This window comes from Clytia hemisphaerica, unplaced genomic scaffold (assembly GCF_902728285.1).
Source record: "Clytia hemisphaerica strain Z4C2 unplaced genomic scaffold, Clytia hemisphaerica genome assembly, whole genome shotgun sequence".
In the NCBI taxonomy this organism is placed as follows: Eukaryota; Metazoa; Cnidaria; class Hydrozoa; order Leptothecata; family Clytiidae; genus Clytia; species Clytia hemisphaerica.
The window spans coordinates 334,532-478,710 of NW_027103668.1; the positions used below are offsets into that span (position 1 = coordinate 334,532).

Below are 144,179 nucleotides of genomic sequence, written 5' to 3' on the forward strand. Positions count from 1 at the left end.
AATGAGAATTGCTCGATAGGAAGCTTTTGTGGAATTGATGTCAAATAAGATAGTCAATTGACTATGTCAAATAAGATATCCTGGTAAAAGAATGAGAGAATGCAGGAAGAATGACTAGCAAAGCAAAGATAGCGCACACTTAAAGTCAGTGGACTTCAGTATTCATGATATGCACCACTGCAATGTCTTCTAACATTACATCACGGACCCAACAGCTGATTGGTTGTAAGTGACGTAAAATCAGTCAATGCGTCACTTTGAACCAATCAGCTATTGGGTGGAATGGAAGACATTGCAATGGTGCATATCATGAATTGTATACCTTCATTATCATTTTCATTTTCCATGAGTGAATAGAGCAATGGAAGGGTAATACAAAGATACAAAGGATAGTGATATAAAGAGGAAAGAAAGTGTTATAAGAAGGCAGAAGCAAACCAGAAGACCTTTTAGGATTGGAATGAATAGGGTATGGAAAGGTATAACCTTACCTTCATCATCATTTTCATTGTCATAATCGAGAACGATGGGAGGGTTCATGGCAGCTTCGTTACGAAAAGAATTCATGTTCATTTCGAGTTCTTCATCATATTCATCATCATCATATTCTTCGTCAAGAAAACCACCTGTGTTCATAAAAAAAAGTAGAAGAGAGGTTGAGATATGTTGAGATGTATACTCTAATGCGAGCACTTCAGTAGACCTTTTGCTAATCAGGATGTAATGTTGAATAATAAAAAACTCCAGCATCAAAACAATGACACATTAATAGATAGTTACTTTAATGGGATAAACTTTCGCGAGGATTAAATTTCGCCGCTGGGCCTATCTACCTGTGTTCATAAAAAAAGTAGAAGAGAGGTTGAGATATATGTATACTCTAATGCGAGCACTTCAGTAGACCTTTTGCTAATCAGGATGTAATGTTGAATAACAAAAAACTCCAGCATCAAAACGATGACACATTAATAGATAGTTAATTTAATGGGATAAACTTTCGCGAGGATTAAATTTCACCGTTGGGCCTATCGGCCTATCTACGAAATTCATTTCGCGGGGACTTTCACAGGTGGCACTATTGGGTGTCAATATTTTCACCATTTTGTGACTTTCACTGTCGAATCATACATGTTGGTTGTTGAAACACACATTATTTGCGCCTCTTTGATGCAAGTAACCATTCAAAAAGTATTTATTTGACATATTTTGAGTTTTATTTAGAAATATTTCGCGGATGAGGCCCTTCCAAATTTCCATTGGGACTTAATTTCGCGGATTTTCGCGGATGACACCTGCGAAAGTTTATCCCATTAAAGTATTATAGGGTGCACTAATTTTTTTATCATTGTTTTGATGCTGGAGCTTTTAATTATTTAACATGACATCTTGATTAGCAAAAAGTCTATAAAATGCATCGGGTGGCTAAAGAAGACAATTACCAACCCTTACTTCCAAGGCTTAAGCGGGGGACTGTAAGGCCTGGTAAATATATTCGACTCTAGTAAACTTGAGACCGATCTTGTCAAGGAGGTTTGCTAAGAAATGCTGTTGTTATAAAACGACATTTAACTAGACATTTAACTTTATCCAATCATTTTGCCGCTTTTAAACGGAAGAATAAATGATGGATTATTTAATTTAAATGCACAAAGTAATTGTGGTGGTACTTGCACTTTGAAAGCTTGGCCAAACAAACCAAAATCCTTCCCCCTAAAAAGTTTAATACCATGTTTATAATTATGTTGACGTTACCTTTAGCTTTCTGAGGAGTTCTCAATAAGGCTACGGAGAGTTTCCCTTCGAATGCATCATGAAGAATGTTAATATATCCATTCACTTTCTCCATATCATCTGTTTGCCAATCATTCTTGTAACCAATGACAACGATGTTTGGACGTAATTTGCCGAGACCGGAACATTGCATAAGTGCTTGAGCACCAAGACGTAAAGAAGGAGCTTAAAACAAAAAAAATAATCAAGAAAATGCCAGAAATGGTAGATAATCGCGAGTGAAAAGTGCGGAATAAAATTATACTTGCGGTGGCAAACGAGAAGTAAATGTCTCGTCTGAGATAGGGCTTAACCAAAAGCGAAGGTGTCATGCTCTGGTGTTATTATTTTTTAAGAGGCATCAAACCCTTATAATTGAACCTAGCTCTAGAACTGCAAATTTAAGTCTAAATTTAAATCTAAGATTGAGTGATTGAAGAAGATGAAACTTATGTTTTACCTGCAGTTACACTGACAAAACCTTTCAGCTTTTTCTGACGGAGAAATTTTTCTTGATTAACGGTAGACGTGTCAGCAATCCCATCAGCTTTGACGATTACCTGACCACAGATCATCAGACCAACGTGACGCGTAAGATGAGAGACGAGTAGCGTCAGGTTAGGTCTGGATGACGGTGCACCCGTAAGAACGAGACATTGTGGACGGAAGTTTTTAACGTGCTCGTCTGTACGGTTTAGCGAGTGAGCCAGTTTCAAAGCTTTGATGTAGGTATGCGCTTGACCCGATGATCCCCAATTGATCTGGAAAATTGAGAGGAAAAAGATATTACCAAATACTATGATACCCTAAAATACCCTAAAGTATTTTTTAACTTGACGAAGATCAGTAAGGTTAATGGACAGCATAACAACGTATTACGTATGTTCTGCAATTTGCTTACGTAGACAAATCCCCTCATGACACAAGAGGACAAATTTCGAGAAATTTCTTTTGTTAATTCTATATCATTAAAAAAATATCTTTAAGGGTAGACTTTTTCATAAATTACGTCAACAGCAACGCTTACCTCGCTTTCAAACTACAACTATGGTAATTGATTGTTTACTTTATTCAAAAAGTGGAAAAACTTAAGGGTTTTAATCACCTTGGTAAAAACGAGTCAGTCATTGCACTCAAAATAATTTATGAATTAAAATAACTATTAAATGAAGAAAAATGTGCTTTGTCTTCACAATCTTATTCCTTTTATGTTTGGCATTATAATAAGTCAATAGAAATACCCAACTTAGATGCCTACTTTGGGAAAATTTCGCGTTTTCACTAAAATCTGAGGCGCTGCTCAATGGAGTTAAAGGTCATGGAATTACATAAGTGGTTGTTATGTAACTTATATTGAGTTTACATCATCACATAACGTAGTATGTACAAGTATGTTATGAAGACATAGTAACTATGGTATGTAGTAATAAGGGATTATAACTGGTAAGCGCATTATAATAGGGACCGCGAAAGACGGGGGTAAAATGGTTGGAATCGACCAAAATGTTGTTTTTAGATTTTAGACCACCTATAACCATGGGATAAGTTTTAGAAGCATTCTTATCATTAAATAAATGTCCTGTAAAAGTTTGGTGGCCATAACTTTATTTTTTATGAAAATATGAGCAATTTTGTAAAATTTTGAATGGCAGACGACCTACCAACAGAAAATTGGATTTAGACAGGTGAGCGCGTCCTCAAACCCCCATGATGTTATACATTTTTGGAACTGGAAGAGATCAGCGCTGTTTGTTTTTTTTGTCTCATTGACCCAATCAAATCCTACAAAAATTATTCAGTTTTTTCTGGGAAAAAGCCACTTTTGAGGGCTTTAGCTGTCCTCCCCGGCATTAAGACAAAGATAATATGAAATTTCAACCTTTTTTACATATTGTTTGTTAATAAAAATTAACATTTTCATCACGCCGCGCTCTGCTGTCTTTTTTGGCTCAAAGTTTATTGGTATTCGAGAAATTCTACAGAATTGTCGAGCGCGTGTTTGTTTACAATTCGAAAGTTCAAAGTCCACGGAGAGTGACAATCTGCCAACTCTCCGGCATACAGGATATTTTCGATTCATTCGTACGGCAAACGAAAAAATTGAAAAAAAAAATTGATAAAAAATTAAAACTTTGTCTTGAGAACCTTCGTGCCAAGTTTCAATGCTATAGCATTAATAGAAGTAAAGTTATTGCAAAAAATGTATTTTTTGACATAACCCCCGGATTTTCACTTTTAAACCTATTTAACCATGATTTTTACAAAAATCCTCGAAAATCGTTCCATAAAAAGGGTCATTTTCAGGAGATAGAAAATTTCATATCTCGAGAACGGCTTGGCCGATTTTGATGAATGACCCCTCATTTTTTTTCTTTTTTGATGCTCTTTCCAATGAGCATGGTTTCAATGCGCTAAAAACAATTTGAAAAAATCATTGCGGTCCCTAATTATAATGCGTGTAAAATGCACGTAAATATAGTGTAGTAATACGGAAAAGAATTTTCATGCGAAACAAAAATAGATGTGCGATTGGTATCTTCTAAATCTTGGCAACAAACGAAAGTAGATAAATTAATTATTCCAGAAATGTTTTGATCATCAGCTTGGCACTTTTTAAGTTCATCCCGAGGTTAATACTAAAATGTATTATTTCAATTTTTTTCTCTCCCCGATAAGTGAAATGCCTTTTTTGAGGCTAAAGTTACGCAGCGAATTGCGTAGCGTATAAGGAAGGAACTGCTATAAACGTGATGAAATTCAAGTTTCAGCCCTATGTAACGCTGGCTCTTATTGGCATTATTTGGTCTGTGGTGGATAAGGGGCCGGCGTAGTTTTAGGGCCGGCTCCGAAAAGACCGAAAAAGGAAGACGAAAAGATGGAGAATTAAAAGCGTACCTCGGGTTTCTTGTAGTCAACATATTTATAAAGCGTCATAATGATCACTATGGTAACCAAAGCAGCCCACCAGTTAATCAAGAACATTATCCCAATGCACAAAAAACACCCCAAGAGGGAGAGCCACATGTTATAATACTTGAATGACGGTCTCCATCCGGGGGATCTACCCAATGAAGCAGCAAAGACAGAATAATTGATCAATGCGTAAGACATCAAAAAGAAATTAGAGATGATTGGAGCGATGACATTTAGTTCACCAATCAGTATAAACCCAGTACTGATCAGAAAAGTGAGAACGTAAGCCCGACGTGGCTCGTCATTCGGTCCAGACCCTTTTCCGAAGAATCCGAGTCCTTTGAAAATGCCGTCACGGCATACAGCTTGGAACGTCTTTGGTGATCCAACCAAGCTGGCAAGAGCGGATGACAAGGTTGCAGCAAAGATACCAGCCAATACTAAATGTCCAACTAATGAAAATCTTTCCATCGCCTATAGAAAAAAATAAGACAAAGAAACTCTTCATTAATGGAAAAAAGAGCACACAATGTTTCCTTTGGGAATAGCATAGCCTGGGTCTTTCAAATTTCCTAAGAAATTGAAGATAGGTAAAATGCCAGTAGCAGGTAACAGAAAAATTGAAAAAAGAGGTAAAGAAACTTCCGTCTTCAATGTTTCAAACAACCGTATTTTGTAATGATTAAATGGGTGTAAAAAGCATAAGGTCAGGTAAACTGATGAGCCCTTTATTATTGGTCGAGATATTAATGGTGGAGTTAACGTTTTACCTGGACATCGTTCAAGAGGCCGTAATCACAATTCGGAACGCACCAATCAAGACCACGAGAATCAGTGGTATTACCCACTGCTGTGACCGTTTGGTTATTTGAATTTTGCGTTCCATTGGCAGCCGCTAAAACAGGGGCTAGTGCACCAGCGGCATCTTTCATTGTCGAAGCTCCAATCATCCAGGCTAACGCGATGTAAACAGCGGTTGTCAAGACGATAGCCGTAAAGGTTCCCTTAGGAATTGCATAACCCGGGTCCTTCAAATCTCCTGAGATATTGACCCCAGCTAAAATTCCTGTAGCAGCTGGGAAGAAAATTGAAAATGAGGCAAAGAAACTTCCGCCTTCAACTCCAGATCTAAACTCAGGGAATAGATTGTCTTTGAAAGTTTGAGTAGAGAACGATGTGAATCCTTGCAACTTCTGTTCATCCAGATCGGTGAGAACAGACCCACTAAAGCATCCAACAACGTAATTGATCATTGATAAAATTAAGATGAGAAGAAGACCAAGTTGTGTTTTGATGACCCAATCAAGGCCGATCAAAGTGACGCCCAATAATACACAAACCACAATCACACCTGCAAGAAGAAAAAGAGCTAGAAATCGTTTGTAGTGATTTTAGACAGTCTCCTTCAGAGGATTAACGTTGGCCTTACCTTTCCACTTTTTAGCAAAAGATATTAGAAAAAAAACATTTGAATCTTTTTGGGACTTTAGAATCTTTGAGTTAGCACTCAAAGAGCAATGGAGAAAAGCAGGAACCCTTTGCTATAGATATTCGATATTACAGAATGTTGTCCTATCAAAAATAAGACCTTAGTTTTTAATTTTGGATATCAAAACCCACAATCAACTGAATAATGAAAGATTGTAAAATAAACCCTTACCAATGATTCGGACGTCATTATATTTATCGACCATGGTCAAACCGTTATTCTGCATCAATTGTTGGACAGTCTCACCAAAACCAACCACGTATAAGGCCACACCTACTGCATTGGCCAGGGAAAAGATGATACCAATCGAACCACCGAATTCAGGGCCAAGCGCACGAGATATCAAATAATAAGCACCTCCTATGAAGCATAGAAAAAAGGTCGTGAGTTTATGAAAGAAGATAACGTTACAGTTGTGTGTAAATGAACGAGTTCACAACTTTTGGACTAAAATTTTTAGCTTTTTTCCAAAAGTTCTAAAAATGCGTTTGTCTTCATGACCAACGCAACACTTTTCCGGTGGTTATTTGTAAGACTTTTAAGTTTTAGTGGATACTTAATAATTTTTTGAACTTGGTACAAACCTCCTTTAACTTCACCATTGGTACAAATAGCTGACATCGATAGCGTAGTGATGGTAGTCACACAAGCAGATAGTAAAATGATTGCTGTGATCAATAAAATTCCTGATTGACCAGTCAACAGTGGCAAACGTAGATATAGGATGACACCCCAGATGTTGAGTAGACAGGGTACTAATACACCTTTGAACCATCCGAATTTCAAGGAACCACCTCTTGGGATGACTTTAGATCCTTCTTCAATCAACCGTTCTTTTTCTTTGGGTGGGCTACCGTCTTCTGCCTTGAAAAAAATATCAAAATCAACATAAAATTTGAAGTACCATTTAACAATATAATTCATACAGGGTTATACTTTTTTGAGAGTCAAATCGCATTTCTTATCGTATTTAGAGCAATAAATGAATTTCCCGACCCCTCAAAATAACGTCTTCCCTCCCCAAATGAATAACAATACAATCTCAAACTTATTTCAAAGCTACCATCCAGGCATGGCTATACCTTATCAGCCCTTTTTACGGCAGCCTTTATTGTTTTTTTCTTTCGCAAAAAGGGACGGTGTTAGGGGTCTGAATTAAATTAGGGCCGAGCCAAAAAATGGGACCGGCGCTAAATTAGGTATTAGGCGTAAAAAGGACCGAAAAGCCAAGGTATTTACTATATATATGCAAGGGATCAAAGTAGTTTTTAGACATGAATCGATTTAGTGTTTTAGTGTAGTGCCGTGCTTAAAAAAATGAAATACCTCAATTTCGTCCAGTTCATCAAAACCTTTATGAAGTTCTTCCAAAGTCGGTCGAGTTTTTGCATGTCCGGGTACCGAAGCTTCGTTCCGGTAGAACATAGTAAGCGGAACAGCCTCATGTGTGGCATATCCGATGGTATCCATATCATGGATTGTATTTTGATTATGTGCTGTATTTGCTTCTGTAGTGGTTGGAGAATCCACTTTCTCAATGTTGAATCGGGCGTGTTTGCCTGCCCCTGTAGTTTTCAACGGAGGCGGTGAATTGGCGGCTTTAGGGTGTAGTAGGTTTCCATTGGATGACGGCGATTGTGGTGAAGAGGGCGTCGAGCCGATAGTCTTGAGTTCCACCATGTCGGAATCGTTATTGGGAATATGATCGCCCATGATATAGGGTGGAGTGGAAGAAAGTCGGCCTTTCTTTCTTCTTTGTTATAATCTTTATTTGCTTTTTGATAATTTTTTTTCTGTTAAAAGTGAGTAGTGAGTTATTAAATGGCACTATGTAAAGTTGAAATAAAACTTTCCAAGATTTTTCTTCTCTGCATTCTAAGTTCAAGACACTCCTTCCTAGGATTTTCAATGAAATACTAGACCAAGGTCGCTTCTAAAGAGATGTTATATCCATAACTAATCATTCACCAAGAATAAACAACAAATCGCCTTCGGCACTACCTTTAACAAAAACTTACTACCTATCCGCACCTTACTCGAAAAGCACTGGGATATCCTAAACATCAACGAACGGTTTCAAAATACCTTCCAACAAACACCAGTCATTGCGTATAGACGCAACAAAAACTTGAAAGATCTACTTGGACAAACATCAATATCCAATAACAAAGTCTCAAGAAAACAACAAAAACGGAAAGGAAAGCTGCCAGCCTTGCTTAAGAAGGACAGGAAACCTTTGCTGTAAACAAATAATGTCAACCTCAACCTTCACCAGCCAACAAACCAAAAAGACATACCAGATCTTCCACAACGTCAACTGCAAAAGCACTCGTATCATCTACCTCCTGGAATGCAACAAATGTCACATCCAATATATTGGAAAAAGCGAGACCCAATTCAATCAAAGACTCAATAACCATAGAAGTAATGCATACAGACCACGACAAGAGACAATCCCAGCGTGTAAACATTTCCACCAAACCAACTACGATTTCAACAGAGACGCAAAGTGCACCATCATCGAACAGATCAACGAGACAGATATAGAAAAAATGAAAAGGATAATACTACAGAGAGAAAACTTCTGCATCAAAGAATTGAGAACCCTCACGCCTCATGGATTGAACCAAGAACTCAACCTTCTCCAACCATGGCTTGGCAGCAGGTTTTAGGTGCCCCCTAAGAATTCAGGTGACCCCTAAAATTTAGGTAACCCCTGGTTGCCAAATATTTTAGGTGACCCCTAAGCCAATGACACGTCAAATTTTTTCGAAAATCCTTTTCAAACAATCAAACAAATACAACAGTTAGTTTAGCTTATTGCTAATAGAATAAATGCCCTAAGAAATAAGAAATAAGCTAAGTACTGAAGGTTCATGCCAGATTATCAAGGTTTTGTAAGTCAGGGCGCAGATACCTTGCCAGACAGATTTTTTATCTAAGTAAATGCAACAGGATTAAAGAATTTTTACAGATCAGTGCCGTAGGAAGCATTTTCATATTAGGGGGGCTGAAGTTTAGTGACACCGCGAGGGCCAACCATGGTTTGGCCCGAGGGGGGGGGGGGATTTTGAAAATTTGAGCTCTAGATTGCTTGAAAATGCACTCAAAACATGCACTTATAAGACAATTATGACAAATCAAAAAAGAAAAACTTTGCATTTTGCAAAATAACCAATTTTGAAAAAATTATTGATGCCCCTCTTGCCCCCCAGTTGCTATTGCACTGCAGATAATATATTAGATACCAAATTGTCTGTTTTTGAGCATTGCTTAGATTAAAATATAAGATGAGAAAGTGCCAACCTATGGGTTGGTAGGCTGCTTACAATTCAATCACCAAACATAGAATCTAGCCCCCAGGTCCATCTTAAAAAATTTAGGTGACCCCTAACATGGTTAGTCCCCCCTAGCCACAGGCTGAAATCAGGTACCAATTGCTGCTCGACCTTTTAGCCCCCCCCCCCTCAGGCCAGGGCGGGGGTTCCAGCCATGCCAACCGTGCGCCTAAGTCTGTTTTACACGTTCATTTTAGACCAAATTCAACTTATCAGATGGCCCCATTTACACCAACCCATTTTCAAGCCGAAATCGCCTAAAATGACGTATTTGTCCAAATTGACGTCAAATAATTTTGTTTTTTCTATAGAAATATCATTCTCTTGAGAACGGACCGAGTCCGAAACATGTCGGGAAAAATCAAAATACAATAGCCGCTTTCTTTTTCACGGTTCAACACATAACTACAGTAATCATTTATTCATATTATTGGGAGTTTATCGTGGCTTGGATTACGAGATTTACGTTTCGCTACTACGTTTCGAGAGATTCTTCTCCCATCATCGGACAAGAGAAGAATCTCTCGAAATGTAGCCAAACGTAAATCCCATGATCCGAGCCACGATAAACTTCCATTAATGAATATGACTGGGTCGATCAACTCAAACTTGTTTAGATTAGTCATTCATTCTAAATAAGGCTTGGAGAAAAAAAATGAAATCTCCCACTAATTCCTCAATCAAGCAGCCTCTATGAGTTAAGTCAACAAAGATAAACCTAGTGATTTTGTCCGAAGGTTACTAATTCTAAAAGTAAACAAGTCGCGTAGCTTAGCGTTACAGCTGAGATTAAGAGTGCGTTAAGATAAGACGGACTCAAGATTTGATTGAGAGTAACTTTGATAATTTTTTCAACTCTTTACAAAACCGAAAGAAATTCCTTAGATATTTAAGCTACCAAAGAAGATTTAGATCAATTTTTTCAATCTTGAAAAACAGGTTTTTTGCAATCAAAACCCGTCAAAACTAAGCGATTTTAAAGTGCAATTTAACTTCATGCCTTTTCTGTTGTTCAAATTCTATCTATTTTCCCAGATCTTCCGCAAAACCATGCCCATTAAATCAGATCTGGAAACACTTACACAATAATTGTGTTGGGTCCCGTAGAATCAAAGCTAATAGGGGTGAAGGCTTACCATTTGATTAATATCTCAGCCGTGAGTAAGATTCGATACTAAATTCTACGTCAAGCATGCAAACTACACTGCCAACTCCAACGTAAAATTCATATAAGTTTGACATTTTATGGAGAAACATTTTACAAAAAGCGACAGAATCTTAACAAAAATAACACACAACTGAGTTTATTTGTAAAAAACATTAAAAACGCGCGCGCGTCTTTAGTTATAAAACAAAATTAAAATCATTCAAAACTTTAAAAATATAAACGATGAGCGATTTTACGGTCGGATTAAGGAGATAAGCCACGATAATGTTTTTATAAAGAAACTTTCAAACTTCAAAATAACTTGTACGTATAATTTCATGTCAAACTGGTTGTAATATCGGGCTTATAAGAGAGCTAAGAGTTTTAAAACATATGGAAAGACCCAGATATTAGATTCTCGTGAAAGGACTTATACTTTAAATGTTTTGTTTTTAAATAAGAGTGATACCGTTTGCTTACTCATCAATTTTGATTCACAAGCTCTTTCACATTGAATTGACACGGATGTGGAGCAAGATTGGTCGGAAAGAGGAAAAGAAAAACATTTTTTGCTTATATCAACATAATATAACAATAGGCAGACACTGTCCTGATATGAAATATTTGTCTGATATGAAACGGGCACACTTATGTAAAAATAAAACTTTTAAATGAAGGAAAAACTTTCAAAAGATTCTCTTAATTTCAACCTCGATATAAATCATAAATGAGATCCTAGTTCGCATCAAAAGATTCAACTGACAACTCCATGTTACTAAAACTTGGACTCTTGGACGAATTAAATATTCTGCAATATGCCTTTTCCCGAAAAAAGAGCGGCTTGAAATTTCATAAAATTTGCGATAGCTACCAAGCAGAAAAGTGAAACAATAACAGACAAATTCTAAACACTTGCAACACCGTGTTTTACTACAGGTAGCAACCTAAGTAGTCGGTATAACTGCTTATAAAACTTATCAAGAAGGACTTTCAGAGCAGGCAAGAAAGTCGTGCCACACGTCAAAAGGCCCATCACATTACTCCATATAAAATTTATCTAGAATGACCTTTTTCATTTTGCTGGTAGAGCAGCCAAAGTCGTGTCGCTTGTCGAAGATACAGACATCCGCCGTTGTTTGATTTAATTTCGCTAAAAAAACTTCCCTTTCTGGTCCAGGAAAGTACACATTTACAATGACCTTCAATCAGGTGACGCTTTCGCATTTTATTATATAGATTTCCAACCACCAAACAAACAAGGAACTTTCTTTGTCTCGTAATAAACAAAGGATAACGTTTCAAATTGTCGTTTGGCAATCGATAATCTTTGTGATTATCTCGAAAAACTGAAACTGGTTTCTCTTGTTACACTAAATCAAAACACGATCTGTGTGATAAGGAGTTGTTACGTAAGGTATCCAGGAAACAAATCATTACTTTTCAAGAATAAATAGTTGGAGGAATATCTCTTCACTAAAGCTTTGATAATATGAAACTTTGAAAGAACATCAAAACATACACTGAGAAGTCAATACGCACGAGGCCTTTTAACAAAAATTTAAACTTTTTTCATACAAAATTTCTAAGAAAAATAGGACTGGCCATTCAGGTAATACCCTATACCCAATCATCTACAACTCATCTGATAGTGATCCCATTAATTCATAAACTCGAGTACTCATTGAATCCTATTTGTAAGGCGAAATTTTCCGATTATGAATGGAAGTGTAGAAGATCGTAATTTGGTCGTTATAGAGTTGAGTCTAAATAAAAAACTTTGAAGAAACAGCAAAACATACACTGAGAAGTCAAAACATAACTTATCGAGGAGACCTTAGAAAAAATGCAAACTATTTTCATACAAAATCCAAAATCTAAAAACTTCTAAAGTCAGATCTTTGGCAAATGGGTCTTTCAAAAAATTTTGCGAAACATGAGCTGTATAAAACGAACACGTTGCATCAGAAATAAAAATTCCCTACTAAAAAAAAGCCAAACAAGAAATCTAAAAGGTCAGTCTGGTAATACCCAAACACCTATGTCAACTCTACTATCTCGATTATGTGTATATAGTAATTCCATTAATTCATAAACTCAAGTACTCATTGAATCCTATTTGTAAGGCAAAATTTCCCGATTATGAATGAAAGTATAGAAGAAAGCTTTTTAAGCAATGTCAACTCTATTGATATGTTAATATTGACTCGATTATTCATTTCCTGAATTGTCAAGCACTTTATCAACGTAAACCAGAAAATATTATTAATATTATGTAAAAAAGCCTAGGATTTGGAACCAAACGATCACCCCTTTGAAAACAGTCCAAATCACATATCACAACTCAAAAATCTTTCAAATTACGATCAAGTTTTCACCTCACATCACATCCCTCCCGTAAAAGACCACTGGGTCACACAACAACAGGAGGAAGGAACCAAAAAGAGCTAGAAGAACATTTCGAGTAAATTAATATCAAAATAATGGTCCCCGAAAACGCACTGAGTATCACTTATGTACTTTATCTTTATTTTGTCGTTTTAAGATTGAGTCGCCATAGAGAAGCATTCTGCACAATGTTTTAAGATTTAAATCATTAAATGGTAGCACGGTTATGTCAAGTTGATGAAGACTTAAAAAAAACATTGCAAGTCGGTCATTAGAGTAACCAGATCCTCAACCAGAGCAATGCACCAAGAAAAAAAGTGTTATATATGTTCTCTAATATATAATTAGTAAAAACGCCAACCCGGTCACAATCTCAAAGCTATGAAAACCAATATTTAAAGTACCACAAAAATGTTGATGTCACTTCAATTTGAAACTTTGTGGTTTTGGAAACAGTTAATGCCAGCTAAGGATGGCAACATTCCAAGATATTTTCCTTCAACCGGTTATTTTTGGTACAACAACTACTCTAACGTCATAGAAAAAGAATTCCAACCTTTTGACATCACTGGCAGAGAATTATGTAGTACACCCTTGGTAGTTGAGAACCCAGTTGGCACACAACGTTTTTTCAACGTTCTTCTAACGTTATATGGACGTTGTGAACGTTAAATAAACGTTGAAACAACGTTCCGTGCCAGCTGAGAAGCTAACGAAAGAGGTATCAAATTCATTGTGACTAACGCATCGACTTTAATATTGGCAACGAAGGACTCAATTTTTCAAGAATCCTTTCCGAAAAAAAAAATTGCTTTCACGAAAAGAGAAAAGTTTCGCGATTTTCGGCTTATTTTGCGAAGTGTCTTAGTAGCTAATTAGCGAATGATTTTATGCACGAAATTTTTTCCTTAAATTTGCGAAAACAAATGAAATGTCATAAATTTCGCCATTTCTAAAGGCTCATTTAAGTTTTTTCTCGTGAAATTTTGAACGTCTAAAGTAGAATACGGTGTTCATGATGAAATCAAAAAAGAAACTTTCTTATACAAAATCACGTACTCATAAATCATAAACTTTTTGTAGTGGACAAATCTAATTTGATTGATAGGATCTTTGTTTGGGCCTCGTAAAATGATCTACCAAAGAAGTTAAAATATCTGAATAAAAAACTTAAAAATGAGATCACCAATAGGCTCGAACTGTCGGTTTTTATACGGTCATTCATCTGCAAAAAAAACAAGTGTTCCCGTTGTCAGAATAATGACAATAAAGCACTACCGTGAAGTGGGTACTACAAAAGCGATCAAACTTGCATCAGTGGAGGCAAACTTGCATAGCCATCAAATGAAGGACCAAGCAGCAAGATTTCAAAACAAATCAACTACGCAGCTCCGCTCGCAGCTTTAGCTTTACTTTGCCATTTTTGTTTTGATTTAACTTTGTATTTTAAAGACCAGCCAGGTCATTCATTTGAGGGCTATGCATGTTAGCCTCCACTGATGCAAGTTACCCGATCTCACGGTACCAATTTCTAATCCAGACAAAATCAATAACTTGAATTTAGAGTAAGATTTGACGAGAAATTAATAGACTAATCAACCCTTAAAGAAAAGCTCGTTAAAAAGGAATGATCTAAAATGAATAATTTTTTTTTGCGCAGACTGTCTTAAAGAGAAACACAGTTGAAACAAAAAACGTGATGAAAATATTAACTTAAAAGATTAAAATTTTTATGATATAAATCACAACAAGCGAGTCTTATTACAAAGTCACAGCCACCTATTATCAGCTGTCGCGATTTGTAAACTCTGTTCACTGTTTCAAAATCCGATGTCCACTTTAAGAGTTACAGTAACTCAACAAAAAACTCGAAAATGTAGAATCTAAGTTACACATCAAATCTGTCTCGAAATGAAAGAGAAAACGGAGATCGTCGTGTTTTTTCAAAATTTTCCGCAATATTTTTCTCATCCAACAAAGTTTAAATATTCCAAGGAAAATATTTGCTGTTTGTAGGATTCGATATACAATCAAACATTTTCTGAATCACATGACATTTGCGTAAAATGAAAAGCGATCAAATTCTCATAAAAAATTTCAACGAAACTAAAATCAAACACTCAGTTACACAAATTCATTCGCATAAAACATTTTGTCTGTTTGCAGTACTCCTTATAAAAACCATAGTAACTTTTACTGATTTCAATTAACAACAAATCCACGACTAAATACTCATAATGGTAACCCAATCAACTGCAATACATTTTAAAATGAACTGTGAATTTCACAAGGCGAAACAGTGTTTATAATTAATTTCCTTGTATCCGACACAATTGGCGAATGGATGACATTCATAAATATAGTTAACGGGAAATAATTGAATGACCATTTAAAGCACACTGTAAAGAATTCATGGCATGATTACGTAATCCTTTGAGCTGGACAGATTTATCGGGTGACCCGATAAATAAATAAGAAATAGTATTTATCGTACATTATGGAAATCTTGCAACTTTCAAAGCAGTGAGCTTATATAAAAAAAGTCTACCAAAGAAATGGTTAACAACTAATTTGAGATTCTTGAAGCTAATGACTTTATGAAAAACGTCCAGCAAGACATTTTTGCTCGAGAAATACCTAAAACTCTATTACTCTTACAGCTACTCTTTGAAGGTTCAAGTTATGGAAACTCAACCCAACTTACGAAAGTGACTTAAAAAGTTACGGAAAATATTCTCAAGCACCAACCAACTTACGCGAATTCACATAAGTTTACGTAACGATGACGTAACTTCATGGATGTAAATAGCAGGGCTAATCCCTACAAATTTTACATGTTACAAATCGAGAAAAGAGTTATTAATCCATGCAGTAAGTCTTTTCTGTCATTGAAATACCAGTGACGTAAGAGCAAAAGTTCTTTCAAAACAACTTCATGCATGAAACTAGAAAAGTGCAATGTGTAAGGAATGCTAGGAATTGGAAGTGAGTATCTCAAACATCTTATCAATGACTCAGACTGGTCTCTTTATTAGATCAAATCTTCCCTAAAAGTACTTAACAGCCAGATTGACATTATGTTTTCCGAGGTATGAACCCGGGGGGGGGGGGTACTTAGGCAAATGAAGGGTACGGTATGTGCCGCCCTTAAAGTCCCGCTAAGGGTCGGAAAATCAGAAAATCAAATTTCAGTCCCACTAAGGATAGGAAAAATAGGAAAATTTCAACTTTTTACCCCCAAAAAGATCGAAATGTGGTCAAATTTGTCCCGGTATTTACAAAATTTTCCTTTGTTTTCTTCTTTTTAGTCCCGGTAAAGGTCCGAGGGTCGAAAGTCGGGCGGCACCCCCGTCAGCTCGCAACCCTAGTACCCCCGGGGGTCTGAAACGCTGAGCTTGCGTGAAGATTGCAGTTATTCAACCAATCATCAAAACAAAAGATAGCGCGTGACGTAACTTAATTGTTCGATTCAACACTGCAATGTCTTCGCTTTAATATAACATTTTGAGTTTACAATGTTTTGACTGCAAAGTGTCGAATAAGAATTGGAATGAATTGTCTGCGATTTTAATGGAGTTGTGGAATGTTTTTGCAGAAAAAGCAAACAGACTCATACTGGCTTTAACTCATTTAAAAGTACAGTACTTTTACTTTTTTACTTACTACAGTACATGAATTTGTAAAATCGCTCGACTTTTTTAGTTAAAGCACTTGTCATACATTTTTGCAAAGCTAAGGGGTAAGGGAATCAAAATAACATAGGTTCCAATTATTTTCGGACACTTTGGTGTGTTTTTCGGACAAATATGACGGTCTCAGGCAAAAATCATACGAGGGTCAAAATTTAATGAAAAGTTTAGCCTGAGAAAAGAGAGACATGTTGTACCAGCTCTCAAAAAATTAAGATTAGAGATATTTTGCGAGTATATACGACTTCTTGTTGAGTTGAACTCTCATTCATCAGAAGAGTGCTTGCCCAATCGGAATCGGAAGCATATAATATACTTGTCAAATGAAGTTAATGTGTTTTATTTCAATACTACTAATAGTTTCACGCCGTGGAGACGATTATCAGTTGAAAAAAAACTAAGAAAAACTAGAGTTTGTTTTAAATGTTTACGAAGAACAATATGATCTATTTTTGAGAGTTTTCCAAAAACATACAACAGGTCTCTCTTTTCTCAAGCTAAAATTTTCATTAAATTTTGACGCTATGATTTTTGTCTGAGACCGTCATATTTGTCCGAAAAAACACACCAAAGTGTCCGAAAAAAAATTGGAACCTATGTTATTTTAATTCCCCTACCCCTTAGTTTTCCAAAAGTGTATAACAAGTGCTTTGACTAAAAAAGTTGAGTGACCTCAAAAAATCGAACAAATTTCCCCCCTTTAAGACTTTCGAAATAAACAAGCTTCAATAAACCACTCACAATATAAATTCTTCTTCACTTTTGTAATCTAAAATATCCCAGTTTCTCTTAAACGGTCTTGACCTTGCAGCCATTATTAACCAGTTCTGCCAAGTGCTTTCGCACATACAAAGATAAACACGGTACAGAGGCTTCATAAAACTTGAACGCTAGAAGGAAAAACGAAACTTGAAATTTAGAGGTCCGACTTCTACGCCAATACTGTAAAGATCCATCCAAATCCAAAGCGAAGTTTTGCTGAGGTAAAAACAATTATTTTAACAAGAAAAATTCTCAAAATCACCCTTTTTCTTTGTATCGATACTTTAAAATTCCCAAAAAAACTCTCAACCAGCTCTACTGAGTGTGTTCAATATGTTACAGCTTGAAAAACATCACAACCTACATTTTGTTAAGACTTTGTCGCATCTCTAATATACAGAGAAAAAAGATCAACGTTCTAAAAGACTGTATGAAACAGAAAAACATTGCGCTACTCCTATGAAAAAAGAAGAGATATTTTGATGATTTTCAATAAACTTAGAAATAATATCACTGACTGAGAAAAAAATATATAAAATTTTGAAGAGCAAAAGAAGAATAGAGAAGAAGATAAAAAGAGAAAATGTATATGATGTAGAGAATTGATGATTAGTAGAGATCTGCTAGACAAAAAAATAGAGAAGATCCTCGAAATAGAAAAGACAAACAGACAGTTTGTTTCACCAATGTCCCTTTGAGAGATCAATAGTGATTTTAAACTTGATATTGCGCTCAAAGAAAAAAGGGGTTGGGTCGCCAGGCTAATCTATAAAAACAATATCAAACAACAACCAGTCTGCCAAATCATTTCTCATAACAATTATCCATTTTTTCTTCATTGAAGACGGCAAAAAAAGACAAATTGAGACAAAAATCCTAATCACAAAATATCATATCAGCTTCATCAAATAACTTTTTAATTTGCAACAAAATAGGGAAACAATTTAAAGGTCGTATTAAAAAATGTTTAACCAATAAACTCATTGATCTTACAGTTTCTGAGCTCTCGAAAAATTCCAAAGTAAAACTATGATTAACACGACTAAGAAAATAACATCCTCTCCTCTATTTTCTATATCCTTCTTGTGAACTTTTTTTCAATGAAATTTTATCATTTCCTGATTTTCCTTGAAAAAGGGGAGGTGGCTTTTTTCAGACCAACATATTTAGTCGGACAGAGGAGAGAAAAGTTCAATGAATTCTGCTTACAATACAGTTTTCGTAGTGAGTTTATATTTGACCTAGCCCTTCATAAAAGTCGCTTTATGTCAATAAACTTGACGAAACATAAACAGATCCATTAACAGACGTCACCCATTGAGTCATGTTCAGCATACTATTACAACAAACAGTTAAAACACTTCTTGTCGCCTCTTTGTAACAGTTTCGTAGGAATTTAGATATCAAAAAGGTACTGGGTGACTCAATTTGGAATAAGGTATTTTTTAAAAAGCATCTAGCACGAAAGGTTAGGATTGGTGAATCAGGTAGAAATAATGGGCGTTCGAATGCCTTATACCACCAATTGATTGAAAAAGTGAAATGAAAGACTGAAATTAACGAGAAAGATTGCTCCAAAAAAAGTCAATCAAAAATAGCCTTCAGTAAGGCCTAAAGTTTCTTTTCCCTATATGTGAAATTAAAAATACATAGGTAAATACAGTAAATGGATTTAGTCCAGCTTTGGCTCCCGAATTTCACCAAATATTACAATTAACTTTGCCTGAAAAAATGAGGAAAATGTTGACAGAAAGGCAAACCAGTATATCTGCACAAGGTTGTGGGTTCAACTCCCAGCCAGGACATACCTCAGAATGTTATCGGACTTCTTGAGTTACAATTGAAAATTCTTTTTCTGAGGTCAGTTGCCTGAACAGAAAGAAAGAAGATTTTTGCTTTCAGTATGCCTCATCTAAGGTGTATGCAAGAAAAAAATAAAAAAGGTTAGTCAAAGTGGAATAATTAGATTTTGAACCTTATTTATACACAGCCCTGTTAAAAGAACAACGCTGTGCCATCCCAATTCAAGACAGCCTTAAGTCCATTTACAGAAGCAGCCAACGAGCCCATTTCCCCGAAATATCTGTTTTCTTTTTCCAGGAGAGAGCTCTTTTTGAAAAATAGGGAAACAGATCCGATTTTCTAGGAAAGACTTTTTCCTTATAACTATGCGTTTCTCCGCTCCAGCTGACAACGTCATCACACAGGAAAAACTTTTTGATTCCCTAGGCTATGGAAATGCATATTTCCAGATCTGGAAATCTGGATTTTTCCCTAACCAACCCCTAGCTAGGGAAGATGCAACAGCTCCCTAGTTATGAAAATGAAATTTTCCGATCTTATGACTACCAGGGATGTTAAATTTCCCTATTATTGAAAAGTGCTTTTCTCGAGCGAACTCCAATAAAACCCCATAGGGTTACCCATATTCACGAATTAAATCCTGATTTATAGAAAGCTGGTAAAATAATTAAATGTATTCGATCATTCTGTGAGCATTGGTTCGATAGCTCTCATTCGTTCTGACATGTACTTGCGCTACTTTGAGAATCCCGGCACTTTTGTCACAACAGTGGAGCTGCACTAGAGAGCCAACTTAATGACCTCAAACCCGTCTCACCGATCCACTGAGCCCTTGCGACGCAAGTCCATTGCGAACGATTGAGGCCGCCCTGGCAGGACGCCTCACCTTTAGCGTTGTTACACACTGATCGAATACACCCTTATAATGGTTTTCTTTACATACGACTCGAACACTTTTGAGTGAAAAATCACTTGTGGTTTTTTCTCACGCATGCGTAATACAAGTTAGGGAAATCAATTTTCCCTAACCTGAAAATAATTTTCCCGAACTTAGGCTCTAATTTGTGACTTTTTAAAATTTTTGATTGAATTTTCTTATTTGAAGGTTTGAAAAATAAGTTCTGATTTAATTAATTGTTTAAAGGATACACTCAAATTAAAGAGTTCGGGAAATCGAATTTCCCAATCCGGAAAATTTTATTTCCCTAATTCGAGAAATCCCGATCCAGAGAAAGAATATAGAATAAAGCAAGCAAGGTCACAGTTTGTGATATTTCCTTTCCCTAGATTGTAGAAAGTAATCATTTTAAAAACCCGTGATCTCTCTTTTCCCGACTCATCCATAATCAGTTTAGAAAAACTTGGGATTTTTAATTTCCCGATGCAATTCTGAATGGGCAACTAGAAAGTTAGAAATATTATTTTTCCACATGTGAAAATCTGTTTTCACTAACACATTGGTAATACACTTCCAGCATGGGAAAATAGGTTTCCCTAGTTTCCTTACTTTCCCGAACTTAAAATTCTAGACTAATGTGATCGAATAAAAAACCACATCTGAAAATGAACAATCCCTAGGCTAGGGATTCATTAATTTTTTCCTGTGTCAGAGAGAAACAGATCAATATTTCAAGGAGATGACATAATAAATTGGGAAAAAGATGATATTGTATTGGAAAAAGATTGAACTTTCTGGGGAAAAACAGAAATCAATCGCAAAAACAAGGGAAACAGATATCCTATTCCTTATAGGCTTGGGAGAACAGATCAAAATTTTAAATCTGAAAATTGTGGAAACAGACCGAATTTTCTAGGGAAGATACTTTGAGATCAAAAATTTAGGTTTTGAGGAGAAACAGATCTTCATTATTCTAGGAATAAAATTTTTGAAACTTTTGGCCAACAGATCAAATTTTCCAGGAAGGCTATGCCTGGGAAACATTTATTGAGGACTTGTATTGACTGTATTGAATTGAACTGAAAATTTTGAAATATTTTTAAAGCAAGTCCCAAGCTAAGATCAAGATTGCCTTGCTTTACGTCAATCATTCAAATGTTTGACTTAGGGCTACACAATTCAGGTCAATGCTTCATGAAAAAATAAAATTTGGAAGGTTTCCCAAGACAATTTAATCAAAAATTTAGGACCTAAGGCTGTTTAAGGGTGATATTATGGAAAATTCTGAATACCTTATTTTTTTCGAATTGCAAAAAACACCACTTTCACATAGGAATTTTTTGAAAGCGTGAATACTGAAAAAGGGAGGGTATGGTTGAAAAAATAGACTTAAGTCTGTCTTGAATTGCCACGGCAAATTTTATAAGAATAGCAGAATGCATGTTGGCCAAAACCTAAGAACAAATTAAGAACAAATTACAAATATCTCAAAAATTACCAAGAAGAAAGTAAGTTTAACAGATGGCAGGCTAATTTTCAGTTTTTAAGTGAAGAAAGAGTCTTTTGTCTCATTCAAAAAATCAATAATAATGTATTTTTTTACAATCATAAGTATTTCATAGCTACAAAATCCACCAAAAAAAATTAGAAAATATTACAAAAGCTAAACATCAAACTCAAAGTATTGGGGTCAGACTGAGAGTGAGTTTCAATGCAATAGAAAAAAAAGTCACTCAATTTGATAATAAATTATTAAGCACCTTAGAAGTCTGTTTGTACACACTTTTTACATTAAGAATTCTAGAACATGAAAATGTTAATTATTTGGGTCATATTATAATTTTTGGCTGTTTATTGACTGCTATTGATTATTTTCTGCAGATGCAAAAAAATTTAGTTTTTAGAAAAACTAAACCCAAAGTGTGTCACTGAATCTTACGAGGTGAGAACTAACCCCCCCCATCAGAATAAGATATTTGTAAAAAATATATCAATAATAGCCAAAACCAAAACATGACAAAAATAGATCATTCTTTTTAAACCTTTTCAAGATTTTTAAGATTAGAGGGTTCATCTTTAAGGTTTTTAAGGCATCCACTTTAAGCTCCATTTTTATAAACAGTACATCTTTTGGACTTTTTATGTAAGTTTAGTCAAACTTTGAAAAATAATAGTACATCTAATATTAAATGTTTTATTTGACTGAAGGTATCAAAGAAAATTCCCAAGTTCTGTTAATATTTAAAAGATCAAAGTTATTTCATTATTTAAAATAGAATTGAATTAATCTTTTGGGTGAATTGCAGAAAAATAGTACAATGCCCCATCCGCATCAAGCACTTTTTGAGGACCCATAACTCAACTTTGGCAAATGCAATTTTGTAAGAACTTCACATTTTTGTGAACTCTACTAAATAGCCTTCCTTGGATTGTTATAGAATTTTTTTGTTACAGCCCCAATCTTGAGAAAAATGTTGCGGACAGGACAATTTGTTGCGGACAGGACAAAAAGTTTTTCACTCATTGCTAGTACATGTGAAGTCAAGAAAAATGATACTGCTGCAAAAAGCATGTGGTTCCCTGTATAGTTCATTGGCTTGATACAGTTAAACATTAAAGTTGTCTCAAAAAAAAGAGAAATTAAGACTTTTGTGCCGTTGCGGACGGGACAAATTTTTGCACCGTATTAGTTTTTACCAGTTAAAAATTTAAAAATAGATTATTCAAAGGCAATAAATGTCTTTAACGCAAGAAACCATTTAATATGTCACAACAAAACGAAAATGGGAGTCCTCTAGTTCCCAGATCTTGATTTGTAAGCATAAATGGAGCTTTTGTTGCGGATGGGACATTGTACTATTTTTCTGCAATTCACCCTTTTATGGGTCATTTATCAAATTCGATCCACTAGATCAAAAGTAATGCTGAAGAGATAAAAAATTACTGAAATTACTCAAAAAAATAAAAAAAAACATAATTAGCCACAACTATTTGGTTTTGTTTGAGTCTAAAACAAGGATTTGTGCATTGCAATGAAGAAAAGGTGTTAAACTTGAAAATTTACTTAAAGGTTTAATATCTGAAATAATCAGATGTTGTTTGAGAATAGTATATGATAGCTTGAGCAATTTATGAGGTTATTTTTTCTTTCTTATTTATACAAAAATGGAGACAGAGAGAGTATTGCCCCAGAAACATAAAAAGTCAAAAAAAATACTTTTAACTGACCCTAAGAAAATGGAAAAAAAGATTGAACCAGAGATCACAAAAATTCGAAAACTTTGAGTTTATTTCCAATATCCACTAATTTTGTCTTTGTTTTGATCAACACAGCCATTCTAAACACACTTTTTGGAGATTTTTAACTTGCTAACTTTTGCTGCCTTCTTAGGAGATTTTATAGGGTGAAATTCTACTTTTATTTTATTTTTTTGTCCAGCCAACCAACCGACCCTCTTTTTTGGTACCGTAAGTTGGTCTAATGTCAACATCCCTCTTCCAATTTTGACACCCTTCTTTGGAGATTGGAATAATAGGAAAGTCGGAATCGCTTACAGTATTGAAACAAATTGTCTTTGCTTAATGTTCAGAGAGGAAAAATCTTTCTTCTATCAGTGATTCCAACCTTTGTTTTATTCCTATTTCTAAAGAAGGATGTCAAAATTAGAAAACGGATGTCGACATTAGACCAACTTACAGTAGCTTGGCCCATAAAACAGTAAAACAAAGTATACAGGTTTGTACTTCCTGACTTGGAGTGTTCAAAAAATTTCTAAATACAAATATAGCCCATGTTGTGCACCCACCTGTTGGGCGGAAAGTTCAATATTATACCGTCAACTCTACAACTCCTCTAACTTGGGACAATTGGTGGAAACATGGGACTGGTTGATCAGTATAGACCTAACTCTTCACACAAAAATTACGGGAAACGCATGTTTGGACTTTGTACCCTATGCTGCACTCAAGCACTTAAGCCAAAGTCCCGCAAAGGCGGGACAAAAATCAGTTTTTTGAAGTTTGCAAAAAAACGCCACATAGAAGATCTTTCAAATTCAGTATGTGAATAGAGCAGTAAAAAATACAACTTTTCTATTTTTCCTTTTTTTTGCAAAAGTTCTAGGGATGAAAATAAAGGGATAATGATAATTGAATACTATCCATTGATGACCCGCGGCACTATCGTAAAGCTAGAATCGCTTTGCGTACTCTTCGCTTGAGAAAATGATTGACAGATTGAAGTTTTTCACCCGCGCAGGAGTTCGCGGAGCGTTCTCAGCTCAATCCTCGGCCCGCGCTAAAAATAGTAGACTGAGCTGTGATAGATCATTTCGATGGAAGTTGTTGGAATGTTTACAAGGCTCTTGACAGAAAATCGTTTGTTTTATTGTCAATGATGACAGTGCGGTTATTAATTTTGTTAGATCTAACAAATTGATGTTTGTAAGTGCACTTTATAGCTTTGATTCCCATTGAAGAATCATATTCTGGTTTTCATGTTATTAGATGCTGTTTTAGAGCTTTAGGTCTACACTGTTGATATCAATCTGGTCTGTATTTTCACTTACTCTTAAAGGGCCATTCCAGAAAATTTTTGCTGCCCCTCTCTGTCTTCAGACGGAAAAGTTGCATCACTGTATAGCTTGTACCTGCACAGACAGGGCAGCGGCCTAAAGCCAAATCAATTCAAATTAAACTGAAAACATTATTATTCAAAAACTTCAGAAATTGATGTGTTAGAAAAAGAAAAAAGTCTTAACATTGAAATAAAAATAAGCTGATACGTGGAAAAATAATCGTACCTTTCTTCTACTGAATCTTGAAGAACGTAGAAGTGAATGAAGAAGATTGAACGTGAGTGAATCTTGTGAATGAAATTGAAGATGAATGCTTCGCTTCGCTTTGATTTCATAAAAAAGTGCTACCATTTTGAAGCTCCCTCCACCGTTTTGCCTTATAACGGGGCATCTCGAAACTCCCAAACTTTTCTCCTGGAGAAGTCACAAGGATGGAGAGGCGGAAGTAAATACCAGGCGGCTTTGAAAAAGCGCGGGAAATATGTAACTTTTGGTTAAAAAAATTGCCGTGATTACCCTTTGTCTGTACCAGACCCAATTATGTGCAGCCTGTACCAAACTTTAATGTTTACTTTAGATGTACCCTTAGCCTTAGGACGACTAAGGAGACACTACTTACGTGTGAGCGGTAAGAATATTTTATAGATCGAACAACCTAACCAAATTTCTGAAAAAAATCAAGAAGATAGAACATCTCCCATCCTCTAAAAGGGTCATTATTTGCAGAAAATTTGGACCAAAAATTGAGTAAAAAATCTCTCTTTCATAAGACTAGGTCCCAAAAATATATTTTAAATCTTTCCTCAATTTCTTGATTCTCCATTTAAAATATCTCTAGCCATCATCTCCTAAACCTAGTACCCTTCCCCCCAGAAGAACGTCTGAATAAAATAGTCAAAAATGACAAGTTGAGCATGGCCTATGCCTGAAGAATCGGTTGAAAATCAACGAAACTTATAATTAAATAGAATGGAGTCGTTCATAATGCGTGTAGTACATTAGTATAGAAATTATATGATAATACAATTATTGTTACAAGATTCCAGGTTTATTTACAAACAAATTTCCTGAAATCAATCACAAGTATCGAGGCCTTTTATGTGGAATAAAATTTTAAACAATGACTTAAAGGAAACATGTACAATCTAGACATTGAAAAATATTATTAAAAGTTTAAATACTGTAAATAATTTTGTGTAAAATTCATTTCACCTTTATTTTTTTCCGTAAATTTAAATGTACATAAATAAACATCGCTGAAAAAGAGGATGGGTGAAAAGACGGTGATGTCTTCTTTTATCTCCTGCGAATGTTTTTAGCTCTTAGTCTTAGGACTTTTTTATTTTAAATCGCTATCATTAATATTTTCATCGTGTATACTTTTTAGGCAAAGTTATATATATATATAAAAAAAAAATTTAGTTTGTATAAGCGACTGTAAGAATCCAGTATTCCGGCCTTATAGAATTCCCGGCTAGCTACGCAGAAAGTTGCGTAGCGAGAAAACAAACGACTAAGATTTGTTCCCTCCATTACTTTTTGCTTTATATTTCTACTATGTCTGAATTAGTCGTCTAGCTTGCTAGACTAATAATTAAAACGTTAACTTTTTGTCTGTAAATTAAAATTTTCAGGTAATTATGATAGCATCTACACAAGCCCTTATTTTAATCCTGGTGATTTTATGTATATCCTCGAAAAGGATATTAAAACCAATCGTTTCAAAAACAGATATAGATGACACGTTTAGACCAAGTGGGTTACAAGGCGGGAAACACAAGAACTGTTCTATTCTGTTTTAGTTATTTTCAACAAGTCTCTTTTTTCAAGTCTCTCATATATATAAAATTTATACTACAGTTTATATTATATTATATAAAAATCGTATTTTTTTACATCTTATAATAAGAAAATATAAAGCAATTCCTTCACCCTTTCTCAATTTTATTGACAAAAAAATCATTTAAAATTTCAATTAATTTTCTCAGTCAAAAATTTCTTTTTCTTAATCAAAATGTTCCATTTTGCATTTTCCCAATTACCGGTATAAGCATTTGAGAACAGGCTATATTCAGTGGCGGCCTGGCAGGGGGTGCAGGGTGTGCAGTGCACCACCCAGAAAGACCTGAGAGGGGCGCCAAAAAAGCTTTTCAAGGGGGCGCCAAAAATTTTTTTGATGTTTGGTTGGGCGATTTTGCGCCCTTTGACACGTTTTTAGCGCCTTCTAATAAGTGCAATGTAAATTTTTTTTCGCCTGCGGCGCTTCGTTTTATTTTACGAATTTTTTCAAAACTACTATCAACATTGAGTTGCGAAAAGTCAAAGCAAGAGAAGTGTTGTGTATCCACCAGGGGTTAAAGAGGATGCTCACCACAAAAATGAGAGATTGATCGAAACTGCTCGCTGTGGTTTTTGTGGTCTTATGGTTATGCGGACTAACTTTCTCCTTTTTAGAATATCTTATAAGCTGTTTGACCTTTCTTACACCAAATTTTTTTGCCTGCGGCGCCAGAATTACAAAAAACCCTTATTCTTGTCAACTTTCGAATTTTTGGGGCCTCTTTCAGCCATTGATATTTAATGGAGAGTAAAGTAAGACCAGGAAACAACAAGGAAATAGATATCAAATTATCATTACCACTACCTTCGTATAAATAAAAGTTTGTTAACTCAGAGATTCCGGGCGTTACTTTCAACCAGTCGCTGCTCTTACAGTTTAATAGTTTCCCTTAATGGTATAGGGCGCAAATAAGGACAAAGATACCAGGGGCGCCAATTTCATAGTTTGCACCACCAAGAAAATTAAGCCAGGCCGCTACTGGCTATATTGGCTATACAGGCTAAATGTTTTAGAAATGTATTTCCATCAACATGCGACGGTCGTATTGGTAAACTTAGCTCCATTTAGTGTTCAAAGAATGAAAGAGTTTTCTGAACTTCTTCTACTTCCACAACGACCACATTGTCAACATCAACACTTGTCATTAATCATTAGATTATCAATTTCCTCATCTACACTTTTTTTTTGTATCATGCATGGTCGATAAGTTTCGGAAACTTGACGTAATAAATAGTATTAGCAGATGAAATAGCCACTGAACTTTTGTTCTGACACACTGGACACAATCAGTGATGATATGATTAAAAACCGTAATGCGAATTGAATTGTATGACTGTAGACCCCTAGACGACACATAAACATAAGCCATATGTAATTGACGGTGGCAAACTCTTATCATTGATTGAATCATTCCTGAAGAATCGCGAACAAATGGTCGTCGTTCATGATGATTCATTGAAGATTGTGATTATCGAAGAATAGGAAATTGTCAAGGACTTAGAAGTGATGATTTCAAAGACACAAACTACAAAGAACATATCAGTGGAATGATCAAAATAGCCATACAACTGGTGGGTTGGATCATGAAGAAGTTATGCTAGCATTGTGGAGATCAATTGTCATCCCACCTCGATCATTGCTCTCAACTATGGATTCCAATTGAAAACGGGATTACTTAACTCTAGTTTAGATGGCCCACTTTTTGCCCTGCCTATTCTGATTGTGAATTAAAGAGGGCATAAAGTGATGTCTAAAGTCTAAAGTGATACATAGCCCTCTTTTGACGTCAATGCAATGTCTTTTTTCAAACCTTTTCAAGCAAAGATTTTAACAACCAACTTTGTGCCCTCTTCCTGCCTACTCTAACAATTAGAAAGTCGGCCGTCTAAACTAGAGCTATTGACCAAATTTAAAGGTCTTAGACAAGCAAATTAATGGTCTAAAAATATTAGTCAGAAACACCTCTATAGATACACTTCCTATATAGATTATATAAGAAACTTTTTTCCCTAGTTAAAATATAGACTGCTGGGAAAGACTGAGGACCCTAAATATGTACTAGCTACAACAGTGCAGAGAAAAGCACATCATCAGCTATACATGGTGTATCCTAGAAGGAGTAACACTAAATAGTGGCGGAGTTAGAGGTGAGGACAGAGACATTTCGTGGTACATAAGTACTAGAACAGGGAAGAAGATGCAATATCCCATTGATTAAGCTACGCACCTCCCAAAGTCGAATATTATCAGTTACACGGTCTTCTCGATGTGGGATACGGGATATACAAGGTCAGTAAAAACCGTATTGGTGGCGAGGCTTGCCGAGATGTATAGATTCCTGTAATTGCCTTATTAAACCAATAAGGAATGACTAACTGTAATAAAAATGCCTTCAAACGTCAGTTTTATAAATTACTGGACACAGTCCCTGATGAACCTCTTGTTTCAGGTTACACTGGCCTGAGGGGAGCTGAATCCAATACAGTGGAAGTCATGGCGCCCTTACAACAACACTGGTGTCAACGAAATGGGTGGTCAATATTGAGAAAAATCAAATTCAAGTAACCTTCAAGTAAGTAAGTACAAGAATTATGAATGGAGTATGGAGTATGAAGTATGGTTCCCGGAATTCCCAAACAATCACTAAAATTACAAAAAGAATTAAACAATAAAAAAAAACACAAAGTTATGTAATTGAAAATAATAAACGAATCTAGGTTGCATAACTTAGGTAATAGATTTACATTACTCACGTTTTCGGTGAAAAAAATAAAAAATCACGCGACTTTAATTCAATCTATCGTTATGCTGCTTAGATTAGGAGAATCTCGATAATGTGAACACAAAGTTATGCAACATAGCGATGTAATCATACATAACCTTAGAATTCTGGATCACGAAAATCTCCTTTAATGACCATCCTTGTGATCGTCCCATGAACTTATCTGTCATTTAGATAAACGACGGCGAAGTTTCTAGAGATTTCACATAATTTTCATGAGTATTAATTTTTGGATAAATTTTACTAAAATTTATTATGTTTCTATTTGTATCGGTTTTTCTGTATCAGAAATTATTTCATTCGAATCCGAAAACATCAAGCAACCATGCTACAAAAATTAACAAAGAAAGTATAAAGATTAACACATCAGTATTACAGAAAATAGGTTCATCTTCATCAAATACAGATATCGTCATAGAAAGAAAAGGTTATCAAGACTTCGTTATATGTGGATTATTATATCGATCGAAGGTACCAGGTCTCGGTAATGCAGGTGATGACTGGTTACAAAATGAAATATATATATTTTTGAACCAGTTGGCTGATAATAAAAGACGAAAGTATGGTTGATGGATATACGGTGCAAAACAATGCTTTCAAAAGTTTCCGGTCGGATCCCAACCACTTTACCACCAGTTAGTTACCTTCCATATTTCGGACGATAAATTTAAAAATACTATTGGCAGACGGAATATGCACATTGAACTTTTGTTTTGAAATGCGACTGGCAATGAAATAATTGAACCGAATACATCGTTCTTGGCAGTATAAAATTGTAAAAGTACATTCTTCTAAAATTGCATTTATATTTATACATCTTTAGCAAATATGAACATAATAATATTATAACACAATAGCTAATGCTTTCGGCCTAGTTTTCTGATATCCCTAATTAGATCCCCTTTTAAGGGCCTCTTTCAGATCAGATATGTACCCCAAACAACAGGTAACCACGACAATTGCTAAATTTTAGCCCCAAACTAACGACTGGGCCTAGGGATATCTTGGCTGCTGAAATACTGTTGTCTGAGTTAAAACGGTGGTAACTTTTTCTACCGCTTCTGAGTATCGTGTAGATCCATAGATTGTGGTTAAGTCTATTTCGATTTTTAGTTCGAAATTTCAATCGAGAAGGATCTGCCTAAACGTTAAAATGATAGGATTAATTCTTCTCAGTCAGTCGGAACCACTACATAGAAATGGCAACTTTTGCCTTAACGGGAAATATATCCCGAACGGGAAGGTGAGAAACTTCCCGAAATGGATAGAGTTTCCGAATCAGGGAGTTGACCAGTATCCCGATCGGGAATGTGACCTCTGCGCACTCCGGAAATGGTCGTGGAAGGTAAATAACTGATGCCTATTGTAAAAGAGGGTAAATAAATACCTTTCACCGGGTAGTTAAGAAATCCACCGGGTAATCATTTCTTAATTCTACTTTCCCCATTCCTAATTAAAAACTTCCCGATTTGGAAACTTCTTCTCGATCGGGAAACAAAAATCTGCTTTATTTACAAAAATTCAACTTCCCGTTCGGGAACAATGAAAAGTTCTTGACCAAAACGGGAAACAGAAAAGTGATGAAATTTTCAATCTGGAAACAGTTTCCTTTTTGGGTTATTTTCACCTTCCCGTTCGGGATATATTTCCCGTTAAGGCAATAGTTGTCATTTCTATGTAGTGGTTCCGACTGGCAGTGCTTCATCAGGCAATACAGTTTGAAGCTTCAGTTTAATTGATACCAATGAGTCAATTTTCATAAAAAGTTCCAAAAGTGACATGATTTTAAATATTCACTTGGTCAAGGTTATTTTTTGCAGCTTCAGGATTAAAAATTTAAGTCTGCTCTACTTAGCTAGATTTATCCAGCTTACTTCAAAATCTCGTCTTCTAATTACCTTGCGATGTCAAACACTGTGCCACTACTATAATTCTCTTTAATGTCACCTATCATGGTCGATAAGTTTCGGAAACTTGACATGATAAATAGTATTAGCAGACGGAATGGCTACTGAACTTTTGTTTTGACACACAACCGGTGATGACATGATTAAACCGTAATTCGGTACGTCGTTATAACGGTAACATCCAACAACGGAACGAGTCACCAAACTCAACAGTATAACACTCTCCTGAATGAAAGAAAGAAGATGAAAATTGGAGAAAAACGGACATCTTTTTCTTTCATTTGAGGTGCGCTCTTAGCTGTGAATCACAATTTTCCGGGGGATAAACATGAGAAATTGGAACAGGGCAGCCGTTTATAAGGTGCAAGCAGAGAGTATTTAGAAGAATTCTAAGAAATAGCTATACACTTTTCCCGAATTGTTATTTAGGCTTTTTGACTTTTTTGTTTTAGTGTTTGGGTGTTTCTATTTAGTTTCATAAAATTGTATCTCGCAAAACTAAACAAATAAAAAAAGAATTGTGAAAAAAGCACTTCCGGTTCTTGAGTTATTTTTATTTGAAATTTCTTTATAAACAATAGAATTACATGGAAACGAGGCCGGGCTGTATGTTTTAATTTTTATAAGTGATTTCACCGTGAACAAAAACAGTCATAAAAATTGATAGAAAAAAGCTTTTGAGCTCAAATTTTCAGCATGCGCTTGTCTTTATAGGAGGAATACAAATATATAGTTTTCAATATGGTTTGATGACCTTCGAAAAATACCAAACAATTCGGGAAAGGTGTATTACACTGATTCGAATCGTAGACCCCTAGAAGTCACGGAAATATAAGAGGGATGGTCTAGTAAGCTACAACCTACTTCGCATGTCAATTTTAAACAAAAAGAATATAAAACCAGTAAACGTACCTTAGTAATGGCAGCAAGACAGTACCTTGATAAGGACAAAATCTCATGCACAGCTCCATACGTTAGCTGAATTAAAAAAATCAGGAGGAAAATAAAGACTAACTTGAATTCAAGACCAATTCTTAGAAGAAATAGTATTAAAGTAGACTTGACTATTGTGAAAGGTTTCATGTAAAATGGTCAAAAATATGGTGAAATTATTGAAGAAATCTTGGGAAAAAAGACTTTCAGGGTTTTTCTTTGAAAACTTTTCTGTAACAACCTTCGGTCTTTAATGGGATAAACTTTCGCGGGGATTAAATTTCATCCGCGAAAATCCGCGAAATTAAGTCCCAATGGAAATTTGAAAGGGCCTCATCCGCGAAATATTTCTAAACAAAACTCAAAATATGTCAAACAAATACCATTTGAATGTTTACTGGCATAAAAGAAGCGCCAAAAATGTGTATTTTAAGAACCAAAATGCATGATTTGACAGTAAAAGTCACAAAATCGTGAAAATATTGCCACCCAATAGTGCCACCCGCGAAATTAAGTCCCCGCGAAATTTTTGAATTTCGCGGATAGGCCCAACCGCGAAATTTAACCCCCGCGAAATTTAATCCCATTAAAGTATCATTCAGAGACACAGCAAATACAACTATCAACTCTTCTGTAAGTTGTGTAAGTGTTGACGTCAAATGAATGACTGAAGTTTTTGCAATCTCATAGACAAAGAATTTTGACGCCATTCAATCCTGGTAAACCCTGATAAACTAATCCAATCATCTCACGTTTTAAGGGTTAATAGGTCCGCAGCCTTTTTACTACTTTTTTGGAATCTACGTACAATTCTGCGTCGATTGGCATACATAGATATATAATTTGAAGGTATTTGAAGCAAAACTCAGGAAGGAAGGTCAAACTTTCGATGAAATTGTGTAAGGTTCAATTTTCGATTTCTGAAAAAGGCTTGGAAGTAAACATGTTAATAGGTGTATTGCGAGCAAAAGACAAAGGATTATACCATATTAATGTTCCACCATTTGATGTAGCCTTCTTTCAACCATACGGTAGTACAACCATCATAACAATGCACTGCAATATAATCATCATCAGAAGTAATGGACATCACTTCATCCTCACTACAATTCAACATCTTCTCCAACTGACCTACTGCGTTCACAACGTACACTGTTCCCGTTGACGTGCCTATCAACGCCATCTCTGGACTCTCCTGAAGAAGCAACAAAAGATGCAAGTATAAATATCAGCTCCCTTAGTGTGTACCCCTCCCCATTTTTTAATTGGGGATCTAACTTTTCATAAAAGAGTTTTTAGTGAGTAGGGTTTTTCCCGATTAAAGTGGAGGGTTTGAGCTTTAAGTTTAATTACATAATACCTTTATGGAAGAAAGCATTCGATTTACATAGCGACTATGGCTTTAATAGGCCATTGACGGGCGAAAGCAATCAAGGGTAATCAGGTCAACTGCACTTCGATAACAACTTTCTGTTGGTCTAAAATTTTGGGATTTTGGAGGCGCAATCAGTCCTGATTACTCATGATTCATTTTGATAGTGAAAAAGCTTATATTGAGGGTTTTAATGATTCATACTGTACCTCAGTTCTTAAGAAAGTGATTTCTTGGTCTCTAGGGATATGACATTGAAGTGGTATTCCTCCGTCGTCCCTCGCTCGGAGCACCTAAAAGCAACAAAAGATTCAATAGATCAGGCTTAAAAGGATTAATTCCCATCCATGTCAATACTCCGTGATCGTGATTTCTGTTTGATAATAAAAACTGATTTAAATAGAGATCCTCATTTCGGATCATCGATTTGAAACAGGTTATTCCAAAAATTAAGGTGTCCCCCGGTTATATATACAGTCGACGCTCTCTTATTCGACGTTCTATTATTCGATAAGCTCCATTATTCGATGATATTTAAAGTCACCGTATACAAGAAACTCTCATAAACGACGCTCTACTATTCGATGCACTCCCTTATTCGATGGAAACTCGATTCTCCTTGAAGATCGAATTAGAGAGCGTCAACTGTATTTTGAGATCATGATTTCCTTTCTGTCCACTCCTTCTTTAAGTCTGCGCCACAATTAGGTTTATGGCGTGAGATGCTAGTCAATTTGATCTGCCTAGCCAGGGTGCAGTATGCAGTGCTGACGAGTCTAATAAGGACGCATGTGCATATGCATATGGGAATTAGAAAAAGTTTTCAGCAAGGAGAAGCGTGTTTTAACGAGTTTGTTGTATGCAACTAAGCCTCTAAGATACACATTTTTGAAAAAATACTAAGAGTTTAGAGCCTCTCACCTTCACTAATCCCTGATCAGACGCAACAAAAACTTTATTAAGAGCGATTTCCATTGATATGATTGGTTGATTGGAAACGACGACGACCCGAGATATTTCCATTTCTCGTTCGACAACTTGGCCGGTACTTTCCTCGTTGGGCAACGAGTTTGCTCGTTTTCGGCTACCACGTGCGTTTTTTATATGGCAAAATTCGACGATTCCCGATTTATGTGCAATTACGAAACGTAAACTGAAACAAAAAAATTCGAATTGTTAAAGTTAACACTTTCAGCGCCAGAGCTTAGAACTTTTTGAAACGAAAAAAATCTAAAGTTTCGCGGGAAGGGACGCCCGAATCTATTTTCTTCAAAATTTCATGAAAAATTCTTAGTTCCGAAGAAATAGACCATTAAGTTGGGCCCTGGAGGTACCCGCTGCTATGCAACTGCATGGGACTGAAAGGGGTAAGTTTGAAAAATAATTGATTTTTGGTTGAGATGTGACAAACTTTCTGAGAAAGGATTCGCTATTTCGAAAAACTGAAGTTAATAAATCAACGGAAAATAAGGCCTTCGGCCGTTAAATCTGGTTCTACCCCACTTATTTTTGTCTGTACATAGACCCAGTATCTACGGCTTATTTCAAAATTCATTGCCGTTGTTTCTGTCCATTGTCTGTTGTCATTGTCTTTTCTCATTTGAGATTTTTCAAACCGACCGCTGCGATGGAGTGCTGATGAGAGAGGGGAGACGATGAGAGAAGTGTTGCTATTTAAAAATCATACTTCATCGCAGAGGTCTCCGTACGGGAATTCTCCTTTTATCAAACAGACAATGCGCACAGAGTGTACTGCAAAGCGATAAACGTGAGATACACTCTGGTACAGAGTACGCTTTTTCAGGCCTGTGCTCGTTGACGAAAACGAAAGTATAGATGCGAATCATACCAAGAGATAATTTGTACAGAGACGACACCAGATTCGTTATTGGATTGATGGTAACATTGCAAACATTCACTCTCCAACGAATAAACCTGTCAAATATAATAACCGGATTCAATCAAGTAATTCAGGACAAAGACCTCTTTATCATGGCCAAGACTAATGTGGGAAACTTAAGATTGTTTACTGCGGAAGCAGGTATGACTGACCGACCAATTTTAATATTCGTTGGTCGTTATCTAAGTTTGACTCAATCAAAAAACAGTTACGTATCCAAGATTAGCCTATTATACTAGACGTCATGGCTTTTTCCGGGCTCCAAACATTCGATTTTTGACCTCACTTTAAATTTCGAAGCTCCTGCAGTAGCAAAAAAATCGGATTTGCGTTAAAGCATTTGAAAGCCTTCTATTTTTTAAAATTCATCAAAGTGGAACTCACTTAAGGCCGGTCTCCACTTGCGCACACTGCGATCGCACTTTTGGCTTCAATCTTTTTTGCTTGGAAAAAAGATTACGTCATAAAAATGTAGCGCGCACTCGAAAAAAAAAGTTGAACACATTTTAACTTTTTTCAACAGTCACGTCAGATCGCGCCAATGGAGTAGCTTCATTTTTCTTTTGACCAATAGCGTGGAAGCTTTGCTCGAAAAAGTGCGATCAAAGCGCACGCAAGTTGAGACCGGCCTTAAGAAATGGAATGAAAAACCGCTCGCTAATTCAAGATCGAATAAAATAATTTTTAGTCAACAAATGCCAAGTCAACTTACTTCGACACTTCCTTTATTGCATCCAACCACAAGTACGTCCGATTTGTAAGCAATTGACCAGACAGCTCGTGGTAATTTCTGCTGACTCTGCTCTTTTTTCTTCGTGTGAGCATCCTCGGGGGTTGGTAGCGAATGAAAGCTTGTACTTCTTGATATTGCCATGTTGTAAACGCGTCGCACTCTGCAAAAATTAGGTTAAATTTGAAAGAATCTTTTTATCATTTTAAACTTTTTCGCACGATGAATCTTTTGAAAAAATTGATTTCTAGATTTTCAAAAAAGTACTCGCTATATACAAATTGAAAAATTAAGTCAATCCTGGTGAACTATGACCGAAAACCGGGGATCGGTATTTTGAAACTCGATACCACTAACCTATATTAAAAACCCGGGTTTTTTAACTTATCTAACTTATTCTAACTTATATCCGCAATTTTTGATCAAAGTTTAAAGAAAATACTAGTACCCAATCGATGCAACTTAGTCAAACATAGCGTCCGTTAAAAGTGACAGACCCCACTCTGAGTAGTGCTTCCGTTAAGATATCAAATTCTGAAAAGCTCAAATCAATGATTTTAGTTGCCAGGAAATGAGAAAGCGTATCAGGAGTTATAAAGCTGAATACTAAGCCATCAACAAACAAACCTTCGATTGATGTAGTACTGGCAAGAATTGCTGTACAGATCCCACACGTATACCGATCCATTGACGTAAGCCGTCACCAAAATATCCTGCTCGTCAACTATAAGCTTCGTGACTTTGAACGGAAATTGTTTACTTGTGGGAACTTTTAACGCATGCGTCTCACAAGTATACAAGTCGTTATCCGTGTTGAGTTCCTAAGGAAAGTTTGAATTGGATGTTTTAAAAGCTAGCAGGATAAAAGCTTGAAGGTATATTATCCTGGTACAGCAGTTGGTCGTACAAATTAGCCGAGGTTCCCCTAGCAAAGTTTTTGCTGGATTTTGAGACCAAAAAGATTTTACTTTGCACTTCGTGGAGACTAAAATGCAATAAATGAAGTTCGAACAATGTAATATTAAAAAGTTTTAAATTAAAAGCATTTCAAACCAAATCGAGTCAAATTTTCATAGAAGTCCAAGTGGAATAATGCACAAACCTTAAGCAACATCTGTATCACATTGACGGCTTTGTAGGCGACTGCGAACACAATGATTGCACAAACTGCAATGATCGGTTTAGAGGTCTCGTACATGAAAGTGATCAACCATGTGCTCCAGTTATTCGGTTCATGTATATGTGGGACAAGATCTTCAGCGTTTAATGTCGTCGAAACCTTCAACTCTGGAAGAATGACCAAAGACCTGTGAAAATAAATCTATAACCATTAAGGTAGAGAAACACACGAGAAAAGGGCGTAGAGGGAATGTGAAAAGGGGCTTTGAGGGAAAAAAAGGGAACTTATTAACACATCCCGCGCATAGCATGCTGGATCCGACCCATCTGGTTTTCCGGCTAAACAGATAACGGCATCAGAAAAGGGCGTAGAGGAAATGGGAAAAGGGGCTTTGAGAGAAAGAAAGGGAACTTATTAGCACGTCCCGCGCATAGCATGCTGGATCCGATCCATCTGGTTTTCCGGCTAAACAGATAACGGCATCAGATCGATTGTGTACACTATATTAAAATTTCAAACATAAGTATGAAATCATGATCAAATCTAACATCACTAAAACAAAAAAACCCTTCAGCAAAATTTTTTTCACTACTCTAAAATATGAATTTAAAAAGTTATTACTGAAATGAGACTATAAGTACAGGGGAGTCTCTATAACTCGAACGATGCACAGGGAACGCATGTTTGTTCTATTTAGGGAAAATTTCGAGTTATAGAGACTTGTTTATATACAGTAAAGGCTTGTTAACCGAAGGAGCCAGCAAACTTTCTAGCTAAGGAAATATTCGAGAAATAACTAATTCATGATATGCACCATTTCAATGTCTTCCACAGACCCAACAGTGTTGATTGGTTGAAAGTGACGTATTGACTGATTCTACGTCACTTACAACCAATCAGCTGTTGGATCCGTGATGTAATGTCAGAAGACATTGCAATATCGTGAATAGAGGTTGGAGTTATGGAGTCTCCACTGTACATACTATGAACTATATAATAACCTACTTATTATTCAAATGCTGGAAATAATAATTAAACAGCTCAGGCCAATGTTTGTTGCACAAAAATAACCATGAGGGTATCGGTCCTTTATGTGATGCAACATCTTGTTCGGTTAAGCAAGACATGTATTGTGACGCGCCGTCTCGATTATTCAGATTCAATTTGTTGAGATCCATGGGCCCTGGGTTGACGAGTTCGTGGAATGGGTGATAAATGATAAACACGAAGTACATGATAATGAAAACCTGTATAGAAAGAGTGATTATCCATTCATGATCACAGGTATCTTATATAAATTACTAGATAGAGCTTTCCTTCCCTATTTGAAGCAAAATAATGTGCCATTTTCAATGAAGTGACGTCACAATTGAGCTTGAAATGAACGTTAACAGTGATGGTTTCTATTGTGGTCTACTTTCAGCAAAAATGGCGCATTATTTTGCTTTGAAAAGGGAAGGACAAGTTCTATCTAGTAATTTATTCTCTCTGACCCTTGAAATAAACGTTAGCAGTGAAGGTTTCTATCGTGGTCTACTTTCAGCAAAAATGACGCATTATTATGCTTTCCCTACCTTGGCTTGGAAAAGACAGAAGAGTAGCTCTATAAAAAAGTATCTATTGTTTTATATAAAAATTGAAAAATCCCTAGAAAAATGAAAGAAATGTATCCAAAACAGGGCAAAAGCGCGAAAATTAATTCCCGCGAAATGCGATTTTTCGAATTTTTTTTCAACCGCAAAAACTAGTTCACTTAAAGGTAGCTCAAGAGTAAGGAATTGATAATAGTTATTTCATTCATCTTGGAGAATCAAAAAGAAGGAAAGAAGGGTTTTTTTTTACCATTACAGATCGTTGTAAAACGCGATAGCGCGCTAGACCGAATGCCATGCGAACAGCTGCACCATGCTGTGTTGGTTCCTCGGTTGTATTCTTCGAACCTGACCGTTGAAAGAAAATAGTTTTGCAGAATAATAAAATGATAGAATGTTTTGTTCACTTTGCCGATATTGGACTTGTTCGAGTTAAGGAGACATTTGAGTAATACAGGTTTATACAGGTTTGAGTTAAGAGACTACATTGGATAAAGAAGTAAGAACACACTTGGGAAAATTATTCATCGTCATACCTTTAGGTTTTTCCAAATCAATATACAAAGCATACTTCCAAGCTGAACGGTTACTGAACGGTAAGCCAACCTGGAACGGAAACATTTATAGCCATCATAAAACGTAGTATTTCAAACTAAGATGATTCAGCCCGAAAAATAAGGTTTTTTGAATTTGATATAAAAATTCAGGGTACTCTACCAGACAAGAAAATAGTTTTTCACACTTTTTTGACATTGAATTTATATACCAATGAAACAAATCGTTATCTTGTTTTTAAAGAGGTTAAAGTTCAGCTCTTTCTCAATTATAAAAAAAGCCGTTTTTATGAAAATTGAGATTCTTTGTTTTTTTTTATCTCTGGCTCTTTTTTTTTTTAAAGCCCATCGATTCCTATTCCTTTCTTCGATTTTCCAATAAAGGCCTAAGCTAATCAAAATAGATTGAGGACTTTAAAAGAGCCTCAAGTACACAAAAAGTATTAAAACAGCCGAAGTGAAGGTTATCTTCTCCGATTGATAAAAAAGATGTTTAAAAAACAGAAAATGTTCCACTTACTTCCGCACGCCGAATATCGACAGCCAAGATTGGAGTGAAGAAGGCAAGTTGCAAGAAGAAGTCTGATAAATAACATGCCAATGCGAAAATTGAAAATTCCTGTAGAAAGAAAATGTTAAATTGCTATGTAAGGTAGTCAGGTGTAGTGGTTATCGTTCTCGACTCTCACACGGGAGACGGGGGGTTCGATTCTAACTCGTTTATACGATTACTTGACAAGGGAATGGTGGAAGCGAAGGTCACCCAACCCATACCATGTGAGGGGAATTGGGTACCATGCTCTGATATAAGAGTGTGGGCAGGTATGACAAACATTTTATCTGGGGTGGTGACGGTGCTGACATGAAAAACACCTTGCAGGAGCAATGACAATTTCGCATTATTTCAAGATCGGTTATCTAGGAGTGAGAAAATGAGAAAACTTCAAATGTCATGAACATATTCAGTAGCTTTTACCTGCACACCCTTTACTCCAGAGATATATCCAAACCCGAGCAAAGATATTTCAACGAGTAAATTCTTCGTAATGTACCATCCCTCCAAGCCAAGCCCTTAAAAGCAAATGGAATCCAAATCAAAACGTTGTCGCCACCTGAGGTGTATTAGTGAAAATAAATCGAAAATCTTCCAGTGTTACAAAGACTCGTTTTAAGACAGATAAAGAAAACATTTTTGAGAAATGACCTAAACGACTTAATTGAAAATCAAACACACATGTTCACTACACCTGTTACAATCTATGAACGCATAGAACTAATGCGACATTTTCAGATTAAAAACATGCATTCACAAAAAACCACCGTCAATTTTGATGTAAATGATTTTAAAACGTTCGGAAGCGGTATTCATATAATAATCTGAAACGACTTTACGCATTTTTAGAAAAGGGAGGCGCAAGGGAGGGGAAAATGGCTTACCGATTCCGAGGCGTTCTTTCACTGATAAATCTTTCTTAGTTGTCATCACTGATTTGGTGATGATCCAAAAGTTCTCGATACCGATCAATATCACAACGTATGGAAAAATCTCCCTAAAAATGGAAAGCATTTCCAATTTTATTAATGTGTCGAACGGTGAAAAAGAATGCCGCTATTGGGCCATTCTATTAAATTTCCATACAAGGGGGTAGACGAACCTTTTCTAGTCAAAAAACATTTCTTGACATTGTGAGGATACCCCTGGAAAATGGCAAAATTTGCAAAGAAACCCTTAGAGAATTTCCTTTCAGACCTTGAAGTGATGGTGAACGAACCAAAATCAGTCTTTTACCCCCTAGAAATTTCAGATAATTTCTTATCCCCTGGAAAAATGAAAATACACTCTTTTACACCCCCTGGAAATTCTGCTCGAATTACCTCCTGGAAATGTTCGTTCATCCCCCTGTATAGGTATAAAATGAAATGGCCCATTATTATTTGATGTATCGGAAAACACCAGTTCAATTTGTATTTAAGCTCAGATCACCTGACAAGTTGAGTTCGAATTTTTAAATAAACATCCACTAGTTTCGAATGTATGGATTTTAATGTACGGGGGATGGGCTGATTGGGAAAGAATAAAATCCAGATGTAAAAGAACATATATGTCAGATATGAAAAGGGAACACTTATGTAAAAATAAAACCGTTTAATGAAAACAAAAAACCCTCCAATAGAACATCAAGGTACCAAATATACCCTCGAATCTTACCCGACATTAAGGTTGGTTGGTAAAGCGTCAAAGTAAGCACATACACCAATAGCCATGATAAAAGAGAACACAAAATTCATAACAGCAGCAAATGCAAGTCCCCATCTTGTTCGGATGAAATCAAATTTAGCTAAATAAATAAAATTGAAGGAAGGTTAAACAACATAGTTTTAACTGAGTTCAAATTATCTTCTAAATGTTGCTTGAAGAAACCATATTTTGTAGTTCAAAAAACCTCCCTAAAACCAAATATAATATTGTATATAAAATTTGGTTTTAGGGAGGTCAAAAAAGTGTCTGCGTTTTCTTTGGTGTACAAACCTAGGCTAGGCTCACCCTAGTGTCCACCCTAGTGTCTTGTGTGATTTATATTTAAAAAAATACATACCAACAGAAAACCATAAATACAAGAAGACAACAAGATACGCCAGTCCAAGAGGTAGTAATTCTGCTGGTCCTGAATCATCTGAAAACTTCAAAATGAGAGTTTAAGTTATTTAGATAATTTCTTTCACCAATCATCCTACTGTAAAATCATTGACAAAACCTAAAGCACGGAAAGGAGCATTCCCCCTCTCCCCCAAACAATGTTGTCGCGCGAGCTAAGGGCCGGCCAAGCAATCTTTCTTTCTCACTAAAATTGTTCGGAGGGAAGGGGGAGGTTATTGCAATGTATTTAAATTTGACCACCAGAAATGTGCCATAATATATTGGCAACGATCGATTGTAGCGATTTCTACCAAAGTTCACTGTGTGAAAAACGTAAACGTAAACATTTTTTGTGAAAAAAAAATTCATATCATCGCTTAGCAGAATATCACGATAAAAAATTAAGTATTATAATAAACCCCATGATACATGCTGAATCATTATGGCGAAAAAGTAAAAGTTTGAATGCTCTTGCTAGATTAGCAAACTGGTTAAATATGTATTAGATGAAAGAAAATCCTTCAATAAACAGTCATAACTTTCGCAAATATATATTATCTAATCAGGGCTATTTTTTCGAACATGAGAATATAAAGAGACAAAAAGGTTTGGGAATATAAATTGGTAAAGGTAGGATTCTTCTGCTTCTGTACACTTTTGTTATAAATTATACATACATTATACTTGATTTTATAAGCTTGCTTTTTCTCAGCACTGTCAGCATTCTTCAATCCAAAACTGGTCAGATTCGTTTCCAGGTTCTCTTTGAAGGTCTGGTAATTATCTTTCAGGAACAATGTAAAGACGATGGAAATGTGCTGTGTTGGATTATCGGTGAGATCTCCTTTGAAATACTGGATCGGATAGCCAAGTATCAACTCTAGATAAAACAAATGAGGGTAGATAAAGTAAAACAAGCAACATGCTGAATGGACCTACCTGTTGATCATAATCAGATAAAAGTAGGTGCTCTACATTTTACTATTGGTATTGAGCAAACACAATAAGTTTTAGAACAATGCAAAAACGTCTGATTTATTTTCTTTTATCATTGTGTAACTTGGTCGTCTTTTTTTTGAAAATTTTACGAGGAAAAAAAGTTTTCCGAGAAAAATTACTTCAGCCACATTTTAATGTACCTTGCACTCTATCTTTCTGACAAAAATCTGGAAAAACCAAAAAACCTTATTTTTAGGTAGTTTTTGGCCCAAATTTACCCCCCAAATTTTTTTTCAAAATCGGGCTCCGTCACTTTTTAGGCATTGCTATTTTGTATCATTGTGCAAAAAATGAAAAAAAATAATGAGCCGATCCCGAGAAAAGCTGCTAACAGGAAAATGGTAAAAGGGAATTTCCCCAAAAAACGAAAATCCGTATTTGACGACGAAAAAAAATTTTCCGAGAAAAATTACTTCAAAAAAAAACAACAAACTAATGAGCCAATCCCGAGAAAAGCTTGTAACAGACGAACGGACAACGGTCAAATTAAAGGACCTCCCGGTAGGTCCAAAAAGTGAAACTGAAGCTGTAGAAATGATCAGTTACCATACCATCCCCTTCTCCAGAGTTATTATTCAAACCAAATTTTTGGTGCTTACCATTTTTATTTCAAAGTTTGAGTTTAAATTCAGTTCGAAGAGTAAAATAATCAACCCAGGCTCTGCTTAATTAGTTGGGAACTATTAAAACACAATTTAGAATTAACGTCAGAATGGGCTTTTTCTGGCTCATGTACAAAAATTAGGATTGAGTTTCAAAATTCAAGCAAAGATTGTGTTTCTGCCATCGTTATCCGGTAGTAGAAAAGGCCTGGAAATATGACTGGTAAATATATGTCTCCAAAATCTAAATTCATCTTCCTACAAAACCCGTCCGACAAGAAGCGTTTTAGTTTTAAGTCAGACAATGCCTGTTTTCCGACCGTTAATCAAGCCATGTAGAATGTGTAAGTAATCAATAATATAGTAATAGAATAAGCAATTATAAGGAGTATAAATTATTCTGAAAGATAACCATGATGCGAGTTAAAATTCATGTTAACAAATCTTTTGAAAAAGAAAAGATGCGAGGATATACCTTGAAAACCAACAGAATATTCATCCAAACCAATACTGAAAATAGTACAAAATTGAAAAACTAGTTACTAAATAAATTCGAAGAAGATTTATTAGCATGTAAATTAACTCACCAAAATACTATTAGGAACTAATTTTGAGGAGAACTAATTTTGATGAGCTACAACAAATCGCTTAAAGAAATCAGACTGAATCAAACGTTATTTTGGGAAAGGATGAAAAACTTATTTCTGCAATTTAGCTAGAGTCAGATTTTAAATTTGAGGAGAAAATGCAGCAAATCATCAATTCTCATCAATTTAATTCCCTTATGGTTTTCATAACTTGCCCAGTTATTGATCATTTAAAGAAAAACAAGGCAAGAAAAGTGCTTTAAAAACAATAACAAAAACTAATACATTCAAAATAAAAAAACTTACCTTCTTCCATTATCATACAAAAGATTTGGTGAGACGTAAAGACATTCCAACAAATAAAATCTTCTTTGTTTCAAATCATGATGGAAGCTACTGTGACTGAATTTCATTCTCTTCTTCAGCGCTTTCATGGAAGGTGGATCTCGATGAAGTTTCATACATGCTGTGTTCCAATCTTCCGCTGGCTCCCTTGGAAAAAAATAAAATGAATATTAAGTATCACTTATTCAACAGGTTAAACCACTAGAATACTTTGTCGTAAAACATTGTTATATATAATATTACATTATTATAGAGTTAAAGATCTTTAAGCATCAAGTATAAAATCCATTTCATTTTACAGTTTTCTGACCTTAACTCCTTATCCAGCATGAGAAGAGAATTAGTCGATAAAATATTGTCAACAATTTCCTCCTTTGACAGAATAGTGTGTCCATGAATGGTAGCGTTGACGTTTATCTGCTGGACATAGCCAAAGACCTATGCAAAGAAAAATTCAACAATTAAACAATTAAAGGAGGAAAGAAAAAGTAGTACTAGTAGAGAGTGCAAAAAAAGATGACGTTATTAGAAATTTGGTTGCTTTTATGTATGAAGGCGTTTATAGCAGGATTTGAAAAAAAAGTTATTTCATATTTTTGACGAAAAATTATACCTCATTTTGGTGAATTGGGTTTTGTCCATCAAGTGGGGATATTTTGGTGATGTAATTCACTCTGATTCGTTGAAACATGAAAGCAATAATCCTTTCGAAGATTGGAAAGCTTGATAATGGTAAGCTGAAAGATAGGGGAAAAGATCATTTTATGCCGATGTTAAAAGAATCAGAGGCCCTTTCCATTTTGTCACTTATGCTTGAACTTCTACTTCAAAATAAAGCCAAATCTAAAATTATCCAACTGTGTGGAAAATCATAAGGTGTAGCGGTTTTTTACACTTTTCAAATTGATAAATCTCCCAGAGTACCATAGTACAAAATATAAAATGAGGTTGAAAGATACACTAGAACGAACCATCATAATAGTCATGTTAATTACCTGCACAGAATTACAACAGTGCAACTTATTGCAATCATCAAAATTGGATGTGTTGAACAAAAACATCCATATTTGAAATAAAATTTTCCAAAATGATGATGAAGTAAATCCCTCTTCTTATAGAAATAATTTATCATGTTAAATACTCAATTTTCGTTAGTACATCTGAAAAAGAAAGTTTTGGTTTTCTTATATTGTTATCTACAACTAGATCGTTAATGTTAACTTTTATCAACCTGGGGGTAGGCCTCCAAATCAAAAATTATTTGGAATCAATTTTTTGGTGGAAAAATCTGGAATTTCCGATACTTTTTTCAAATTTTTGACAAATTATATATGTGGAATTCCAATGGGTTCAAATAAAAAATTGAGCGGAATTTCTGAAGCACTTTAAAAAATTGACTGGATTTCAGAGTGCTTTTTTTTATCTGAAAATTCTTGTCGTCCACCCCCAAATTTTTTCTGGAAGGAGCCCATGTGCTTTTTATTTAGCCATATATTTAAATTTAAATAAAATATATACTTAAATAAATAGCTTTTAATAATATTCAATTATTATTTTTATCTCTCAGAGAAAATAAAAACACTTACAAAACTGCACGTTACCGTGAAGTCGGGTAACTTGCATCAGTGGAGGGAAACTTGCATAGCCATCAAATGACTGACCAATCAAACTTCAAAGCAGGAAAATGTCAAAACAAATGAACTACGCATTTATTGCAGAAAAGCGGTTAAATCCTGACAATGCGGAAACTTTAAATTTTTATTTTTTGGCGTCTTCGATGTAGGGCCAGGGTTTCTAGTAACGGCTTGTCACTGTGCCGGGTGCATACTCGGCGCCTTGGGCCCCGCAGGGTTGCTAGTAACGGCTCGAATTTCAGTCAGGTTAAAAAAGGGGTACTTTTACCCATATTATAATAACATTACCCCCGTATTTTGCCAGTTTGGTATAAAATGTTATGAATTGCGTGATTTTGCTGTGCGGCGATGGCTCAAGGGATAGAGCGCTGGCTTCCGGATCCGAAGGTCTTTCTTTGGTGGTGGTTCGAATCCCACTCGGTGCGAAAATTAGACTGGTCGAAATTGATGAACAAATGATTGACAGGTATGAAAACTCAGTCAGAAATGAGAAACTAAGTCTCAGAAACTAGAAAATAGAAAAGGAGATCGAGAGATAGGAGGTGGAAAATAGATCCGCATTGTCAGGATTTAACCGCACCTATTTATTGCAACTACTCTACCATTTTTGTTTTGATTTAACTTTGTATTTTAAATGACCAGCCAGGTCATTCATTTGAGGGCTATGCTAGCTGGGAGACCCGTCTACTCTTTTCGTGTGGTTTCGAAGTATAACATAAAATTAGTTAAAACGAAAAATCAGCCCTGTGAATCCAGGTCGGACTTGAAAGCCAACGTATCTTGAGCTGAAGTTGGCTTTTATTTGCTGACGTAATTTACACTCTAGGTTGGCGTGCCGACAAAAGAAATGTTTTAGGTCGGCTTTGCCGACCTAAAGAGGAAATATATTATTTGTTAGGTTAATCTAATTGCGTTATCATTCAGTTACGAGTTAGTCACACTGGCGTCCCGCCAAAATGCGTATGAAAGATTAATGCTGCGAAAGCGCTATTTTGTTTACCTGACTCTCAAGCAAAAAATGCGCCGCAAAACTTCTAAAGGGATTCATGGAAAAATAACCCGGCGCTTTTAAATGAAATTAACGTTCTCAAAAACTATGAGAAATTGCCTAAAATTTGAGCCATAGATGAAATAATTTGAGCAAAGCCAACCTTGAGAACTAATTTGAAGATCAACATCCCAAGAAAAAGATCTACAGAGGAGACGGAACCCACCTAGATCTGTGCACTGCTGGATAGGCTATTTCCTGGAAATTTTGCCGGACCTCAAACAACCCATTTACATGTGCGGAATTGTTTTTACTTTAGCGTATAAACTAGGCCTTAAAAAGCGAAGCGCTGTCTCAGGAATTGAATGACAAATTTTGGTTGGTTGATTTTGGCTGCTGCACGTTTTATTTTGTTTCAAACTTTCAAGTTTTAATTTATTGTCTTGTGAACTTGATTCAGGAGTAGATTTCCTAAGTGTGACTAACTGTCATTTGATAACACATGATAATCGAGCCTCATTCCATTCTCTTTATAAAACATAAAACTTAATAACACAATTATAGAGCAGCTGAATTTGATAGTTCGTTAATTTTCTTCCTATTTTGTCTTTGCCAACCTAAACAAGCTACTAAGGATGGTTTTGGTCGGCACTTAAGTGCTGATATGATATTGTCTGAATTCACAGGGCTGAAAATGGTCCTGCCGTTGAAAACCCAAAAAGAACAATAGCGTCATTAAATTTTTAACCTCCTTTACCGGAGCCTGAATATCGAGAGATAAAATTTATCCTATCGTCAACAATGTCTCTGGCTCGCAAATTGCTAACAAATTTATCGGTGGCATGGAGAAATTGGCTTAGGGCACGTCTCGCCAGCATCAAACGTCACAATACAGATGATTATTCGTGTCCAAAAAAGAGGAGCTACAAAAGAGCTGTAAAATGCTGAATTTAATATGATAAACTTTATATTTTATTGGCGTGTAGTTAATAGAATTTTCTACTTTTCGGCCGTGTTTCTTCAAATGGAGAAAATCTCTTATTCCTAAATTTAAATCTGATAAGTGATGGTAAATCTAAAAACATGTTGGACTTGAAATTGATAGTATAACTATATGGGTTTAAGATAAGGTCAACGATTAATAATCGCTATTTTTAGAACTTTTATTTCAAGTGTTAAATCGTCCATGACGCTATTTATTTTGTTATAAATTTACGTTGTAATTATTGATTCTCATTTCAAACCAATACATATGTAATCGTCAGCCGTGCAAAATTACTCGAATCTGATTGGTTAAGAGGAGTGCAATTAATCGTTAATTGCACTATTACCACTTTTTGCACTCTTCGGCGGGGGGACACTTTTGTCCCCTTATTCTTTTCTCTCCCAAGTCCTGTGTCAGAGACTTCTTTTTACTATAATAAAAAAACAAAGACATTTTTTTTCTTCAATATAAAAAGGAACAAAGAAATTTTACTTTACAATAGCTTCTTTTAATTGAAAACAAAGAAAAATTACACTGCAATGTTTTCTTTTTAAACAAAAGAAAAAAAGGAGGTTTTCGAATGTTTACTGACGATTACCTCGGAATCGTATGTTTTGTCGTGCAATTAACGATTAATCACTCGTAACAAAGGAGAAAATACCGTAATTACTATTTTCTCCTTTGTTACTCGTGATTAATCGTTAATTGCACTCCAAACCATACGATTACTAGTACTAATACAACTTTTTGTCTCAAGGTTCATTATTATATTACGATCTTTAAAGAATTTCCTATTTTAATGTTTCTACGATTCTACTTGATTTAAAAAAAATGAACTATGTTCTTAAGGTTATTCGAGTGCATGCATGGCTATTGAGCCTATTGATACTCATTTATAAAATATTGATATCTATTTTACCTTTAATTTTTAATGCAATGCACAAGGTTTAGAAATTTCGGTATAGTATATAATATAGCAAAGTTATGCTTCTTCGAATGATGAATATTCTATAAGGGTTTGAACTTTAATATACTTTGATTATATTTATAGATATATAATTGATTAAAACCTAAGAATACGCTTAAAATTTCCGCAATACCATTAATACAGTACATTATACATAACTCGAACCTCCTTAAATCGAATATCTCGTCAACTCACTTGGCGAAATAAGAGATTTCCAATCCTGGAAATATCTTGAAAATATGATATTTCCATATATACTTTTGTAAATATGGAAATATGACTTTTCTATATTTCCAAAGTTATGGAAATACTATATTTCATGATATTTCCAAATTTGAAATTCATTGAAACATCATACTTTCAAGATATTTATTTCCAATTTTTGGAAATACCATATTTCCAAAAGCTGGAAATATTTTGAAAATATGATATTTCAGATTTGGAAATATCATGAAATATGGAAATATAGAAAAGTCGTATTTCCATATTTAATGTATAGCAATATACTTTACAAAAGTATGTAATAGTTATCGGACAGTTGCGAGTACAATATGAGAAATATTTTACGAGTTCCGAGATTTTTCCGTACAATATTTTCCGAACCTTTGGGCGAGGAAAATATACGGAAAATCCGGAACGAGTAAAATATTTCCATATTGTACGAGCAAATGTCCGATAACTGGTTTATCGGTGACCCAAAAAATGCACTTTTTGTGTTGGAAAAAAGCGCAGGGCACTTGTGTAGCAAAGTGACGTTAGATTGCTACTGCCGCTACAATGCAACAACATCTTTTCGTCACTTTATATTTTTACATGTAAAATACAAGATATATTGTACTCTTTTTAACCAATCAGATTGCATATATTTTTTAGATCGCCGATAAATGGAAATATCATATTTTCAACATATTTCCAGGATTGGAAATCTCTTATTTCGCCAAGTGACTGTAACAATCCTTTGGGTACCTTCAGAACGACACGAAGGTATTTTCAGTCGGTCTTTATAACTTGAATAATTCCTCAACTCAAACGATTTTTGATTTCCCTTTTTGCCAGTGATGATAAACCCGCAGGCGGCGGCGGGAGATCTGTGACAAGAGAAAGATAAATCCGAGGGGAAACGAGGGAACCCGCAGGAAACCCTAATATACACACAGTCGGCGGCGGGAGATCTCTGACACGAGAAACATAAATCCGAACGGAATCGAGGGAACCCGCAGGAAAATCTAATAGACCCGCAGGCGGCGGGGGAGATCTCTGACAAGAGAAAGATAAATCCGAGGGGAAACGAGGGAACCCGCAGGAAACCCTAATAAACCCACAGGCGGCGGCGGGAGATCTCTGACAAGAGAAACATAAATCCGAACGGAATCGAGGGAACCCGCAGGAAAATCTAATAGACCCGCAGGCGGCGGGGGAGATCTCTGACAAGAGAAACATAAATCCGAGGGGGAAACGAGGGAACCCGCAGGAAACCCTAATAAACCCACAGGCGGCGGCGGGAGATCTCTGACAAGAGAAACATAAATCCGAACGGAATCGAGGGAACCCGCAGGAAAATCTAATAGACCCGCAGGCGGCGGGGGAGATCTCTGACAAGAGAAACATAAATCCGAGGGGGAAACGAGGGAACCCGCAGGAAACCCTAATAAACGCGCAGGCGACGGCGGGAGATCTCTGACAACAGAAGCTTAAATCCGAGGGGAAATGAGGGAACCCGCAGGAAAACCTAATAGACACGCAGGCGGCGGGGGAGATCTCTGACAAGAGAAACATAAATCCGAACGGAATCGAGGGAACCCGCAGGAAAATCTAATAGACCCGCAGGCGGCGGGGGAGATCTCTGACAAGAGAAACATAAATCCGAGGGGGGGAGGGGAAAAGAGGAAACCGCAGGAAACCCTAATAACGCGGCAGGCGACGGCGGGAGATCTCTGACCAACAGAAGCTTAAATCCGAGGGGAAATGAGGGAACCCGCAGGAAAACCTAATAGACACGCAGGCGGCGGGGGAGATCTCTGACAAGAGAAACATAAATCCGAACGGAATCGAGGGAACCCGCAGGAAAATCTAATAGACCCGCAGGCGGCGGGGGAGATCTCTGACAAGAGAAACATAAATCCGAGGGGGAAACGAGGGAACCCGCAGGAAACCCTAATAAACGCGCAGGCGACGGCGGGAGATCTCTGACAAGAGAAGCTTAAATCCGAGGGGAAATGAGGGAACCCGCAGGAAAACCTAATAGACACGCAGGCGGCGGGGGAGATCTTTGACAAGAGAAACATAAATCCGAGGGGAAACGAGGGAACCCGCAGGAAAACCTAATAAACCCGTAGACGGTGGCGGGAGATCTCTGACGAGAGAAACATAAAACTAACAGGAATCGAGGGAACCCGCAGAAAACAGCGGGAAATAAGCGAAAATCTGTCGTATACTCTATACTAAACTTCAAACACCCCCTACACATTTATTTCTCGGAAAAAAATCATTCTTACGATGATATTGTTTTAAAACATGATATATTTAAATATGGTTGGGTTCAAAAGTGAAATTTTCTTCATTTCTTTTGAGTAAAAATATGAAAAAGACCAATGTTAAAAGAGTCAAAATTAAAATTATTTACATTTTAAGTATACAGTACTACAAGAAAATTGAAAAATAAAATGCAGTCCTGCCTCTAGTCCTACTGTCACTTTTTCATTTTAGTTTAGACAAATTGAAAAGGATTCTGGAAAGCCGGTGGTAAACAAGCTCTAGTGAAAAAAAACGGCTTTAATTTAATTTAAAAGAGTTTACAGTTTTGTGCTCGTTGGAAAGATAGTTTAACAAAATAAACCATCAATCCAATCCAATAAATTCAATCAATTTGACTTAAATTCATTTGCACCGAATGGAAACAGAAATTTACAAAAGTATTCATATCAACCTTCTAGTAACCCTGAATATAACCACACCATCTTTTATTCGTTTCTCATCAGTTTTCCTCATTCACACAAAAATAACCAATCACAGTCCAAGAAAAAAAAACTCTTGTGTGGCTTTAAAAAGTTCACTAAAAACAAATGCAACCCAACCAAGACTTTTCCTTATAACTCTTTCTGGGCGTACAATTTGAGTCAGTGATACTCCCGACAGAATAGAATATGACTTATTCGTTTTTAAAACCATATTTCTTAGATCTCTCTTTCCAGAATAGAGCACGTGGGATGGTAACAATATAACGTTCAGATAGTGTTATCATTTTGTACTCGAGGATTATCCGTGGTGTTAAACGAAATTTTTAGGAAAATGTTTTTATGAGGAGTTTGAATCTTTTGTAATTTGGAGCCCGCTGGCTGACTGTCCACTGAACTGTGTTGTTAACTCTCCAAGTCGAGATTCGATTGCACCCTGTAAGAAAAAGTAGGATTATGATTTATGACAAACTTATTTTTTTCTGTAGAAACCTTTACGGGGGGCTATATCAGCGAGCAAGAATAATAAAAATATAGCCTGAAGTGAGATTTATGGGTCCCCGTGGCTCATTTAACTTTCGAAAATAATTAATCGTGAAACTCAAAAAAGGGAAATTAAACGTGGCAAGATGAAGTTAATGCCTGAAGTCAGGTTTGCTTAGTACCACTGTGTAGGCTACAAAGGGTTAAACCTGACACCTCTTAGTGAATAACACGTCGTGTTTTAGCATAAAAAAACTTACGATGGCTTCCTGTAGCCGTTCTTTGTTCGTATTTAATGTTCCCGGGCTCATCGTCTCGTCGAATAAAAATCCACCCAATAACGTTTGCTGAAAAATATTTATAATAAGTCAATGAATCAAATTAATAACGTTTTATACGATCAAACAAATTTCATCAAAAACTTTAAAGATTTCAATAAATCTTCAGACTCACATTTTAACCTTACCATGGCGAGTCCCTGGGTCATTTTTTACTTAGAGTTTGGTGCAGACTAGACCCGCTTAAAAAACGGAGTTCTTACATGCGAATATAAAATCAATATCAAACGTGTTGTAAAAACGATTTTGCTTACATGTTTATCAAGGCGAAGCGATAGTAGATCTCCTCGAGTATCGTCAGCTGATGTTGTGTTCTGAATTACTGGTGATCCACTCAGTGAGACCAGCCTATACAAACAAACAGTGTAGTGGTGGTTACAATTAAAAATCTATCCGCAAAGCACAACAACATAAATTTACCATATACTTTTAAACTTATGGAAAAATTTCCAGTAGAAAATAGTTAAAATAAAGTGTGCAGCCTTTAGATTCTTGAAAAACTTCATCGTGAAATTTAAACGTCTGTTAACGTTGTAGAAAAAAAGCTCTCAATGGAAGGAAAGGATGGTAAGGATTCAAACTAAGGTTACCAAACATTGGAAAGATTTCTTACGTTTCACCGGCTTTCGGTTCACGAGCTGCCGTCAAAGGTTGTCTGAAAACGAAATTATTGGAGTTTAGAAGCAAGTGGAGATAATAACTTCTCTAAATTTGCTGTCTCTCTCCAATCAGTACAGAAAAGAATTAATGATACAAAAATTCTTGGAATAAGCATTGACTCTCACAGCCTTTGAAAGCCATGATTATGAGTTAGATTTTCACCAGATTTGTTGGTTTCCGACGGTTTTGGTTTTTGTTTCTCAAAGACACTTCACTTTTGATTCTTTCAGTTAGAATGCAATGTTAAAGAGTTCTCACCTGGGGTCGAACTTGGGTGTAATGAGTGGCGTTTTTAAAGGTAAACCATAACCGCCCCGATTGTTGCGAGTGATAGAGGGCGTGACGAGTGATGATGCTGCATTTACCACCTTCCTGCTGTAAATGAGGAGAATGTACCTAAATATCAAACTTCACTACCGTTATTACAAATGTCAACTAGAATTAAAGATGGTATTATATTGAGGATTAAATCGCCTCTATAGACAGAGCGTTAAATCACCTCTAAGGGCAGGGCGTGAAATCGCTTCTATGAACAGGCTATTGAATGGTTTCTATGGACAGGACGTTAAATCACCTCTATGAACAGGGCGTTACCTAATGGCAAACACAATTAATATTAATGTCAAACAAAGGTCGACTAATGGCATCACGCTTGTAGAAATAAATTTTACAAACTTTATAGGCGTTAGACAAAGCCTTTAGCAATTACTCTCTACAAATAGTACATTTTCCCTAAAAATAGCTAAAACAGTGAAGGATAGAATAATTCGATTTTAAAAAGAAGTTCTTAGACAAATAGACTAAAGATACAGCTTTACGTGAACGTAAAGTATACCTCCTTGCAGATCTAGTGGACCGCGTTAATGGCGCATCATGGATTAAGGGTGACTCTGCCATTACAGTATTCTAAAGAAAGAGGTGAAACAGATTCAGCTAGCATAAACAAACTCAAATGTCGAATAAGTTCATTCTCTGGTTTTAGGTACTATGAAAAAAAAATTGAAAAAAAAAAAACTAAAATGTTGTACATATTTAGGGCGCCAAGTTATATTTTGAAAACAGGTGTTAAAACTGGACACAAATATTGTTCTGGTTGTATTCCTCAAATCTGAAGAGAGTTTTCAGACAAAGTTCTTACCTTCAAAATTATAATCATTTAGACAAACAAAATTCTCGATATCATACACTGCCATATGATTAATTGCACACTTTACAAAGGATCCAATGAAATTCTTACCCTTTTTCGTACAGTTCTTGCTGCAGTCGAAGCTGAAAATAATAAAAAAAAACCTTTGAGCCATTATACAATAATTATCATTACAGAAAGATTGCTAAAATTGTAAAATTAGCTCGATACAAAGGTTGAATGATTGGCTTTTCTTGAGCTCGCAGGTTTTTGAATTGAAATCGTCATCAACAAAGGTACACAAAGGTGACATTTTCTATGAGAAAGCAACTTAGTATTTTCATAGCTAGTAAAACTCGTCCAGATCATACCTTTGGGAGGGGGTGCTTTAACAACCGTGTCTTGCATATTATCACCACTATAAAAGAAAAATCGTGAGCTAAGGATTATAATGAATCTGGACGGAGGCTATCAAAAAAGGCTTCGGCTTTACAGATAAAGACACTTACAAAAGACATATGATTTTATAAAATTTGATGCTTAAATCAAACCAAAATAGCCATGCATGCTTTTCCTGTGGTATTAATTAGGAAATTAAACCTCAAATTAATCTACACAAGGAAAGTGTATCCGAAAAAGATATTCTTACTCTCCCATAAAGCTGACATCACCAACTACAGCTGCTGCTACCTAATTATGAAAAAAAAGAACAAAAATAGTGAGGGTTTTCTAAAAATCAAATCTGCTGTTGGTGTTGATAAGTTGTAAAAAATCAATAACATCTCAGGTAATGAAGTTGGGTAGGTTTGGAAGGCTATGAAAGTTAAATGATTTACTTGTAGTACTGAACAAACACACTTACCACTGTGAAATCAAAACACTTGAAGTCTCCGCCTTGCTCTAAAATAAAGAGTCAAACGGTGAATTCTCATCAAATTTGTGAAAAGATCATTTCACGTATGGTTAGTAACACTATTGGAACAGCCTACATCTTTGTTTCAGTTCTTCATTATCATTATAAATGTCAATGATGACATAGAAAAGAAAAGAAACAAATTTGCTTCAAATGAAAAAAATATTTCATATTACAAACCTGCGAACTCTTTTACAGTCATCTGACGAACTTCCTATGAACAAAAAAAAGGATAAACTGCCATTCAGTCAGATTTCTGATTTTTTTCTAATTCAATTCGATATGAAATTTACACTTGTGACCATGATGCATTGAGGAACCGAAACGCCAAGGGGGGGTGCACAATTTGGTTAAACAAATTTTTCAAACAGAACTAAAAAATAAGGAAGAAAAAAAAAAAAGAAAAAAAAAAGAAAAAAAAAAAGAAAAAAAAAAGAAAAAAGAACTAAACAAAAGGAAAAATTTGGAAATGCTTAGATACCTTCTTTAGTTTCATCTTTTCAGATAAGAACATTCGGTTGATTTCTTTCAAAGCTGTTTTCTTGTTTCGATCCAGTGCTTTCAATCTCTCATTAACTAAAATTATAAATAGTCCAACAAAGCTACAGATTTGGAAAGAATGAACAAACTTAAAGTGAATCTCATTTGAAAGAGGGAACATAACAAGCTCGGGGAATATCCAAAAAAGCAGACAGAGTTGCTTGTTATACATAGAGAAGAACACTGTTAAGTTTCTGCTGTTATTTCAAACAAAATTTTGGTTTTTCAAGAAGGTCTTATTACCTCTGGATAACCTTAGCAAAATAGGATGGGCTACATTTTTAAAAAATTAAAAATTTCTACCTTGAATGTCAAAATCTCTCATAAAAGCTTCTTTCTTTAGAGCAGCTTCATTGGAGCTGTCTGCACATATTGATTGATCTGGATCAATATTTTCTGTGCTCACTTCTTTACGAGCTGGTTTGGTTTTTCTTTTTGGCATTTTGTTATGTTAGAATCTAAAAATTCAAAAGAAGCACTTTAAGATGTGTTATTATACCGTGAAGTCTGGTAACTTGCATCAGTGGAGGGAAACTTGCATAGCCCTCAAATGAATGACCTGTCTGATCATTAAAATAAATCAAAATAAATCAAAACAAACATTTACAAAATTTGTGGCTGCTAAAATTTATATCTCCTAATCATAAGTGATGTCATGCATAATTATGTTTAATATCATTGGTCGCCCCACGCTAAGTGGAGGAGACCTTTAAATTCGGAGTTTTCTCCATAAGATGTAAAAAGTGAAAGTTTGGTCGCTCGATTCAGAGTTAAATATTTAGGTAGTCGGGAGATTATTTCCCACATAAATTCTTGCATTAAGCCTTTGTATTCTCCCCAGTATTACGCCACGCAATCTTATCAGACAGCATTTGCGTATGTACATTCTTACTAGCTCTGTAGTGATTAACGCACTTGTTACATGAAATTTCTAAACAACGGAGATAATTGGAAGCCTTTGAAACTGGAAAAGTTGGAAAAGTTTTAGCTGATGATTCTTGATGTCTGATATAGATTACAATGATTCCTCAAAATTCAAATTTATTGTTGTTCGTTGATATTATTCCATTCAAACTACAACACTATGGGATGTTATTGAAAACAAAACTCTTTTCACTAGAATCACTTTTGAGGTTAAAGATTTGGAAAATATGGCTATGATCCTTTGCTATGTTCTATGATGTTGTTGGTGTTTCCACAAGAAAGAATAAGATAGATAAGATGGTTTATTATTAATTGTTTCAAAGATCACTCACGGCATATGGCAACCTAACCAATGTATGTAGTAATTGCCAGATCAAGACCATGACTATCTTTATAATTACAATTAGCTATAGCAGATTTGGCAGGATTTGCTTAGGTGGGTTTAGATTCAAGCGAAAGAACATTTATCACCTAAAGAGAGATTTGACTGATTCACCGTTCAGAGATGAGAAATCTTGTGTGACCATTGTGTGTAACTTGAAATCTCTTAATTGAACCTGATTGAACAAACCTACAACTGTCCGCTGTTTGGCAGCCGATTATATCTTCACTTTCAGGCTCACTTTTTGGACCATTCAAAGATATTGTCCAGTTGTCAACCACAATATGATTGGAGTCTATGCCTGGCTGAACAACTGCCTCTATCAGTCTATGTAGGTCCCTACTGGCAGTATCTAGTCAAAAATGACAGTGACTGGAATAGAACTTGCATCCATTGAAACATGGAGTTATCAAGACAACGTTCTAGACATTTGCTGGAGTTTTCATTATCCAACATGACATCGCCCCTAGCAAAAGGTCTATAGTCGATTATATGAATGTAACAATTACGGATTATTTTCATATTTCGATTTAAAAGCCTACTCGGAGCGAAAGAGAAATCGTGTATGTTTTAATAAATCGTTCATTAACTCCACCAGTCTGTGCCACTAACTCGATCGGGAAGATTCTTCCGAAATGGGAAGAACCTTCCCGATCAGGAAGAACTTACTCAATTTTTTTCTGCCTGTTTGGGAAGATTCTTCCTCTTTGGGAAGTTAAAAGATAACTGAATCTTCAGCGAAGCTGTACGATGACCGGGGAAAGTTGAAACTTTTTGGAGGTCAAAAAGTATCAAATTTTCAGGTTTTTCACCGAAAGAAAAATAAACTTTACCGTAGAAATCTTGTTAAATTGTGAAAAAACTGTGTAAACTTCCCAAACGGGAAGTTCCAGCCTGATTGGGTTTTCTCAGGGGTTTTCCAAGCACTAAGCAATTCCTCTGTTTGTACTTTCAAATTGAGTTTTTAACGAAGGTGCAAGCCGCGCTATCCAGTCGAGGGCCGGGTAACAGAGACTGGGGGCTTAATCTAAATTATAGCTCTTTTTAATTGAGAAGATGATGAACAATTTCACATTTTGGAAAATTAAAAAATGAACTACAAAAAGGATAAAAGAAATACCAAAAAAGGAAGTGGTGCTTCTAAACCAGCACTCTACTTAATTGAATGAGCTAATGAAAAATATAGATCTGTACAAAAACAATAAGAAAATAGGTTCCAAAAAAGATGTTTCAAACGATAAAAGAATGTACAATGTTGAAAAGTCAGTGTTCATAAATACTGGTTAATACATTCATTTGTAAACAAGTTTTTACATGTTGGCAGCAATTAAACTCAATTAAAAATCGTCTCCTTTAAAAGAAGATAAAGAATAATTTCAATTTCATCTTCAATATAGGAGAAGAGGGATATTATGAAACTCAATTAAAAGAATCAACTGCTGCTGTGATAACTGAGTAAACTCTAACCATTAATTTTAAAAAGGGGAAGAGAGACTTTTAAAGTGTTTTATATGGTTAAATTTGATCTTTTACTTTTTTCTTGTAAAAGAGAATAATAAACTTAAAAACTTTCTTTCAAATTGAGTTTTTAAAACTCTCAATTTGAATTGAGTTTAAAGCCACCGTCTAACGGGGGCATTGTGTGCTTGAAAAAACCACTGGTTTTCTTTATTTTCAACTTTTTCCCACTTCTTCCCGATCTGGAAGTCCGTTTTTAACTCTTACTCATACTTCCTGAACGAAATTCACGTCTATAATCGTAAAAGGGGTTACGAAGAACGAGTCGCAAAGCGAAAGGGATTCTATAGAGCCCACCAGTTATGCAAGAAGAGGTGGAGGCTATCAATTCGCTACTCAAAAGAATATCGCAATTTTTTTCCGAAAATCTCAAATCACAAAGAAATTCCGAAAATCTAAAAATTACAACTTAAAACAGATCCAAACTCAAAATACTACGAATCTTGTGATGATGACGTCATTTTGGCCCTAAATGATGTCACCGAAAGGGTAATAAACTTTCAACCTTACTGAAATTGATTTCTAATTGTTCCGATAGATTCTATCGATGATTACCAATCTAATCAAGGACACTTGTATAGCGTAGTTGGACTGAGCACAAATTTATTTTCTTTGAACCATGTGTGTCGTCGTAATAATAGATATTGTCTTTCTTTGACCAATAAGAGGTCGTTCCTCATGTTTTTTCAACCAGTCAGAAATACTTTTTAATAAAAGTACTTAACAATGAAAACCCATCGTCAGACAGATGGAATTTGCACGGAAAGTTTGTTGCTAAAGATATTTTATGAAATTCCTTTGACATGATGATGATAGCAATAATAAGAAAACAACAATCGAACAATTACTTTATAATGAGTTTTATCACACCTTTATACAATCAAATCATTAAAAAAGAGAAAATTTTCTTTCTCGTGAATGATGTTTAGATTTTGCTTTTAGCAGCTGTAGTATGATGTCTTCCGTTCCTTGTTTGACATCTTGCTATAGCCATTATAAGATTTGGGTACTTAGTTTAGGCTATTTTTTACTCATTTTTTCTTCGTCATTTTCAACTTCAACCTTCTAAGAGTTGTTTAAAATATTTGAAATAACTTGAAATAACTTACGGTCAGCAGGTACCTTATGAAAAGTCAATATCGCTGAATAATATAAAAGCCCCACAGCCACACCAAATGCTAATATTAATATATACTAGCCTATAACGATAAGAAGAATATGAACGTTAACAGATTCCCCTCTGTCTATGAGGTGATCAATAAAATATACTATCAAAACATTTCATCATGCCAGCCAAGCAAAGCACACCAATAAAACAAATATCAAAACCAAAGACCAATGGTCATTGTATAAAAAGTCCATTTTCAACATAACCAATATCAACTGGAACAAATATATCCATCAATAATCGATCGCGAACCAGAAACTTTCAATAAATCAAAATCATCATAACTATTTAAATACCATTCTCATCAATATAAACCAAAACATATCTCACCATGTAATCAACATATCAAATACCAATATCGAATAACATTAACAACATCCTCTCATGGAGGACGTAGCCTTCCAGAAACAAGAACTTGATTTAATTTACAGGAAGACGCTCCCCGTTTCGTAAGGGAGTCAGCTAATTGCTTCGAAGCTTCGATCCACTTGATGGACATTTTATTATCGTGTATCATTTCATAAATGACACCCATTTCAATGCGTAGCCTTTTCTCCGATACCATAGTTGTTGAGTGAACATTTTGTACCAGAGATTTGTTGTCGACAAATGACTTTATGGGGATTCGATTCTGTTGATCAGATTTACCGTAAATCAATTCTGTTAGAAGACATCCGATAACGAAAACACTTTCACAACCATCAGCAAGTGACAATGTTTCTGCAGCAAGGGTGCTTCTCACGACACGTTTAATCTTTGTAGACGACCAGGAAATGGGACAGCATTTATCTCCTTCGCCGAAGAGAAAAAACAACTCGACCACCAGTACTGGAAGTTCCGTCAGGAAGATTGGCGAACGATGCATCATTGAATAACATTAGCTTAAGATTACTCAGTTCTCCAAGACGTGGGAACTTGATTTGTAACGCTTCAGATTTCAACTTTCTGATGACTTTATTCGCTTGAAGTAAATGATCTACTGTGGCTCGATTGGTTATCATACTCAGTTCAAGAACGTCATATGAAAGATCTGGTCGTGTCTGTGTTGCGACCCAATTCAATTGACCGATTGCTGTTCTCAAAAGTTTTTTCCTCTTCGGATGTCACTTTATCGTTCTTTCGTAACTTTCTCGATGGCGTGATTGGAATCTCCTTCATTGACTTTACGTAGATCGATTGCGATAAAGTTGTTTCATTTTGGTTGGTCGAAACTTCCAATCCGATGTATTTGAAAATATCAGTTCCCTTAGAACCAACTTTGTAAATTTCACACACCTTCTTCACAACAGTCTTTAAGAAGGTCTGTGAACCAGCATACAAAAAGTCATCAACATGTAGGATAAACATTCCTGCAAGCTGGTTAGATGAATCACGCCACATGAACAGTGCTTTGTCGATGGTTGATTGTACGCATCCAAGTTTTAGTAGTGTTTCTCGAATCGTAAAATACCAATTACGGGATGCATCGTTGAGCCCATACACTACTTTTCGTAGCTTCCAAACTAGGTTCTCAGCTACTTTTGCTTCAGTGGGGGGTTTGACATAGATTTCACGATGGATGTCTTCTCCTTGTAAAAACGCTGACTTAATATCAATCATTTCGATAGGCCATTGCTTTGTAGAGGCAATAGCAAAACATGTGCGAAGAGAGTCCTTGGATATTGTGGGAGAGTCACTTGGTATATCTGATGTCTCTTCAAATCCTCTCACTACAAGTCGAGCTTTAACTGTAAGGTTAGGTTTTGGGTTGTTTCTCAGTCACTACCCATCTTGTTGAAATCAAGGGTTGGTTTTCGAATTCAACCGGTTCATATACGTCAAATGACTTCCAATTAAGAAGCTCTTTTTCTTTAGCTTCTTTGACAAGTTCTCTTTCTTGGTCATTTGTGGGATGAAATATATCATTGAAATTGACACTTTCACTGGTATTTTCCCATTCAATCGCTGAAAAGTCTAGACATGAATGTTCACCATTTTCTACATTTTCGACATTGAACCACGATGCAAACTTTCCTGTCGCTTTACCTCCTCTGCTGATGATACGGGCAGTTTCCCATTCAGAGTTATTTTGTTTAATACGCACAATGTCCTGTAGTCTAGGAAAAAGTTGTCTTTCTGATACAGCTGCAGGCATTGGTGGTGGTACTACATGTGTTTGATCTGAGGTGGGTGGTATAGGAGCATCATCTTCATACTGAATTGTCACTGGGCTGTCAATCGGTTCTGTAGATCCGGTATCGATGATTTCCGATTTGTCACATGCTGTTGGGACTGTAACTTTGGAGTTAATACGTTTGGTTGGATTACTGTTTGGATTTGGGTTGAATTCTTCTCCGACTTTGAGGATTCGACAACTGGGAACTCTTACATAAACACTTCCATGGCGGACAAAGATAGTTTTTCCGTCCTGACCAATAACTTTTCCAGGACCTTTCCATTTGTTGCTAGACTCTCGTTTGTAGTATACAGCATCACCGACTTCGAAAATTTCGCTATGGCTTCGTAACTGATGTCGCAATGCACGCCTGATTCGCTCTGATGATTCAGCTTGTATAAATGCACGTCTCCCTGAGTGTAGACTGTTAAGATGTTGATAGAAACGTTCAGATGTTGTTGTACCCTCTAAAGCTGGTGGCTTATCGACGATCACGGATGGAAGATTAGGATTTTGTCCAAACAAAAGCTGATAGGAACTGTAGCCAGAGTTCATTTGTAAACAGTTTTTTGCATGAATTGCCCATACTAGGGCAACATCGGGTTTCATTTTTGGGTTTTCTTCCAGGACCTTTTGCAAACATTCATCAACAACGGCATGGTTACGTTCACATAATCCATTTTGCCATGGACTTTCTGCTGCAGTGTTTCTGACTTCGATATTAAGGTTAGCACACATATCCTTATACTCTTCATTTTCAAATTCACCACCGTTATCTGCTAGAAATTTCACTGGACAACCGAATCCTGATCCGATCCACATAAGCATGACTTTATCTACAATGGTCGACGGCTTTTTATCGTTTATAAATCTGGACATGGTGAATCTTGTAGCTGCATCGATTAAATGAAGAATGTATTTACCGTCTTCCCACTTCTTGAGATCCATCACTACGACTTCATTGAAGGTGGTGGCTAATGGTAAACTGACAACTGGCCTTGCAGGAGTTTTCTTAAATTTACGACAAATTTGACAATCAGCTGAAATAGCATCAATCACTTTGGAGCAAACTGGCGACAGAACTCCTGCATCTCGTAATAAACCTTTTAAGCGTTTCGGGGACGGATGAGCAAACTGCTTATGAAGTTTTGTGACAACTGCGGAAATTTCCTTATCGCTTTCGACACCGGTAAAGCAACATTCTATGTCAATAGATGTGTCTCTCAAAGGGATGCAATAATGGCCTGCTGATGTACTTTGTAGGTTAACAACATTTCCGTAAATTTCAGCTTTATCGTTCACCAAATCAAGTTTCATTCCTGCTTTTTTCATTGCATTTTTACTTAAAAGCATCGGAATATCACTATCAATAATATCTGTTTCAATGGTGCATCTTTGTCCGGCAAGGTAGCAGGGCAACAATGCTTTACCTTTTGATTTGAGTCGTTCACCACCTCCAAACTTGTAAATAGTTTCACTATCTTTGTAAATAATCTCGCTTTTTTCACTGTCACTTAGTGAGTCGATAAAACACTCTATCCAATCTTGTCCAGAAACTGTCGACGAGCATCCACTGTCGAGAACGGCAGCATTGGTAGATTCTGTTAACAACACTGTCATTTCATCATTATTTTGGCCCGTAAACAGAGCAAATTGTTCAGTCTCTATGTAGAATGAATGTTCAAGATTTTCATAAGCATGAGGGCAATCTTTCACGAAATGTAATGTTGAATCGCATGCCATACAGCGGAGTATGTTTCCATCACCATCCAATGGGTTCGTTTTGCGACTGGTGGATTGACCTCTTCCTCTGTTGAACGGTCTGTTTTGGTAGTTGGTGAAACGTCCTCTGCCTCGTCCTCTGCCACGACCGCGATTTGGAAATTTCTGTTTGAAAGTGATGTTAACTTCCTCCTGGTTCGATTCATGGATATCCAATTTGATGCTTTTAGATGGTTCGGTTGCGATGGGTTTTGCTTGTTGTCCAAAGAACTTTTTCAATGAGTTTTTCATTTGTTTATATAACGTGGTGTGTTCATTATAATTAACTCCTGTCAGAACCATAAGACGATCATTATTTAGCAACCCTGAGTTCTCAAGTAGTTTAAATGCCAGGACACTTTCTGGCAACTCCATTTTGAATTTTTTTGTTTTATTGTAACGCTTCTCGAATTCAAGTATGTACGTATCCATTGTTTCGCCTTCAACTTTCTTATATCGATCGAAATTGACGTAATATTCGTACACTTCCGCCAACTCATCTTTTTTAAACACTGTATCAAAGAACGCTATCAAAGTTTCTACGCCATCGTCTTTTTTTAGATCATCAAGATCAACTTCATTGAATACTTTGTCTCTTATTTGGGATTTGTCATCCTCTGGTAGAGACAACGCTACCGCTAATCCTTGCTTCTTCTTGGCAAGGTTTGTGACATAAGTCCAAGCACGCAATTCTTCCACATATCTCGTATAAGGTTTGTCATCTCCAAAGGCTGGGGGCTTTTGAAAACTTTCTGATGATGCCATTTTGAACCACTTTCTGCTACCATGAAAAGTCAATATCGCTGAATAATATAAAAGCCCCACAGCCACACCAAATGCTAATATTAATATATACTAGCCTATAACGATAAGAAGAATATGAACGTTAACACCTTATGCCCCAAGGGTCCCAGAAAAGCAAAAAACGTCAATCTTTTGCAAGGGAAAGTGGGTTTCTCCACGACCAGATTTTTAATACAACACTTTTAGTACACTGTACTACTGTGAGATCGGGAAACTTGCATCAGTGGAGGCTAACATGCATAGCCCTCAAATGACTGACCAATCTAAGCAGCAAAGTTTCAAAACAAATGAACTACGTAGCTCCGCTTGCAGCTCTACTGTACCATTTTTGTTTTGATTTTAATTTTGTATTTTAATGATCAGCCAGGTCATTCATTTGAGGGCTATGCATGTTAACCTCCACTGATGCAAGTTACCCGATCTCACGGTAGCTGTTTTTCCATCAGAAAAGTTTAGATTACCCACCCCTTATAGTGCACTGTTCTAATTTCCTCTCGGCCAAATAAGTTTAATTCCCACCATATATATACAAGAGTTTTGAAGCATTTTGCTAAGAAAAGCACCAAATTGTATAAAAGGAAAGATTTGAATATTAAAATATTTGAATCCTTGAAGTACAAACACTAAAACAATGAAATAGACAAAGTCATTCAAATACAGTGAAATTAGCTGAAGTTAGCACGTCAAAACACTCAAAAGCAACTTTGAGTTATTTCCCTTCTTATGACCTGATTTCTGGTTGTCTGGTAAGCTGTGGGTGGTACATTCTGTCTTCTTCCTGGTTTGATTATTGGAAAACCGCGTCTTCCTGAAGTAGTAGATCTTCCGAATCCAGATGTTTCTTCAATCTTCCCAATAATGGGGTACTGGAATTTTCCCGGAGCCAAATCCAGGAAAATCTTCCTGTTTAGGTGGCAAGGTAATTTCCTGTTCTGGAAGGTTCTTCCCATTTCGGAAGAATCTTCCTGATCAAGTTAGTGGCACAGACTGTGCTCAAATCAAATGACTTTGGAGGTTTGTTCCATTTTTTGTCAGATGGTCCCAAGAAGTTAGAGCAGTTGACGGTAGATATAAGGTTTAAAAAGCTAAGTAGGTACATAAATATGGCATAGTGCACGAACGGGAAATTTATTTTTCTCTTCTCTCACTTACTTTTGGTTTTCACATAAATCCTTTTTGACCATCTCGTAAACATAACAACCTTGAAGTCCTTCTTTCAGTTTGTTTTCACATTATTTGAAGGCTTCTTCCTGGAATAATAAGTCGTTAAAGGACCAGTCGTCCATTTCTTTGTTTTTCTTTTCAAGTTTTGCTCATCGAAAAGCGCGGCAATGTAGTGTCTTCTTTTTTAATTGAGATCGCCAGCGCTTTCGAATGTTTTGACGTTGCAATCCAATGCAATCCATTTTGAATATGGTGTTTGGATCGTTCGCGGACTGGAACCTATTTTATATCAACTACTGCAGTGATATGTTTCTATTGATTTTGAATTAATGAGCTAACATGTTTCAATGAAATTTTGTGTGATTTTGAGTGAACTGACTCTAGCCCTAACTGATATATTCTTCCAGATATAGACTGGAACAATAACACTATTGTTAGCAATAATTACAAAAAGAACATCAGCGAAGGCTTCCTTGAGACTTTTGACGATTGTGGCTTAGAGCAGCTAGTCAAGTTCCCTACACGTCAGGAAAACACTCTTGACATCATCGCAACAAATCGACCAACTTTTGTCAGCAGAATAGCCCCTCACCCAGGTTTCAGTGACCACGAAACAGCTGTTCTTCTTGACATGGTATGTCATCCTATTCGATCCAAACCTAGCAAACACAAAATCTTCATGTGGAACAGAGCAAACATTGGGTCCATCAAAGATCAAATCTCTGCTGAAATTGCTGAGTTTACCACTACTTACAACTCTGAATCCCCTGTTAATGACATGTGGAAAGCCCTCAAAGCTCTTATCGAAAATGCCATGCTATCCGTGCCTTCAAAATACACATCAAGTCGTTATTCTCAACCTTGGATAACACAGAAATGTAAAAGGTTATCTCGGCGAAAGAAGAGGGCCTACAAGCGCGCCAAAAAATCATCAAAACCTGCAGACTGGGATCGCTTCAAAAAGCTAACATACGAATGCAGGAAAGCTTGCAAATCAGCATTCAATAACTTTGTCAAAAACTGTGTAAGCCCAGATGGGGTAAATAATCCTAAGAAACTGTTTCGATTCATAAAATCTCGTAAATGTGAAAATGATGGAGTAGCACCCTTGCGAGACAATGGCAGCTTACACATTGATAACACCAAGAAAGCAAACATCCTCAACAAACAGTTTTCAAATGTCTTCTCCATTCCTGACAATCGAATCCCACCCCTGCAGGGTCAAGCGAATACACCCATGCCAGAAATTAATATCACAGAACCTGGTGTTCGGAAACTCCTCAACGATATCAACCCTAACAAAGCTGCTGGTCCAGACGGTGTCTCATCAAGATTTCTCAAAGAGTTTGCTGACCAAATATCTCCTGGTCTTACCTTAGTGATGCAAGCTTCACTCAAACAGTCTTCCATCCCAGATGACTGGAGGCATGCCCTGGTTGCCCCTGTGTTCAAACCTGGTAAATCCGACAAATCCAAAGCCTGTAACTACAGGCCTATCAGTCTTACCTCCATATCCTGTAAAATTTTGGAGCATATTTTACACAGCAACATTATGGCCCACCTTGACAACACCAACATTCTGACAGATAGCCAGCATGGTTTCAGGAAACATCGGTCATGTGAATCACAACTTGTAACAACCATCCAAGACCTTGCTAAGTCCCTGAACGAAGCTAAGCAAATCGACTCAATTCTACTTGACTTTTCAAAGGCTTTTGATAAAGTTGACCACAAAAAACTTTGTCTAAAACTTCATCATTATGGCGTAAGGGGTAAAACTCTTGAATGGATCACCAACTACCTCTCCGATCGCACTCAAACTGTTATCGTTAACGGCAAGTCATCTGAAAAAGCTAATGTTATCTCTGGAGTTCCTCAAGGCACAGTCCTCGGCCCTCTTTTGTTCTTAGTTTACATAAACGATCTTCCTGAATTGGTTAAATGTAAAATAAGATTGTTTGCTGATGATGCACTCATTTACAGAGTCATTGACTCAATTAATGATGCCATAAGCCTTCAGGAAGACTTAAACCAACTCATGAATTGGGAACATGAATGGTCAATGGAGTTCAACCCGGACAAATGTAAAGTTTTACGAATCACCAACAAGCGTAATACTATCATTCAACCATATTCAATGCACAACCAAGTACTCGAAGTTGTTGACTCAGCGAAATATCTAGGTGTGTATATCCACAAAAAGCTCTCCTGGAATGTCCATAACGACTATACTGTTAAGAAAGCCAACCAAACTCGATGTTTCATACAAAGGAATCTCAGATCATGTCACCCAAATACAAAGCTTCAATGCTACAAAACCTATGTCCGACCCATCCTGGAATATGCATCAGTCGTATGGGACCCTCACTCAGCCTCCAACATCTATAAGCTGGAAATGGTTCAGAGGAAAGCTGCACGCTTCATCTCGAATGACTGGCGGCAAATGAGTAGTCCCTCATTGATGCTTCGTAATCTTGAACTTAAAACCCTTCAAACCAGGAGAACAGCAAATAAAGTTAAATTCATGCATAAAATTCTTCATGGCAAAGTTGAATCTTTATCCGCTCTTGCACCTCGTGCACGTAACACTCATCTTAAACTTATTCCAATCAATGCAAGGATTCAAACATATGAATTCAGTTACTTCCCGTCAACCATCCGCCTGTGGAATGAATTACCCGTGAATCTCATATCTGAGTTAAATTATGATTCTTTTTGTAAAGGTGTCAATGAGCACTATACTTAACTTGTATGTATCATTTTAATTGTTTACATTTTGCCTTCACTTGCTCATAACTCCTCCTGATTTCAAGCTTTTTATTTTAGCTCTATTCCTGCTGTGCCTTAGTATCTAGTCTCAATCTAGTCATCATCCTCTAATCTCAAACCCTCACTAATTCTATTCTTTTCTATTCAGCTCAGCAGCTAGTTCGTGCATTCAAGGCAAAAGTTATTTATTTACTATTAATGTTTCTGCTTTCTTTTTAGCTTAACATAATACTGAATCATAATATTTAATTTTAAGTAATCATATTTATATATTATATAAAAATTTAAATGTATATTTTATATCTTATTAACTTCATCAAATCACAAGTCTTTCAGGTCTACATTATCACATCTTAGCCTCCCGTTTACTACATACTATTCTAAATCTTTGTGGTGGTGTCTTTCAGCTTCAGTCATATCTCGCTACTTCGCTATCTTACTACTTCTTCTTACAGCCACTTTTAGCTTTAGTTGTTTTCATTTTATTAGGTATTTTTATAACTTTTTATTTTCAATATCATGATAATGTACGTTAGCGTATTATGTGATCACTTAATAGAACTAGAACTGATAATACCCAATTCCTACCGTGAGTGGTCCTAAATCCGACAGCCCTGCCTAAATCCGACGTGGTCTTACAAAGATACAAACTAAAATAAAAAAACCTTTTGCTGTGACGCAACAAAAATACCAAAGTGTCAACTAAACTGAGAAAATTGATACAGTAAAAGTTGAACCAAATAAATAACATTAATTGCTTCTTATACGAAACATAATTTTTTATTGCAATATGTCCAACAATAAAAAGTAATTACTTTTACAACTCACACTTTTTAATTACATTATTGACGTTTTGACATTATCAATTATATATAGCCATCTGTTAGATGTTTTGAGAATTTTTGCAATAGTTTATCGTTCAACTTGGAGAGGGAGTGTTTGTAAACATAGAATTTCTTTTCATAACCGTTATTTGGGGGGTCGGAATTAGGCAGGGCTGTCGGATTTAGGACCACCCACGGTAGCTAATCTGATACGTAACCACACCCAAACCACACCCATACCCAACCCTACCAGGTCGCCTGCAGGTCCTGACACTAATCCCGCATACCGGATCCGAAAAATAGATACATGTCTTTTGTCTTTATGAAGAAGCTTTCACCTGGGCGCCTGACGGGTCCAACTCAACTTTTTGAAAATTTGTGTTTTTTGTTTGACAAAGTCAGAGAAAAAGAATCTAATTATGATACACAAAAAACATACCAGACTTACAAATATAGGAACTGACATTCTGTAGAGTGGTAAAGTGCGGTGGAGAATCTAAAAAAATATATTCTTATAAGTCCAGTGTCCAGTCAAAAAAATCATTTATTTTTTTCTTGTTCATTTTTCTCGCGCCAAAGTCTACCATCTTTGTTTACCTCCAAAAAGCTGGAAGGTGATAGAAATTGACCGTCAACCGAACATCCCCCTTCTGTTTTTCTACTTCCTATCTCTCTATCTCCTTTTCTATTTTCTGACTTTCTGAGACTTGTTTTCTAATTTCTACTAGCTATTCTATGAATTTGATATTTCAAACTTTCTCCAAATACCGACCCGACCGGGATTCGAACCACCAAATGAAAGAACCTCTGATCAGAAACCCAGCGCGCTATCCGTTGAGCCACACTCGCACAACTGAAGACAAAATTTGGAAATACTTATAGAATAACAAAAAAGACGGGGGTAATGTTATTATAATATGGGTAAAAGTACCCCTTTTTTAACCTGACTTAAATTCGAGCCGTTACTAGCAACCCTGCGGGGCCCAAGGCGCCGAGTATGCACCCGGCACAGTGACAAGCCGTTACTAGCAACCCTGACCCTACCTAACTGTTAGTTAATCAATTCCAAACAACAAAACCCCCGGAAACACAAAATCTTAGATAGGAAAAAAAACCATGTTCGACTGACGGTCAATTTTTATCATCTTCCCCAAAAAGATGAAGCGGAGGAGAGGTTTTGTTTTGAAAGACCATATGGAGGAGAACAAAGGGCCCTTTTCGAAGAGAAGGAAAACATGGCCGCCGAATCAAGCGAAGATGTCTATTTGGCTGAAAAAATTGTTGATTCTGGATTTGGACAGGTATGAACTATCTTAATTGGCTAATATTTAGATTTTTGACATTATTTGCTGGGAGATAACATATTTTTTTGAAGTCTGAAAGAATCATTTTTCCTTCAATAAACACAAAAACAAAGGCCCCCAGGCCAGCCGGTAGACGACCCCCCAATTCGTTATCGCGGCAAACCCGTAATTCAAAAATTTCAATTTTTCTCAACGTAATTTTCTAATTTTATGTTTTTTGGTAGAAGGTGTTTTGTACCCTCTTTGCCTTTGAACATTTTTGAACATTTTGAATATATTTACTACCCAGGTGAGGTAGAAGGGACACCCCTTTTAGAAACTTAATTCTAATAAAAATACAGAGGTCGACCTAAGAAAAAATATACATATATAACCGTAAAAACTATAAACTTTGTTTGATATTTACATTTAAAAAATAGCCTTATTAGCTACAGGATTTATAAATATAAAACCAGTTACATCTGAGAAAAAAAAAAATAATAATAATAATTAAATAATAATAATAATAACAATAATAACAATATTTCTAAATCTCGTACAAGCTCATGCAGATAACAAAAGAGAAATTTTTCAATTCTTTGAGTTTAAGTTCTGAAAGATTATCGTCGGAAAAGATACGTTGAAGCTCATTCCATTGGTTTGAGGAAATCCTTGTGAAAGAGTGCAATCCATAGTTAGTGTTGACATTGGGTCGAAAAATTAATTCAATGATTTTATCTCTAGTTCCAATCTCATGTTGGGTTTTCATGAATTTTAAAGTGTTTAGGGATTCCAGAGGAAGATTTTGGTTGAAATATTTATGAACATACATAATGTTCATAACTTTGACTTGATCAAAGATATTGAGAAGTCCTAGATTAGCTAGAAGAGGATTGGCAGATACCATAGGGCCATTGAAGGTCATGATTCTGGCCGCAATATTTTGAAGAGTTTGGATTCTGTGGGTTGTTGTATTGTCACGCAAAGCCCAGATTTGAGCAGCATATCTAGCATGTGAGGCAAAAATTGCATGATAGACATTGACTAAGGTTTTTTGTAGGAACATAATGACGTATTTTTGAGAGAGCTCCGTTTGCTCTGCGGAGTTTAGTAGCAACGTTCGAGACATGTTGCTTCCAGTTAAGATGCTCATCAAGATAGACTCCAAGATATTTAACCCACTTACTGGGTGTTAGAACTTGACCGGCCAGCTTGAGTCGGGGAATGCAATCAGGGCGCTTCCAAGGAGATCGAAAGATAACAAATTCAGTCTTACTTGCATTGAGAGATATTTTGTTGGCCTTGAGCCAGCTGACCAAAACCCTAAGATCTGCATTAACTCGTCCACACAAAGACCATACTGTACTAGAAAAGTTAAGAAGATGAGTGTCGTCTGCAAAGTGGTAGGTTTCAGATGTCTTAATACAGGAATGTAGATCATTGATGTAGAGTAGAAAGAGCAATGGCCCTAGGACAGAGCCTTGAGGGACACCATGTCTTATAGGTAGAAGCTCAGAATTGGAATTAGATAGAGAGACAAATTGAGAACGGTCAGAAAGATATGACTTGAACCAAGCATTTTCGATGCCACGAATACCGTAGTGATCTAATTTAGCAAGAAGAATTTCATGATCAACAGTGTCAAAGGCCTTCTGGAGATCAACAAACACGCCACAGGCAAATTCTTTATTATCAAGTTTGTTTCTAATTCGCTCTGTGATGTTTATAAGGGTATCAATGGTTGAGTGAGCTTTCCGAAAGCCAAATTGTTTTGAGTAAATCTGGTTATACCGATTTAGAAAATTTATTACTCGAGAGTAAGCTACCTTCTCGTAAATTTTTTCGATATTAGAAAGCAGAGATATAGGCCTGTAGTTAGAAACATCCAGAGGTGATCCTTTATTTTTAAAGACAGGAACGACTTTGGAGATCTTAAGAGATGAGGGAAATATTCCTGTTTCAAAGGATTTGTTGATAAGGAAAGATATTTGAGTGGATAAATCTTGGTTCAAAAGTTTAAGTATTCTGACTGGGATGCTGTTCGGACCTGAAGATTTAGAGGGCGAGAAGGAATTAATTATTTTAGTGATTTCTTCTGGGGTCGTTGGCGCAAAAAATATTGAGTTTTGATTTGGGTTTTTCATGAAGCTTGAGAAATGATGGTTAGGTGGCTGCATCTTTTCTCTGATAGAGTCCGCTATGGAAGTGAAGAAATCATTAAAAGAATTAGCAACTCTTTTGGGATCAGAGGTTACAGTGTCCCCAACTGAGATTGATATAGGGCAAGTTGACTTACCTGATTTTGAAGAAATAATGTCTCTAACACCAGACCATACTTTTTTCATATTTTTTAGAGTGTCGGTTGAAGTAATTAGTAAAATGAAGGTACTTACTCCGTCTAGTTAATGAAACAATTGTATTTCTATAGGTGTTTATATTTATTTTTGTAATTTAGTTTTTTTCTTCTGCTTTTTTAGTTTTTAAGTATTTTCGTTGATAAAAAATCTCGTTTTGACATAGATTTTACTATGCCAGGGGTGATCCAAGGTTTGAGCTGTGATTTGACTTGATTTTTTGTAAGTTTGACTGTGGGAATGTGTCTCTCCAGAAGGTCTTTGATTTCATTATTAAAAACATCAAAACAAGCACTGGGGTGGAGATGAGAGGATTCATAAAGAGCAGCCCAGTCAATATCTAAGTAGTCAAGAATGAAGTTGACCTCATTAAATTTTTGCCAGTCTTTCCGAAAATAGGGACCATTGTCTAAGATTTTGTCAAGATTAAGAGAGGGGAAAAGGCAGAATTGTGGTAGATGATCAGATATAGAGTGGCATATATTACCTGAAATTGTTCCTGACTCAGAAGGGCTAGAAAAAATATTATCGATGAGAGTTTTGGAATGGTCAGTTATCCTTGTAGGGAGAAGAATTTGAGGAAGAATAAGGTGGGAGTCAAGGATATCCATGAATGATGAAGCCTCAGCTGATTCTTCACATTTGAGCAGGTCTATGTTGAAGTCACCAAGCAAAATAATTTGTTTTTTTCTCACGTTTTATTTTGTGAAGCAGTGGTTGTAAGAATTCTTCATTGAAAGTTTTTATGGACATGCATGGATGGCGATATATGTTACCAACTAAAATGTTGGGACGGTTTGAGAGAATGACTTCAACAAAGACAGATTCAAGACTGAGAGATTGATAACAGGAATTACTGAGATCTTGTCTGGGTTTATATAGAAGTTTCTTGGAAATGTAGAGAGAGACCCCACCAGCAGAAGATTCTGTCGGAGTGAAAAATTTTTCATACCCTGGAATAGTGAAGTCACTTTTTTGTTCCAGGGGAACAGATTCTAGAGTAGATTCAGGCTGGTCGGTCAAGCTTCTAGTTTCAGAGATACCAACAAAACTAAAACTGGAATTTATCAATGCTAGAAGATTTATTAGTTTGTCAAAATGTTTAGACATTGATGCAATGTTTAGATGGAACGCAGAGCAATCAAAATTATTTTTAGAGATTACGTCATTGAGTTCGTTGCAGTCAAGGTAACTGCAACTGTTGTTGTGAAATTGGATGTTATCTTCTTCATCTTTTTCACTGGCAGTGGTGCCAGTGACGACTTTGTTAAGATCAGAAAGTAGTGTTTTCAACTCATCATTAAGATTGGAGCTAGAGAAATCAGTTGTTTTTTGGTCTTCAGGTTTATTATTGAAAATATACGAACCTGGTAATGTATTGTTAATGCAAACAGGACAATACCAGTTTGGAGAATTGGGTAAAGACAGAGCTTGAAATTGTTTTCGTGATAACCCTGAACATTTGTGTTGGTGGGTCCAGAGGTCACATATGTCACATTGAATTGAATTACACTTATCACTAACAGTTTTTTTACAAACAGGACATTTGTCCATAAATGAAATGAGCTTAAAAAATTCAAAAGACGAGAAAAGTGTTTAAAGTAGTAAGAATCAGGCAATAAATGCAATGAGCTATGTACGTGAAGAGATTATTGAGGTGGTGAGAAATAATAAAAAAAAATATACCTAAGATGAAATTGTTAACGAACTTTTCTTTCTTGGAGCATAGGTTGGAGTCATTCTACGTTAGTTTGTGTTAGTTTCAGCATTCAGGTTGGTTAGCATAGTTACATAGGGGCATCAAATCGTTCATAGTTTAGATCATGAATAATATAAGCAAGATGGTCCTCATTTGTAAAAGTGTGAATATTTCTGCCACGCAAAGGATTTTTGAGGCAAGCTTTCAAATTTCCTTCAATGTCCGCAAAAATAAAATTTACCAACTTGTTAAAAATAGTTCCTTCTTTAGAAATTTTCTCTTTCAAGGATTTGAGAGTTTTCGAGCGTTGACGAGTAAGAGAAGGTTGAAGTGATACCAGTGAATCCTTCTTGATTTGTCTTCGTTTCATGTAAAGACTCTTAACAGTTGAATGTTTGGAGAACTTTACAATTATTGACTGCTTTCCATTGATAACTGGTCCAACTGGGTGGGCTTTGTCAATTGATGATGTAGTGACCTCAGGGGCACTTTTTTCGAGGATTGTCTTGATGTTCCCAACATGGTCAAAGTTTTTGTCATTAGTTGCAGGAACACCATTGACAACAATACATGATCGTCTTGAGTATTGTTCAGCATTGTCTAGTTCATTTTTCAGTAAGGTGGAGGTTTGTGAAGATATAGCGATTTGAGAATTAGCAATAACCAGGTTATGTTCAAGATTATCAACTCTTTTTGATAGAGTACTGACCTCTTTTTGTAGGGCTAAGATTGTAGTTAGCATCACTTCTTTGGAGATGTCATCCACGTCAATATCGATGGTATTGTTCTCGCTATCATCTAATTTTTCAAGCCTTTTTGTCAAATTTACCATAGCAGGAGATTTCTGTGACAATGTTGGTGTTGAAACATTTTCTTGTTGGACTGCTTTCTTCCCTTTGTTGGGCATTTTGTTAGTGAATTATTATAGCTTGATGTTTTAATAATTGGATTTATGAAGATTGTTGATGGATGCTTCAGATTGACTTGATAGTTGAGTTGATTTGTAGAAGTTTTTCCAAAGTTATCAGAGCTACGCCGCCATTTTGAAAGTCCATTTTGCTTCTCTGGGTGCTTTTCCAGGGTATTCCACAATACATGTTAATGGAGGGCAGGGGGTGGGTAGTGGTGGGTGGTGTGTTGATTTGATGGTTGAGATGGGAGGGGGTTGGGGTTCCTGAGCAAAGGACTTTCAGGCTGCTAGTATTTGGCAGTTAGGAACATTTAGTAAGCAAGTAGGTAAGTAACTAATGTCAACTGCTCTAACTTGGAACTATCTGACAAAACATGGGACGGCTATTCGGCCACCATTTCACCGAACCTCCAAAACCAGACGATCTCAATCGAAAGGAATCAACGATCAAACCAGTCGAACCAAATCGAACGCAAACGACCGATTTAAATTCGATTGTTGAACACTATCGAATATCAATGGAATCGATGAAGTAAAATCAAAAAGTAATACATCAAATTTTAAGTTAGGCTTTCCTCTGAATGATTCCGAAACAATCTTTGAAAAATCTTTCTGCTACTACCAGCAATATCAAGTCAAAGAGGGTATATAACTTATTTGTGACACACCCAATATGATTGATAAACTTGGCGGAGTTATCAAAACAAATTTGTTGTCAAAGGGATTTATAACATTAAAGTGAAAATACAGAACATATATCAGATACCAGTCCAATGTTACGACCAACCGTCCCACGTTAGAGCAGTTGACGGTATTAATTTACCATTCAACACTAAAGTAGATACAAGTGATGATATGCATAAAGAATATATATGAAAGGAGACTGCCTTGTCTAGCTGAATCAAAAAGATATGACCACATAAGTACAACTTGCTCAAAAATGTTTTTATTTTTAAGAATTTTAGCTGTTTAATAAAAAAGAAATCAAAAGAAGTTTTAAAACCTGCTAACATTTACAAAAAAACTCCAAAATTCCAGCTTTGGGCTGTCATTTTGAAAAATCAGAGAGGTTGATCAGTAAAGTTTTGGGAAATGAAGCTTACCAGTTTTGATTTTCACCATTTTAAAAATGGCTCAAACTTTGTCGCGTGGTTTAAAAAAACTCATTTAGGGCCATGATTTTTAAACAACCGGCTATCTGTATGTTATGATTTTTACATTTTTCTGTTAAAAGTTGTATATTATATACCTATTTTCAGATTATCAAGTTCAGAATATTGTTTCTGTTATCGTACAAGCACAATTTGAGGTCAGATCCCTCTTTAGTCAAATTGTGATTTTTTGTAGGCTGAGACCACTCACCACTTGAAATTTCAAACGGCCATAAAATCTGAACTGCTTGGAGTTAGACCCTAAAATTTTCAGTGGATGCTCAGTTTCTAGATTAGAACAAAATATACAAAAATGAGCCAATTTAAAAAAAATTAACTTCCTCATTTTGCTGAATTTTAACTTACCCGAGACCGCAGTGGCTCTTAAATATCTCATACACCGTCATGTAATTGACGTGCACCTTTTTCAATTTTTGTCAAGCAGGAAACTTGTTATCATTTGTTCAGGGTACTGTAATTTCCAAGCACTTTTCCTTGCCACCGTTTTGATCTTAAGAATTGAGTTTCAATGCAGTGATGAAGGAAACTTTTGCCCTCTACACGTCCTAAATAGTTGATTTCTTCTAACTTGATTATGAAAAAACAACCTTAATTTGAAATGTTTTGGAGGAGTTTAATGTGAATGTTGATTAATGTCAATCCTGGTCAATCCTTATCATTTGATAAAAAAAATACTTTTATTTTGAACCAAATAAACTAATCTCATTTCCATATCGTTGAAGAAGAAGGTAAATTTGAAATTGAAATGAGGATTTTAAAGTTTCATTGCAACCAAATTTTATATTTTATCACCACAGACCTTTTTTTGATGTATCAATTAATAATTTGCTAAATTTGTAATAAATCATAAAATCGAAAACGATAAACTACTCGTTAGACTCATTACAGATTTGATTTTTCTTCAATTTTTTGTACCGTCATTAATTTCTCTATCTTGCATTTTTTACCTTTCACATTTTTTTCTTTACAAAATTGAGTTTGAAAACTCAATTCGAAATTGAGTTTTTGCCACCGAATAACGGTGGTAAAAAAGTGCATAATAAAAAAATGGCAAAAATGGACGTCCTCTAATTTCTATTTATAGCAAGACGGGAAGAGATATTACAAAGTGAAATGGGTACGCTTCACGTGGGAGATGGAAGAGACCATCAATATCAAACTAAAAGACCTGATGGATTCTTTCTGGGCTGAACATGGAGGCAATCCTGTAGCACTAACAAAAGATAAATTACAACCTAGTCCAATCAGTTTCAAACCAGTTAAGGTAGGCCCTTTTGTTTTAAACTAAGAACACCATGGACAGAATCTTGTTTGTAAACTGCTTAGTGAGGTTTTCATCAAAAACCATTTCATGTGATACGGAAATAAATCGAAAGACTATACTAGAAACTCAAGATTTGTTTGTTCCAATCAACAGGCATTATATTACATTAGGTAATTATTTAAATATAACGTCATATAACTTTGACCTTATTTTCTGTTTGTTTTTTTCAAGAATGAAGAGGATCCTCTTTCAAGTCTAAATGTACCACTTAATAACGGTAAGTATACATAATGTTAATTTATCGTATTATGTTTCATTTTTAATTGTTGTTGGTCTTTTTCCCATTATTTTGCAAATTAAAGCTCGAGCCTTAGCAACCTGGTTGATAATAAAAAGAAATATATGTGTAATTTTGAATAGCTAGAGCTGAAACAGGTAGTCTGTCCAACAGTACATCCCGTCTCCCTTTTTCTTTAAATATATATACCATCTCTCAGGGAATATAAATGAAATATATCCTCAGTCTCAATTCGAGATCAGTAATTCAATGCACTCCATTCTTAGCCATTGTTTTGGGTCTGTTTTTTAGCAGCACCAGCAACGCTAACAATCGCTCCATCAACAATCATTCCAAACGACCAAACAGATCCAGTGACAACAACAGTTGGTTCTATCAATGAAACAGATCCTAAACAACCTCCTCAACCTGAAATCAAATATATTGGGCTACAAAAACATGATTGTGAGGTAAAATGAAAGACATTGTATTTTATATTTTATTTAATTTTCAGTTTTCTTCCGTCTCAGTGATTTATATAAAGAAATCAAAATCTGAAGAATATGTGACAATTTGCTGTGTAAAATCCATTTCCCGTCTCAGATATTGCTTTGACCACTAAATTTCATTTCGACTGTATTATTTAAGTAGCTCTAGCACATATCTATTTATTAAAAGATTTCTACCTCCTGGGCACCACGACCTTTCCTTTTCAACAAAAGAAAAAAATGATTATAAGGGTTTAGTTAGGGTTGAACCGTAAACACAACACATCGATACCTTCTTTATTTATTTTTAAAAAAGGTGTGCTGTCGAACGTTTAGTTCAGCACAAGCATTGAAATCACATCGAAAGAGTCATCAACCAGACCGCACTTTTCAATGTGAAACCTGTTTGAAATGTTTTGCCGAAAGATCTACCCTTAAACGACACATGTACATTCATTTGGAAGAGAAACCGTTTAAATGTGAGCACTGCGATCGTGCGTTCAGCGATAAATCTACACTTCGAAGACACACTATCACACATACAGGAGCTAAACGATTCCAATGTCCACGCTGCGATAAGAAATTCACCAGGAACGAACATCTCCGACAACACATGTATATCCATACAGCTGAAAAATTATACCGATGCGAAATCTGTAATAAAGACTTTCGACAGCGTTCTACGCGTAAAAACCATATGTTGTTGCATCGGGCGGAGAGCGCGTATAAATGTGGGGCGTGTGGGGCGGGATTTTCACGCCAGAGTTTGTACGATAAACACGTGTTATGGTGTACAGGGAATACGGATGATGAATTGAAGTGTGAAGAGTGTGACAAAACGTTCCAGGATCGTGGCGCATTGAAAAGACATCAACTAATTCATTCAGGTATTGAATCTTTCTTACTCGTTTTGTATTTTTTGGCCCAGCCGCGCAGCGCAAGTGGGCCTTTAAAAAGCAACTGACCGAAAAGATTTTGGCTTTGTCGTGGCCTGTGCGCGCAATAAATTAACAAGTCCAGTAGTCCAGGCTAAACCAGCGGCCGATTTAGAATTTTTGCCTCGCCTACCCGCACGGTGTTTGACCTACTCTTATATTGGATTATATTGGAGAAAACGGTTGGAAAGAAAGATGGCGGATGCAAAATGTAAACAAACGAAAATGAAAGTGAAACTGGTTCTCGTTGGCTGTCAGCGTTAAACGTAAATTAGTACAGACAAAAAGAACTACTTTGCTGTAAACATTTCTTTGCTTGCTTGCTGTGGATTTTGGGGAAACAACAGGAGCTTGAGGTATCCAATCCTCTTGGAACTGCCCCATTATCTGAATTGATCCTGATTTTCAACATGTTGCAAGCCTCGTTGCAAGCATCACAGTCTTCTCTAATGCTTGGAGGAAACAGTGAACCTACAGCCACATGCAGCCGCTGCTACAAAAAATGCAAGAGCATCGCTGGGTTGAAGAACCACCAAAGGGCGTGCAAAGTGATGGTTCAACAAGCACCTCCTATTCCTATTACCTATCCAGACCCAGACCCACCGGATGGATTATACAAACACCCCCCAGAAAACATCCATCTCAATTGCCTCAATGAAGATGTACTCAACAGAGAATGTGGAATCGACATTCTAGTAGTCAATCCAGCCGAACCACATGACACCTTTTGTTGGGGAAACTACAAAGGATCAGAATACACGCAGACTCTAGATACCGTTTACGAAAAGATCGTCTTCTGGCGACAAAATCTCTTCCGTCTACCATCAGGAAACAGTGGCAAAAGGTTTATTCGTGAACTCAGCCGACTCGTAAACGCCTGGGTAGAAGAATCATCAATCAAGCCCATTGCCCTCAAAGCGATTATGGTTATGCCTGCCCTCCTCCTGCAGAAACCATCGAGAAAATCGAAATCCAAAGAGCATGCCGACGCGCTTTCCAGACGCCTCACCCTATGGGAGAATGGAGACCTGCATGAGCTACTGCATGAAGGTGATACCATCCAGAAACATCTCCACACGTCGAGCCCAAAAAGCCTATTCACCAAGAGATCTCGAAACAGTTCGTCAAGAAAATGTCGAAGGGGAACGTCAACGGTGCGATAAAATTACTCAGTAAAAACATGAGCAACGGAATCCTTCCCCTCAACTCAGAAACAATAAAGCACTTAAAGCTTAAGCTTAAGCAAAAGCATCCTCATTCCGAGACCGCCGATCCAGCTATCCTCCCTGAAGACTCTCCGATTAAACTCCACCCTGTCAGATTCGAAGAAATCGACGGAGACATGATTCGACAATCAGCAATGAAGACAAAAGGAGGAGCTGGACCTTCGGGACTAGATGGAGATGGTTGGCGACGCATCCTTTGTTCGAAAAACTTCAAGACAGAATCAAACGATTTGTGTTCATCGCTCGCACAAATGACGAAACATCTGTGCACCACAATCGAAACAGACAACTCACTCGAAGCTTTCCTGTCAAGCCGACTAATCCCGTTGAACAAAAATCCCGGGTTACGACCAACCAATCGGCATCGGTGAAACATTGAGACGAATCATCGGTAAAAACCGTAGCGCGATTACTGAAACAAGACATCGCTGATTCCGTTGGTTCTTTGCAAGTTTGCGCCGGCCAAGGATGCAGGCTGTGAAGCTGCTATTCACGCGCTGAGAGAAATCTTTCGACAAGATGATACCGAAGCGGTTATGCTGGTTCATGCCTCAAATGCTTTCAACGCGGTCAATCGAAACGCATTCCTGCATAATGTCAATGTAATTTGTCCATCCATCGCCACCTTTACGACGAATTGCTACAGACCATCTAGACTTTTCGTTATCGGCGGAATCGAAATCGCTTCTTCCGAAGGAACCACACAAGGCGACCCGATAGCCGGATTAGTCTACGCGATCGCAACAATCCCACCACTCATCATGTACACAGTTGGCGAACTGCGCGACCACAACACGAACACAAAAGCAGCTGGATATGCCGATGACGTTTTCGGAGGCGGTACGATTCGTGGACTCAAACGATTGTGGGATGTGGATACCATCGTTAAGTGGGGTCCGAAATACGGCTACTTTCAACAAGCCAGCAAAACGTGGGTAATCGTCAAACCACAATATCTTGAAGAAGCCACTGAAATCTTCAAAGATACCAACATCAAAATCACTACTACCGAAGGAAAAAGAAACACCTCGGAGCTGCCATCGGTTCAGAAAACTTCCGTGAAGAATTCATCACCGATAAAGTCAACACGTGGATCAGCGAAATCGAAACGCTCACAGAAATCGCCAAGATTGCCCCACACGAAGCCTACACCTGCTTCACATCAGGGTACAAGCACAAGCTCAACTTTACCCTAAGGACAATCCCCAACATTAAACAACACCTTCAAAGGCTAGACGAAATCATCACAGCGCGGTTCATCCCAGCCATAACCGGTGGAATTCAGCCAAACGAAACCGAACGTGAGCTGTTCACCTTGCCACCAAGCCTTGGCGGTTTAGGTATACCAAAGTTCAGTGACATTTCAGATCAAGAGTTTTCCAACTCGGAAGCGCTGACCAAACAACTCCAAAATAAGATCAAAAGCCAAGACTATGTCAACGACATCGACAAAGACGAGATCACGAAACTGAAATCATCATTCAAGCGTAATCGAATGCAGAGTTACCGCCAAAAGCTTGAGCTCATCAAACAACATTCGCCGATTGAGATGAAGAAGTTGATTGAAATCAACAGCGAACCAGGAGCATCCCTTTGGTTATCAACGCTTCCAATCAAGGAAGAAGGATTTCAGTTCGACAAAACATCCTTTTGGGATCTGATAAAAATCCGCTATGGTCACCAGCTGAGTCGCTTACCTACCATCTGTCCATGTGGTTCACCTTTTGATCTGGGACACGCACTCTCGTGCAAGAAAGGCGGTTTCATCATTCAGCGTCATAATTCCATCCGTGACACCACAGCATCCCTCCTGACACAAGTATGCAAGGACGTGAAGGTCGAACCGATATTGACCACCTTGTCAGGGGAGACTTTTGAAACTAAATCAACCAACATCCAAGACCATGCTCGTCTCGACATTGCTGCTTGGGGATTTTGGATTCCTGGCCAGAAGGCATTCTTCGACGTAAGGGTTTTCAACCCAATCGCCAAAAAGTTCAGGAATTCCACTGTCTCCAAAGCATGCGATGCAAACGAAAGGGAGAAAAAGAACGTTTACAATTCAAGAATCATGAAAGTTGAGCACGGCTCCTTTACCCCAATTGTTTTCACCGCAATGGGTGGAATGGGGAGAGAAACGAAAACATTTTTACAAAAGACTATCAGAACTTTTATCTGAAAAACGAAACGAGTCCCTTGCCATCACGACAACTTGGGTAAGAAGAAAGATTAACTTTGCCCTCTTGAGTTCGGTTCTCCTGTGCCTCCGCGGCAGCAGAACTCCATGGAGCAAAGATAGTTTTTCTTCTTCGCTCTCATATAGTTCTAGTGATTCTGAACTTTTGTGTTCCTTCTAGATTTTTGACAAAACTTATTTTATTTAACATATCTAATATTTGGCGTGCCGGGACTGCCTCCGTGCAAAAATTGTGTAGTATATATTTAATATTTGGTGTGCCGGGACTGCCTCCGTGCGAATAAAAAAAAATATATATATATATACCGGGTGACCCACGAAAAAGTTCAGACGTTTCCCGACGTCTTGAGGCCGAACAAATGTCCCAAAGTGCTTGGAGTTTTGATATTTAGAAAGTAGATATCATCAAATTATATAATATCAAATTTGGTGTTTTTAAACGTTTTTGATATACAGTTTTTGAAAAAAATCTGAAAAATCTACAAAAGCGCCAATTTCTTTTAAAAACTAGTCTTGTTTTAACAAAAATTACTCTTAAAGGTGTTTTTATTGATTATTAATGTCATAAAACTCGTTAAATAAGTCAATTTGTAAGTGATTTTCTAATTTATTGCATAAATTTAATACCTCTTTTTTACGTGTTTTTTACACTTTCCGAAAAGTGAATTTTGACTTTAAAAGCTCATAAGTAGAGAACAAGTTGGTCAAATTTAAAAAGTGATAGCTCAAATTTTAAGTTAGGATATCTACTTTCTAAATATCAAAATTCCAAGCACTCTGGGACATTTGTTCGGCCTCAAGACGTCGGGAAACGTCTGAACTTTTTCGTGGGTCACCCGGTATATATTGGATTGAATTGGTAGTAAAGTCAAATTTCATTCTCTTTATGGCAAAGTATTTATTAAGGTTTTCAAGATGGATGGAGTCAGGTCAGGGAGCAAGTGGGAGCATTTGGATGTTGGATTTGAGTTTTATATTTCAAGCTTGACAGAGAAGTAAACTTATGTTGTTAGTCATTCAGAGTCATTTAAGGATACTAAAATGCAGCTCATGTGTAAATTTGAATAAGTCTGGAATGTTTTTCATGATGCTACCCGTGAAGATGGTCAATTTTGGATTTGTCGCTCTAAACGGTCGGTGGCTGGATTTTTCAAACCTGACAGAGAATTTTTCCACGTAAACTTATGGTTGTAAGTTATTAAAGGATACTAAAATGCAGCTCATGTGTAAATTTGAATAAGTTTGGAATGTTTTTCATGATGCTACCCGTGAAAATGGTCAATTTTGGATCTATCGCTCTAAACGGTCGGTGGTTGGATTTTTCAAACCTGAGAGAGAATTTTTTCAAGTAAACTTATGCTGTAACTCATTAAAGGATACTAAAATGCAGCTCATGTGTAAATTTGAATAGGTTTGGAATGTTTTTCATGATGCTACGCCGTGAAATGGTTAATTTTGGATTTATTGCTCTAAACGGTCGGTGGCTGGATTTTTCAAACCTGACAGAGAATTTTCCCAAGTAAACTTATGCTGTAATTCATTAAAGGATACTAAAATGCAGCTCATGTGAGTGTAAATTTGAATAAGCTTGGAATGTTTTTCATGATGCTACGCGTTAAATCGATATTTCTGAACTTTGACGGTCAACATTTGACATTTGAAGTTTGTGAATTTATTTAAACCGATTTTTTCTTTCATACTAGTAACAAAAACATAAAGTAAATCTATTATATACATATATTGCGTATCATTTATCATTACTGACCTTCCAGCGCAGCTGGTTTTTTTTTAGTTCTGCCAAAAATGTGTGCATTAGGATTCTAAGATTCGATGTTTTCATTCAAACCCTAAAATTGCAAAAATACGATTCCGCAAACATTGGTTCTCTTAAGGTATATACCCAATACAAACGACATTTGGTTATTTCCACGTCAGCTGGGCCTTCATGCCGCTTCGGCTTCTTGTTTTCCTTTCAATAATAGAATGGTTAAAGTTCAGGCTATAGGTAAGGAAGTTCAAGGTACTAAGCTCCCTTGAGAGAGTTGTTTGCGTCTTATTCAAATATTTGGGTTGAAAATAAATGAAAGAAGTAGAACAACAAACTGTTTCCTGGCATTTGTGAAATTTCAATAATGTCTTGTCAATATTCTGCAGTGAAACCAGTAATTAGTGGACACCATAGGGCAAAAGGTTTTAAGTTGTGCTGTATTTATCCATTTATTTTTAATATCAAATATTCTCACTATGACGTCTCATTCACAGATCGTTCAGTATTGCGAAGACACGTGCTTCCGCATGAAGAAAAGAAGCCTTTCCAATGCCATATTTGTCACAAAGACTTCATTCGAAAAGTCTCTTTACAAGAACACATGACGACACAACATCCAACCATACAACAACAATCTCCCGTCTTCAATCTCGTCCAACCTGTCACGTACAATCTGAACGAAGGCATTACTTTAGATCCACCCATGGACCAGCATGTCCAATTTGTCATACATAATCCAGATTCGGATGTTGTGGACCCGTCAGCTATAAACCAGATTGAAGTATCATCGAACAACGTTCTAGCGCATATCCCGCAAGACGTTTTGAATGTTGCAGCGACGACCACGGTTGTGGATAAGATGCAACAGAACGCCACTCAACAGCAACAACAGGTAATCACTCTTTCAATCGTATATTAGATAAAGACGTTTTTTCGAACACTTTTTATGTCACAAAGGGATCGGATCATTGACCTTTATACCCGTCGCTTAGCTGTGTCCGCCATCTTTAACCGGAGATGTTTTTGAAAGTTGTACCCGCAAAGAAACCCTGCATTGCTAAAAGTTTGCCTAACAGTAAACGGCGCTACGTCAGAAGTACTCTAGTAAAAGTAGATTTAAAGTTGCTCCAGGATTTACATAAGACTACATTCAGATATTACGTTTCCAAACGAAACACTGTGTGGACATCAAAAATTTGAAACGTTAAAAAAGAAGATATTTCAAAGCAAAACCGTTCGTATGAGTTATGCTCCATAACGAAACTGCTCTGTTTTTTTTGCTCCTAAACGTTCCAAAACCAGCCAAAACCAACACGAACAGTTCCTATCCGTAACAAAAACCATACCGAATCGATTCTCAACCCGTAACGCCTGAACATGGTCTCAAGCTCATTGAGAGCTTGGGTCGAGTTTATGAAATAGGAATAACGTCAAAAAATTATTTTTATGAGAAAACAAATGCAACGACTTCAGACATTCGAATTCCTTCCTGTTAAGTAAAATTTAACCTAGACTCCTCACATTTTAATGTTTGTTAGTTGAATGGGCCCAATCAAAATATTTAAAATGTAAATGTTTTCTCAGCCTTTCCATTGTGTTAGATAGTAATGCCTTGAGTAAAGAAAGTGAATTTCGTTCACACACAACAGGGTGACGACAACGCACAACAACCACAATCAGCTCTACGAATCCAACTACCACAAGACACAACTACTATACAACCAGGAGACAATCAATTACTTCAAGTACAAATCATACGAATGGCGGATGGGAATCAGTTCGTTCAATCAATACAAGCTATCGTACAAGGTATGTCGACGCTTCCTCATTGTTTTATTCAGTTAAGTAATAAACTTTTTGTCATCATTAAAGTCATTATCATTATCTTCTGACCGATGAATTTTTAGAGCCGACGATTAATTTTTACCGACGAATATGTCACCAAAATGATTTTTGGCTACTATTTATCGAATTTTAACCCTCTACAGAGATAAGGGAATTTTCATTTGGCGCCGTGGAAATGTAAATAGGACACTTGCTCTCAATGTTTGCTTGGAATTAGAAAAGTTCAACCAAATATATTCTTGCGAGTGATTTGGTCTAACAAAAACATGAAAGGTCACAAAAAGAATCTTTGCATTGATTTTTTAGAGATGGATGTAAACATTCTCTTTGTGATCTTTTGTGTTGATACACCACTCAACTTACCAATCACACCTATTTTGATTTTAAGTCCAGAATGCGTAATTTATTCATTAAAATAACAGACACGGTGATCGAAGCAAAAAGAGAAACTCTTGTCCTAAAGATTTCCAATGAAAAATCTTGATTTACTCATTTCTGGGTAAAACTAATTAAATTGATTAGATTGTTCTCGTGAAAGTTGTTAAGGTATTGTACCAACTCTATAAGAATATGGTTATGGCGACAATAAACGTTTCACCTTCTTCAGATGATGAAGATTGGCATCCTAATTCAATGGCGTTCAAAGACTTGGTCTTTCAGAAATTCTGTGCTCCCATGTTGAGGATATAGGGCATCCAGGGGTTCCATGCTATCTGGATATCCAGGAGGTTTGGAAAATTGACAAGAGAGGATAGGATATCAAGGGGTTGGGGGAATGGCTATGCGAGAATATCTTGGGGCTGGGGGAAATAACTATTCAAGGATGTCCAGGGGGTTGGGGGAAATGGCTATGCGGGAATATCCTGGGGTTTGGGGAAATGGCTATGCGAGGATATCCAGGGGTTTGGGGAAATGGCTATGCGAGGATATCCAGGGGTTTGGGGAAATGGCTATGCGTGGATATCCAGGGGGTTAGGGAAATAGCAATGCGAGGATATCCAATGGGTTGGGGAAATGGCTATGCGAGGATATCCAGGGGTTTGGGGAAATGGCTATGCGTGGATATCCAGGGGGTTGGGGAAATAGCAATGCGAGGATATCCAATGGATTGGGGAAATGGCTATGCGAGTATATCCAGGGGGTTGGGGGAAATGGCTATGCGAAGATATCCAGGGGTTTGGGGAAATAGCAATGCGTGGATATTCAGGGGGTTGGGGAAATAGCAATGCGAGGATATCCAATGGGTTGGGGAAATGGCTATGCGAGTATATCCAGGGGGTTGGGGGAAATGGCTATGCGTGGATATCCAGGGGGTTGGGGAAATAGCAATGCGAGGATATCCAATGGGTTGGGGAAATGGCTATGCGAGTATATCCAGGGGGTTGGGGGAAATGGCTATGCGTGGATATCCAGGGGGTTGGGGAAATAGCAATGCGAGAATATCCAGGGGGTTGGGGAAATGGCTATGCGGGAATATCCTGGGGTTTGGGGAAATGGCTATGCGAGGATATCCAGGGGTTTGGGGAAATGGCTATGCGTGGATATCCAGGGGGTTGGGGAAATAGCAATGCGAGGATATCCAATGGGTTGGGGAAATGGCTATGTGAGTATATCCAGGGGGTTGGGGGAATGGCTATGCGAGGATATCCTTTAGGGCTTTTATTAAAAAGCCATTCATGAAGATTGATAACAGAAATCATTGAAAAATTCTGATTAGTCTATTAATTTCTAAATTTAAAAAGCTTCCTTTCAAGGATTTTCTTTTGATTAATGCAACTTGACGATTATGGAATAGCAAGCGCTTTTCCTAACATTTGGGATATTTTCCTTTGTTATTATATAAATTTTACTAGTTTGACGCGCTGTTCCCAATTAATTTGGTGTATATCTAAATTTTGACTCTTTGTCTGGGAGAGTGAAGGGGTATAATAGATATCGATCGCGCTTGATTTTGAGAACATGCTTATTTTTTGGAGAGACCTACAAAAATTGAACAACCTTCGTCGTGGTTAAAACTGTGGAAACCCGAGACGACACGCATAATTAGCCTACCTTAAAATCTCTTGAACAAGACCGCTTGGATTCCCAGGTAAGTTAATTGCTAGGAATCACTTAATTTGCGAAAGGAAACTCACATCACCTTCTTAATTGTCTTTTCACAGGTGACCAAAAGGATTACAGCGAACATCCAGACCTCGTGGTTGACGAGTCTCACGTGATCGATATCAACCAATCATCACCACTCATTTCTGGTGGGGATTCAATGATCTCGACAACATCACCGCTTAACAAAGACACAACTTCCAACGATAATGATTCAGTGGAAAACAACACCCGATTCTCATCCGAACCTTCCAATAATTCCCTAGTGGAATCTTCAAACTCTTACACTGGGGAAAACAATCGTTTTTCATCAGAAACTCCTGATACCTCATTGGTAGAAAGCAGGTTTACATCAGAGACCTCTAATAACTCACTTGTGGAATCCCCCAGCACGTTTACTGAGACTAATACAAGGTTTACATCGAACGATTCTCTAGTGGAGAATTCCAATAATTTTACACCATCGACGTTTGTTTCGGATGAACAGTTAGTACCGTCAGATCAACATTCAGATTCCGATGCAATGGATAACCTCGTGATCAGTACTAGCCCTAAGAGTTGAAAATGATTGTGGTTATTGATGATGTGTTTTTAATGGTACAGAGTCTCTCGCACCTCCATAATTCGAGCAAATTTGTTTCTCGCTTGTGTTCGAGTTATAGAGACTCTGCTGTATTTGACAAGGAAATCCAAAAGATTCACAATAAGAATTGATTGTTTTCCTTCCCAGAGGCCTTATCTTTTACCTCTCAAGAAAGCCTTGTCATCCCTTAGCAGTTCTTTCTACTCAAACTTTTTTAATGCTTAAAGTATATATCCAAGACACTGGAGAACAAGGCAGTTGTGTTTTGAAATATTCCTTTACGCATTGTAGAACTTAAAACTGCAGCTCGTCCGATGAAAAAGATTCGATAAAGGAGACTTTAGCTTTTTCCTGTCTGCCTATTTCTCGCTTCATAACCTCAGACTCCATGGTTTTTTCAAAAGCTCTCAAATAAAGAGTGTTAGCCTAATAAAAAAGACCACTTTTAGGACTTCAGTGCATACTCGGGTGAGTTAGGGCGTGTCTAGATTTTTAAAAATCACAAAGCCCGAATCCGCGACCAAAAGCACCCATTCTCAGGGATTTATTTATCGATTTTTAGATGACCTATACCTTAACCCTATTATTATCAGGCTTTTTCGGATTTTGTATTCTCAAGGGGGGGGGGTGTTTTCCACCAGCCTTGCATAACTTTTGATCTAGAAAAGATATGGACTTGAAATTTGGCAGAAATGTTCTCTACCATAAAAGGAGTTCACAGAAACAAATTTGGGTTAATGACGTCATCATAAAGGTGATGACGTCATCACAAACTTTCACACTTATCGCTGACCAATGAAAAAGTACTATTCAATAAAATAGCAATTAAAGTTGAACGAATTGAGATTTTTCAATTCTGTTTTGAATTTCTAAAAGGCAAAATAAATAAATTTGCCGGTTTTTAACATACAGATAAAATTGACGTTTAAAATCCATGCAGAAAATGAGTAAATTTTTTCAAAAAACAATGACGTAATTTTTGATGACTTCAACAGTTTTTGAAAAATTTTTAAATATTTTTTAAAATTTATTATTGATACCTAAAACCTGTCAAAATTTGAAGTCAGTTGGATGCCTAGATCAAAAGTTATGCTACATTTAAGCTTATGGGATTTTACAGGGTTTTAGCTGGATTTTATGATACGCCTGCACAAAAAAGTCATAAAACCTGATCTGGTCGGTGTATAATTGTAAAATTTGGTATACATGCTGCTAATAGGATTATATTAAAAGTCAAAAACTTTCAGAGTGTTAAAAAAAAATTTCAGTGAGCTATTAGCAAAATAGTGCCAGCCTGGTGGAAAACACCCCCCCTGATAAAAATAGGGTTAAGGTTTCAGGACCCGGTTGTGACGTAATTAAATATGAACCTGAAAATTAATTATCAAAGGAAGTGTAAATTATGACGTCATTAAATTATGACGTCATAAATCGTAAAATAGGTCTAACTCTATAAGTACATGTCGAATCTTTGTCAATTTTGGACCAAAGATGCATCTTAAAGGGACATAACCGTACTTGCGAAATTTGTAAACAAACTGTATGCAGCGGATACAAAATCAAAACAAATGTCACATGTCAAAATAAAAAATCAAACCAAATATGGCTAATTTTGATTGTTCAATTGTTTCACAAGTTTGTTTTGGACACATGATTTTAATTGTTTTCTTTAATGGCACGGTTCGTGCAATGTTTACATTTTACTACTTTAATGTCCCTTTAATAGTGGCGAGCTTTTCAAAGAAAAATTTTTTGATAATTTTGATGACGTCAGCAAAAAATACAAAAAATCGAAAAATGCAATATTTTTTTCTTCGTTCGAAAATTTTTTTTCAAAAAGTTACATTTCAGTTAGATGCATCTTTGGTTCAAATTTGGGAAAGATTGGTAATATTAAGGGGATTATACTAATTCATGACGTCGTCGTCATTATTACAATTTCTTTAATTATAGATTTTTGGGGTGATAATTAATTAGGTCACAACCTAATTCATAAACTTCAAGGTATATTGGTACTTTAGAGCCCTAAGTGGATCTTTGAATCTGCCTGCTATTGGTCGCGAAAACTTAGGGTAAACTGCTAGGTATTTGAGACTTGCCCTAAGTCACTCGAGTACGTATTCCTTTCTATTGTAAAAGGAGTTATTTATTGAAAAAATGCTAAACATTTTTATAGATTACATAATCTGCGAGCGTAGGTAGATTTTTTGCACAAATTGGTCGAATAGATACTTCCTTCCGTTACTATCAGATATTCCATAACGATATATTTATCGTGATGTTACACACGCGTCAGGTTGAAAATAATCTGACGTGCGTCTAACCACTCCGCTTCTTGGAAAAAAACTGGACGGGAGGGACAATTTATCGATTCAGAGCATCAAAATAATGTATCCCAGAGTACATCAGCAGCAGAAAATTAAGCTCGTTTCCCAGGATTCCTTCTAATGGATTCGTTTTGAAAGAGAAAGTGTGAAAGAGTAGAGATAATATCTTATTGAGAGTTATTCTAAACTTATTCTACTCGCTTGTTTTCAAGGATACCGTTATTGATTACATAATAGATTCAAACCTAAACATTTAAAGATAAAATCCCACGTTTAAAAGCACGAAATTTACATTATACAACACAGATACCTTAAAAAGAAGGTATTAAAATGGTTTTATTTTTGAAACCTTTACCTAACTGTACCAAAACGGTAATACAGTCTGATAGATGTAAATTTTTTCTTGATATTTTTACAATAGTATTATATAACATATCACTTATCTTATATTATTTGCAATTTTTCTTATATTTTTCCTAATTTTTTTTCTTAGAACATTTAGAGTTTGTAAGTATGGGTATAAAATTTATTGGGTAAGACTTTGGCGAAAAGTAACCTTTGATGAATTTTAGTTCTCAAGGGAATATAGGGACATGGTTTGGCAACTGCATTTAAAATAATCATTAAAATTACCAGTTCATTAGGGGGGTACGTATGTACACTTTGTTCGTGATGCAAATTTTCAACGAAAAACTAATTCTACTATTTCACATTATATATACAACTTTAAATAAATCTTAAAGGTCAAATCAAGTTCTAGAGTCTTATCAACAGTCCAATTTGCGGGTTTTGGTTGTTTAAATTGAGAATGGTTTTGTTTGAAATTCTCTTAGAACTTAATCATCGTCAAAGCAAGGTTCCATTTAAGTTAAAAGTTACAATTTTTAAATTCGGTCTAAATGTTTCTTAGAACTACAGTTACACATGTGTTGATTCTGGGCGACGATCACTGACCGCTTTCTCTCCGCCGCGGCCGCTGCTTCTCTTGCTTCGGATTTTTTTCGTTGTCTCTCTTTGTTTTCTTTTAGAAAACTCATAGCGAAGTCTTTAGCAGTCATTTCTTTCTTGGCGAAAGGTAGTTCTTTGTTTTCAATTTTCGGTGCATCGACCTTACTCTCTTTTCTCTTGTGTGAGCGGCTAAATTTTCGTTTTGGCTTCTCCTTCTGCTCTGTATTTTCTTTGAGAGCTGCAGGGAGACTGACTTCAGAGGTAGATGAAACATCGCCAAGTTTCATTTCTACATTATCAAGGGGTGAAGAGGGTGGCGTTTCTCTCGGTGTGAGACCATGCTTCGGGTCGATCCGGTGTTTCTCCATATAAGATGTGAGTTGATACGGGACTTCATACAAAACCTCTTGAGCTAAATCGACTGCTGCAAAACAACCTGAAAAATTCTCATACGCGACAAACTGAACGATATCACGGTCGGCTGTCTGATCTTGGAAAATCAGTAATTTGTCATCCGAATCCAATTCGACCATTGAGTCGAAATTACCGGAACCGACGCCGACAATGATGACAGAGATCGGGAGTCGGGATGCCCGGATGAGTGCTTTCTTAGTCAAACCAATGTCGGAGATCATACCATCAGTTAGAATCAGGACGACGTGATATTTGTCGAATGTAGCTTGTTTCTCTGCTAAATCTGCGATCTTGTTGATAATCGGTGCGAAATTTGTCGGGCCGAAGAATTCCACATATTTGATGGCATTTTGGTATGCCTGTAAAACGCCAAGGATTCCATTGCAATGTGGGTCGCGTTTGAAATTGAGGTGAAAATCATGGGCGATTTGTTTGTTGACCTTCGCTCCGAATCCGTAAGCAGTGATCAATTTGTCGGTGTCATAATCCTCGCAGATTCTTCCGACGTTCCATAGGGCCTCCATATATTGGTTCGTTCCATGTGGGTAGTGTAGGGAGGAGGGTAGAGCGACGTTGCCATTAGACGCTGTGAAATCAATAGCTACGTGAAAGCATAATTGTAGCCCAGCTGCGATGTAGTCGAGAAATGAGGCTTTGGATTCGATTTCGATGAACTGTAATTTCAATGAGCCTGCATGAGCTTTGGATTTCTTTTGTGTCAACACTAATTTTTGTTTTGGATCTCTCAACAGTTCATTTAGTGAGGTATCACACGAACCTATCAAAGTTCTTTTTGAACCACTATCAAAACATTCGAACCGAATAACCCGATCTCTATCACCGTTACACAAAGTTGTGACCGGTATCTCAAATTTCTTCCAAATCGGGCTATTGTTGTTTTTAATCATTTCCGTTTTGTAGACAGGTAGAAAGTTATTATTTTCTAAGCTACAGCGACTGATAACGATAAAAGGATCACTACTGGAAAACAGATCTTTCTGATCAAGACGATGACCTTTGATTTGCAATTTCAGGATCTCCTTCGTATCAAAAAGCTCTTCAACGTTAAATGTGATGGTTGATCGCAACTTCTCTTTCTGTCGAGAGTATAAATTTTTGGTAGTCGTTCCGCCGTGTTCACCCACAATGCTACCGAGAGAGACTTCAACGTACCCCAGGAAATCATGGTTATTTAATACAGCCGATGAAGAATCACGGTCATAAACTTCAAACTTCATTCGTTGGTAAACTTCAAAATAATATTCGATGATAATCGACTTCACAAACGTCGGATTCAAATCGTCGCGAACCGATTCTGTTCGGTCGTATTCTTTCCAAATTCGTTTGTCGCCTTTCGGTACTTCAACGAAAATGACAACCATTGGATCAGACTTGGATAGATAATCTCTGTCTTTGAGGTTAGCGCATGATAAATGCATCTCCAGTTTAGATACTAACGGTTCTCTGATGCTGTACGAATGTGGATTCTGTTGCAATGCTGGAGCGCTGGAGTTGGAATAAGGATTCCGGTAGAATGTTGACAGAGGCATGGTGGTTCTACTTTTTTATGATATGCCTGAAAGAAAAGACGAAAAGTTTACAAATGTAAAATTACATTTTCATGATTTTGTGACAGTGTTTGAGTTTGATGTCATGTGAATAAGAAAATTAATCATTAATGGGAAATGAAGCCACTTATATTTTCCATCCGTTACACACGTGGTTTTCACACAAACACCAGTCTGAAAATAAAACAAAAAGAAGAAAGGACTAGATTCAATCCGTCATTTCTAAATGTGGCGCAAATCTTAAGGCTTAACTCTTTCTTGTTTGTATAAGGTCAAAGATTCATCTCTAGCTTATAAGCTCGATCAAGACAAAAATTATCAAATTTTACTGACACTGATACCCTTGGTTTTCAATATAAAATTACCATCAATTCTCTAAAGTGGTGCTGTATTTGTGTAGATTGCAGACTCTAATTCCTTTCCCAATCCAGTCTCGACTTCAAGCCTTCAACATCGTCAAACCTATCTAGATTTTTCTACATCTCAGTTGAATGGAACTACTCTTCAAGAGCTAGACTGACTTTATCTTCAAAGACATTCAAAGCGAAAATAATCTATCTAAACCAATACATTCAAATGATCCAGTACTTTCTTTGTCTAGATTTCAGACTGTTTGTCCTCCCTACCTCTCCCCTCTCTGTCAACCAGCACACAAAAATGATTCATACGGCAATTGAAATCCTAAAAATATTCTCAGTCAATACACATCAAGCAATCATACTTTATCAACATCCACCTATTGAATAACATTTCCAAAAGAAGTCCAGCCTCCTTCAAGGTTTAATTACGCTTAATACTATGTAATTTCTAGCTAATAAAAAGGAAGCGATTAACATAAACCAACATTAGCTATTTATCCAATCATCTTTTTTATGATAATCACATTCAAAAAACACTAAATCATAACATCTTACAAATACAACCCCTTTTTCTCAATACAGTATTCTCTTTAGCTCGAGAAAAATTCTTTCTATTCATTTTACTAGAGGTTCAAACTGTGAGAGATATGCTCTGCTAGTCGAAACAACAATGTAAAGGCCCATCCATGCTATTTATATGACATGGAGATGAAGAGAAAGGGAAATCAATGATCATGATACGGTTTGACTGAATGGTGAATTATTTGCTTTGATTATAAGAAAATGATATTATCAATACCAGTCTTTCAAAGTCAAAAACCAATCAATCAACCAATCAACCAATCAATCAATTAAAAATTTCACAGCTATTCAGCCTATCTACCATTCATTCATTCATTAATCCATTCATTGACCTGTCCATTCCAGCACCTAACGAGTCTCTTATTCAATCAATCAATCAACTATCAATCCATCATCAATGAACTAATCAATTTTTTGATGACATCGTTTCTTTTCATTGATTAGAGTTGCTACCGACTGAATTATCTTTTTGGTAATTTTTTCCCCTTCACTTAATTGCATCGTACACTCTATCAAAAGCTATGACTGGTTCATGCTCATCTAGTAGTATAGATGATGATCCTTCTGATGATGTTTCTTATAAATTGTATGCTCTGATCATCAGTCATTTAAGCAACCATGATATTGTTAAAGGGCGCTGAGAATTAATCCCTTAATTTCATTAGTTGTTGGGATTAATTTACCTCATTTGTTATTGCCACCGGAGGAAGCCTAAAGCTTCTGAGGATGGCATTCATAGCTTCACGCATAAGGAAGTTGGGCAAACATCTCATAATTTTGCGCGCGTTTTTCAGTATTTTAGTTCCGCTTAACGGTAGCATTCTTATCTTACGGTCTCTATTGTTTTATCATCATCAAAAAGACTTTTCCGGAGTTATTTTGATCTGATTACTCATTTTGAAATGTCAGTTTGTCTTTTTCTTATCCCTGGAGAGTTAAATGAATCTAAGGAAATTCCCTTTTCTGGGAAATTCCCTTTTTATACCACAAGTAGTTATTAAGCGCTCTTCATAGGTTAAAAATATTACTCTACTCAAAGTTTTCGAACAGTTATGTTGATAAACGTGTACATTAGTAAAATAACATATGAAGAGCAGTATCTTCAGATATATACGCTTTTTATAGGAAAAACCAGTAGGCATATGATTTTGGCTGGGCTGCTCTTAAATTTATATGATTTTTCAGCCTTAAATGTCAATATTAGTTAAAATGGAAACATGTACTTCTCAGTAATTTCTGAAATCTGAGGTTCAGATTCTTCTTAATTTGTTCTTAGGTTTTGGCCAAATTTAAGCCTCGTATTCTTATGAAATTGTTCTTACAAAAAACGTGTAAGAAAAGGCACGGATGTCACTCTAAGTAGACTGTAAATCACTCCCTTGACACATTTGTTAGCATTTGGAAGAATTTTGTCTCATATGAGAGGTCACTCTTAACAAAAAATACTGTAGGGCTAAGATCATTCCTTTTGAACGCAAATTCAACTCTATGTGTTCGTTTTGCTGCGGTGGCACTTTAATGAAAGTTATGGCTAGTAAATAAATCCTCTGTATAACCAAAATAGTACTAGGATTATCATAACTTCGAATAACTTTATCTTTCTCAAACCACTGGTGCCTTATCAATATTAAACTTTTTTCACGGGCCTCTTTCTAAAGTAACCTCTTTGTTTGGTATGTAAGAGGAAGCTCTAGAGAACAAACCTCCGCTTAGTTTGAAAACCTAGGACAAAGACCAAAACAACGTCTAGTCTGTCTGCCCATTATTTCGTAGAGGTCGATAGACCTGTGAAATATAATTCTATGAATAAAATGTTCTTGTCTCTTCAAATGTTCCCTATCCATTACTTTACAACGACTTAATGATTATTTGTTTGTACAGTTGAACACCCCTGTCTTACAGCCCCGGTGGAACTTTTTTCCTCAGTGAGGATAGAAATTCCTATCGAAATTCTAGTGGGGATATAAATTCTATTGTTCTAAAAATCCAGTGGGGATGATTTTGGAGAGCAGTTTTTAAACATTGATTTTCGGATGGGGATGAAATCAAAGTCAATTTCCGAGTGGGGTTGAAATTCCCGGGTATTTTCCTACCGGGGTGTGAGGCTGGTGTCCCAGAGGGTCTGTGACACAGGGCGGTGTAGTTGACATTTTATAGGAATTTCATTACTTTCAACATGAACCATATCCAGCCAGCTTGGCTATCTATAAACTTAACGGAACATGAAAAAGAGCAGGCATTCGAACTTAGATCTTCCGACATGAGACACTAATGTCTATGACTTCTCAGTCATCTCTCTTCGACTTACTGTTAGAACTTTTTACGTCACTCGATACCACTTGAAAATTTCAAAAACCACCCTAGTCTTGTGCCCATCATAAACCTCAGATATAATCTTTCATAAAATTGACAGACTTTCCAAATTTCACCCTACTGAGCAGTGTGATTTTCAATAAAACAAAATCAATTATGTCTGGGAAAGATGTTTGAATTTTTCGAATATTGGCTCTTTTGTTGGAAATTACTTAGCACTTGTCACAAAATCTACGTCTTTTGCAGAGCAGCACTTTCCTAGAAATAGAGAATTTTTTTTAGTTAATTAATTACTCATCATGTGAATTTGTGACTGGTGCTAATTAAGGGATAAAGTTTAGTGCAGAACAGAACTTTTTTTGATTTTTACTTTGTGTGACGAAATTCTGATTTAGAAGAGTAGGCACATAGTTCTTATCTAGTGATCTGATTTCTCCTTATCCATTTCAACGTTACCATATTTTTTTTTTTTTCTTTTTTTTTTTTTTTCATCATTAATTTCTTGATCTCCAAAAGTATATTGGTTCTTCTTACAAGAAGTTGAAATATTTTATGTATATGTTATGTATATAAATGTATATAAAATTCTACGATTCAAACTGAAGTGGACAGCTAAATCATTAATGGAAGCTTAGTGGGCTGGTCGGCTACATAGTATTGAAATAGTAAATCAACCTATACCTTTGCTTGTTGATGCGGTTGGCATCTGGATTTTTAGCCTAAATATTTCGATATCTGAGGTTAACTTTTTGAGTGGATAGTGCAGTGAAAACATTTTATCAGAGAAGAGGGAGAGATGAACCATCCCATCAGGGGAACTGGCCTAGAAAATAATCTCAAAATATTAGAATACTCTAGGAAATCACTACGCTAGAAATGATGGTAAAATAAAATAGTAGCTAAGAATTTCAGTTTCAAATATTAAACATATCAGACACCAATTACACCATTTAGCACACCATTTCAGTCAATTCTATTCGTTTAAAAAAACATTTTATCTGAAATTTGAAAACGTGGTTGAAAACACTCGCATTTTGATTTTGAAAAATATTTTAGCTTTACCTGCACTTATCATCTTAATTTTTCAAAAAAAAATTCACAAGCAATGAGTATATATTTTTGAAACTTTCATTTTTCATAATATTCCACTATCCTAAATAGCTTTTCGACAAGCATGAAAACACTACTTTAATTCTAATTCTATCAAAAGTTTTTCTGTCTTTACTGGCAGTTTATTTTTATAGAGACTTTGGTTTGTAGAGAATCCAAAGTCGCAATCAGTTTTTAGATTGCTGCTGTCTGTGAGCTTTGCGTCAATTTCCAATACCACTGCTCAATATTCTGCTTTTGTATGGATAAATGGCTACCTTTTCTGCACTAGATAATTTTGCTCCAAAATTATAGAGTGTTGGAGTGCTGGAGTGTAAGCTGATAGACTTTAATAATTTTGTTGGATCCATCCAGTCTTACGGAGGGCATGGTACTAATTTTTGTGAACAGCTTACTCGTTCAATATTTATAATGCGAAATACTTTATCGTTAGACCGATCGTTAGGCCTGCTTTTAAGACTCCGATCTCCAAAAGGTGCTCATCAGTGTTAAACTTCTTCCCGAGCTTCTTCCATCGTATTCTCTTTCTCCTTTATGATGTCTGTTGAAAGCTTAGAAGCTTTCTGAATTGATAATTGTGACCCAGGATGATAGGAAAATAGACGACGCATTAGCATTCTAAAGTCTGTCCAGATATAATTGGCAGTGGAAACAAGAATGCCTGTAACTTTTGATAGTCAAATATAATTATGGAAATTTTTTTTGCTTGTTTTAGAGAATGAAAAGCGCTATATTTGAATGTATTTTTGGTTGAAAAATTCGCGATTTTTAGCGGTTAAATTTGCGATTGTAAAAATTGAGCTTTTTTTCTACTTATGCTATAACGTTCATTTTTACACCAGTGGTAGTTCAACCTTAGGTTAAGAAGTTTATTAAATTTCAAGGCGAACAGAAAAGTCCTTCGGAAGATATGAGACCCGAAATACCCCTTGGTAGCACTTTTCTGTGAAATATCAAATCTCCAACTTATTACTAAAAACGGGGGTAGTGATATGATAAAACAGTTTTTCGATCATCACATTTTACGATCTCTTTAATGACCTCATAGCCAAACTGTGTTTAGTGTTTTGGGAATTAGCAAAGTTCTTTTAATGACTTAAAAATAACAAAGGCAATATTATAAGTTCATGCTTATCTTTTCAATAAAAACAATTATACTGTGATTTCACTTCACTTCGTTTCGAAATAATCAATAATACCAATAATACCAATGCACCAACACTTAAAACACTTTCCAACTTTTAATTGCACTGTTCAAAAAAGATAACATAACCCCCGTTTTTAGTAATAAGTTGGAGATTTGATATTTCACAGAAAAGTGCTACCAAGGGGTATTTCGGGTCCCATATCTTCCGAAGGACTTTTCTGTTCGCCTTGAAATTTAACAAACTTCTTAACCTAAGGTTGAACTACCGCTGGTGTAAAAATGAACGTTATAGCATAAGTAGAAAAAAAGCTCAATTTTTACAATCGCAAATTTAACCGCTAAAAATCGCGAATTTTTCATCCAAAAGTACATTCAAATATAGCGCTTTTGATTCTCTAAAACAAACAAAAAAAATTTCCATAATTATATTTGACTATCAAAAGTTACAAGCATTTTTGTTTCCACTGCCAATTATATCTGGACAGATTTTTTTAGTTTCTTTTACGAGATAATGAGAAATATCAGAGAAAATATTTGACTAATTTACAACATCCCTGTCTCACAACCACGATGGAACTTCTTTTCCCACTTCCCACACAGTGGAGATGAAAGTTTTCATCATATCGAAATTCCGATGGCGATAGAAATTCCTAAAAAATTTGGTGGCTTTGGAGTGCAGCTTTTTTCATTTAATTTTAAAGTGGGGATGAAAACGAAGTCAATTTTCCAGTAGGGCTGCAATTGTAGGGCATTTTTTCCACCGGTGAGATCACCGGCCAAAATGTCCTGTGATCTCACCGGGTCTTTAAAACAGAGGTGTTTTCAAATTTCTAATTTATCCTGCAAAAATCTAGGACGAGGACCAAATTAACAATGGGCTCTTCCATAGAAAAAATCCGTTCATGGGGGTGGAGGATATATTATTTTTTTCATGATTTACACCTGGATATTTTGATTTTTGACCCCCTGGACACGGGTTATACCCCTGGACAAACATCAAATCAACCCCATGGACACAAAAAATTACCCCTCTGGACATTGGAATTTACCCCCTGGACATTGCAATTTATTGGCATTTTTTCAATACCCCTGGACAATTCACTCCTCCCCATGAACGGATTTTTTCTGGAAGAGCCCAATGCCTGCTCTCATCTGTCGTTTTTGACAATTTGACAAAATACAAAGATTAGACAGCATATTATAAAGATCTGAACATCATTCGTAGAGGGTAATAAAACTTAAATACATCTTTCTCGGTTTTTATGGTTCATTAAAGAGAGAAAAATGTGTAGGATCAAGGTTGTCTTAAAGCCTGAAAGGGATGGTTTTGTCTTTGAAGTGTTACCAATTTCGCCTCCGTGTCACTTTGATAGATACCACTACCAGATATCACTTTAGAAATTAGGCGTTACTTTCCTCTTTATGTGGAGGGTTTCTGCATATGATGTCATGATAATAGAGAAGAGAATCATCGATGATGTCAACAAACCTACCCACGAACGAAAGAACAACAACAATCGCCCACAAGGTTTTCACCCGTTCTTTTACCGCTCTCCTGGTTTGAATGAAGATGTTTACGTAGGCAAAAGGCCTTTTGCAGGACTTCGAATTATCTAAAATGAACTTTTCTTGTACAACACTACTGTTTAACCTGTCTCAAACCTGAGTGGGTGCCAGCCCTTTATGACCGCCCCCTGAGCTCGAGAGAGAGAGAGAGAGTAAAAAACCTTGCTAAAATGGAACAAAAAGAGAAGAATAACTTAGTCTGGTGTTTGGTAAGTACGTGAGTAGACGATGTTATCCTCCATTACAATTAAAGGTGGGATAATATGGCTGTAAACTCTTTTCGGCCAAAAAATCCTGTTTGCGAATTTTCTTCGGATTTGGTTAACATAATAATAATGTAGCAGAGACGTCCGAGGCTTTTCAAACTGGTAATAAGAAGAAAAATAAATTTTTACTGACAAAGATGGGAATCGAGGGATTTTGAAAAAATCTTTTACAACAGCCACCACCAGATTTCTACGAAGCCCGGTGCACCGTGGCCGTGGGTCTGTAAGTCGTAAGTCTCTGTCTATCCGCTCTAGGAGCATGGGTCGTTTGTATGGCGACGCTTAAGTAAGCTTGTTACTGGTAGGGATATGGAGTTTACTGCCGTATGGCGGTAGACAGAAAAAAGCGGTTTTAGTCTCTGGGATAAGCACTTATTTATAACGTAAAAATTTTGAGCAGATCTTGGATTTTCAGATTAACCTTCGTTGCAACCTCGTTCACGTGTATCCCAGGCTTTATTCATGTTATTGATTGGTGCCAGAGAAAAGCTTTGTTTTTGAATTACGTAATCTAGCGCTATCGCAGTAAGCATATCAAGAAACTGATAATACGCAGGGAACGATGTCACCTTCGTTTCTTAATAACAAATGAACACAGAAAGAGTGATTATGAGAAAAATGAACTCTCACTCATCACAGACACCTCTCAAACATCTGGTGAAAACACATGCATTTTATGGTTAACTTTATCCCCAAATTCTAAATATGAACTTATTTTATAATCCTTGAAAACAACAAAGGTACTTTCTCTCCTTTTTTGTCAACATCTTCTTCATTTCAAACCTTTGCTCGTGTTAAAATCCAAGCATCCCGCCCTGATCACAGACAACCGGTGGGACTCTCTTGCCCCACTCAAAGACTTATAAGTTATAAATCTTCACCCCACTGGAAAATTGTGCCGAAATTTTGTCTGCCTATGGTCGGGAAAATACCCTGCGCAATTTTTTTCAGCTTAAATTGACTTTCTTTTCTATTCCCATTTGAAGATAATTCTATGTAAAAAAATGCCCTTTAAAACCATCACCAATGTATTTTCTAGGTTGGAAAATAGAATTTCCCATTGGGATTTTGTAGAAATTTTATCCCCACTCGAGGTAGACACTCGAGTCGTTTATAATGCGTGTAATACAATAATAGTATAGGCGTTATAAACGATTATTGTTACGGGATTTAGTTTTGTAGACTTTATTTAGCGACTTTATTACTACAGTACAATGTCTGAATTATTCGTCTAGCTTGCTCGAGAGAAAATTTCCGCCGTGGCTAGGACGTGCAATGTGCGTTTTTCATATCAATTCATTATCTGATACTCCGATGGCGTATTGGCGGCCGCCCACGCTAAAGCTCTAAAGGAGCGGGCCAATATACTATACTAAAATTTTGCCGACCTTCAGAGCTTTAGCGTGTCGGAAGAAAATTTCTACATCGGGTGCCAGATAAATCAATTCATATCATATAGGACTTGGAGGACTGTTCTCGCTCGCGTCGCGCATATCGATTTTTTCATCACAAAGTTTATATTTGGCTTGCGATGGTAGTACTTTCCGGTACACATCCGACAATTGTTATTTAATATTTATATTTTACTTTTTATAACGCTGAAATAACGCTGATGTTACACGTATTTTCAGCCCGAAGCAAGGTACTAAAATTTTTAGTAAAAATAATATCGAAACATAGAAATAGGGTTCGACCTTCGAAGAATCGAAAAGCTGAAGCAAGTTACAGGAAATTTCCCTTTTTTTTGTATTTGCTCGAAGAATCCATTTGTTATAAAAACCTCCATTTTTGTATACTTTGAAATTATAATTTAAAAATGTTTCACCTGCGCGCGTAATTTCTTTTTCATTTTTTTAGGGGTCCTTTTTATTAAACGAACAGAATCACATGATTTATTAACCTTTTATTTTCCTTTTGCAATAATGAGGGAAATAGGAGAAGGAAAGAAAAGGAGGAATAGAGGTTCCAGGCTAGCACAACTGACCAAGCCAGCTTTTGTACTCTTCTTCTTTTTTCGGTCCCTTTTTTCGTCCCCGTGCTTTTATATTTTAAACATAGTGAAATTGACCACACTAATAAAGATTTTTAATCTCAGCCCGCAGCTGATCCGTGGTCGAGTTAACCTGGTTTTATGCTCGCCATTACGACTTTTCACAAGCAATCAGTTCTGGCAGTAAAAAATTAAAAGTGATAAACGAAGAAGATTTTTGTTTGTTATTGTTGACATAACTCGTTGTTTCATCATTGATTTAAAAGTTTTTATTGTATGGGAAGGTTTCATTCGATAAAACGTCGGCCATTTTATTCTCTTTAGAGATAAATTTTGAAAAAGATATGACATGAAAATCTTGTGTTTTTGATCACGATCAGAGTTTTTGAGTAATTTTTCTAACACATCCCCCATTCTGATGGTACTAATGGATAAAGAGACCACTGACATTAAAGTCAATCTGATAACAAAGGAGCCAGATGTACCATTCAAGAAGCCACCTTTACAAAGGAGTCTTTCTAATGGAACTCGGTACCCCTTGTTAACACAGGGTGAATGCCAAGTATGTCGAATCGCTCACCATAAGAACTTAATTCAAAAGATAATTTTTTCCAAACCGTTGCGTAAATGGGAGACCCACCAATTAAATCTCTCAGAGAGCAACATCTCAGCCTCAAGTGTAAGTATATCTTTACTTTGTTCTCACTATCTAGATCTATTTATACAATATAAGAAAAGGAAAAAGAACAAGTAACTCTCATGCTTTAGGAAATATTACAAAACTTATGGTAAACTTGTATAGGTGATTTATATTGATTGCGGTTGTTTTTAACCAACAACGTGTAAATTTATCACAAATTTATTAGTTTTCACTAATGTTTACAGATTTTTCTTATCTCAGGAAAAGCAGGAATTATAAAAAAAGGATTTTGGTATTAAACCAGACGTCCGCGCTCGTTAGGATTATTTATAGATCTATCATCGATCTTTTATCGATCTTATCGACCCTATCGACTCATACTCGATTTACGAGCGATAACAAATCGATTAACGATCGATGACGGATCGATTAACGATCGATGACGGATCGATTAACGATCGATGACGAATCGGTATACTCGATTGAAATACTAGCTCGATAATGGATCAACGAAGGATCAATACTCAAGACTTTTTAATGGCTGAATCTTTCATCTATCTCCTATCCGGATCGTTAAGTAATCCATCGATCACATATCGATCCGTCATCGAGCCGTTCCGATGATAGATCCTATCGAGCGCGGACATCTGGATTAAAATACCGTCAACTGCTCTAACTTGGGATGGTTGGTCGAAACATGGGACCGTATGATATCTGGACTGTATTTTTCAGTTTTTACTTACTGTATATACTGTTAATCTCTTTGACAACAAATTTGTTTTGATAACTCCACCAACTTTATCAATCATACTTTCTGTCATAACTCACTGTAAGTTTCACTGGTAGCGCGCCCTTTTTAACTTTTTTGTTTTCATTCAAAATGACCGGACGCCAATTGGAGAATTAGAGAACGCCCGTCGCCTAACCGCCTATTGCCCAATGGGATTAACAAATAACGAGTGTGTAACTCGCAAACACTCCATCGTTTTGCTACTACTTTTTGTTCTTCTTCATTCCAGACACTCCCGTGTGTTCCACTACGAATTTTTTCCATTTCCATTTAAAAGCCTATGCTACTTGGTGCAAAAGAGTTTTCAAAAGTTTTTTATACGCGGTTCCTTAACTCAAATCAAATGACTTTGGAGGTTTGGTGAAATGGTGGTGGAATGGCCGTCCCATGTTTTGTCAGATAGACCCAAGTTAGAGCAGTTGATGGTATATAGAGATTCACTTCAAACAGTTGAACGCGTCAGAAAATCTGGCTTTGACTTTAATGTTCCTTGGTCCGAGCTACAGTATTAAACATTTTCATTTCACTGTGAAATAGATGTTCGGCAATAGTTGTTTTTAGGGAAAGGAGAGACAGTCTTCCAGTGTAACTCTAACCCTCCATACAAAATTTAAGGGAAATGTATATTTGGAATTTGTACGTCCAATGTTGCACGCAAGCACAAGCTAAAGTCCCGCAGAAGCAGGACAAAAATCAGTTTTTCAAAATCTACAAAATGCCACAAAGTCAAAAGTTCTAGAAATGAAAATAAAGGGATATAATGTTAATTTAGCACTATCAATTGATGATCTGCGGTACTATCTTTGTCTACTGTTTTCTTGAGAAAATAATTGACAGATAACAATTTTTCACTTGTACAAGAGCTCTCAGACGTTCTAGAGCGGTTGGCTTTTTTTAACTCAGCTCAATTCTCAAACCACGCTAAAACTTAGCTGTGGCAGATCATTCCAAGGAAGTTGTGTGAATGTTTACGAGGTTCTTGACAGACAATGTTTTGTTTGATTGTCAAATGATGACAGTGCTGTCATTAATTTTGTTAAATCTGACAGATTGATGTTTGCAAGTGCACTTTATAGTTTTAATTCCCATTGATCATATTCTGGTTTTCATGTTACTATATGCTGTTTTAGAGCTTTAGAGCTAGCCTGTCTATTGAATAAAAATTACTACAATATAATTTTCACTCAGCTAGTACAAATGTGATAAATTATCTGTGTCCCTAGGTAACACAGGGCTCCCACAGCTCCTCAAATCTCCTCAATTCTACTCAAATCTCCTACTTGTTCTCGAATTTTTTTCAATATTTTCTTCAAATCTCCTCAATTAAATTTGACCAAAAATAAAAAACATTCAACTTAGTATCGCTGGCCCTCTAGATGTTTCGAAAATTGATTTTCAAGAATAAAATGCAAAATTTTTTGCTCACTTCGCTCGCACATTTCTTTACTCTAATATCTTGTGTCCATTTCCTCATTGCTTTTCAAGAACTCGCAATCAGTGGCGTTCTGGTAAAGACAGGGGGCCACCACCCCCCAACAGAGTTTTTTTTATCTAATATTTTTATTGAACAGTACAGTGTTGCTCTTTTAACAACAAAATGTATCATTTTAACTTGAAAAGAAAATCTCCTCAATTTTTCTAAAAATATATGAAAAAAATCTCCTCGAAAAAAAGTGAAAAATCCTCCTTAATTCTCCTCAATTCTCCTTAAATTTGAAATTTTGAAAGCTATGGGAACCCTGTAACAGCTGTGTTGTAAAAGACAATAATTAGTTATTTACCTGCAATGGATTCTTCAACACAATCCAGTGATTTCATTTTTCAACCAACAAGAGTAGATCTCCTTTTCCATTATGACCCTAGCTAAGCACCAGACTTACAGAAGCACCAAACTTACAGAAGCACCGGACAGAAAATGTCCAGTGTAAAATGTGACAACTTTTTTTAAATGTCAGTCTGGCATCTAATGCACGCCCATTGCGGTGAACACAATTTTCTTATTGTTAACACAGGACAAAAACCAGACAGTTGTGTCCGGTTTTAATTCAACACTACTTTTCAGCAGCAGACAAAATAGCTGGGAGACCCGACTTCTCTGTCTATGTGGTTTCAAAAAAATTTCAAAGTATAGACAGTAGTAGCCGGGAATTATACAAGATGCAAGAATTAATCGCAGAATTTGATTGGCTAATATCTTGTTGTTATGATTTGATAAACAAAAGTATGACGTCAAACAGCTCTATTGTTTCAAGAAGTGGCGCGAGCTTTTGAATTGTTTTGAAAAAATAACAGTTTTTTCGCTACCCTGGGTTTAGTCTGGGAAAGCTTTGGAAACATAAATTTGTACTAGAACCAAGCTGTAATTTTAGAACACAAATACCTCACTTTGGGAAAAAGCCCAACTAGACCTTTTTACTAAAGACAAGTCATCTCTTTCATTATGTACAATTAGCTTATCTCGCAGCCTGGGAATATAGTAGGCAAACCTTTGAATCTAGGCTTTGATATTTTATGGTTTTTGTTTTTTAAATTTTGGAATGTAAGACTGTATTTTGTAAATTTAATTTGCTGCATTTTCGTTGTAGTATTATATTTCAGGTCCTGAAATTGAGGTTGAACAATGGACACATTATTTGAAAGGAATACTTCCACCAAAAACTTTCAGGGTTACCTGATCAGACACCTTATCAGACCCCACTTAACATTGTTAGTTTGAAACATGTATTTTTCTCTTGAGGGTGCTTAAAGCTTGGAATGCAAAAAAGTATATTTCAGAAAATCAGTTGTGAAGAAGGCTTGAATTTTTTCATCAAGAGGAAAATTTATTTCACTGGGTTTTGCTGTCCATGACAGCTTAAAAGAAACTTTTAATATGCTAAAAATTAGCATCTCTTATAATTAAATTTGTTTTCATTTTCAAAGTAAGTTATACAAATCTTTTCTAAACAATTTTTAAAGTGTTTGAATTTTGTACTTGTATTCCACAAACATTATGAAAAAAGAGGTTTCTAAAGGTTTGGGTCAAATTTTTAACATTTACACAGATTTTGCTTGCATTTGCATGCAGCTAAATTCAATTACCTTTAAGCCAGTTGGAACTACCAAATTCATAGTTTTTTTTTGCAGACTAAATAATTGGTTGAATACAAAACAGGGAAATGTGGCATTTCAGGGTAACTGGACGACAGGCAAGAAAAGTCAAGGTCTTGTGTGAAAATAGTTTACTAGCAGATGTACATGAATTAATTATAATGCGTATTTTACTTCGAGTACTAAATTAAATTTTGGTTTGAAATAAACTTTGATGAAATTCAATATTATCTACATTTATTACAATCTTTTATATTTTACAATGCATTTTTCACTTTGAAGTTATTGAAGTCAAAATCTACTAAACTTCTTACATTAATCAGCAGTCGCAACGTCTAGTTGTTATATTTTAATTAGTTGATCAAATTCATTGTAACCTTTCAACTTTCTGGTAAAAAAAATTACAGAGATAAATAAAGTGTAGCAGTGAGAGTTATATATTTCCTCTAACTTTCTATTGTGGTTAACATTTACTGTTTATTGGAAAAAGAAAAAGATTTTTGAGATTGATCTTTATCATTGAAAGTTCATGCGTCGGTTGGTCAGTCAAAAGATAAGGTCTCTTTCTGATTATAGCAATCAAGAAACATTTTTAAGTAATAGCCACTTTAATTAAGCCACTCTTTTCGTTTATTACTTAATAGATATTTTGTGGTTTGACTTTCGTTATTAGATATTGTTGGTATGGATTGACCTGATCATTTTAACCTAATTAATGTCATAACTTCCTTTTAATCACTTCCTACTGCATTTTGTGGCATTTTTTTTTCTCCCTTAAAATTCTTTTTTGAAAATATTATTTTTATGGCGTAGGAATTGTCTTTAGAGAGCGATTAGTGATCTTTTGCAAAAAGCTTTTTGGACCTTATTTTTATGTGAGATTAACCATTCTTTTATTGATATTAGCAATGACTTGACTTGGATTTAGAAAATATTGTTAAAGGGAAGATTCTCAGAAACGACCAACTTCTCTCCCTTCTCCATTTTATTATCATTATGATGATTTCTCATTCTTCCATTTCTCATCTCTTGAGAAAAAAAGGAAACTTTTTTGTTGAAAAAGGCTATAAAAAATCATTCGGTTTTTAATTACCGATTTTCTTTATTTTCCTCTCTGTATAATGACACTAGACGCCCACGCTGGAAGGATAGGGTCCCATCTTTTCACAAAATGAAAAATAATATGAAAAAGAGGGAATATAAGGAATATACAGGACGAGTAGATTGTTTTGTTACTCTAATAAAAACAATGTACAAATTAGAAAAAGGCCACCAATCACTCGTAATATAAACAAACTTTTCACTTCAAAGATCTCCTACAGAGTCATTACACTATTTTTTGTACCATTTTTCAATTTTTCAATTTTCTTATTTCAATATTCCCATTTTCCCTTATCTTCACACAAAACCTCATAGTTGAAAAGGTCTACTTTTATCAAATACGTAAACAATAAGAAAAGGTGTCCATCAAGAAGCATGTTTCATTCTCTCATATTTCCAAAATGTCATTAACCAGAAAATAACCTCAAGTTGTATACATTTATTTGCCTGGATATCCTATGATTTCATTAGTTTTGTTATCTGAAATTGTCTCTTTAAAGAACCTAAAATCCTTTATTGAATGAGAACTGATCCCTTTTGAATAACAAAGGTATAAAAGGAGATCGTTCCCGGTATTCGGTATCTAAAAACTTGCAGCAAATTCTGCAATTCTTAAATTAGAGAATGCGTCATATTAGTTAAAATTGTATACAGTTTTTTAAAAACCAACGAGGCTAAAATTGAAAAATTGAAAAATTTAAGAACAATGCTTGACCGTGGAACTAATGAATTTTGCAAGGACTTTAAGGTTCGAAGAATTAAAAATCAGATCTGAAAATACCTCATTTTGGCCCTAAAAAGCTAAAGACATTGTGGCTCAAAGTGTCAGAAGAATATGAGCAGTCGTGCGTCAACAAACATTAACTGGCTCTTATGGTTCTTATAAAAATGTATATTTGATAAATTTCTCGTATCCGTGTTTTCATTAGCAAGTTCTCTTTGCTATACATCTGCCCTTTGATTTTCGAAAATCTTCGATTTATTGATATTATCACAACTTACATAGAAGGGGTCCTCTAATTATACCGTTCTTCGAAACATTTTGCACGCTGTTACTAAAATTAAATCGAATAGCCTGGTGATTGAGGATTATTTTATAACTAAAACCATTCTGCATTCAAGCTGGGTCATCGGCCTAATAAAACTTTTCGTTCTTTACACAAAAGAAATTCCCGTAAGCTTCATCACTGAAAAACAGAAGGCTCACCCTCATAACGTCTGTTTTTATCCATTCAGGAATTCATCCATTTCAAAACTCTTTTTCGTTAGCCTTTTTGGCTAACTGCCCTGGGATTTATTTGAAAAAGAAATTTGAAAATTCCATCACCCTCTTCTCCTACCTTCTCATCTTGATTTAGAAGGAATTCTGTAATGCAATGGCAGTTCACTATATATTTTATTTATTAGAAAATCAAAAAAAAATTTACTTTTCATTCTGTGCTTTTTTCAGTCTCTCCTTCTCAGTGTTTTTCAGGTTTTTGTCTTTTGTTTGTCACTCCTTTTTTCAGTCCCATGTGTCTTATCCTTTTGTTTCAACTAGTTTATCATATGTTTAATTAGGCCAATTATCAATAATTATGTCTCATGACATCACTTTTTTATTACCTCTAGGGAATAGAAGTATTTTTTAATTAATTTCATATACTTTATAAAAAAATCATTTTTTCAAACACACCTCATGTGCATTAGAATCATGCATTCAGACTGGAAGGATTAAACAACTTTTCAACTTTCAAACTTTTCAAATAATTTCAACAACTTTTTCAAATCAATTTCAAGTATCAACACACACACACTTCACACACAGCTTTCAACTTTGGCTCACCTGGTAGGTTCATGTTTGTTTTTGTGTGTGTCAGCCATTTTGTTTTGCTTTTTTAGGTGTGTCTTAGGTTAAGTTAGGACTTAGAATATTTCACTCATTTTTCTCATCATTTTTTTACTTAACTTTACTCAGACTTAAATTCCTTTCATGTATTTTAATTTTCAATTAGCCTCAAATTCATTTGTCAATTAAGACTTTGTCATTTTTTCATTATTTTTTCAATTATTTAAACATAAGTTTTTTTTACCTTTTCAGTTTGAACTTTGAACAATATCACATCATCGTTACAAATTTGAGTCAATTTACTGTGTGTACTACATTCAAACAGAAGATCCTATCAATAATCCAATCAACCATCCTCGTCAATCGTGGATATCTCAGAACAACAGTTCAATCAACCGTCTTCGTCAATCGTGGACATCAGAACACCAGTTCAATCAACAGTCCTCATCAATCGTGGACTTAGTCAATAAATTAGTCAATGTCAAGACAACAAAGATTCCCTCGAATCGATTATCGCAAACTCAACTCAACGGGTGAACGTGTTCCCATCACTGAAGAGAACCTTTCATCCAGACTTCAAAACCTATCAATCAACGATACCTCAACAACAGAGTCGATTGAGATGGCCGACCCCAGCAAAGATGCCGTCGAGCTGGTCCTCATGTCTCAAGCTGTCACGGATATAACAAATGAAACTCCAATTCAAACCATGGAACCAGATCAGGTCACTGCTATCTTTGATAAAGTCGAAAAAATTCGTTTCGACATGAATCGATTACAACTCACCATCAAACTCAGAAAAGAAGTCTTACCAGACGAATTCAACGAGATAGTCACCACTGCAGTACAATCGATAAAGGACTTCAACACCAAAGTTTATGAGGTCCAAACTCAACATCACAAATCTATCAACCAAACCCAACAAGCCAGTGCAGCCACCGTAAAGGAGGAAACTGTTAACTTCCTTCTTGATTGTGTTAATGAATCCATCAAAGAAATTGAAACAATTTTCAATCGTGATGTTGAAACTGCTGATTCCAACATACTTCTCAACTGGCGAACCGAAACTCCATCAATCAACTCTACCTACGAAAAGATTCGGGACAACTACAGAAAATGTCTCGAAACTCCAATTTCAAGTGCAACACTTCGTGCATCCATGACGAAAACCAAAGCAAGCTATTCGAAACTTGACGAACTGAAACAAAAATACAACAACAGTTTGGTCAAAGAAATCAAAGATCGTGAACTCGACAAACTTACAGAATTCAACAAAGCATCACTCAACATCAAACTAGAAAAGTTTTCTGGTTACGACGGACCAATTGATTACTACACCTTCAAATTGAACTTTGACAAAATGTACAATGATAAAACACCATCTAACCTCTTACCAGATCTACTTAAGAACAATTATTTGGCAGGTCAAGCACTCACCATGGTCAAATCACTCGAATCAATAACTGAAATCTGGCAACGCCTCAAAGATGCATTTGGCAATCCCCGACTCATGTTATCAAAGAAAGTCCAAGAGATCGATTCACTCGAAACACACAAGAGAGATGCCAAGAAATTACCTTCCACCTTGAGCAAAATCATCAACATCATGAAGGAGGTATCAGCATTAGCCGAGAAGCACCAGATTGAGGAATACCTATACTATGGGGACACCTTTGGAAAGATCAATCAATTAATTGGTGAAGGGAGATCTACTCGTTTCATATCAAGCATCTGCAATGACACATTCACACCAAAGCAGACGTGGCATCAATTCATCGACTTTCTGACAAAAGAAAGGAAAGTCCTCGAACAAAAACAATTGCTATCAATCAAGAATGATCCAACCAAGAAGGAAGACAACCGTCAAGGTGGTGGGAAGCGTGGCCCATCATCTCATCACTCGAACCTTCCAACTCCACCAACAGATCCTGTCTGCACCATCTGCAATGCACCTGAAGGATTTAACGAGCACGTATCAACATCTGGTCCGAAATCAACCAGAATCATGCAATACTACACCTGCAAAGAGTTTGCTACACAGTCTCCAGCCGAACGTCTGAAGATCCTGAACAACAAAGGCTTCTGTATCCAATGCCTCTTCCCAGGAGCCAGCTCAACGACAGGTAAACATCAAGATGGAAGATGCCAACATGATTTCATCTGTCCACATCCCACACATCATCAAGATCCAATCAAGAAGCACGTCCTACTCTGCGAAGATCACAAAGCCTTACCATCAAATCAACAACTGCTCAAGAGGTATGTAGATCGTTTCATCAAAAGCCCAAAACTACCAGCTTTTGCTCGTCAAATTCACCTCTACAAAGCTTCCAACAATGATTGCAATGAGAGAGGTATCTACCTTCTACAGAAAATTCGCGTCAATGGCAAAGACCTCGTCATATTCTTCGACAATGGATGTAGTGATTTTGTCGTTAGTCACGAAGCCATCAAACTACTAGGACCATTTGCAGAACAACTATCATCTGAACCAATCAGCATTGGTGGTGTCGGTCAAACACAAGCACAATCAACACTTGGCACCTATCGCGTCAAGATTCCACTCCACGATGGTACTGAAGTCTCACTCATTGGGGCTTGCCTTGAGAAAATCACTGAAACATTTCCGATGTATCCATTGGACCAAGTTGAACGAGATATCAATCATCAGTACAGCTTATCAAATCAATCTGGCAACCTTCCAAAGCTTGCACCATCCATTGGTGGAGATGTTCATCTAATGATCGGTGTCAAACATCTTTCACTTCATCCCATTATGAAATTTCAACTTGAATCTGGACTTGCCATCTACGAATCCAAATTTTTCAATTCTTCTGGTGGACGAGGACTCGTTGGTGGACCTCACCCAACCTTCACATCCATTCATCAAAACTTCCTGTCATCATCAATGACAACCTTCTTCACAGATCAGTTCATCAGAATCCGCAGTCGACCAGATTCACCTCTTCTTGGATTCAAACCAACACATCCAGCTCAACCAATCAACACTGAAGTTCACCTGTCAACAGCAATGCGAATGTTCGAAGAAGTAGAAGCAGCTGGCAGTGAAATATCATACAGATGCCCCAAGTGCAGAGAATGCAAAGACTGCAAGCACGACTCAAACGAAACCATCAGCATCAGAGAAGAAGTTGAACAAACAATCATCAACAAGTCAGTAACAATCGACTTCGACAAAAGCATCACAACAGCTCATCTACCATTCACTGCTGACCCAACCAAACGTCTCTCCAACAACCGTGAGAAGGCAATGAAAGTGTACCAACAACAGATCAAAAAGCTCAACAATCCAAAGAACTTCCAAGACAAGCAAGACATCCTTGAATCAGAAGGAAAGCTACATCAATTAGGGTATGTCGATTACGTCACAAACTTATCCCCTAGAATTCAAGCGAATCTTCAAAATGAACAAGTCCAATATACAATCCCATGGAGAGCAGTCTGGAAAGGCAATTCGATCAGTACCCCATGTAGGATAGTATTTGATGCATCCCAACCAACGTCCACCGGTGAAAGTCTCAATGATATCTTAGCAAAAGGCACCAATAATCTTAACAAACTTCAGGAGATCCTTCTTAGATGGACTGTCCAACCTGTTGCCATTGCTACTGACATCAAGAAGATGTACAATACAATCAGACTCCATGAAGATCACTGGACGTATCAACGCTATCTCTGGCATCCAACACTCGAACCAGGACAGGAACCAGAGGAGAAAGTCATCAAAACGTTAATTTATGGCATAAAATCATCTGGCAATCAAGCTGAGCATGCTCTTCGTCAGGTTGCAAAAGTTTCACAATCAGAATATCCAGAAGTGCACGACATCGTCCACAAGGAAGTCTATGTTGATGACTGCCTCACCGGAGAAGCTACTCGTCAACTGGCCCACACTCGATCAGATCAATTGGAAATCGTCCTCAATCGTGGTGGTTTTCAACTCAAAGGTGTTGCCTTCTCGGGGGAGGAACCGCCAAGCTCACTCAGCGAAGACAACAACACTATCTTTGTCGCTGGCATGAAATGGTTCGTCAAAGAAGACATGCTATCATTACACGTCAGTGAACTCAACTTGTTAAAGGATCCAAGGACATGAGATTCAATTTCAAGGACATCCAATCCAAACTTCACAAAGATCATCATGTCACCTTCCAAACGTGTCCTGTAGGCGCACATAACATGAATGGAAAAGTGGAACGAAAAATCAAGGAAGTCAACACATCTTTGGAAAAAACAATCCAAAACGAACGTTTATCAATCCTACAATGGGAGACAATCACTGCAATCATTTCAAACTCTATAAATGATTTACCCATTGCTATTGGAAATGTCGTCGATGTGGAGAACATGGACCTTCTCACTCCAAATCGTCTCCTTCTAGGACGCAACAATGACCGAAGTCCAACAGGTGATTTCATAATCTCATCTAATCCAACGAAATTACTGGACCAAAACTCGAAAATCTATGATGCTTGGTTCGAATCATGGCTACTAAACCACGTTCCCAAGCTCATGTCACAATCAAAATGGTTCAACCACGAACGAAACCTCCAAATTGGTGATGTTGTTCTATTCAACAAGGTCGAATCGAAACTATCCAAATCGTACACACGTATGGTATCATATCAAATGTTGAAGTTGGTGATGATGACAAAGTTCGTTGTGTCATTGTCAAATATCGAAACGAAAACGAAAAAGTTTCACGAGAAACAAGGAGATCAGTACGTAACCTGATTTTAATTCGCTCTGTGGATGATTGTGATATCATGAAAGAATTGGGAGATATTGCTAAAAATGTCGATATGAAATTCAAGTTAAATAATTGAATTTAAATGAATCTTTCAAATGAGAAAGCAATTTTTGTTGATTTTGGCTGGGAATGTAATGCAATGGCAGTTCACTATATATTTTATTTATTAGAAAATCAAAAAAAAATTTACTTTTCATTCTGTGCTTTTTTCAGTCTCTCCTTCTCAGTGTTTTTCAGGTTTTTGTCTTTTGTTTGTCACTCCTTTTTTCAGTCCCATGTGTCTTATCCTTTTGTTTCAACTAGTTTATCATATGTTTAATTAGGCCAATTATCAATAATTATGTCTCATGACATCACTTTTTTATTACCTCTAGGGAATAGAAGTATTTTTTAATTAATTTCATATACTTTATAAAAAAATCATTTTTTCAAACACACCTCATGTGCATTAGAATCATGCATTCAGACTGGAAGGATTAAACAACTTTTCAACTTTCAAACTTTTCAAATAATTTCAACAACTTTTTCAAATCAATTTCAAGTATCAACACACACACACTTCACACAGCTTTCAACTTTGGCTCACCTGGTAGGTTCATGTTTGTTTTTGTGTGTGTCAGCCATTTTGTTTTGCTTTTTTAGGTGTGTCTTAGGTTAAGTTAGGACTTAGAATATTTCACTCATTTTTCTCATCATTTTTTACTTAACTTTACTCAGACTTAAATTCTTTTCATGTATTTTAATTTCAATTAGCCTCAAATTCATTTTGTCAATTAAGACTTTGTCATTTTTTCATTATTTTTTCAATTATTTAAACATAAGTTTTTTTTACCTTTTCAGTTTGAACTTTGAACAATATCACATCATCGTTACAAATTTGAGTCAATTTACTGTGTGTACTACAAATTCTGAAGTTCATTGAGTAATTCGTATATTCCAATAGTCCCTTAGACATCCAAAAATTCAGTTCGTGATATGAACTAAATGTTCGTCGGTTGAATTAAAATGTAGCTAAAATAATATCAGTGTGATTCTGACGTAGAGTCGAACACCACTGCTAACTCGGCTTTATCCTTTAACCAGCTTAAGGTTCCCATGTACCTTCGTTTCGTTGCCAGTTAATTTAAAGTTCGTTGTCACATTCCGTTTGCTATAAGATTATGTTAAATAGTCTTGTAATAGTTTTGTTACCAATTACAATTTTATTTACAGCCTCGTGGATATATGACATACGGTATTGCCTACACTGAGATATCCGAAGTCCTGAGGAACGTACAAAATGGCACCAAGCCTCCATACACCATACATTTCGTGCTACCCAGATTTGGTTCCTTATTGCTGCAGGTACCTATCGATTTTTTTGTGTGTCGTAAGGGATTACTTTGGTTAATTAATATTGATCACTAATTTAACCCTTTTTCATCTTTCCCTACACAGAAAATTCTGATAACTTTGAAATATTTATCCAATTGAATTGAAGTTTTGCATTCTAGAGACATTCTTTTTTAACATAAACCATAATGAGAATACACCATTTTTACCTCGCTTTTCTGCTATACAATGTTTGTACCGTGGTTTCTCTCTAATTATGACAAAATTTGAGAAGCTCCTGAAGTCCTATAAAGTAATATTTGAAAATGAACAATTTTTTAGCTTAACTATCCTTCGTTTTTAGTTCAACTCAGCTTACGAAAGAGACCAATGGTATTTCTCCATCTATTGGAAGGTAAGCCAAAGTTAAATTTTGAAGAATTCCTACCAAAGTTCAGTTATAATGAGGTTTTTAAAAACCAGAAATACTTAATCTAAGTATTCGTTTAAACACTTAGAGATTTTGATTGACGGACATTCGGTGGATGTTTTTTAAGAGAGCTAGAGTTGAAATCGAGATGATCGTCTTGAAATTTGCATTGCTCGCTCATTTTGGCTTGGTATTTAACTTCAAAGGATTCAAAGGCATGTACGGAGTAATAAACAAATGTTTAGAGATAGGACACTGGAGAACTGAATATAAAAACATACAGTAAAACCTCTAATTAACGGACACTCTAAAAGGCGGACACCTCTGATTAGCGGGCAATTTCATTTTCCCCGGCCGTTTCCTAGTCAAATCCTCATAAAAAAGTTTCTAAAAGGCGGACACTCAATTAGCGGACCCTCTGATTAGCGGACAAATTTTATCGCACGAAATGGCCAAAACCCCTATTTTAGCTCTCCAATTAGCGGACATTGAATATCAAACGGGTCACAGACGTCCAAAATCGAAAAAAAAGTTTTAGATATTTTTATTTCAAGCCCTTGTTAGTCTTATTATTCAAATTATTTCTACAAATTTCCAGTTTTCCCTTGACCCATTCAACGAATTTAGGTGGGCCAAAGAAATCATAAATCACTGGTACTTCAAGTCCGCACCCACCACCTCGATTTAACCTCTTGCCAGTCACTAACTCGAGCTCTGATTCCAGTTCTTCTATGGCCTAGTGTCTGCAGATTAGTACTTTAGACCCCAATTTTGTATTTTCGACACCCTGGGATGGCCTAATTTCAAAATTGGAGCTCCGAGATCAAAAGTTTCTAAAAGGCGGACACTTCTAATTAGTGGACACTAACCCCTTTCCCCGATGGTGTCCACTAATTAGAGGTTCCACTGTATTCAATAAGTAAAATATAATTTGTGAAACCGGAACATGAAGAAAACGGAAAAATGGTTCAAAATCTTCGTTATCGTACACTGATAGAGATTTTAGAATGCTAGACTATTTGAAAAAAATGAAAGACGAAAGAAATGACTAAAACAAAGCAATAGTTCTAAGATTAAAAACGTGGGCTCGAAAATATTATTTTGGTAGTGGATGGCGTATACACTCGCTGTAGGTAAATGGAATCATTCCATCCCAAATGTTATCGATGATTTTACGGAACGTGATACATATCACGCCCCTGATTCTAGAATACACTCAATTCTTGAAAGTGCAATGCAGGTAGAAACTCCACGTTCAATGAAAGTTGGGGAAATCACAATTAAGATGATGAATTGGTGTGGGTGTCGTGAAGATTTCCAATGAAAATTTAAGGAAGTTAATATGAAATATCATGACTTTCTGTTTAACTAACTTAACATAATACGTAATATAAAGTGGGTGACGTGAAGCATATAAGGGAAAATTTTCAACCTTCTCTCTCTCTCTTACTACTTACATAATTACTCCATCGAAACGAGATAAAAAGCTAATAACATGAAACAAAGGATTGGGAAATAATTCGTCTGCCTTATATCAGGCAACTGAGTATGATTTATAACACAATTCGTTTACGAAATGATGCTTTCCCATCGAAACTTACCCAATGTATACGCTCTTTTTTATAAGGATGAGTGAATTTTTAGACTTTTGTTTTATTGGCAATTTTAGTTTCCTTTTTTATTTTAGATCAAAATTGAGTTATTTTGGCTTTAAAGCCATTTTTTACTACTATGACTTCTAAAATACTTGAAATTCAGGTTCGGCATTGTTCTTATTTTTTTGAGATTTTTAGTCACATTGCCCGGAGTAATTGTGCTTATAAATAAAGGAGTGTTATTTTTGCCAAAAGTGAAAGCTTTTTCTATGAAATATTTGTTTTCGCACCGCTCAGCATTTCTGAGAACTTCATGTTTACATTTCGTCATAGAAGCTATAAGTCATGAACAAGTTTTGTATAAATAATGATAAAACAGCCATCCAACAGGCATTAAAGTTGTTGACTGACGACGGTAACAAGATGTTTTTGAAGAAGTTTTTTAAGAAGCGTAAAACAGTACATAAAGAACCTGCTACTGGTTCTGAGGTATTTGAGTGGCTTCCAATTACATTTAGATATCTCTAATTTGATCTCGGGCCTTTGAAAATCAAATAAGAGATATTAATTACATTAATCATAGATATTAATCACCAAGTGCAAGTAGAGGGGACATCGTTTGAACTCATTAAAGAGCTGACCTTTTAACAGGAACAAGAATCGGACTTCGAAATCAATTTTTGAGAAATCAGTTGGTTTGTTGGTACCTATTATAAACTCTTGTAACAACCTTTCAGGCTATGCATAACTTTTGCTATTTTCTTTCAGATAACGGCCTCAAGGATACGAAAGCTTCATACCAAAATTAAACGCTCCGATGAACTCATTAACGAGCTGAAGGTTTGTCTTAATTATGTTTGTAATCGAACTGCTTGGAAGCTTTTCTTGGCGCCATGAAACTCGTAGTTTGAAATAACAACTATACCTCAGTCCTAGGTTTGAAATTCCTGCCTTGACAAAATGTAGTTTTGTAATCACCCAGGCTGTGTTTAAAGCATCCATTTGAAGCCTTAGGAGGCGATATTTTTAAGTTGACTGACCAGGGTGTGGCCTGAGTCCATAACTGATCCCACCCTATCTCTTCGACTCCTGTTTCTGAGAGATTTTTTCGTCAAATTATTAAAGTCTGTCTCAATATAATCTGCAACGGAGACAAAAAAGGCTATGACTTTTGATAGAATTCGAATTAGATAGGGTTTGTGCTCGTTAAAAAGAGATATGAAGATATATATGGAGTGAAATATAAAAAAAGAAAAAAAAATTCACATATTTGATGGTGCCCTGAGATAAAAAAATCAATCTTGTGAAAATGATAATTATAGCATAGTTAATGAAGAAGTTGATTTTTTTCTTCTTCATTTTCAATCTTCATTTCCCGATATTTTTTAATATTTTCTTTTTGATAATATTCAAGGCCTGTTTATCTTTTCAACATTACTAATTAGATAACGATCTAATTCAAATTGTATTAAAACTCACAGCCTGTTTTTTTTTCCGCTGCAGATTATATTGAGACCGTCTACAACTATTGCAAGTTCAAGCATGACGGCGTCTGCCTCCAGAAGCACCAAAACATCTAGAAAATAAAATACTTTGGCACGTTTTGAATTTGACACTTTGTAACATTGTTTTTCCTCTTAGGAACTGATAAATACATGTCTTGCCATGCCAATTTCCGACAGCAATGTTTTTCAATTACCACTCAACGCTGTGTCAAGTCTACTGCTTTTGGTATGAATATTTTTTTTGTTTTCCAAATTCAACCTTTTCAATATTGAGTTCTTTTTCTGCTTTCTCATTAATCTCCTCTTCACAATAATGAAACCTGTTTTTTTGAAAGTTTGAATTATTGAATTATGTAATAATTTCTTCTAGCATGGACATGAAATCGGCGAATCTTTGAGAGTTGAAATTCTGAAGGTAAGTTTTCTCATCTTCTATCGTGGTCATTACACAAGTATTTAGCCATCCATCCATCTTGCCTTTTTTTCGAATTTTTTATCTTAACCGGAATACTTAAGTTTTAGTTTCGTGTAATGAAGTACTCTTATTATCATCAAGGAACTTAAGATATTTTATTTAAGTTTCTTGTCATCAGGTAGTGCTTGAAAATTTGAAATCGTAAGAAATGCTGCTTTACCCATGATGTTGATGACGATGTCTTAGTTTTTTTCCCGCATTAGCCATCAGTAATTAAAGACTGCTAATTTAATCGTTTCATTTCTTTGTCTGTAGGTGACCGCTCCTATTCTGGAATTGACGAGTCTACCATCGTCCATGTGTAAATGCTTTCAACGCGTAAGTGTTTATTCGCGTAATTTAAATCAACGGAATTATTAAATCAACTGAGCTTGTTAAAAAATGGTCACCTCTTGTAAAAAAGTCGCTTGTCTTATCAAGAAACTGGAATGATTGCGTGGAATGAGTTGCTCTGATGGTTTATTAAAAAAAACTGTGCTCATAGTTCGACTTCATAGTTGATCAAAGTTACGCTAGACCTATGGGAGAGGCAATTTAGATCTAAAACGACGGCCAACCTTTGTCGAAAGTATATAGAAATTCAAGGTGAGCAAAGGAAGTGGCGAGGGTTGAATTATTGTAGTGTTTCATATGAACTTTGTTTTACTTTTCAGATCACCAAAAATCAAATTCATTCGCAAGAAATAGTGGAAGTCTTCTTACCGTCCGTAGAAAAAGTGCTTAAGCACAATACTGACTTTGGGAAGTTTCCCCATCTAAGGATATTCGTGCAGGACTTCTTATGCGCGCTCTACGATAACCGGAAAGAACGTGTCAAGGAATTCATTCAAAGGTACTTTTCAAATTCAAAGATAGTTTCGGATGCATAGTGAACGTTGTCTAACAGCCATATTAGAATAGATATAAGAGGGCTATCAACATTACTGTCAATAGTATCGCTTACAATCCTTATAATGTGGATTTTTCCCAGCCAATCTGTAAAAGCTCCCCTCCTTTTTCTTTCAGTTTGCACACGGCAAACATGACTTGTCCACATCCTCGTGTTCTCCCCAACATGGTGACCGTTTCCTTGGCAGCCATCTATTCCGTCTACGAAGAAGAGCAGTAAGTCGTTCTTTTACATGATGGAAATTAATTTTTGGATTAAATGCATGCGGTCATTTAGCCCGTGACAAAAACATTCTACACTCCATTTTTGTAATATCAGATATGCACTGAGCTTTATATAGACCCTTGAGGCAGTTTCTCAATCCTGGAATGGGAACAAGTCAATCATTTTTGACGTAAGAACGCAATGTTTAATGTGTGTGCAAATTATTGAGATGTATTATTCTCTAATAACGCATTGATTGTTCCTTCTTTCAGCAACGAACATGACAAGAAGAGGATTCAACAATGTTTTATTGTCGTCTTTGAAACGATGTGAGTTTCTTTCATCTATACTGTTCCTATCTTCACTCCCATACTGGAACGCCTGCATGCTGTAGCAAATTGTAGACTTTTGTTTCTTGGGAATAGTTTATCTGCACGGAGATGTTGCCATATAAACTGCATGGCGATTTGAGGTCTATCACACTATAGCTTGTCTTTGTGTAAACGTTTTTATGGTATAGGTTAATTTACGCTATTTCAGGTATGCTGATTCAGTATTTTATAACAATAACTTTATTTTTACTAAACGCGAATCATCCGTGAATGGTGATCAATGCTAACATAACTTGTAATTGAATTTCCTTAAACCATTGTGTTATTGTCTCGATTATCTTGTTTTGACTCGCTTAATTTTTTTTAGGTATGGGTTTAGTGATTGGATATCAAACTTGGCTGTTCTCCTTCAAGCTGTTCCTTTCCCTGCCGAGTAAGAAATTTCTACTTTTTCTTTCTTTTACTTACTATTACCCACAAGCATGGTTTTTGAAAGCTTCTTATCTCCAGGCGAATGTTTCGTTGCTCGAACGAAAGTTTTAAATAATTCTATCTATATTTTCAGGGCGTTGAAAGACGAGACCTTCCAAAGGTAATTATTTTCGTTAAAAAAGGGGTTATTCGTATTCTTTTTTTGTATTTAAGGGAGCAGTGTGCCTCATGTTCTGACAATACAGAAATAGCAAAAGAATTTCTCAAACTGTGTATGCGTGGTTAACGGGAAGGGGGGTTGTTCTTTATTTTGTTTAAAACCGATGTGTAAGCAAATGGGTGGAGATACGTTGAATTATGTCCTTTAAGATGAGTGGAAGCATTTCCAAAAAGATCTCTCCGTATGATAAATTATGTGCATGTACGTCTATACATGTTTGTTCGCCCCGATAGCGGTAGTTTAAGTATCCTGTTCATTTTTCAGCTTTCTGGCCAAAATGATGGAGACTTTTGCTAAAGACAACAATTGTGAGGTAAACACATGTGAATCGACTTAAATATTGATTTTTTGGACCTACCCCGGTGGGGTGGAGGTCCTATAAATTAACCTTTGTCCGTTCGTCCGTCCGTTCGTTATTAGCTTTCCTCGTGATTGGCTCATTAGTTTTTTCGGATTTTTTGCACAAAGAAGTAGAACTATAAACCCTCGAATGTGACGGAGCCCGACTTTCGAAAAAAAAAATTTGGCCAAATTTGGGCCAAAAAACGGCTAAAAAACGGGTTTTTTTGGACTTTGTGAAAAATTGGATCCTTAACTTTTTCTGATTTTTTGCATGAAAGTAGGGTACCATCATAGGTAAAAGATGGCTCAAGCAAATTTTTTCAAAAAAATTTAGTTGGCTCAAAAAACGCATGTTTATCTACCGGGTGCACCAAAAAAAAGTATACAGGTTTGTTGAGATATTGTGAGCTTCAGGATTTGAATTTTTTGTTCATTCTTTTTTTATTGTATAGAGGATGCTCTAACTTGAATTTTGAGCTATCATACATTAAGTTTGAAAAAGTAGTTCGAAAGTTGTTTCCAAAAAAACTGACTTTTTTTCCAGATCGAAATTTCAAAAAATCATTAAAAACAGCAATCACGCTATAAATAAGACAAAATGACAAAAACACAATTTCATTGTTTTTTTATTCCTTTTTTCGTATCTTATATTTTGCCAACCGTTTGTCAATCTTATTTGCACGTCATGAACATTTCCAACACCAGCACACTAAATGCAGACCCAAGTTCTTTGAGCAACTATGTAGTCGAGGAATGGTGATCTATTTGTGTCAAAAACTTTCTCACATAACATCAAAACCTCTCTTAAGATCTCCAAAACAAATTTTCAGCCTTTTCAAAAATATTATCCCACGTGAGAATAGCTTGTTTTACCATATTCTTAAATTCCGCAACGAGTTTTGATGAGCACAGTTGCATTTCTTTGGTATTTTTATGGGTAAAGAAGGTAATTGTTAAGAGAAAAGTTTGCTCGATGTTTTTAATGATTTTTTGAAATTTCGACATGGAAAAAAAGTCAGTTTTTTGGAAATAACTTTCGAACTACTTTTTCAAATTTAATGTATGATATCTCAAAATTCAAGTTAAAGCATCCTCTATACAATAAAAAAAGAATGAACAAAAAATTTAAATCCTGAAGCTCACAATATCTCGACAAAGTTGTATACTTTTTTTTGGTGCACCCGGTATAAGGATCACTATTAATAAGCATACATCAATGTTCTTAGCCAAATTACTCAATTTTTGATGAGATGGATGTTTTTTTGCTCATAAAGTCTTGAATATGAAAGAACATTTCAAGAGCATGAAATTTTGGTTTCTAAACGCTTTTTTTATAAGAAACAAACGACTAATTTTAATAGATCGTCACTATTTGTGTTCTGAATGATTGTTTAATGGTCACGCTCACGTAGATATCAATTATATATGTGTTAAATGCATAACCAGGTAGGTCCATAAAAGTATCACTTGTTCTGATTACTATCCAACGTTTCATCTCTAGTTTTTTAGTATTTTGAAAGTAGTTTTCAATTTAGATATGTGTGTTTTTATATTGACTTTAGGTTCACCAGAGCATCTTACCGATCCGGGAAGAAAAGGATGGTTGGGTGCACCACTTTGCACCTGGTGGTGTCTGTTGTCACGACGATGGCACTCTCTTCTCTAACCTTGTAAGCATCATCGGAATTGAAAGTGTCTGAGCAAATAGTATATACTACAACAAGTCTTGTGCTCAAACACAACAAGAAGATATGATCATTTATATTTCGAAACCCTGTGAAATCTGTTACGTTTTAGACAAAATTTGATGGCAATCCTACTCTACTCGACAGAATTTAGAGCTACAATTGCCTGTATTTTTCATGTGTTTGAGACTTGTTGTAGTTATCTTTTTTACAACCTAAGAGCTGGCCCCTTATTAGCATGGCTTTCTTATTTAATCCCATCCTCTTCTTATTGAAGATTTTTTCTATTCTCAAAGATGAATGTTATTGCCTTGATATTTTACCTCCCACCCCGATTCAAATGTACTTTTCCTGATCCTCAAATATAAAAGTAGGGTCAACCTTTAAGATCCGTTACATCTTTTGCGGGGCGCAACTGAATGTGATTTAACGGATTTTAATGAATGGTTTTTCTCAACTATAAAGCCTCTACCAAGGGATAAAACGATCAAATTATCATATCGACGATCAAAAATTATTTGATGTGCAAGTAAGCCTGAATATAACATGTTTCACATCCTTCTAATATTCTTAGATGTCGCACCTTATCAAATGTTGTTGTAAGCGAAAAAAGATGCTGCTGACGTTAAAAAACACAATGTTGGGTTTGTTCACTTTGATGGCCATCCGAGGTGACAAATATTGCATCGAGGTATAGTTCAATTCCTTCTTCTGTAGATTTTCTCATACGTATATTCTTCATAAAACGCTCCATAAGCGTATTGAAACGCAAATCTTTCAAAAACATAGTTATTCTTTTGGTGTTTTTTTTTGTCCAAGCAGCATAAAAAGGCCTTAAGGAAGTTCGCAGTTAGCAATGACCAGGTCGCAAAAATTCAAATGCTTTCACATTCTATTCTCTATTGAAAAAACTTCGACCTTTTTGTCTTTTAATCAACCACCGTAACCGATCTTTTCTCTGTATTTTTTGATCGACATTTCCTCTTTTTTCAGGCATTGGTTTCACTTCTGGACTTTGACTTGATGAAAGACGAAGAAGAGAACCTGGAAATTATTGCTGCTTTACAAAGTTCTGATGAAGGACAAAAACAATACGACCAACTGTGCACTAAGAAAGAAGAATTCATTAACATGGTTCGTGTTCGAAATGTGTTAAAAGTTCTTTATGATTCACCAAATTGGCTGTTCCAAAAAATCTTCTTACAGGGGGGGTGGACAAACCTTTTCAAGGCAAAGAAAAATGTTTTAGAAATGTGTGAATACCCCCTGGAAAATGTCAAAATTTGCAAAAGAACCCTTGGTAAAATTATTTTCATATCTTAAAAGTGAGTGTGGATGAACTAAAACCAGTCTTTTGCCCCCCCCTGGAAATTTTGAAATAACCTTTTATCTCCTGGAAAAATGAAAAAATACTATATACCCCTGGAAATTCTGATTACCCCCTGGAAATGTTCGTCCACCCCCCCCTGGTTTGGATATAAAATGGAATTGCCCAATGTTCAAGATTGTCAAGTTGGTCGATTTTCTCTATGGGACGTCAGATATCTAGTAAAGCTGGTGCCTTGAATATGAGGGAATGTTGATTATTTTACAGACTTAATGCTTTGAACGGGTTTGAGGAAATTTACTAGATTTTAGATCCTTTAAGTTTAAGGCCTCCTTTGTTCCATGAATTGCCGAATTGTTTTTGAATTTTTTTCCGTGGCTTTTTTTAAGAACTGACAATGTAAAATGTAGCTGCATTTTCTATATTTTTTTCAATCTTTCTCTATTAGAAAAAGAGTGGAGGACCTCACAAGCTAACATTACCTTCACAATCAACGGTAACTTATTTTCTTTTGATATTCACTACGGGCTTGGTTGAACGTTTAGTATTTCTGAATATAACATGGCTCAAATGAGAATTCAACGTAAAGCTTTTCTTCAAAAGTAACGAGAGGACAGAGTTTTTTATCTTTTTTCTCTACCTTCTTTTAGGACGAGGACTTGATTCACGTTTTAAAGAACGGCTCGTTTGGCAATCTACAAAGTTTGAACCTCGCTTTTACCAGTGTGACCAGTGATTCAGCTGACTACATCATCAAGTTACCTAGTCTCATTCACCTCAATCTTTGGGCAACACAGGTATTTACCATATCAGGTTTGACAGTATCTTCTCGGAAAGTTTTATTAGCTGTTTCCCAGAAGAGATGTCACGAGGGAGACTTGATCCGTGCTGGAGTCGAATACATGAGCCTGTTGAGGCAGTTTTTGGCAATAGTCTTATGCAAAAGAATTTCCAATCTCCTCATCAGTTTAAGAGACAAAGATGAGGGTTAATGGGAAATGTTAAGTACCAAAACTTTACCACTTTCACATTTCAGTTTGATGACCGTGGTTTGATCTTGATATCTGAACACCTACCGAAGTTGCAAAGTTTGAATCTGTGCGAAACTGCTGTCACTGACGAGGGACTGAACGCGTTGGTGTTTTTGGAAAACCTGCAGATTTTGAACTTGAACAGCACTAAATTATCTGCATTGACGTACGAAATGCTCAAGGTAAAAGAAATATGTTTAGAATTGTCTCTTAGTGGATATATTATTCCATAAATAAAAGCTGATGAATTCACATTATTTTGAACGAGATATTCAAGTATTCATCCTTTGGTAAACGGTACTTGATAATCAAATCTGACGTTTTTACGCTATCTGGCGCGTTCCTAAACCAGACAATGTCAGGTTATTATCTGGCGCTGCTAGCTAGCATCAAAAAGCTAATTATACACAGGGAACGAGGTTGTGATTACACCCTTTAACAAACCTAATGAGCTTGATCACAGGCTGATTTTACACAGAAAACATTCATTTGATTAATTATTTGTTACCGTCTTTTAGTCTTATCTTATGATATTTTAATGTTTCTTACAGGAAAAACTGCAAGAGCTGAAAGTAGTTGACTTGAGGTACACAGAAGCATGGCCTTGACACGAAGTTCACCACACACTAACAAGACGTATGTGCAAATCATTTGAAAAGATATTTTAAAGACATTGCGCATATATGGTAAACTAGGAGAAAAGGAACAATGGTGGTACTTGTTGGAGCGTATTGAGATCAAACCAAACAAGTTTCTCGACCGTATTGCATTCCTTTGTGAATCGATACAGATTTCCTGTATTATTTTTAAGGCTTTAATGACAGAATGAACACTTGGCTATCAAATTATTCTTCTTGGATAATAATGTCACGGCACTCAAGTATCAAATTTAAGCGATCGAATGAAAATACATTGTAAAAAGTACAAATTGATATTGGAAATTAAATGTTTGGCACGGTACCGTCTTAATGACAAAATGAGACGTGATTATTGTTAATATTTTATTGCAATGTAATGACTGGATTGATTGTATAGTATACATTGGAAAAGATTCTTAAAACACTGGGGATTGGTTTCTTCCATATCCAAGAGTTTCATGATGAGGAAAGAAAAATATTCCCCATATATATTTGACATTTATTTACAAAAAAGAATTCACTGCCCTATCCAGACTCTTGATATTGAATGGTAAAATTTATGTAAAGATAATATATTATTAAATGAGCAATGAAATGAGCAATGAAAGGAGGAGGAATTTAGCATGGTACTGGTCCTTTGATAGGATTTATATGAAGCTTGATTGGCTGTTCTGTGTTTTTTTAAATTTATGAAAAAGTAAAGAAATTATTTGAAAAATTTAAATGATGATGTTTTAGGCCTCACAAACAAGATTGAGATTCCTTTGAAAGCAGATAACACTCAAAGATTCACTTTTGTTTAAAGCGATCATTTTAACGCATGACTGATAATTGCATCCTTTTTCCTCTTACGAGGTTCCGGACTATCGATACTTGTTGTTATAGACAAAATCTACCCTGTCTTCAACAAAGGTAGTAAATTTAGTGAATGAAAGTCTCTTGCAATGCGCTCGGTCAATGGTATCGTGTTTCTTTTCATTTGTGCATCACCATTATTATCATCGAATATTTAAGAGAGGTAATAGAAGAAGATATATTATTATGTGTATTTTTCTTTTGTCTTTTTTTCTTTTGTTGTATATATAAGTTATTTTTGTAAATTGAAAAATTCTGCCTGCAATAAATATGATGAGTAAAACGTAGGACTGAAACTGCAGACGGTTGCGGTTTTTTTGTGATGAGAAAAGATATGCAGAATATACGGCACACAAGGGAAAACATCGTATTCTACTATTTCTCGCGTGACGACAAGATGGAGGTCTTTCAAGCTCTCTGTCTTGTAGTAGTGGGGTTACTACAATAAATCCTATAACATTTAGCAGTAAATAACAGTTGTTTTCATGTTCTTTGATGAACGCTCCGCAATCATGACGACGGATTGCATGTAGCGGTTCTTTTGTTTTTGAGAAATGCATTTTTTGAAATCTAGTGATTTTTGTTGTGTATAAACCACACGCGGGCGCTCTGGATGGGAAATAAGTGACTTAATTTCCAATCCAGGAGTCTCGAATCTAGCCCTTCGGGCATGGAAGTCAATGAGGAATAAGCATTCTATGAAATTTCCGAATGGTTTACATTGGCTCTAAGTATGTGTGGGCATAAGCCCCACATTACCCAAAAGAAACTCATGGAACTCATTAAAGTAGCCAAGAGAGAAATAAAAAAGCTCTGGTTTAGGTGGTCCATACTATCACTCTGCCTATTCCAATTATTGTCAATTAAAACAGCCAGATAGTTGGTTGTCTAAAGTCAATCATATTCTTTTGACGACAATGATGCAATGACTTATCTTATTCCATTGGGTATTCTAAGGTTAAGAAATATCGAGTGTTATTATCCGACGCACGTAAATAGCGACATTTGATTGGCATATTTGTTGTCCAATATTTTTAGTTACACAGTCTCCTCGCGAGGTGGGATACGGAATATACAGGGTCAGTAAAAACCGTATTGGTGACGAGGCTTGCCCGAGCACAGATATCTGTAAAGCCCGAAGGGCTAGATAGGCAACTTTAAGCTTTCTCCAGCAAAAAAAAGTGAAGCTAAAATTTGACTTTTTAAATTTCTTGCCGATGGATAGGATCTAGCTAGCATTTTAATTGTTTTCGGAGCACGAGATCAAAAAAAGTAGGCGGCAAACGCTATTTCACATCTCTCAACAAACCGGTGAAATTGCATATTTTAGTCACGTGACTTTGGTAGGAAATCCTTCCAAACTTAGGCTTCACTTTTCGATAAAAGCCGCGGATCTAGCCCTTTGGGCTTTACAGATCTGTGTTGCCGAGTCCCAATACGGTTTTTACTTATCCCTGTATATCCCATATCCCACCTTGAGACGATCGTGCAACGGATTTATCCCGTTGAAGTCCCTTTGTATGCTTTCCAAACGCACGGAAAACTTTCAGAACTCTCCAAGTTGATACTTATATTAAAGAGTAAACTGTAAAAGTGGAATCAGTGAAAGTGACGTTTTCGTGCATTGCAATTGAAAGTCTTGCTCAGAAAAGTAAAAATCTTTTTACAATAAATATTTTCGCAAACTTTCTCAATCACATTCTGTCTTTTTAAAACAAAACATTCTAATTTTGAGCAAAACATGGGTCGGTCAGTAAAATAAGAATAAATTTTTCATTTATCAGGGTTGGCAAAGTGCCGAAAATGTTTTCCAAAACATATCTAATTCCAAAAACTCACTTTTTATTTTCGATGAAGATCATAATGAAATCTCAGTGTATGGAATGCTTGATTTTCTAAAATTTTCAATTTCTTGAATTAATTTTCCTTTATTCAAATTTGATTCTTACAAATAAGTGGTGTGCAAAATATATTGTAGTGGAAATTCGATATTATTATTTTTTTGATTTTAGCGAAAATACGGTCGGTCGGGTCCGTAGAACAACAAATTAAATTGGTCTCGCCCTACATCACAATGTAAAAACAAGACTTTTGAATAAAAAACTTCCAAGAAACCAGATTTACGAGCTTATAAATTGGAATTATATGTTTGAAAACGAGAAATATTTTAGCATTAAACGGATAATAAACCATTTATTTGGACGCAGTCCCATCCAATATGAATCTCGCACGCCCAATATTTTTGCATATTGAATTCGACTTTGTCCAATAACTCGTTATTGTTTCTCTAAAGGCCATTTCACGCTGTTTCACGGCCGAAAAGAACGATAACGACTTCCCATTGGGCCCAAAATATTAGATGTTTTTTTAGCCGTTATATTTGGTTTTACGCAATCAGTCCCGAATACCAAAGGCCTAATTCCGACCGTAATATGGTTTCCCATATGGCTTGTATGGAGATTAGATTTTGAATGTTTTTTTTCACTGGAGGAGATTCTACTGGATCTTCGATACGTGAAAACCCCGGTCGCCGTTACGATTCACGCGACATCGATTTGAAAACGAGGAGGAAGAAACAAATATGAAAATTGATTGCAATCCAAATTGTTAGTTCTCTTTTCTATCTACACATTTATATTACTATGTTATTCATAATATGTAAAAAAATAAAATCCGCCAGTAAAAAAATCAATCCTAAAAAAAAGCTATCATAAAGTATCATAGATCCGTTTTCAAGGTACACTCAATGTAGTCTGTTGGTTGATCAAGGTTTCCATGCTACAGCACCAGCTCTGAAAGAAATTGAGAAAGGTGATTTTACAGTGCGAACATAAAACTTGTTCGAGATAAGGAGGTATTCGATTTGCAAAGATTTCACTGTACTCCAAATTAAATTCAATCGTGTGGCCACGAATAATGGTTAACATTTTTACTCTTACTCTTGAGAAAGATTACCATTTAGACTTCAAGCTCATTATTAGAAATTGTGGTCGCACTTTGACGAGTTTTGTAGTAAAGTTAACAAGTTCGATTGGCTTTTAAACAAGCTCAGGAGCTCATGAGTTAAAATTTGGAAAATTATGAGAGTAAAACTTAGATTAAAATTATACTGTGTACCCTTGTTTCCAAGTATTAATCGAAGTTTGACTACATTTTATCATGCTCATTTCAAAAAAATAAAATTTTTTTCATTCGTTTGGTTCCATTAATGTATATTAGCTCTCGTCTATTACGGACGGCCAAGATGGTTTGTTGAAAGGCCAAAAAATAAGCAATTAATAGACTTACGTTATTCCATGACTACTTCGTACTTGAGGTCGATGTCTGCTACTATAAGAAATAACATAGTCGGATTATAAATATTTTCCTAAATATTTTTACAAAGTTTGAAATACCAAAAGCTTATCATTCCCAAAAAAAAGTAAGTTTATCGAGTTGCTAAAAGCAGTTAAATGCTATATTGCAGCTAAATTTGTGTCAAAAAATGATTAAAGTAAATTCAGAAAAAAAACTTCGCAGCCATTAACGACTTACAAGATATTGGCAGGGATAGGTCTCTGCCCCTGTTTGTCTATGTAAGGTTCTTGGCGCAACGAATACTATAAACGAAAAGAAAACATTAAAATGAAACTTCAAATCGAAAATGAAGAAAGTGTTTGAAAATAGATCTCAGAATCTAAAGAAAATTCGCGAAATTTAACGCTCGAGAAAATTTTTGAACCAGGATTTTTGTCAAAACCCCCAATTAGTTGAAAGAGGGGCCGATTCGCGAAAATAAATTTCCGTAAAAATTGAATCATTTTTGAAAAAAAATGTTTTGCGCAAATATCTTCTCGCGAAAATTTATCCACTTAAAGCAAACTAAGGTAATTAATTTTTTGATGTATACGTATTTCAGAAGGTTATTATTGACGTCTACGAAAAAAATTAGTTAAATTATTTTTGTTTAAATAAACAACAAACTCCAGAAGATTCTCTAAATCACCCGTATCCTTTTAACCCTACGTCCTACGTTATGCATTTTAAAATCCAAAATCTTATAATATTCTAATCTCAAACAGGATAATCTATTAATAAATAGAGCAAACAACTCTACCTTCCATGATCCAGTGACAGCTGGTGACAGATAACGCATGGAATATCCTGAATGCGATAATCGATCATTCGCATCTAAAAGAACACAAAGACAATATAAAGAGCCTCCACTGATTTATTTGAAAGATTTTCGCCCGAGACACTCTTATTCTACCTCCCTGTTAAATAATGTTTGTTATAATGTTAATTTGAAGTCCATTTAATTTGCCTTAAATTCTTCTTTATTAGCATCCTGTTCAACATCCAAATGTTTTTAAATTCGAACGTTCTAAAATCTACATATGTTTTTTATAAGCAAGCAAAAATTCAAAAACAGGCTCGTAGATGCTTAGGTCAAATGCTTATGAGGATGCTAATATCCCAAGCAGAATTTTGGGAAAATTCCAAAAATCCGCAAAATCTCAGCCAAAAACAGTCAAAATCAGGACAATAAATTTTTCTTAAGCTCAGTTATGCTTAACATATGCATAAAATTTTGCCATATTTGAGCCTAGATATGCTTATAAGCGTAATGCTTATAAAAAAACATGTAGCGAAAAAGACAAAACAACATGGCTAATCGAACATAAAGCTGCGAGAAGTAGGCCTTCAAGTGTATAAAGGATAATGATACCTGTGGATAGAATGTGGTAAAGATTACCTGACTTTTCGTGTTGCTTTTGAATCGACGATTGTGGACAAGAGACTTTATAATCAAGCTGATTTTTACCAGTTTCTGTAACAGTCTGAAAAAGAAGGAAGAAGGTTTAGGGATGATGTGTCCAAGAAAAATTCTGAAAAATCATAGCCCATCCCAGGCAAAATTCCAAGCACTTTGGTTACTGGCCGTTTTTTGACTTAGAAATTGAGTTTTGGCCTTTGGAGTAACCATTGTAGATGGACGATACACGCTGCAGCTGCAAAAAAAAATTTTAAACCCCCACTAGGGTAATTATGAAGGGTTTATTACCAAGGATTAAACATTGTATTTGCGAAGATAAAAAGAAATGTTTTGAATTGAATTTATTTTCAAACATCATAGAGAGAATACATTCTGATTTCGCATCTTCATTTTTTTGAAATATTTTAACACAATCAAAATTTTTCTAAATATTGAGTTTTGAAACTCGATTCAAAATTGCGTATTTTGGCCGTATAACGGCCACAAAAAATCCTTGGAATTTTCAGTGCATCCAAATAAAATTTGAAGTTAGAAACTAGAACAGCAAACCCCCCTGTAAAATAAAAAACTTTTTATCCTACGGCTGATAACTGATAACAAGACATCTGGCATTTGGTCAATAAAAAACTCCGCTTTGTCTGTTTGCTGTTCTAACCAATAGAAAAACTGGAGCAATTAAACTTACTGCACAAGCCAGTGGTCTTCTTGGTGGTTTGTATAATGAAACTGTTGCATTTTTGAAATGTTCTGTAAAAAGAGAAAAATCAACATATATAAATCACATATATTGTGAACAGTTCATGGCTGTTTTCAGTAAAATATCAATATTCTAAATCTATGCAATTTAAGTAAATTTGTGAGTACACTAAGATTTTGTTAGCCTCAATAATATTTATATTTATATTCTTCAATTCATAATCATAATGTTTTTAAATTGTTTCATAAATTTTAACTTATTTAAAACTTAATAAGGCAAGGCCAATTTAATTTGTTGTTTTACGGGCCAAGCTACCCCAAAAAGAGGGTCGGTAGGTTGGCGTTAGAATAAATAAAAAAGTAGAATTTCACCTATAATTAATCTCCTACAGTACAAAAAGGCAGCAAAAACTACAATATCTTTAATAGAAAATAAAAAGACAAAAGAATCTTGAATTCATGGATAAAATGAACATTGAACATACAGTAAAATCTTCAAAATCTTGAAAGAACTACCAAAATTTAGAAAATTTGGCAGTCTGTAGTATAGCAATGAAAATGGAAATGTACTATCAAAGTAAATTTTATTTTTAATTCGATTTTTGGAATTTTGGGGTCAGGCCCGACTGAAAAACAACTAATCAATTGGTCTTGCCTAATAGTAATTTAAAATTTTAGCTTTTAGGTTCAGATCAGTAACTTTTCACTGCCTGTTTGTTTGCATTGACCTTCTTTACCAAAAAAAATAAATAATAACAATTATGACAATAATAATAGTTGGTTCATTTTTAGTAACACAAAATAATCACCCTAACGGGTAACGGGTGGAGAAATCAGACAAATTCTATGGCATGAAAAATTTTTGCTGATAAAATCTCTCCCAAAAGTTCTAGAGAGTTCTCCCTAAAAAAAGAATTGTGAATTTTAAATGCATGTACCTGATTCATATAAAGATGTTGTTCGACAATGTTCATCAGGAAGTTTGTGAGCTGCTGTATCAATATCCATCCTGCGAAAGGTTGGCAAGCTTGGATGATATAAACATTCCTTTACTGCAGGTAATTTATAGAGTCTTGGCATGTATGATGGTGGTAAAGTTGACTTTGTGGTGTAATAAGCCATCTTACAGATATTTTTTGGTTTTTATATTATGTCTTTTTTGAGTATGTTTTTAAGCTTTTGATGTTACATAGCTACTGAAAATTAAAATGGATATTAGGATAAATTAAAAACTAAGTTTCTTTAACTTCATCCTCCAAAACTAAGTTTCTTTAACTTCATCCTCCAAAACTTCAGCCATCTTGCGTGTGGGGTATTAATTATTTAAAATCTTTAAGCCTGATTCCAAGAAGAGCAATGGAAATGTTTATTACTGATGACTTGAATACCCGTCAGCTTTACACAACCAATAACTATTTGCGAAGCGAATATACATAAGCAAAGCAGTTTTTATTCACCTTTTCCTTCATCCTTCAAGGATATTAAAGCTGTGCATACAAAAAGAAAACCCCTGTTAAAAAGGAAAGTCTTTGTCAACCATACTAAGTCATGGCCGTTTGTAAAGAATAGCTTGGTTCCCGTCACCCTGACTTTGAAAAAGATGGTGGGTCAGTCAGGGTGAAAAAAATTGTACTATTTGTATAAGTTAACAGCAGGACTTGACTTGGCATCTGCATCCGCCATCTTGTTTTTAAAACGCTTCTAAGAATAGCGCTGTTGGTTCATATTAAGTCATGAAAATTGAGAGAAAAAAACGGTATAAACTGGATTTTGAGACGAATTTGAATGAAAGTCCACTGCTGGTAACATGGCTCAGAATTTGTAAATGGCAGAAAATGATGGTGAAGTCCCAGCAGCAACAGATCGGCTTCTTGACCTTCCGACTCCTATTTCAGTCTGAGAAATTCTTTTAATTGCGCACTTGACTCTCGCTTGACTTACATTGCTGTAAGCCTGCAATTACACAGTTAAAACTTACGCCCGTGTGCTTATGATCCTGCCCCGGTTGAGATTGCTTGAGCAGATTAGAAGGTTCAGATTTTTCAAAATCGGGTGAATACAGTATATACATGGTCAAATGGGCAAAAGTTTTTAACACAATCGCTTTCTACGATAAATTTTGAGTAAGATAGTCTAAGGCTTTCTGATTTCAACAAAGTGATTGGAAGCAAATAAAGTTTTTTAAATGATAGATAGACTAGTTAAGGATGCAATTACACCCATTCAAATAGTGATAAGCATGTAATTGCACCCTAAAAAAATTCTACGATCTTGATAGCCATGTAATTGCATGTTTTAAGTCTCAGAAGTTTAAGCGCACAATTGTGACCCCCCAAGCGATTTGAAGTACATTAAAAATGAGACCGGTCTTGGTGCGGACAGATCGATAAAATGTGCGGCAAAAAAGCGGCAAAAAGATTACCATGCGGTAAAATGATACCTTTGTATCTACCAGAAATTATCCAAAAATCTTTCCTAGAAATTCCATTCAAACATACTTGATTGGTCACTAAAGAGCACCATTAGAATGAGTGTGGTATTCAGTGCGGTCATGGTGCGGACATTTAGTTTTTATTGTTTTGCTTGTTTGAACTCGAGGCTGAAATTTTTACGGCAATCGAAAGAAATATAAACAAACGGCAGGGACCGCACCATCGCCCGCTTTCGTCGGCACTTTGTCCGCACGGACCATACGGTACTGTGCGGTCTTCTTGGCTGATTTTTTCAGCTTTTAGTCGCACAATTAACCAGTCCAAAAGCCCAAATGTACTCCAAATCGCTTGGGGGTCACAATTAAGTAGATTTCCCAGACTGTATTTTTGCGCAAAAAATAGTAGGAACCAAACTATTTTTACAAATGCCTGTCTTGACTGTGTTCCAAACCAGCCATTGCTCAAAAATGTGGTGCCGTTTAGTAGTGTTCTTTTTAGGGTGAAAGTAACCTTCCATCCACCAAAATTAGATTTTTCAAGACATCTGCCAAAATTAACAGTTAGCTAAATTCCTCTGGAATAACATTTTCGACCATCTGCTAAATTAAATCCCTGTCAAAATATTTTTTCCTAGATATAGCTAGACCTATTCAGTTAGTGGAAATACCTCTATTTAAAGCATACTAAAGTTAACAATAATGACTTTCTTTTTATTATGGAAACCAAACGAGCAAGTCATTAAAACTAAAAGTGGAAAAGTCAGCGCTCCGTGGTTGTTACATAGGTAATTACGGTAATTTTCACAATTTCTTGCCTCTACGTCATTTTTAAACCTCTTAGTAGGAGAACGTGTCATTCTATAAGGAATTTTATAACAATCGGAAAGTAATTTCCCAATTTACATTTTGAATTTGACATTGAGAAGAAGCTAAAATACAGTAGCGAAGCGGCACGAACTTGTCGAACAAAAGAGGTACAAAGGTACTGATCAAACCGCAACCCATTGATCAAACTTAATCGAACACTCAGACTCACAATTTTGTTAAAAATCTTAGAGTTTGATTAATTTTTTTAATCGAACTTTAATCGCTCGATGGAGTTTGATTAGTTCGATTGTTCGATTTGTTCGACGACGTTCTTGACTTATTTTGACTTACTTGCTTATAGTGCCAGGGATTCTAGCTCTATCGACCTCTTGTCGACCACCACCTTTTTCAGTCAGGATTAACCGCCTAAATAGGAACAAATTTTTCGATTTCACAAATATTCCTATCTAGGATATAGGTACTTATCTAGAAATAATTTTTATTCTAAGCTAGGAACATTTTCTTTCTTCTCCAAATTTTTCCTTTCAAAACAAAGTCGCATGTTCAAGTTATGACTAATAGATGTAATAATACAAAGTGGTTTCTTCTTCCAAAAATCAGCACTTTTGGTGGGTGGAAGGGTGGAAAATCTTAGAATTTGTTAAAAAATACTTAAATAGGAACATTTTAAGGCTCTCTTTACCAAAAAACGGGAATTGATGTGTAAATAGACCATTAATAAGCAATGGAATCTGCCTGGAAACTTTAAAATGCAATAACTCAATACTGCATTGATGAATCTTTCTGAAATTTGGAACACAGTTAGAAAATACCTAAATGAAAACATAGATGATTGATACATGCGACTTTTTTTAGTTTTAGTGTAAAATAAAAATTTCTAAAATATTCTAATCTTAGAATAAAAAATATTCCTAGATAAGTACCTATATCCTAGATAGGAATATTTGTGAAATCGAAAAATTTGTTCCTATTTAGGCGGTTAATCCTGACTGTTTTTTGATTTTGCCTTTCAGCCTTTCTTACGTCTCTTACGACTCTCCTGGCAATCTCTCGCTACAGTAAATTAGAAAAATTGACAGATTCGACAAAATTAAAATGGATTCAAAAAAGGTAATGATGAACAATAAATAAGGATGTATATATAACAAATGTCACCTCTAAAAATAATGAAACGTGGTAAATAACAAATAAAATTGAAAACGAAAGTTCCCGCCATTTCCAGACGCGCTCGTAACTTGGCTACAAAATGAACTTCGTGTGTTGTTTACATGGAGTTTCTCTACATGCGGCTGATGCAACATCTTCTTCGTCTCGCTTTTCCAAATTGGTTCTTACTCAAAATCATTTAATTATGACTGTCTAGGCGAGGCAAAGTTGAACATTCGACGGAGGGTTGAAGCTCAAGCTTAAAACTCAGAAAACTTACCCGACTTTATCTTTATACTGAAACTTTTTACTTTTGCACCCTAAAAACCTGAAGATGGCTGATGAGAACCCAGACAAGGTAAGAGTATTTTTTTTTTCATTTCTAGTGAAATTTCCATTACGGAGTCTCTTAACTGGACTCAGCCATGGAGCTTTCTACTCTCAATGTAGTTTCTCTAATTTTGGTAGCGACTCCAGAAGTCATGCAGCTTTCGTTGACGTCAAACCAAATGTTTCATTTTTCCTTGAACTTTGAACCCTTGGAACTTTATTTCTATGTATGCTAAAGCGTTCCGGTTTTTACTAAATGAAAGCCCGTGATCTTAGCTTTCCAGCGGTATATAACACTGTGGACATGGGCTAGACGGCAAATTGGTAAAATGCCGAACGTTTTGCAACATTTTGAAAATTGTTTGCCGACGGGAGAAAAAAAATTAGCAACTATCGAAGAACAAATGTGTCTGGAAACGGAGGAACATGTTTTTGGAGGCTGAAACTTTGTATGTTTATCAGAAAAAGGGTGAGGAATTCAAAAATCACAATCGCTAATTCTAGTTCTTTCATTTTCATGTAGTTTTTTTTAACTTTTTTGCTTCTTTAGCATGGGAATGTCCCAAAAAAAAGTTTTTATTTCTGCCGAAGTGGATTTTCTTTTCATTTGGGGTTTCTCCTTTCAGAAAAACTTATTCTTTACTCATAAGTTTTTGTTCCTCCATTTCCAGAGGCCCCTTGAAAATGGGTCCTACCACCTTTTTATGACTCATTTCAACCTTTTCCAAGCTATTTTCTTCAAAAACAAAAATAAACAGTGCAATGTCTTCTTTTTTCAAAAAAAGATATATCTTTCGTTTCTTGTTATTTTGATAAATATACTAAACATTTTACAAATATTTTTATATAATAATATTTTAACACCATCAAAGAATTCTCTCTCCAAATTTGAGGTCTCTAGCTACACTAAAAAAAGAGATATGCAAAATTTAAGAAGCATGACTGGAAAATTTCTTTTTTTTCTTTTTTGACACTAAAATTTGAATATCTTTACAACCACTAATCCTCTGGAGGCCTATGACCCCTCATTTTCTTTCTTTTTCAAAGCTCTACAAGATAGGATGGATTTTGAAAAAAAAATTAAAACTTGAAAAATCTTCTGGAGTTGCTAATTTTGGGCAACAAGACGACCCTGCCTATGCCCCGGACAGTCCGGGGCAAATGTCTGGGGTCTGAAAAAAATAACTTTTTCCCCGGACCTATGTCCGGGGCTCCAATTTTTGCGCCATAAATTTACCCCGGACGTAATACGCCGAGCACACTTTAAGAGATTTTTTTTATAAACTAGGCAAGGTTAATAAATTAATTAAAAATAAAAAAACTAACTTTACTTACCTTTCTCTGTCTGATCAGGATCCATTTTTCAGCTTTCGGTTAGATTTTAGAATTTGATTGCTGAACAAACCACGCTTGAGATTTAAGGTTCAAATACAGGCCTCACACACGAAACGCCAAAATCAGGACATTACAAGATCTTTTGGAAGACGGAGTTTGTCCACGGAAGAATATTTCAATGAATTAGAAAAAAGCCCGCCGGGGCGTCCGGGGTAGTCTCTCAAAAACAAATAATACGGACCCCGGGCACGCATCAAAAAAAACCCAGACTGTCCGGGGCATAGGCAGGGTCGTGCAACAAGAATCTTTGATCAGAGTTTTTTGAAGGGTATATCAGTTAGGAACATTTGATGAGTTCCTGTACGGGGCCGCAATAAAAAAAATCATAACATCACTCATTAGAAAATGGCGTTTGTGTCTTTTCGCACTTTGGCGGCAATCAAAAATATGTTCCATTCATTAAGTTGAAGTTGGTTTGATATTCTACGTTTGAGGTTTGATATTCGTTTGATATTCTCAAATTTGCGTTTTGAAGTTTTTGTGACTACAGTCAGTATAGACCTAACTCTTCATACAAAAATTACGGGAAACGCATATTTGGACTTTGTACCCTATGCTGCACTCAAGCACTTGAGCTAAAATCCCGCAAAGGCGGGACAAAAATCAGTTTTTTGAAGTTTGCAAAAAAACGCCACATAGAAGATCTTTCAAATTCAGTATGTGAATAGAGCAGTAAAAAATACAACTTTTCTATTTTTCCTTTTTTTTGCAAAAGTTCTAGGAATGAAAATAAAGGGATAATGATAATTGAATACTATCCATTGATGATCCGCGGCACTATCGTAAAGCTAGAATCGCTTCGCGTACTCTTCGCTTGAGAAAATGATTGACAAATTGAAGTTTTTCATCCCCGCGGTGCGCGCTGCGCGGGAGCTTGGGCGCTCTGCGAGAGTTTTCGGCTCAATCCTCACCGCGCTAAAAATGGTAGTCTGAGCTGTGATAGATCATTTCGATGGAAGTTGTTGGAATGTTTACAAGGCTCTGGACAGGATATTGTTTGTTTTATTGTCAATGATGACAGTGCCGTTATAAATTTTGTTAGATCTGACAAATTGATGTTTGTAAGTGCACTTTATAGTTTTGATTCCCAATGAAGAATCATATTCTGGTTTTCATGTTATTAGATGCTGTTTTAGAGCTTTAGAGCTACACTGACAGTACTTTTGGAACTGGAAACTATTGGAAGCCAATAGAGTTTAATCTCAAGGGTGTCTGTGCAAAATTTCAGCGCTCTCCGTCGCAGCGTGCTCCCTCTAAAAATTTGTAACCGTCAAACCTCATTTCGGCCGAAATGACAAGTTGGGCTCCTGTCGGGGAGAGCGGTTATCTTTGGAATTGGAAACTATTGGAAGCCAATAGAGTTTATTCTCAAGGGTGTGTGTGCAAAATTTCAGCGCTCTCCGTCGCAGTGTGCTCCCTCTAAAAATTTGTAACCGTTAAACCTCATTTCGGCCAAAATGACAAGTTGGGCTCCAGTGGGTGAGAGCGGTTATCTTTGGAACTGGAAACTATTGGAAGCCAATAGTTTATTTTCAAGGGTGTATGTGCAAAATTTCTAGAAATACACGCTTTTTATATATAACTATAAGAATATCAGGGTGAGATTTCGGAGTTGAACAATAGGACTATTGTTTAGAACAATAGAAAAATAAAAATATTGCTCACCCTCAGCCAAAGTACACCATTCTTATAAAAAAGCGTCTATCGTAGCTGATTGTTATAGCCAGACGGTGTCAATCGAACAACTTCGAACAAAAATCGCAATCGAACCAATCGAACGTAATCGAACGTGATCGAATAATTGCGATTTGATTGTCGAACGTAATCGAATCTTAATCGAACGACCTATTCCTGGGTAATATTCGATTGTGTTCAATTGCGTTCGAGTAATGTTCGATTGATAGTTGACTATGTTCGATTGGTTCGATTGATTGTCAATTACATTGGATTAATGTTCGATTACGATTATGTTCGATGAGTTTGATTGCGATTAAATCAAATTGGATCACTCTGTTAGAGGTTTTTAGTGTGGGCGGCCGAGTGCTTAAGTACCCTACCAAAGCGAATAAAATCTAATACACAATTGAATCAATCAAACGTAATCGAATACAATCGAACGTAATCGAATACAATCGAACGTAATCGAATACAATCGAACGTAATCGAAGCAATCGAACAGTAAATCCTGGGTAATATTCGATTGCAATTCGATTGCGTTTGACAATCGAATTGCAATTATTCGATTGCATTCAATTGCGTTCGATTGATTCGGCGTTCGATTGATTCGGCGTTCGATTCGTTCGATTGACACCGTCTGGTTATTATAGCTAATCTAAACTTCTAGTGCGACGGGACGACTTGAAACTTGGAATGATTTGACTACCGACAATTGAGACGGGACGATTTCTAGTTCGACGGGACAACTTGAAGGATTGGATTTTGGTGGCAATCTAACTTCATAAGAGTACTTGTACAAATTTTTAGGGTCATAGGTCCACTAGGTCAGGTTTTATGACTTTATTGTGAAACATGACATAAAACCAAGCTAAAATCGCTTAAAACTCAAAATTTTAAAATTGCGATAACTTCTGAATATTGATCTAATCATATTCAAATTTTGACAGGTGATAGGGATTAACGATGTGATTTAAAAAAAAAATCAAAAGAAAATTTTGATTTTACT

General features: G+C 36.0%; 8 protein-coding genes and 1 pseudogene across 11 annotated transcripts in view; 4 read left to right on the forward strand and 5 right to left on the reverse strand.

Annotated features, from left to right (window-relative positions):
• The window catches only part of LOC136803303 (solute carrier family 12 member 2-like), a 33,506-nt gene extending 25,541 nt beyond the window's left edge, over positions 1-7,965 (reverse strand). Inside the window, exons 1-8 of the mRNA XM_067060026.1 lie at positions 7,499-7,965; positions 6,757-7,036; positions 6,344-6,532; positions 5,454-6,034; positions 4,666-5,157; positions 2,231-2,531; positions 1,753-1,956; positions 492-626 (exon numbers count right to left, since the gene is read on the reverse strand). Of these exons, the coding sequence (XP_066916127.1) occupies positions 492-626; positions 1,753-1,956; positions 2,231-2,531; positions 4,666-5,157; positions 5,454-6,034; positions 6,344-6,532; positions 6,757-7,036; positions 7,499-7,885 (2,569 nt within the window). The 5' untranslated portion in view covers positions 7,886-7,965. The remainder of the gene's footprint in view (positions 1-491; positions 627-1,752; positions 1,957-2,230; positions 2,532-4,665; positions 5,158-5,453; positions 6,035-6,343; positions 6,533-6,756; positions 7,037-7,498) is intronic.
• Positions 7,966-26,368: 18,403 nt separating this feature from the next.
• Positions 26,369-45,840, reverse strand: LOC136803304 (sterol regulatory element-binding protein cleavage-activating protein-like). 2 transcript variants are annotated; one of them, XR_010846128.1, is made up of 25 exons: positions 45,668-45,840; positions 45,286-45,409; positions 44,983-45,110; positions 44,634-44,819; positions 44,216-44,250; positions 42,817-43,019; positions 42,099-42,183; positions 41,711-41,840; positions 40,939-41,051; positions 40,478-40,572; positions 40,022-40,120; positions 39,484-39,553; positions 39,198-39,295; positions 38,361-38,602; positions 37,338-37,542; positions 36,863-37,056; positions 36,218-36,398; positions 35,455-35,540; positions 34,527-34,758; positions 33,815-33,898; positions 33,219-33,428; positions 32,213-32,278; positions 31,341-31,525; positions 27,643-27,783; positions 26,369-26,836 (listed from the first exon to the last, which is right to left on the reverse strand). XR_010846128.1 is itself a non-coding variant. In XM_067060027.1 (23 exons), exons 1-23 carry the CDS (start codon positions 45,802-45,804, stop codon positions 31,337-31,339), a joined length of 3,192 nt encoding a protein of 1,063 aa, XP_066916128.1. In that variant the 5' UTR covers positions 45,805-45,840; the 3' UTR covers positions 30,133-31,336. The 2 variants fall into 2 exon arrangements, 1 of the variants encoding a protein (XP_066916128.1); XM_067060027.1 differs by lacking the exons at positions 26,369-26,836; positions 27,643-27,783 and having other exon boundaries at positions 30,133-31,525.
• Positions 45,841-51,748: 5,908 nt separating this feature from the next.
• Positions 51,749-70,228, reverse strand: LOC136803316 (borealin-like). Its single transcript, XM_067060041.1, has 14 exons — positions 70,178-70,228; positions 56,564-56,718; positions 56,202-56,296; positions 55,901-55,934; positions 55,670-55,707; positions 55,457-55,497; positions 55,179-55,225; positions 54,919-54,950; positions 54,517-54,587; positions 53,940-54,056; positions 53,635-53,676; positions 53,276-53,369; positions 52,944-53,030; positions 51,749-52,636 (listed from the first exon to the last, which is right to left on the reverse strand). Exons 2-14 carry the CDS (start codon positions 56,700-56,702, stop codon positions 52,541-52,543), a joined length of 933 nt encoding a protein of 310 aa, XP_066916142.1. The 5' UTR covers positions 56,703-56,718; positions 70,178-70,228; the 3' UTR covers positions 51,749-52,540.
• A 700-nt stretch (positions 70,229-70,928) lies between these two features.
• Positions 70,929-90,685, forward strand: LOC136803305 (uncharacterized). Of its 2 annotated transcripts, none has more exons than XM_067060028.1 (8): positions 70,929-71,030; positions 78,232-78,411; positions 78,643-78,688; positions 79,001-79,158; positions 79,493-80,063; positions 85,797-86,194; positions 86,952-87,111; positions 89,310-90,685. In XM_067060028.1, exons 1-8 carry the CDS (start codon positions 70,965-70,967, stop codon positions 89,810-89,812), a joined length of 2,082 nt encoding a protein of 693 aa, XP_066916129.1. In that variant the 5' UTR covers positions 70,929-70,964; the 3' UTR covers positions 89,813-90,685. The 2 variants fall into 2 exon arrangements, with proteins under 2 accessions (XP_066916129.1, XP_066916130.1); XM_067060029.1 differs by having other exon boundaries at positions 79,004-79,158.
• Positions 90,686-92,824: 2,139 nt separating this feature from the next.
• Positions 92,825-95,098, reverse strand: LOC136803294 (copine-9 pseudogene; annotated as a pseudogene).
• A 9,453-nt stretch (positions 95,099-104,551) lies between these two features.
• On the forward strand, positions 104,552-130,277 carry LOC136803307 (C-Maf-inducing protein-like). 2 transcript variants are annotated; one of them, XM_067060030.1, is made up of 20 exons: positions 104,552-105,102; positions 117,856-117,987; positions 118,319-118,369; positions 120,748-120,819; positions 121,621-121,710; positions 121,855-121,899; positions 122,215-122,277; positions 122,613-122,791; positions 122,965-123,063; positions 123,325-123,381; positions 123,752-123,817; positions 123,950-123,976; positions 124,301-124,349; positions 125,941-126,048; positions 126,638-126,754; positions 127,057-127,197; positions 127,839-127,886; positions 128,041-128,187; positions 128,427-128,603; positions 128,973-130,277. In XM_067060030.1, exons 1-20 carry the CDS (start codon positions 104,842-104,844, stop codon positions 129,027-129,029), a joined length of 1,986 nt encoding a protein of 661 aa, XP_066916131.1. In that variant the 5' UTR covers positions 104,552-104,841; the 3' UTR covers positions 129,030-130,277. The 2 variants fall into 2 exon arrangements, with proteins under 2 accessions (XP_066916131.1, XP_066916132.1); XM_067060031.1 differs by lacking the exons at positions 104,552-105,102; positions 117,856-117,987; positions 118,319-118,369 and adding an exon at positions 120,310-120,468.
• On the forward strand, positions 111,453-116,500 carry LOC136803302 (uncharacterized). Its single transcript, XM_067060025.1, has 2 exons — positions 111,453-111,872; positions 112,125-116,500. Exon 2 carries the CDS (start codon positions 112,351-112,353, stop codon positions 115,987-115,989), a length of 3,639 nt encoding a protein of 1,212 aa, XP_066916126.1. The 5' UTR covers positions 111,453-111,872; positions 112,125-112,350; the 3' UTR covers positions 115,990-116,500.
• Positions 130,278-132,506: 2,229 nt separating the features above from the next.
• LOC136803321 (sperm microtubule inner protein 8-like) overlaps positions 132,507-144,179 on the reverse strand; it is a 99,997-nt gene continuing 88,324 nt past the window's right edge. The window contains exons 2-8 of the mRNA XM_067060046.1: positions 136,305-136,562; positions 135,356-135,417; positions 134,650-134,734; positions 134,011-134,084; positions 133,449-133,513; positions 133,203-133,244; positions 132,507-132,706 (exon numbers count right to left, since the gene is read on the reverse strand). Coding sequence (XP_066916147.1) covers positions 132,679-132,706; positions 133,203-133,244; positions 133,449-133,513; positions 134,011-134,084; positions 134,650-134,734; positions 135,356-135,417; positions 136,305-136,488 — 540 coding nt within the window. The 5' untranslated portion in view covers positions 136,489-136,562 and the 3' untranslated portion in view covers positions 132,507-132,678. The remainder of the gene's footprint in view (positions 132,707-133,202; positions 133,245-133,448; positions 133,514-134,010; positions 134,085-134,649; positions 134,735-135,355; positions 135,418-136,304; positions 136,563-144,179) is intronic.
• LOC136803296 (eukaryotic translation initiation factor 2 subunit 2-like) overlaps positions 139,991-144,179 on the forward strand; it is a 19,724-nt gene continuing 15,535 nt past the window's right edge. The window contains exon 1 of the mRNA XM_067060015.1: positions 139,991-140,129. Within this exon, the coding sequence (XP_066916116.1) occupies positions 140,106-140,129 (24 nt within the window). The 5' untranslated portion in view covers positions 139,991-140,105. The remainder of the gene's footprint in view (positions 140,130-144,179) is intronic.

Bases quoted from the DNA above. Each gene is read 5' to 3' on its own strand.
- LOC136803304 (XM_067060027.1), bottom strand. From the start codon at position 45,804: ATGATAAATTATTTCTATAAGAAGAGGGATTTACTTCATCATCATTTT. The intron at 44,820-44,982 runs GTCAGAAAACTG...TTTTTTTCCAAG, and splicing joins ATGCTGGATAAGGAGTTAAG to GGAGCCAGCGGAAGATTGGA. The intron at 33,429-33,814 runs GTACAGTATGAA...TTGCTTCTTCAG, and splicing joins TCACTTTCTTAAGAACTGAG to GAGAGTCCAGAGATGGCGTT.
- LOC136803316 (XM_067060041.1), bottom strand. From the start codon at position 56,702: ATGCCAAAAAGAAAAACCAAACCAGCTCGTAAAGAAGTGAGCACAGAA. The intron at 55,226-55,456 runs GTAAGAATATCT...TTTCTTTTATAG, and splicing joins GATGTCAGCTTTATGGGAGA to TGGTGATAATATGCAAGACA. The intron at 53,031-53,275 runs GTAAGCAAAATC...AATATTTTTCAG, and splicing joins CGCTTCGCCTTGATAAACAT to CAAACGTTATTGGGTGGATT.
- LOC136803305 (XM_067060028.1), top strand. From the start codon at position 70,965: ATGGCCGCCGAATCAAGCGAAGATGTCTATTTGGCTGAAAAAATTGTT. The intron at 71,031-78,231 runs GTATGAACTATC...TTCTATTTATAG, and splicing joins TTGATTCTGGATTTGGACAG to CAAGACGGGAAGAGATATTA. The intron at 79,159-79,492 runs GTAAAATGAAAG...TTTTTAAAAAAG, and splicing joins TACAAAAACATGATTGTGAG to GTGTGCTGTCGAACGTTTAG.
- LOC136803307 (XM_067060030.1), top strand. From the start codon at position 104,842: ATGGTACTAATGGATAAAGAGACCACTGACATTAAAGTCAATCTGATA. The intron at 118,370-120,747 runs GTAAGCCAAAGT...ATTTTCTTTCAG, and splicing joins ATTTCTCCATCTATTGGAAG to ATAACGGCCTCAAGGATACG. The intron at 120,820-121,620 runs GTTTGTCTTAAT...TTTTCCTCTTAG, and splicing joins AACTCATTAACGAGCTGAAG to GAACTGATAAATACATGTCT.
- LOC136803302 (XM_067060025.1), top strand. From the start codon at position 112,351: ATGTCAAGACAACAAAGATTCCCTCGAATCGATTATCGCAAACTCAAC.